At 39.1% G+C, this 124063-nt stretch overlaps 3 protein-coding genes and 1 pseudogene across 5 annotated transcripts; 2 read left to right on the top strand and 2 right to left on the bottom strand.

Annotated features, from left to right (window-relative positions):
- Positions 1 to 712: 712 nt before the first annotated feature.
- On the bottom strand, positions 713 to 43732 carry HGD (homogentisate 1,2-dioxygenase). Its single transcript, XM_049628236.1, has 14 exons — positions 43539 to 43732; positions 37942 to 38013; positions 37034 to 37122; positions 33028 to 33133; positions 20840 to 20899; positions 19058 to 19149; positions 17878 to 17912; positions 16987 to 17066; positions 16060 to 16159; positions 13866 to 13990; positions 11354 to 11458; positions 8739 to 8865; positions 4028 to 4209; positions 713 to 930 (listed from the first exon to the last, which is right to left on the bottom strand). Exons 1-14 carry the CDS (start codon positions 43551 to 43553, stop codon positions 781 to 783), a joined length of 1338 nt encoding a protein of 445 aa, XP_049484193.1. The 5' UTR covers positions 43554 to 43732; the 3' UTR covers positions 713 to 780.
- Positions 43733 to 49598: 5866 nt separating this feature from the next.
- RABL3 (RAB, member of RAS oncogene family like 3) lies at positions 49599 to 85305 on the bottom strand. 2 transcript variants are annotated; one of them, XM_049628238.1, is made up of 8 exons: positions 85100 to 85305; positions 80632 to 80723; positions 66756 to 66885; positions 63118 to 63232; positions 59654 to 59804; positions 55421 to 55492; positions 52353 to 52391; positions 49599 to 51787 (listed from the first exon to the last, which is right to left on the bottom strand). In XM_049628238.1, the coding sequence occupies exons 1-8, from the start codon at positions 85227 to 85229 to the stop codon at positions 51722 to 51724; spliced, it is 795 nt and encodes a 264-aa protein (XP_049484195.1). In that variant the 5' UTR covers positions 85230 to 85305; the 3' UTR covers positions 49599 to 51721. The 2 variants fall into 2 exon arrangements, with proteins under 2 accessions (XP_049484195.1, XP_049484196.1); XM_049628239.1 differs by lacking the exon at positions 55421 to 55492.
- LOC125920990 (glyceraldehyde-3-phosphate dehydrogenase-like) lies at positions 73679 to 74678 on the top strand (annotated as a pseudogene).
- A 26-nt stretch (positions 85306 to 85331) lies between the features above and the next one.
- GTF2E1 (general transcription factor IIE subunit 1) lies at positions 85332 to 121334 on the top strand. Of its 2 annotated transcripts, XR_007457274.1 has the most exons (6): positions 85332 to 85429; positions 90197 to 90663; positions 108465 to 108666; positions 114434 to 114672; positions 119679 to 120267; positions 120383 to 121334. XR_007457274.1 is itself a non-coding variant. In XM_049628237.1 (5 exons), the coding sequence occupies exons 2-5, from the start codon at positions 90216 to 90218 to the stop codon at positions 120104 to 120106; spliced, it is 1317 nt and encodes a 438-aa protein (XP_049484194.1). In that variant the 5' UTR covers positions 85332 to 85429; positions 90197 to 90215; the 3' UTR covers positions 120107 to 121334. The 2 variants fall into 2 exon arrangements, 1 of the variants encoding a protein (XP_049484194.1); XM_049628237.1 differs by having other exon boundaries at positions 119679 to 121334.
- The last annotated feature ends 2729 nt before the right edge of the window (positions 121335 to 124063 follow it).

Genomic DNA, 124063 nt, shown 5'->3' on the forward strand with positions numbered 1-124063 from the left:
CCTTCTCAATCACTCACCCCCAGGGACTCACTCTGTAGATGACACGTAGCAAGGACTCATTGAATGGCTGTCAAGTGGTATGATCAATGAATGAATAGTAGGGGGGCTAACCACTCTGGTTTGACCGGGCCTGAGGGTTTCATGAGATATGGGGTTTTCAGTGGAAAAAACAGGACTGCTGGTCTCCTCACTGAATGATGCTCACTCTTGGTGCCTGGGCTTCTTGTCCACAACCAACTATACTGGCTGCTACATGACTATCATAATTAGCCTGCTGTTCTGGCTGCCCATCTGTTTTAGGAAGACACTGGATGTTTGGAGCTCTGCTGACCCCCTGTGCTTCCCTATGCCTGGGACCTTGGCCTTGGCTTCAGCCTCAGTTCATGGTCCCTATGTTGGCCTGTCCTTCCTTGTGGTCTGCGGTAAACACCCTGGATTTGCACTCCTGGAATAAGGGCATCCAGGCAAACTCATGTGAAGACACTCTTGATCTTGAGCCAATCTCATGGACTGCCCCCAGTCCTGGCCACTATAGGTGTGTCTCATCACGACCTGATTATGACCAATTGCTACTTCCACAGAATACCAGTGAAGTATTTATTGAGGAATTAAGCTGACATAGAACTTTCCAAAAACATTTCTACAAATGTCTGAGTTATTTGCCTGTGAAAAAGTGAGTTCTCATTTTAACCGACCCCCTCCCCCATACTGCCAGAAGGCATGATATTCTAAACAAAACCACACAAATCCATTCTCAATTATGATAGCACTGCTTCAGTCTCAGTTAGGTCCTGCTGGGTTCCTGGAATTGGGAGTGAAGTGGCTCTTGAGAGGTTCCCAGCACTTGTAGTAATTCTCATCCAAACAATTAGAGGTCTTGAGCCCCCACTTGGTGACGGCCATACTTAGAGAAGACTCAAACATAAATGCCTGTAGGAAATGGGGGAGGGGACAAAAAAGAAGTGAGGTGGATAATAAAATACATTTGATTAGATGTCAAGAGAAAAGATGTAGGTAGGCAGAATCTTTGAATAATGAATCATGTGTGCTAGCAGGGTGAGGACAACAGGCTCACACCTTGGGTTCTGGCTCCAGCCCTACCACTTCTAGGCGAGTGATACCTGGTGCAAGACCCTTACCTTCTCCGAGCTCCAAGTTTCATTCTATACAATGGAATTGGGCATGTAAGCATCACATTGTCCTTGCAGCATTATGGAGCTAAATATGCTAGATCCAAGGGCAGAGGTGGAAGAGTTTTAGGAATATTCATCTTCTTAGGAGCCATCACTTACTGTGGCTAAGTCCCTGTGGGGGGGCCATAACCCCCATTTTTGCAGAGGAGGAAACTGGCTCAAAGCTGGAAGTGGCTTGTCTTAAGCGATAGTAACGAGGTGGCAGAGCTGAGATTTGAGTTTTGTTCTTAAGGACTCTGACCAGGAGATGGCCTGGGAAAAGGAGAAGGAGGTAAAGAGAGAGTGAGGAGGAAGAGATGGAGGAGGAGGAAGAGGTGGAGGAGGAGGAAGAGGTGGAGGAGGAGGAGGAGGAGGGAAGGAGGAGGTAGGACTGACTGTAGTACTTTTAAAAAACCTATCCCAGAAGACTGAATGGTTGATGTCCCTCTGTGTTCGGGAGGTTTTTGTCCCCAACAGAAAGTATATGCAAGTGCTCTGTGCAGCTTAGATATTCTAGCTTCACCAATTGCTGATTTCCCTACCATTGTGGCTTTTAAAAATAAAACAAAAACAAAATAAAACCCTACAATTCTTATGTGTTCACATTATTGGAAATTTTAAAAATATAGATGGACAAAAGGAAGATAAAAGTTGGGTCACAACCCAGAGAACCCATGTTAATGTTTGGTATCTAATATACATTAGCTTCAGGGAGATGATTGTCCCTGCCTGACTTCTCACCACAGGCTTGATATGAGGACCGTTATCAGATTGTGTGGAACTACCGTGCACATTATAAAGCACTATTCAGATATAAGGTTGTTATTACGGTCGTTCTTGTCTGTTGTTGCCTCTTTGCTGCCTGCTTCTTAAGAAGCTTGCTGTCTGAACGGAGTAACAAAACCCCATCCCAGCTGAGTTATGAAGACGGTATTATACAAAGTTCATTTATTCCAAACTGGAATAAGGATGAGGTGTATAGATAGGCCTGGGTCCCAATTATATAATGGAAAATGGTGATGGAGACCCAAAGTTAGGTCTACGTAAAGTGCTGGACCCTCCCCTGCCAGGTAGTCTGAGCTGTCTGGCTACTCAAGGCCTCCCCTGCCCTTAATCCCTTACATAGGAGAGTTCTTTCTGGCTAGTGCTCCAGGCCCTATGCATTTCCCAGAGTCTTGTTCCTCATAAAAACAGCTCTGTCCTTGCCTCATTGATGTAGAACAGTGGTCCCTGATAACACTGACATCCAAAGCCAAGCTGGGCACCAAAGGTTACTGAGTGGCAAGTGTGGGGTAGCCCATGTACCTCAAAGAGCCCTTGGCTTATTTTTTTATTTTTTATTTTATTTTTATTTTTTGAGAGATCAGGGAGGGGAAGAGGGAGAGAGAAAGAATCTCAAGCAGGCTCCACGCTCAGTGCATAGCCCAAGATGGGGCTCAATCTCACAACCCTGAGATCATGACCTGAGCCAAAATCAAGAGTCAGAGACGCCCAACTGACTGAGCCACCCAGGCACCCCTGGAAGCAATATCTTAATTGAGATTGTCAAACCACATCTCAAAGAGATGTAGAGTTCCATAGAAATTTTGCAAAGGCCTTTGGAAAGGGAAAGAGAGCCAAGGTCAAGCAGATGGGACTCTGCACCCTCCCCTTGCAGATCAGCTCTATCAGCTCTGGTCCTGGAACTGTTCAATGCAAACTGCATTGGACAGAGAGACAGATAATGCTGTCTGTTTGCAAGCTGGGCATGGAGTCAGGAAGGACTGTGCTATTGATTTTAAAGTCAGGTAGCATTGAAGGCATTTGTTTAAAAATGTAAAGCAAATTTGCATATGACTTAACATAAAATTACTCCTTGTGGTCCATAAACTCCACCTCCAAGAATGCAAAAATAAAGTAAAACTAAGTACCGCAGCCAACTGCAATTGTGTTCAGCCTCAATGTTTATAGCTTGACACAGGAAGAACGCAAAACAGATTTTAAATCCCATCAATTTCATCCCATGCCAAAGGAGAGCAAAAGAAAATGAGAAAACAGCTGAGAACTGCTTCTTACAAGCCCTGACTATAGTGAGGCAAAGGCTTTCTGATCCTCCTTGGCTTGAGAATTCCACTGAAGGTGACATCCTGCATCCCTGGGTACTGTGGCCCTAGAGAATTACCTCAAAAAGCAGGAGATGATTCTGAGACACAGCATATATACTCTGGGCTGCATACAGATAAGAGAAGACCTATTACATAGTATTAATAATATTCCTTTATATTTGAACAGTGCTGGACAGTCCGTAAGGTTAAATACAGCCACCTGCTGGGATGAATACCACACCCATTCTACAGATGGGGGAAAGTGAAGCACAGAGAAGTTAAGTAACTTATTCAGGGTTTGTAGGAACTAAGAGCTAGGATTTTTTTTAAGCTTATTTTTATTTATTTTGAGAGAGAAATAGAGAGCAATCAGGGGAGGGGCAGAGAGAGAGGGAGACTGAATCCCAAGCAGGCTCTGCACTGTTAGCGCAGAGCCCAGTGTGGGACTTGAATTCATGAACTGTGAGATTGTACCTGAGCCAAAATCAAGATTTGGACATTTAACCTACTAAGCCTTTCGGGTGTCCCCAATGAGCTAGGATTTGATCCCAGGTCTGATGCAAGTCCGAATATCTTTCTACCCTACCACATCAGAAGTCTAGTATACATTTAGGGGTATGTACATACACACACGGGCATATACACACAGAGAGACACACACTCTCCTCTCCTGACTCCTCTCTGACGTTGGAGAAATACAAAAGCAGCTACTCCTCTCAACAAGGTTGGGGACCCCCAAGGCTGCCAGAGCCTGGCATTTAACTTGCTTACCATGGTGCCATCAGCAATCCTCTCGGGTGCCAGCTTGGCTTTGCTGGCCTTCTCAAAGCAGTCAGCATCAGGCCCGTGGGGGGTCATTGAGCTGTGCAGGCTGCCTCCTCCTGGCAGGAATCCACCTTGCTTTGCCTCATAGTGACCTTTGATAAGTCCCATGAATTCACTCATGCAGTTCCCTAGGAGGGTTGAAATAGTATTATTTTAATGTTTATTCATTTTTGAGAGATGGAGAGAGACAGAGCATGGGTGAGGGAGACACAGAGAGAGAGGGAGACACAGAATCTGAAGCAGGCTCCAGGTTCTGAGCTGTCAGCACAGAGCCCGATGCAGGGCTTGAACCTATGGACCATGGGATCGTAACCTGAGCTGAAGTTGGACGCTTAACCAACTGAGCCACCCAGGCACCCCTGAAATAATATTATTTTAATTATCTAAGGCAAAACCTGTAAAATACCAAGACCTCTCAAGCATTTTTTCTGTGCACTGCCAAGAAGATAGGAGAATATGATACATTTTTTAGGATTACTAAAGAATACAGAGGCAGGAGGAACCCACAAAACATTCATTAATGTGGAACCCTTGGTAGGCAAAACTCTACTTGATGGCCATGTGGATTGTCAGAGATCTTAAGTTCCATTGCCTGAAACAAATGATGTTGAATATAAAGAAAATCATAGCCAGACGATTTTAATAAAAATTAAAATGAAAGTAATAATAAAGAATAGATGTACTCTGTCATCTAGGCTTATAAACCCCATATTAAAATGATCTTCTTTCCCACATCTTATCTAATCCTCCTCCAAATAGCCCCACAGTAGTACATGGTATCACCATATTTCTGGTTCCCAATCCAGAAAACTGAGATGGAGTGTGTGTGTGTGTGTGTGTGTGTGTGTGTATGTGTGTGTGTTGATGGAAGGGTCATATAATGGAAAGAACGCTGGACTTGGAGTCTATTATCAAATGATAATCCATGTGAAAGGATCTTAGTATCTGTAAAAAACAGTCCATAAATGCTATATAGTCTAACAAATACTATCTTCTGTAGCTGAATCTACCATCTTATTTTCCACTCTCCAAAATGCCTCTGAGATTCATTCTTTTCTATTTCCATTGATATTCTCTTTATAGAATCCTAAAATTTTTAAATTGGAAAGGATCACTACTTCTACTCAGTACAGAAGAATATTCTATGTCATTCCTGGCATTACTTCTTGGGTCTGCCTGCATGCCTCCTGTGAATGGAAGCTTTCTACTCAATAAAGCAGTCTACCATATTATTGAAAAGCTCTGGGTGTTAGAAAGTTCTCTCATATTAAATGGAAATTTGCTTTAATATAAGTATGTTGGTTTTGTGCTTTCGGGAGTCAAAAAATTTGACAAAAAAAATCACCATGTGCCTACTATTTCAATCATGTTTCTATTGAAATAAACCTCTTTATTGGAACAGCAACATATTTAGAGCAAGAATTAAAGAAATACAACACCTGAGCAAATTTAAGTGTCTTTCTATCCATTCACCCATCTACCCATCCATCTGTCCATTCTCCACCCCATCTGTCTACTGATCCATCCATCCCACAGATGTAATTGAACACTCTGCTAAGTTCTGTGATTGAGTAAGAAATAGCCCCTTTAAAGTTACTTTCATAGTCCCTTCTGTGACAGTGCCGAGAGTGAAGATCATGAGCAGAGCAGAGAGCTATGACATTGGCAACCCTTGCAAAGCTGGACATTGGCATGATAAGTTCCTTACATGTGAAGTATAATCAAGTGCCAAAATATTTCTGTCATTGACTAGGCAGTCATTTTTATCCTGCCTAGGAAACAAAATCTGCTGCAGGCACACGTAGAAAAGGTAAGACCCGAATCATAGCTCTACTCATTTTTCCATGAAGCAGAAAGAGAGGAAAAGAAGCAACTGTAAGCATAAAGTGTCTATATTTTAAAAGCAGGTCTGCTCATGACTTAAATGTGCTGTCACACTCCTCAATCTAGTATGTGTCCTCAGAGTCACCTTCATGGCTTAATTTTAAGAAGAGAGCAATACAGAATTCAGCTTTGATCTGAATATGAATTTAGGTAGCAACGACTTTGGTGATGACATTTCTATATCATTTTCTATATTTCAAAGGGCAGGGGAGGGTAGACCTTGCCTCTCTGATTAATGCTGAATCCAGTTGACTAAAGTACATTAAGATGACTGGAGGCAATATTTCTACAGAAATAATTCTTCACTTCTCCTATAAAGTCACATCAAAGTAGCAAAGATTTTGATAATATTGCTAAAGCAATAGTTGTAATATATCTGGAAAAAATAATTTCTAACTTGGGGTTCTGTGTTTTTTCCAACTAAATCAGGCAACCATACCTTTCTGTTATCAATCTATCCTGGCCAAATGTACTTGAGAGACTTTTAAAAAATTATAAGAGGCATTTCACAAGGTTGTTTGTTTCAGGCAGGCTGAACTACAAGCTCAAGTCTAGGAGTGGCTGGAGAGCTGTAGCACAACAGCAAACTTGTCTAAGTTAGACAGTTCTATTATCCTTCTCTCTGGGTAGGGAGGTAAGCCACAGGCCAGTGTTTCTCAACATGTGGCCTGTAGACCTTCTGCATCAGAAGGTCTTGCTGCCTTGCTAATTCAAAATGCAGATTCTGAGGTTCTACCTCAGAACCAACTAATTATACTCTCCAAGAGTGGGTGCTGGGGATACATTTTTTTAAGAGTCATTCTAAGTGATTTTTATCTCCCTAATATTCTCAAAGTGTGGTTCCTGGAACAGCAGCATCAGCATCACATGGGGACCTATTACAAAGGCAAATTCTCAGGCCCCACCCTGGACCTTACTAAAACAGAAATTCTGAAGGTGGGGCCCAAGAATCTGTTTTAATAAGCCTTCCAGGTGACACTGACATATATGAAAATTTGAAAACTACCATCTCAGGTACATAGAGGTACATAGCAGCCTCAAAACAAGAACTCTGTGAAATAGTGAATTATCAAGAGCTAGCATGTGAGGTACAGGCTAAGCTAAAGCAGTTCTCCTGGACAGCAGGTCTTCTAGGGGACTGATTTCCAGAACAGTCAGGGCCTATGATGGGCTTGATACTCTTCAGAAAAGATGATAGTTTATTTTGACTCTATTGACAAAGTAGTATCTTTGTGGTGGTAACTGATTGTATCCTTTTCTCCACCATAATGATGTCACCTGAAAAAGGTGGTGCTGGAATTAGACCATAAAATGGCTTTCTTCCATCCTTAGGGCCCTACTTCTCCACCTTTTATAAATGCCTAAATTACCCATTCAGTGCACTGTTATATCTTGTTGAGCTGGGGCACCTGAGAGCTGGTACATATAGGGAGGAACCTTATATAGACAGAAAGCCCTGAGGTTGACGAAGGAAAGGGATTTATTTTTAAGAATGTTCCAGCTGTGGAGTGCCTGGATGGCTCAGTCGGTCAGGCACCTGATTCTTGACTTCGACTCAGGTCATGATCTCATGGTTTGTGGGTTAGAGCTCCATATAGGGCTCTGTTCTGAGGGCGCAGAGCCTGTTTGGGATTCACTCTCTCTGTGTTCGTTCCTCCCCCACTTGCTCTCTCTCTCTCAAAAATAAATAAACTTGAAAAAAAAAAGAATATTCTAGCTGAAATGTACCTCAGAGTCTTTTCAGAACTCTATGTACAGAAATGCAATCTCCAAGAAGTGGAATTGTACATTGACCTTTAGGTTGGATTTACAGCTAGCTATTGCACAAGTAAAAATGCCAACTTCATTAAATATAGCCATGAAATACCTTATTCATTCTTGGTGATGCATTTACTAATTAAATAAATGTTTATTAGATGCATATTGTATGTTGGGCACTGGGCTAGGCACATGAGTTACTGGTAACGAGTGTATGTGTGCTCTGGCACACATTTAATTCAATTAAACCCTGACTCGACCACTTAACTAGATGTGGGGCCTTGAGCAAGTTACTCAATCTTTCCAAATTACTTAATCCTTTATGCCTCAATTTCACCTTCTGAAAAAAAGGGAATAATGATATTACCTCCCTCTTACAACTGTTTTGAGGATTAAGTGGGTTAATTCTTATAAGGAACGTATAGCCATGGAAAATGGTTAATAATTGTTAGCTGCTAGTAATAATATTAATAAAATAAAAATAATAGATTTAGTAAGTTCTGTTCTAGGTAACTAATACTCCACAGAAACTGCTTCCAGAATGGAGTCCATTTCCTAGTGTGCACGGCAGTCTGTTTCATCCCACCAAAATAATTGGAGAAGGCACATTTCCTGGCTCTCGAACCAGACTTAGATCAAGAGCTTTCCAAAAACAACAAAGTTACCAACCACATCCCACCATTCTCCCTCCCCTAAAAAGAAGGGTCTGAGATGTAAAGAAACGTCTTGCTTCACACTTTATCCGCCTTTCTGCCTCTCCTCAGGGCCAGGGAAACTGGGCTGTAGGCATTAATTACTTCTTTCTCAGAGTCAACACATCACTGCCATCTCCATCTGTGGTGTTTCAGCCGCTACAAGTCTGAGGAGCAGCACTGGGTCTCAGGAGGCAGGATCCTGAAAGCCAGCCAGAGCATGGTGTCTGGAAACTCCTTGGTGGTATTCCCAATGGGTAATAAGGTTCACTGCTTTGCTATCTGTTTGGTTTCCAATGTGGCTTGGGAAAAGAGAGACTTACTGTGGTAATAAGGAGGCCTGAAGGTCTTATCGGCAACCCCCCATCGAGGTGGGAAGATGACAAAATCAGCGACAGCCACCCCAGGGCGGACAGACTTGGCGGTCAATACTGTGAAGATGGATGGGTCCTGTGAAAGCACAAGGAGACACTGAGCCCACGATGGAAAGGAGGCGGCTGGACAATGGCACATGTGTCCCCACACTGGAAGGGCTTTCCAAGTTGATGCTCTAAATTCTGATCAAACCACACAGGCCAGGCTAAGTGTTCTGGGCTTATTGATGAGGTGCAGTAATCACTCATCTGACTTTCCCCTCTTGCTGTGCATGAAGCAAAATGAATTAATACCAGCTAAGAAGACTTGGAACTGCTTTCTCATCCTGCTGAGCCCCCATTTCATGCAAATATTACCATGAGGGTCTGAGAACCAGTCGTGTCTGCCTCTCAACCTCAGGTCAGGGTGAAGAGCTGGGATGTGCTGCAGGGAGTTCTTGGCAGAATAGATGCTCAGAGTGAGGTTGAAACAGCAATAAAATAGTATCTAGCTTTTGGTATAAATGTAGAATGTGCTTCTCTTTGGGGGCCTCGCAGAGATTCCAGATGCCATCTTCATTGCTTTCTTACCCCTGTTTGATTCTCAGGTCTAAAATCCACCACTTACATCACTAGTTTGGACGGTGGTAGTGTTGAGGGAAACAATATTGTGATTTTAAAAGAACTTTAGAATCTGTCAGTGGAAAGATTGAGATTCAATTTAATTGAAATCAATGGTCACGTTTGCTTTCACATGCCATTCTAGGGTCTGGGATTTAAAGATGGTTGAGATCTATCTATTCCTTGCCCCTTTAGCATTACTAGTGGTGGTAGTGGTGGGGGGGGGTTGCTGAAGGAGTCATAAAACAGGTGCATGAACAACTAATCCTAGCAAGGTGCCAAGGATAATCTCACTTTATAAGTAGAAATCCAAGGGAGTATAGAGAGTGCCTGCCTACCTGAGAAGATCAGGGGAGGCTTCGAAGAGGAGGTGATATTTGAGGAAGGTCCTGAGGAATGAAAGGAGAAAGAAAGAAAAAGGAGGGAGGCAGGAAAGAGAGGAAAAGGCATTTGAAGCATAGAAAACAAGAAATACATCAAAGTGCACAGAGATTTTGTCAAGAGGCAAGAAAGCATTGCCAGGGTGCACTGGCAAAGGGAAGAGGGGCTAAGAGTTGATACTGGAAAAAGGAGTCCAGGGCCAGATGGTGGAGAACATCAGATACCATGCTTCAGAGCTCAGATGATCCTAAACCACAGGGAGGCTGAAAAGGTTTTCTAATGCAGTGGTAGAATAACCAGACCTGAATTTTGGCTTATCGATAAGGTGCAGTAATCACTCATCTGACTTTCCCCGCTTGCTGTGCATGAAGCAAAATGAATTAACACCAGCTAATTTTGGAAAAAATCAATGATCATGTTTGCTTTCACATGCCATTCTAGGGTCTGGGATTCAAAGATGGTTGAGATTTATCTATTCCTTGCCCCTTTAGCATTGCTAGTGGTGGTAGTGGTGGTGGGGGGTGCTGAAGGAGTCATAAAATAGGATTTTGGAAAAATTTTGGAAAAATAACTGTGGCAGCAGCACAGAGATTGAAACTATGCAAAGGCAAGCCAAAAACCCAACCCTATTGCCGTGAGACTTTAAACTTCATCCGTCATGAGAAATGATCTGAAACTGTTAAAGAAAAGGTAGTGAGGCCCAAATAAAGCTCTATCAGTGTCTCAGCGTCCTTTTTCATGCTGTTTTGGTCTTGATGCCTCATTTTCTTTTCCCTTTTGGTTTTGTTACGAGTTGTTGCTCTTCAGAAAGGTAGTTTTGTCCCCCTAGAGATAAACTGAACTGGCTCAGAGTAATCTTCCTGTCTCTGGTTCTCTGGCTTCTGCTCTAATTATCCCGTCAGCTTGTGGGTTAAGTTAATCTATTATGAACCAGGCTGCAAAATGAACTTTCCCCCAGGATCTCAGAGCTAGCACTTTATCACGAATGTGGGGCCTTGGGAGCTTGCCCTGTAGACCAGGGACCTATTTGTGGGCCTCTAATTGAGTGAAAAATATGACCAAGTTCACTTTCTTTGGTTTAAATTCAAGCACTGAACATTCTGAGGAACTTTAGAAGAGGGTTGTCTGCTCCATCACTGCTGAAAACAGCCAGGAGTAGAGGAACTGGAATAGGCAGCTAGACCAAGCAGACTCAGCATTTGTAAGCAGGACAGAGAACTTTCCAAATCCAGAGATTTTCCTTTGTTATCACTTTATCACTAATATTAGCCTTTTCCAAGAAGAAACTAAGTTTTTAGCCATCTATTGGGGTTGCTGTGATCCTCTGTGTGAGAACCGGGCTGTGTTCAAGGATGAGTGTTACATGGAAGGCTTGGCTCTCCCACTAGCTTGTTATTTACTCCTTCACCAAAGCCTTGCTGTAGATGATTCAAATTCCTGTCAGCATAATGATGAATGACTATATCGTGGCCTTCCAAGGGTGACACTGGAAACGTTAAATCTGTGAACGTCAGGGGACTACTATGGACCCCTCCCATCCAAGGGCTACCCTATCTCCAGGCCCCTCCATGGTTCAGACTTACTGCGTGGTCAAAGGCCACTGAATTAATGACCATGAAGTTCTCCAGGTTGTACTTGTAGGGGGTGTAGTTCCCGTGCCAGGCCACAACGTTAAACGGGGAGACATCCTGATCACACAAACACAAAAAAAGCAGGAAAGGGTGATCTTAGTACTTAATGCTTTTGTAGCTGTGATTCCACAGTTTGTATTTGGCATCACTGTCTCTCCTGATTTGATTTTGTTCACACAATCTAATAATACCATCCTTTGGGAGAAGTATAACCCTGAATCATGTTGTGGTTGCTTCACGTGCCTACAGACTGTCCCTTGCTAAGCCACTAACCCTATTTTTCCAGTTCATAAGCTGCAGCTGCCTCAGATCACATGTGCAGCAGAAGCACAATGCATTCTCCAAGTAGTGCCTTTTCAACAATTTTTAACACAGTTGTGAGAATCTGCGAATGTCAGCAATTCTCAGACAATCTGGGCCACCGTCTGGGTTTCCCGGTGCACTTGCTGTGACTGCTCTCCAGGTAATTGCTGTCTAGAGGAGCTTCTGGTACATGCAGTGCCTGGGTTGGTAAGTGCAGGAGGGTGAGAAGGGATCTAAGAGTTCCCTTAGGACTCAAGGACTTGAGTTTCCAGAACAATCCTAAGGTGATGCTTCCTGGGCCTGACCTGGGGTAGGAGAGGATCAGTGCTCTGTTACAGGAAGGTAGTCCCCACTGTAGTTATGCATCTGTTCTGGAAATGGAACCCAATTCAGAATGTTCTAAAGACTTTACTGAGGGGACGACTCAGACAGATATGATTAGAGTTAAGTGAACTGACTAGAGATGGTGAGGTTTCTGAGTCTAGCAACAGTGGGAAGACATTGCCATTCCTAGGCCTGAAGGATATGGGAAGAAAATGCTGTTATAGGATTCAAGCAAGAGCTAGAACCATGAAGAAGGGGCTGTTCAGTGGTGTGGCGGTATATATTTAACAACTGCCTCTCTGGAAAAAATCAAAAAGCTCTGTTTTATAGCATTTGCTAATTTCTGGGGGTATAAATACTCTCACCATGATCATTTTTCATCTACTAATGTGATGTTGCTGAACACAAAGCTGGGAAGAATGTGTATATTAGCTCTTTCATGCCAGTATGAACTGGTTTCAGCACACCACTGAGGCTACCCAACAGGAGCTGAGATCATGGAGGGATGAAGTCCCAACTAGGGAAGAAGCAGGGGAAGAAAAACCCCAACTTGTCTTTCCTCTGGCCCTCCAATTTCCTGTGAGTATCTCTCACAGGTTGAACCCAACCTAAAGCCTAGGGAGCCCATATAGGTCAAGCTCTCAGGTGACAGATCGTGGCAGAGAAGGGATAATGGATCAATGTAGGAGCTCACACAAGGAATAACCAGCACAGAGTCCACTTGGGAAGTGGAAACCCATGGAGCTGCTGGCTGCCTCTAGAATGATGGCTCTCTCTCAACTGTATGTCAAAAATAATATGGGGAGCATGCTTAAAATGACTGAAGTTTTCCACACTCCGTTCCCAGAAGTTATCATTTTTGCTAGGCTGGAGTAACATCAAAGAACCTGCATTTTAAACAAGCCTCCCTCAGAATTTCTGATGCAAATGATCTCTGAACCACATTCTGAGAAATCCTGACCCAGACAATATGAAGGTGACAATGTGTCAATAAGGCAGGCAATTAACTCTCAGGGGTTAATTTTAAGTGCCAAACTAGTTGGCCTCTGCTGGTTAGCATACCCTCTAGATGCTGTCCAAGAAAAATAATATGCCTTGAAAAATATAAGCAATATGTCAAATGGGCAAAAATAATGCTAATAGATAATGGTAAACAGAAGAAATCTTTGGATTGCTTTGTTTATATGATTACTTTCTGCTAATATATATTCCATATATTAAGTAATAATATAATATATCTGATATATTATAGATTACATATTGTTATTATTTGTTAATATATCCCTAATAAGGGATAAGCCTTTGCTTGTCTTTGAGTTTACAAGGCTGTTGGTATAAACTAAGTCAAGCTAATGAACTGAGTTCTACTTGTTTTGTATCAGTCATGGCTTGTATTTGAAATATGGTGGCCATTGATAATATAAATATTGGGTGACCTGCTTGTTTACTTATTTCCCTTTTCAGAACAAACTATCCTGCCTGTATATTGTATTTTATACACCATTTATAGAGATCTACTATATTGCCAGGATTTTTATTGCTTGGTGAGTAGAAAGAGCATGACCTTTGGAGTCAAAGAGATATAGGTACTAATGCTTGTTCTGCCATTTACTATGGCATTTGGCAAATTATTTGTCATTCCCTTTTCATGACTATAAATGAGACAAATAGTACCTTATTTATAATTACTTAGTGGTATGGTAAAGATTAAAGAATATAATATATGTCAAGTACTTATAAAGATTAAAGAATATATGTCGAGTACTTAACACTGGCCTTAGCAATCAGTAGGTGCTTAATATTCCCTTCCTGTCTTCCAATCATCCTCTTACTTTACCTGTTTGGCAGCAAATAGCTTGCCCTGGTATTTATTAATCACAGTGTAGCCACCTGGCACTTGGCGATCTTCATACCAGGCAACGGGTATCAAAAAATCACGAGGATTGGCCAGGCCATTAGCTCCTAGAACACAGCAACCCAAAAGTCTTTTAGACACTTGTGAAATCATATAGGAAAGATGCCTACAGTTGCACAAAGAGAAAGGGCTCTCTTCCATGTCAAAAGCCATTCCATAATTTGTTTTCATTGTCCAAATGCTCATTGGAATCCTTTTTACCTTTTACCTCCTAAAAGGAAGGTAAAGGATTAGGAAAAAGATTAGGAAACATGATTAGTAAAAAGAATCATGAAAATCATCATCATCATCATCATCATCACCAGCATCACCTCCTAAAGTTGTAGAGTAAGTATGGCTTATCAACCATGTTACAGGCATTACTGCATCACTGCAGGTGAGGGGAGAGGATGAGGCTAGAAAAGAGGCAAAGGGAAAGTCTGGTAGAATACTAGAACTTCTCTGTTAAGAAAACCATGATGATTCTAGAACTCATCTACAGTCCTTGATCTCAGAAAGGAAGGGTTACATACTGTTGCCCCAGGCATGCCTCTGTTCCTCAGACAGAGCTCAGAATCAATCTGCAGAATTGCTCTCCAGCCTGACAAATCTGTCTGCCACTCAGGAAAAAAGTATTCAGGACTTGCCTGCTTACCTTTGCTTAGGAGCGAGTGTTCCCTCCAGAGAAGGAAAATAAATCAAAAGACCAAAAATAAAAAGTATAAGTGCAAAAACATAATTTAACTCTGAGAGGAGAGACCTGGGGAGTGTTTTATCATTTCCAGCTCCTGGGGTTAAAAAATATAAGCCCCCAGCTGGTTAGTAAATTATATATATTATCCAGAGGGTACGTGTTCCATGGAACCTGGAGGCTATGCTGGCTGTAGAGCAGCAGGAAGCCAGACTGAAGTGGGAAGAGCGGGTGGTGAGCAGGATGACAGACGGCCCACCGTGGCTCCAGCTGCCTCTCTGCTGCCTCCCACCTTCCTCTGACTATTTGGATCTCCCCAGGAGAGTGACCAGAAGGCACATGCTGGCCTGGCCTGTTTTGCTCTAAAAAAGCTGTTGACAAGGAAAGGAAGAACTGGGAGGTGTGGCCACCACCTTCAGCAAACATGCCAAAGATGAAACCAAGGGCCCATTTTCCAAGCCACTCCTTTCACTCCAAGAGATGTTTTGAGAACAACTCCTACCACCTTCACTTCTCTCCTGCATCTTCTGCCTCCAGTTTGCCAGAAGAATCGGGGGTGGGGACCTTGATTCACTTTTGAAAGTTTTAATCTGCCTCATAGAGGCTGTGGTTTCTAGCTCCTTCATAGCTCTGAGTTAACTGTGTAGATTTTGTGGAATGTGATGAGTAGGAATGTGAAGTTTGTAGACTATCCGCACTTCAGCCTGTGTCCCCTTTCCATAGGCATATAGCCCTTGTTATAGCTTTTCTCTACTTTATCGTCTACACACACCCTATTGACTTAAGAAGATGATCTCCCTCCTATTCACAAAGCTCATTCCCACATGTATGTTTTTGCTTAAGCTGTTCCCTTTCCTTTTATTTTTCCTCAACTCTTTGTCAAGGATTAATCAAATCTCATGTCTTCTGTAAAGCTGTTCCTGGTGACTTGGCCCCCCAGTAACCCAAACTTCTACATCCTTCAGGATATACACTGTATAACCAGAAATCTATTTTACATTGTCTGCTCTTCAACGGTCTATATACTACTCTAGAGAGAGATTTAGAACATGTTGGCTTTGGTTGTTCACTTTTATGTATGTATTTTATGGGAAAAGGCTTGTGTTACCCTTGATGAGATTCCTGTCAGTACCCTCAGCACAACACAAGAGCCAAGACTAGCTGATGGATTGATATACCGATGAACTAAGTAATGATTTTATTTCATCAGTTGGGTCGGCCATGACACTGAATCCCTGAACTTAGAGGTCTGAAAAAAATATTTGGGGTTGCTTAGGGAGTTCTAATAGGTTTCTGAACTTCTCAACTACACTTGGTCTAGACAAGTTGTCTGGAGAGGAAAGTTGAAATTTGAGTGAGATAATGAGGGGAGAAGGGTGTGTCACTCTCATGAGATTATCTGTCCTATCTCTCAAGGGAGCCTAAAAGCTTGTAGTGAAGATTTACCAATTGGTCCCAGGTCAGGCAACTCAAAGTGGACGCCGTAGACCTCCAGGATGTAGCCCCTGGTCTCCTCGAAGACATCTATGCTGAACCGCATTCCTCTCTGGAATGGGAAGCAGACACTGGTGAGCACTCCCAAATCATACCTGTAGCTATAAAGAAGACGCCCCAGAGCCACAGCCAGCCCCACATGCAAAAAGTACAGCTATAGTCTGTTGAGGTATGTTTGAGAGGTGACCGGCTCAAAGATGAGTTAAAACGAAAAATTTAGGGCGTCTGGGTGGCTCAGTCAGTTAAGCATCTACCTTCGGCTCAGACCATGACCTCATGGTTCCTGAGTATGAGCCCGGCATCGGACTCTGCTGTTCACGTGAAGCTCGCTTTAGATGCTTTAGACCCTTTCTCTCTGCCCCTCCCCCCACTTGCGCATGCTCTTTCTCTCTCAAAAAGAAATAAAAACTTTTAAAAATTAAAAAATAAATAAATAATTACTTAAAACAAAACAGACAAACAAAAAAGGAAAAGTACAACTCCTAATCACATCTATGACCCAAACCAATTCTAATCTAATCTCTCATTGGACTCAGAGATCCCAGTGCTCTGATATAGCCACATTTTTAAGAAATTAATCTTCACTGCACCCCCTCCCCCAATCCATGTGAACAGAACCTTGTCTAAAAAGTACATATAAGTATTTCGGAAAGCAAATTGACAATGCTCTTTGCTTTGTGATGGTGTCTTATTTTAAAACAAACCAGGCACCCAAGCCTGCTTACCCTTCGGCACAAGAGCCTTCTGCATGACTAAAACTCCCTCTCCTTGCTTAGACACGATCCACCAAGAAATTTTAGAGTTGGAAATAACAGCAGCTGCAACATCTGATTGCTCCCAAATTAGGGAGAGGCAAGGGAGAGGGGACACATCACCAACCTGAATGACGCAGATCTCATTGGGCTGCACAAGCATCTTGCCAAACTCAGTGTAAATGAGAAGTTTCCCTTTCTGGGGAACTAACAAAAAAGACAGGGCAGCAGTGAGCAATTCTTCCCATGTGAGGACCAATTCATGAAGAGCAAAAGGCTTAAAGGCTGCATTTGATTTTTCATTCCAAAAGAAAAGAGCTTTATTGAGTCTCATGGAGGGAAATGGATATTCTGACAACTTAGGTTAGCAATTTTACTACCTAGAAGAAAGTGAAAGAAAAAAGTTGACTCTGTTTACTCTTGGTTGCCAGGAAAAGAGTTTGTATACGCACAGTTTTGTGGATTGACCAAAAAGGGCAGCAGAAATAGGATGGAAAACCACTCATTTCTGGTAGTTCCAGCAAGAGTCTGGCATTTGCATATCTAATGTCTACACCAAAATGTTGACTTCAAAATATCAATACTGAAACCATCATATAGAATGGGCAGACCAAAGAAATCTCTAACAGACATTCTGTTTTAGATGGCATCATGAAAATTTCTATTTAAACTGCAGATATCAATAACAGATGGTATATTATTGAGTGGGTTTGAAGGCAAATAGAGTTATCTTAGTAAATTAATCACAGGTTGGTATTACTCTTTATTTCCTTTCAGTTGCCAGATCTCCCATGTTATAAAGGCCCAGCAGAGATAGGCAAAGGCAGAGAGACTATGGAATAAGTAGGGGCTTTGAGGTACACCAGGAATCTTTTCCAGACCACCAATGACCTCTAGACCTCAGTCTGCAGATTGGACTACATAAGACAGACTGAAGGATAAAGGAAAATAATATGTATAAAATAGAAAAGTAGCTTGTGATTGGGGACCAATTCACAGTGAAATCTTCAGAACTTACCAATCAAGAAGTCCCCATCTGAATTGTAAAAACATCTGAAACATAAAGAATAATTCCTGTGATTTTTCAGTTTTAACAATGTTCAGACAAATTAACTCACACCAGAAAATTGTTTACTACCCACCATGTGCCAGGCTCAGTACTGGGTATAAACTGGTGAGTAAAATGACCCAATCTCTGCACTCATGCAGCTTACAGTCAGGAAGCTTACAGTAGGAAGTCAGATAGCAATCAAATAATTATAGAATATCATCATAAACTGTCATGGCACTATGAAAGCCAAGTTCAGAAGAATGGAAGAAAAATGAACCTGTTCTAATGGGAGGGGTCAGCAAAAGCTTCCCTGAAGAAGAGATATTTGACCTGAGATTTGGAGGAATTATCTAGGCAAGAGTTTGGGGAGTGGGGAGAACATTTCAGACAGAAACAACAGCACCTGCAAATAAATGCTGTGAGGCAGGAGAACACATGGCAGGTTGAAAGAACTGTATGAAGACTACTGTGGCTCAAGTGAAAAGAGAGAAGGTGGAATGATGTGAGGCTGGACCCAAAGGTACATCTTCAGTGCTTTGTCATGGCTCAGAGAATTTAAATGACTTGCCCAAGATTACTCAGCTAGGAAGAGTGGAATTGGGTTTGGATGTAACATTCTGGTTCCAGAGGTAGAGTGCAAAACTGCCATGAGATTCTGCTTCCCCAAGAAAAGGCAGAATGCCATTTATATATTTTTCTGGTTCAAAAATTTAAGCTCCTCTATTGAGGAGTGTTAAGTTTGCACAATTATTACCTGAAGCCAAAGTCTGTCAGCCTGACCTACCACCAACTTGTGGCCCTTAATGCCTTCTCATGCAGTATGACTTTGGACTCAAAAACAGTCCTGGGGAACTTTAAGAAATTAGAGATATTCTGACCCAAACCTGGTTAAAGTCAAAATGCCTCTTGGACTACTCCACCTTCCCAATGCCCATCGTCTGTTTTCTATTTACATTGTTATGTGACATTTTTGTTTATGTTACAGGAGTCAGTCAAGTTTGAAGCCCTCACTTATTTTTATTAATTAATGTATATCAATGTTGCTCTGGGGAAAAAACAATAACATAAAACAACAACCTGGCTTTCACCCTCTCACCAGTAGCTCTTAGGGAATGGGGATGTTCTGCCCCAGTACTGAGCCACTTACCTGTTCCCCATGGAGGTGTTACACAGGAAAATATGGATGGCAAGCCCATTGTTAGACTTTATGTCTCCAGCTCCACACAAGGTGTGCAGGCCCTGGGAGAGACCGCAGGAGAAGGAGGGGTGAATGTGTGTATTGTCCAAGACGCCAGCCCTCCTCCTGGTCCCTGAGAGCCATGTGGCAAGGTTTTACCAGGGTCTGCCCCGTGGGACAAGTGAGACATTTGGGGTCCAGTCTGCCTCTGGGGAGCCTGAGATTTACTGTTTATGTTTAGTAGGTGGTGGCTCACCCTATTTGCCAGCCATGGCCCTAGATTTGGACTGTCTCAGTGGCTAAGATCACTTTACTTGGCATTTTATCAGTTTTGTGCTTAAGATCAACCTAGAGGAGAGTTTCTTTTGGAGGTAAAACTAGGCACCTAGGAGGCCTAGGGAGGAAGGTTGCCACATCAGTGTTCCCCAAATACACCTTACCATGTAGGCAGCCCCGTGCTTATACATAGGGTCAGCCCTATTTTTTCCAGAACAGGGAAGTGGAAGCATTCTGACCAACTGTAATCCTCTCTGCTGATAATCCACAGTCCAAGAAACCTTAACACCTGGGTCTTCTCAAAACTCTCAGCCCCAACCTGCAAATGAGAAGCCTGAAAGGAGGGAGCTCTGCTCCTTCAGATATCCACAATTCACCCACAGTGGGGGATTTATTTTTGTATTTTAACTCAGTTTGCCAGTTTGGGGTCTATTTAGATGAGTCTACACAGAGCTTGGAGCATTGAATATAGACAAGGAATTTGCATGATCCAGAAAATTTGGCTTATGGCTGGGCACCTGGACTCTCCCTAAGTAAGCCATTGGCTGAGGTTGGTCTGCAAAGGCCTCCACTGGCTTCTTTGAGTCCCTCCTCATTGTAGCTCCCCTCCTTCTCCCCTACAATGTTTGCTCTGAGCACAAGTGTTCCAATACTCCCAGCCCTTATAAATACCAAGCAGAACTTGTGACCAGCATTGCATTAACTAGAGTTGTCGACCTGAGTTGATGCTATTCTAGCCCAAGGGTCCATTTCAGAAAGTTCATGAACTTGGATGGGGACAAAATTATATATTTATTTTGACTAATCTCTGAAATGTATCATTTGCTTCAATTAATATGAATGTAAGCAAAAACCCACAGAAATATTAGAAGTGCCTGTAACCTTTCCACTGATAGAAATCATGGGTTCTTTATATCACATTATAGTTATTATGGCTATTCCAGAGTATCATTTATGTTCATACTTCTAACAACCATAGTTATTAGATATTTTCATAGATCTTGTGATGTAGTGCATTAATAAGGAAGCATATATGTTACTATAAACCAAACCAAATTTGTTATTTTAATATGTTAATCATTGTATTTCAATATAATCAGCTTCTTTGTAATTTTATGGAATTTATTTTATGCATTTAAAAATACAAGATTTGCCAGACTATTAAAGGAGTCCATGGGGGGAAAAAGGCTAAGAACCCTTTTCTAGCCAAAAACAAAAAACCTCAGGTAGGTCAATGCTCAATTTCCACTGGCCATTCAGAGATGTTGTAAATAGCTTACCAGTGCCCTTTGGTGTCAGGGGCCATATGGTGCCTAAATAAGACATCGCTCGGCCAGCCCTGAAAACAGAGGCAGGTGGTTCTGTCTCTGCTGCCTGCCTCTAAGTCTGCTTCCGCTTGGCATTCAGCCTGAAGATGGCTGGATCACTCACTAGGGAAGAAAGAGCAGAGGGCAGGTGTGGATGCTGTTGACTTACACTCACAAAGTCCACTTTCTTCTGAGACGTTTTTGGAATCTCAAATGGTTTCCATCGAAGCTGGAAAAAAGATACACATAACAGGAAAATTATTTTAGAAGGGGAAACCATAGACTTTCTAAACAAATAGCATCGACTACACAGAGAAAGGACAGCTGTTTCTTCTGTGTGGCTCTGACTACTTGTAATTTTGTTCTTTTACAATTAATAATTACCCATTATTTCCTAAAGGGTCTCAGTTGGGTTCAGTACACTGTGTGTATGCAGTGTGTGTGTGTATGTGTGTTTAACCTATATGTATATATATTGTTTTCATTCTTTAGCACTTTAAATTTAAAAAAAAATAAAAAAAAGATCATTGCTTCTTATTTCAGAAGCTGTTTGTTTCCCTTAACATTTTTCTCAGGCACATCAGTGAGTTTTGACTGATGCTGCTTTTTCTGCTATTTATAATCGGCTTCCTTTCCTGGCATGCCAGCCTCTCTGTGTGGGCTCCTGACACTGCAGGGGAAGGTTCTGCTTCTACTTCCAGCCCTGGGAGGTTTGAATTACTTCTTTAAGAGAAAGAGAAAGCACCCAACGGAGGCTGGATTTAGTAAATGCAGCACCAAGGTTCAATTTCTTCACCAAACCCCACGTTTGTCTCCAGGCTGCCTGACAGTTCAGTTTAAATCACAACAATCTTTAATTTAATAATGAAATGATCTAAGGAAGTTGGGGAGAAAAATCAGCAGGTCTAGGACCTACTAGAAGTGTCGGCCCAGCACTTATTAATCAACTTGGCAGCAAGCCTGACCCAGCCAGGCTGGCAGCGGATAAACTGAGGAGCCTCAGGACGTTGCATGGGGTGACCTGTGTCCCCATGGCTGGCTCCACTGGCTGTGGCACCTGGTCAATGCAGGTGAGGCAGGGCCTCTGCTCAGTCATGAGGCTCAGCTCATTTTGTATTTCAGAAAGGCAGCCAAGTGGGAAAGGAAGCAGCAAGTGGAAAAGTTGGCACTGGGATTATTCTGTCTCTCTGACATACACGGTTGGGCAGGAGTCTTTATTTTTTAAAAGCAAAGCAGAATTATCTCATTGGGGGACTACTTAAAAACGTTGTAAAATGTTGATTTGAAAGACATTGTTGAAATCATGTCTCAGAAAGAAGGAAAAGGTTTAGGACGAATTCCTTTAAAGATGATGTTTTCTGGGGCAGGAGGGAGAACATGAGAGCAAGGATCTAGGAAAGGGTTTCTCAACCTTGGCACTACTGACACTTTGTATTGGATAATTCCTTGTTGTGGGAGGCTGTCCTATGTAGTGTGGGATGTGTGGCCGCATCCATGACTGCTACTCACTAGATGCCAGTAGCACTCCCCCAAGTTGTAGCAACCAAAAATGTCTCCGTAAGTTGTCACATGTCATCTGGGGGACAAGTTTCCCCTGGTTGAAAACCACTGACCTGGGAGGATAGTCCCCTGACATTAGGAAAGGACACAGCTAAGCACTGCTAGTTTTTTGAGAGGAGGTTCTGATCTACTACTAACCACTACATGCTGCTTCCCTCTATAGTAGCAGTGTGCAGAGTTTGTAAACCCAGGAAGATTGTCTGAAAGATTAGACTACTGAGCATCTTTGTCTCGAGAAGAGTTATCATTTCAGATTTCCCAATGGAAGGGATTTAACCATCAGATCAATGATTGCCTGGGTAACCTTTAGACCTATCCAGAGATTCTAAACCTGCTTACCCATAAGTCACCCAGAAGGTCTTTGAGACCCAAGACCAAATTAGATCAGAATCTGTTCAGTATTTTATAAAAGCTCTTCTAATGGGGCAGCTACAGTTTAAGAATTGGCACACCCAGCCAGAGATTCTGTGATTCTCGTATTGCTGAACCAAGCATCATGTTCAGAAAAGTCCACTAAGTCAACCAATCAACCAATTAATCAGTCACCTAAATTGTGGTACTTTGGCCAGATGTGGCAGTAACATGCCAGCTACCAAACAGCAAGAATGTTTAAATAATATAAGGATTTATACACCTAAGAAAAAAGAGCAAGAGAAATAAATAAGAGAAAAAAGGAGAAGAAAGAAAGAAAGAAAGAAAGAAAGAAAGAAAGAAAAAAGAAGGGAAGAGAAAGGAGAGAGAGTAGAAATTCCAGTAATAGGAGAACTGTCTGATTCGTTGCACTGAAACAACACCTTTGTAGATCTTACTGAAATTGAAATACCTGTTGTGGGTAGAAATAAAATCCTGACCCCTAAAGAAGAGGTTTGTCTTTTGTGAGTGGGAAAAACTGAACCAGAGAGGTTGAGAAGTTGGTTGGGTGGTTTGTGCTGGTCAATTTTTCAGTTTTCTGTAGCATATCAGCTCTCAAGTCATGAGGAGAGAGCTGGGGGAGGCATGTGTAAAGGCACCTGTATGATGATGTGCGGAGCATGGCTTCAACAGGACCCACATACTAGATGAGGAGCTACTTCCTTCATACTACCTTGAAGAACCTTCTCTAATGCACAAAATAATGCCCTTCAAATGATAGAGATGGTATGGGAAAGAAGTAATTTATCTGCTGAGTCTGATGGCAGTAGATCGCACAGGGTCTATATTCAATGTATCATGAAGGATAATAAAAGCTCAAGCTGGTTCTGATAAACCCAGTGCCAACAAGAAGAAGCTTTTGATCTTCAGGCTAGAGATTTGTGTCAGGAGCTTCAGTATAATATGTTGTTGAATGCGAGGAGGGAGATTTGGGGAGAGGATAAACGGGAAGAACCCATGATGTGGAGGGTAGAAATATCTCTTGCTAAAGCTAGATGTTGAGCTTAATTTCATGGTGTGGAAAAATAACCCACTGATCCAAGGCCAGCCCAAGGGGGCTGTGCATTGGGCTGAGCCAGGGAGGAGACCTGGATCCTGCTACTGCCTCTGTTTCCATTTATTCTGTGGCCTCAGTCAAGTAATTTTCTCTCTCTGGATTTTGTATCTCTTCTTGCATATAACAGTGGGGTGCTAGAGGAAACTATAATTCCAGAATTTTCTTCAGAGAGGAGCTTCTGAAAGTGATAAAGAGTGCTTGTTAATTGATTTAGTCCTATAAATTTTTAACAATTTTATTCTACTATATATTATTGCTAAATAATCCCCCCCAGAATTTAATTATTAAACTTTTCAAAAATAGTGAAAATCAATTATAGTACCCAATGCAATGTCTTGACTATAGAGGATATTAATAAATTTCTGTTGAATGATTGAATCTATGAATAAATAAATATAAGGCACTAAGAACATTGCCAATATGTCAAAGAATAAGACTAAAGCAAATTTGTAAGATTACTTGGGTCAAATGACATTCAGGCAATAGTTAGTAAATTGGCAAACATTTCTAAAAGTCCAAAGATGTTTTTCTAGAACGTAAGTCAATTTTTATATGTGTGAGAAATCCTCAGTTCTTCCATATCCTTTCTGATTTTCTGTCTAGTTGTTCTATCAATTGTTGAGAAAGAGATGTGGAAGCTTATAACTATAATTGTGAATTCATCCGTTTCTCCTTTCAGTTCTAACATTGCTCCACATATTTTGTACTGTATTCTCCAAATTCCATTGGAAAATAAACTTTTACTTACTAGAAATGAGATGGTTAGAAATAATTTGAAAAGCATCTTCAAGGGAATTAAACATTTAGAATTAGACATTAAAAAAATGGATGCCTTTTAAGTTTATTTATTTTGAGAAAGAGAGAGAGAGAAACAGAAAGAGAGAGAGCATGAGTGAGGGAGGGGTAGAGAGAGAGAATCCCAAGCAGTCTCAGCACTGTCAGCACAGAACCTGATGTGGTGCTTGATCTCACGACTGTGAGATCATGACCTGAACTGAAATCAAGAGTCAGATACTTAACCGACTGAGTGACTAAGCACCCCAGAATTAAATATTTTTTAAGGTCACCAAAAGAGAAAAACAGAGAATTAGTGGCAACATTTAGTGATCAAAATTTGAAATGCATACTCAAGAATGAAAAGAAAATTAGAGAATTGGCCTCAGTGTTTCCAGAGTCAGAAGATCAGGAGTTGGACTGGATTAAAATGTCTGAATATCACTTTCAACACTAAGATTCTTTTATTTACTGAAATTTCCTCCAAAATTGCCTGGGACTCAATTAGATTGGATGAGTTAGATACTCTCAACAACAATGGCTGGCTAGAGGTAGACATATCTTTAGAAGTCTATACTGTCTATCTAAGAATTTTGGAGTAACTTGTAGATACAGAGTGATCACAGTGTATAAGCAATTATTACCAGTAGGTATGGGCTAGGAGAGGCCCAGGCTATTACTCTACAGTGAGTTTTAGTCCAGACTAGGGAAGGTGTGTGTATTTGTGTGTGGGGTAAGTAAAATAAAACAGTGGCTCACTGAATTCTTCAGCAAATCTAGTAATTTAAGAGAAAAGCCAACATGATTTATGTGGAGAAAAATCAGGCTTTGAATGGCCCACTGGAGTTCTCTGAGATAATAGGCAAGAGCTCAGGTAAGGAAGATTCAAGTCACTCTGCTTTATTTAGACTTTCCAAAGTCTTTCGTGAAGCCACAAAAATGATGAGACTTCATGAGATTTGACTGACATTTTTTTTCATAAATAGAAACCTGGATTCCCATTTGACCTTGCCCTTGAGTGTAAAACTAAGAGCATTATATCCATTACTCAGCACCTCACGTAGAGCAGGAAACATAGTAGTCACTCAATTAATATTTGTTGGATGACATTTAATTCTCACAACAACCTTCTGAGACAACTATGATTGTCATCTCTATTTTAGAAATGAAAGAATTGGTGGTTTAGAGAAGTTTTCTCTGCTAAGAATGGATACCAACATTCTCTCAGTCTCTCTTAGTAACCTATACCTTGAGCCTTTTAATCTCAGCCTATCTTGATTTGCTTCCCAAACTATTCGTGCTCTGCTTGGCTCCTGAACTCAGGGTTTGCCTTCCTTTAATGGTCCTAGACTTGGTCTTCCAATCTCACCCTTATTTACTGCTCCTTCAGTGCTAAGTTGCCCTGGGCCAATCTGACTCCTGGGACCCAAAACTTGCTAAGGTCCTGTGGTATCAGTATTATTGTTCAAGCCCCTTATATTAATTCAATCAAATGACTGGACCTCTCTGTGTGTCAGGTTTTATGCTAGGTGCTGGAGATAAACATGACAGTCTCTGCCCTTAGGGAATCTATTACAGAAGACCCTGGAAGTGTGGGCACTTTCTGATAGGAAAATAAGGAAATAGGTAAGTAGAAAGGACTTTGGAAGAGAAATATAAACAGGAATGTTCACTCAAAGATGTTTCCTGACACAGAGTCTATTTAACATTCTTATACATGGGAAATAAAAGATATGCACAGTGAAATAATCTGGTTTTCAGAAAGCTCCAACAGCTTTCCAAGGAGTGAAATGTAAGCTGATGCAGATGTACTCTAAAAAGAGCCAGCAAGCTGTCCCAAAGGGCTGAAGGGAGCAAAGTGCACTGTAATATTGGTAAACACAAGTAAGTGAATTTAGGAAAATGCAATCTAGTCTGTTTATAGGATGATGGGATCTGAACTATCAGGGAGTCAAGTCAATAAATGCTTGTGATTCTACTATTTGGAATAAGGCATGTGCTGAACACTTCAGGTCATATGAAGATGATGGAGACATAGATCTTATTCTCAAATACTCTGGGAAATATTGAAAGGGATAAATGAAGGAAGTGGTATTTAAGATGAGTCTTAAATTATGAGTGGGATTTGGATGTGTGAATATTTGTGAGGGAAAAAGAAAATTCCAGGTAGATGAAAGAGCATAAAGCACTACGGAAGAAAAACTTAGGGTATTGCCCTGAAATGGCAGAAGTTCCAATATGGCTGGTATGTAGGGGATATTAAAGAAAGTGGAGGATTTGAAAGATATGATAGTAAATTAGGGCTCTTAATTGCCTATCTTGGAAGCCTGTACAGGAAGAAAAGAGGGAAGACAACTGTTTTCGGCTCGGGACATTGAGGAGATGAGGATTGTACTTAGCCATAATGATTATAATAGAAAAAATGGAAACACTCTATCTGACAATAGAGGAATTATCTTATAAACATACATTGGATTATGATGTCACATTAAAAATTATCTAGGGGTACCTGGGTGGCTCAGTCAGTTAAGCGTCCAACTAAAGTCAGTTAAGTTCAGGTCATGATCTCATGGTTTGTGAGTTCGAGCCCCGCGTTGGGCTCTGTGCTGACAGCTCAGAGCCTGCAGCCTGCTTCAGATTCTGTGTCTCTCTCTGTCTCTGCCCCTCCCCGGCTCGTGCTCTGTCGTCTTTCTCTCAAAGATAAATAAATATTAAAAAACAAAATTAAAAAAATTATCTATACTTGGGGAAGCTCAGTTGGTTGAGCTTCTGACTTGGGCTCAGGTCATGATCTCATAGTTCATGGGTTTGAGCCCTGCCTGCATCAGTCTCTCTGCTGGCAGCACGAAGCCTTCTTTGGATCCTCTGTGCCCCTCTCTCTTTGCACCTCCCATGCTCACACTCTCTCTCTCTCTCTCTTTCTCTCAGTAAATAAATAAATAATTTCAAAAAATTATCTATACTCAAGGAGTTTAAAAAGACATGAGAAAAGGCACAAAATATGTTTAAATTAAAAAAACACGATGTTAAACTGTATTACAGCATGATTTCATTATAGTTAATATATATGTAGCTGATTTTTTTTCAATTGAGGTGTAGTTGACACACGTTATATTAGTTTCAGGTGTAGAACCTAGTGATTTGTCAAGTCTATGTATTATGCTATGCTCGCTGCAAGTGTAGCTGCCATCTGTCACCATACAACACTATTACAATACCATTGACTATGTTCCCCATGCTGTGCCTTTTATCCCTGTGACTTACTCATTTCATAATTAGGAGCCTATATCTGCTCCTCCCTTTCCCATTTTGCCCATTCCCCCACCTCTTTCCCCTCTGGCAACCATCAGTTTGTTTTCTGTATTTATGGGTCTGTTTCTGCTTTTTGTTTGTTTGTATAACTGATTTCTTAAACAGCATTGATACAAGATTATTTACAGCCCTTCCTCTGCCCTTCCCTGCTCCTTTGGAAAATTGATTTGCCCATCCTCACTCCTCTCAGGTCTGGTGAACTGCAGCCTCATCATACAGATCCATCTTTCCTGGGAGTTTCCTAGGAAAGGGGGTGGAGACCTACACAGTCCGTTCTTGCTCAAGAGGCAAAAGGGAGGGGAGGAAGAGGAGAGTTGTGAACCAGCGGTGGGTGGGGCTGAGGAGCTTGGGGAGCGGTAGCTGAGAAAGGACTCTGGATGGAGGGGGCGGGAGTCTGGGGAAACTGGGAAAGGGGAGTTTACCAAGTGTTCTTGTAGGTCACATATTGGGTATTCTTTAATGCTCTCCAGAGAAGCAAATGAAGATTGGAATTATTTTCAATTACTTTTGGTTTCTGGCTGCATAGGACCCAGATCTTATTTACATATATGCACCAAAACCAAACCAAACCAAACCAAACCAAACCAAACCAAAACAAAAACCAAACCAAAACCAAAACCAAAAAAACTGAAAAGAAAGAAACCAAAACATTAGAAGTGGTTAACTCTGCATTGGTGCGATTACTGGGCATTAACACTTTTATGTAGGTTTTGAATATATTAATGGGGGTGCATTATTGTTTAAAATATATAATATAACATATATGATATAAGTAGTTTCAATCGAGTGGTCTGGGCAGGCTGAACTGCAAAGGGTTAAGGAGTGAGTGGGGGTGATAAAGTGCAAGAAATATGGTGTGAATAGGAGAGACTTGGTCAAAAACTTAAAGAGGTGGGAAACCCAAGACATTTTTGCAGAGAGGGGGCTTTTAGGATGGTGAGATCTGAATAGTTTAACAAATTAAACAGCAAATGCCCTGGGAGGGTATAGGTTTTGGAAACATTTTTGGTAATTTGCATGTCTTGGAGGCAAAGGAAATTTTATGGTTTGGTCTTCAATTAGCTATGAGGTGTTTATCACTTGGTCCAAATTATACTGGATGAGAACTAAGAGTAATTCCTTCAGCTGAGGCTTAACTGGCTCCAGTCTGGCTTTCCAAAAGTCCAAAGTTTAGGGCTGCAGTATTAAGAAAGATAAACTTTAAAGGACTCTGATTTTTAAAGGGGAATGTTGATTCAGGAATGCGAATTGAAATCTGCAAAATCACAGTTAAATCGGATGCAGATTTCTTTGTTAAATTCTGATATTCTCAAAGTTAGAGGAAGGTACATGATGAACAAAATTAGGTATATTTCTTATGAGAGATATTAATGGATTGGATGTGTTATGTCCACAGGTTGAATCTAAGTACACTCAAAAAAAGTGTGCATTAATTCTTAGACAATTGATTAAATAGATGCTAAGGGAAAATAAAGGTTTGAGGAACATCGTCCTCAATCTTCCTGGGTAGGTATCAAAAATGACAGTGATGATAGCATATCCCACGATGCTCTCTTGGAGGAAACATTAGGTAATTCTTAAGTCTTCAAATTCCCAGAGATGACTAATGTGGGGAGTTGGTGAAGCTGATGAATTATTTATTTTGGTCTGTGACAGGTGAAGACATACCTACAATACAGACTTAAATGGAAAGGACTGTCAGATGGGTACCTAATTATAATTGTCTCAGACTTTCTTTATGAGTCTAGTGTCCATATTTGGAAGAGGTTATAAGACGGGAAAAGTGATGAATGCAGATTGCTGTGGTTATTAATGAAGCGTAATTGGAAAGAGATGTTAACTTGTCAAGAAGGTGTAAATGAAAAGACAAAAAGATCGATGCAGCATGAACAGCTAGGATATGTGTATCAGGGCAAAGGAAGTAGGATGGCAGGGGAGGTAAGTCATGGAACAAGAGGATGATAAACCACTACCTTGATGGAGCTGGTGCTCAGAGAGGCACTGGTGAGTTCTGGGGCACAGCTGTCCCACCGTGTGTGAGCACAGGTCATAAATGGGAAAAGAGGAAATACTGGAGAGGAAAGTCATTCAGTGGCCACCATACAGAATGTGTTTGAAGGAATTCAAAACCGGGAAAAAGTATCAAGTTCAAGGAGAAGTTCAAAGGGATGCTAGAATGAGAAACACAGAGAAGGGAGAGGAAACAAATACATATTGAATGTCTACTACAAAGCAAGCAGAAACTGTTGATGCCTCTACATTAACTCAGACTTTTTAATGTAGTTGCCTCCAACTTCCCTCTCAAAGTGCTAACTAGTTATAAAACAAGAAAATAATATACACAGATGGCATACTTGATGCTCACCTATGACGAGAGACTTCCATTTTTACTTTGTGAATTTCTACGCCATTTGAAGCTTTGTAAGTATATATTACGTTTTTAATAAGACAAAACCAGAAAAATTCTATCAGAATGCGGTTAGCTTCCATAGATAAGCCACCTGTGCCACAAAATAATCACTGTAACGGGGTGTATTCATGTTAAATAAAATGTATCAATAATTGGGGCTCCTGGGTGGCTCAGTCAGTTAAGTGTCTGACTTTGGCTCAGGTCATGAGCTCACAGGTTCATGAGTTTGAGCCCCACATTGGGCTCTGTGCTGACAGCTTGGAGCCTGCTTGGGTTTCTCTGCCTCGCTCTGTCTCTGACCCTCCTCCTCCCTCACTCTCTATCCCTCTCCCTTGAAATAAATAAACTTAAAGAAAAAGAAAATGTATCATTAATAGTTATAGAAACAATAATGTCTAATAAAAGGATATTACTGAGAATGTTACATATCAGTGTCACATTTTCCTTAGGTTAGGCTTAAAACCTAACCCCCAACCCCTAATAAACTATATAAAATAACCATAAACCAATCTATAAAGACGTATTAAGGTTTTAGAGGTTTTGATGACTGGTGTGGATGATATGAGCAGTCAGGGGCACTGAAACTTCCCACTCCTTATTTACCACTAGTTATTTGACAGTTACCATAAAGGCTCCATGATTTGAATTCCCAAACATTTACCTATGGCCTTTTTCTATAATCCTTCTTTTAGTTTACTCAATTTAGTGTAGTTTGTTCTCAAATTTAGTGTACATAAGAATGACCATATGGGGTGGCATACAGGAAACCATGTATCCTTTAATTTATGGGTAATTCAAGGATTTTGCCCTTAATTTTTGTCTTACTTGCTGATTCTACAACCACCCTGTTCCTTTGTATGATATGAAAGTTGGCTCTACTTGAGAGAACTGTCAGAAACTTAATTGGCTATTCCCTATGTTGCCTGAAGAAAAGAATAGGGAAACTTTTGTGGCCCAAATACCCTTTCAACTTTCCCAAACTAGTGTATATTAAATGCTTAATTTATTTAGCCTGACCAGGAATCCTACCAAAGTACAGGTATCTGTCCTTTATATTTTCTAACAGAAGATAGAGTTCCATTATTAAGTAATCAGGTTTATTTATTGGTCCAAAACAAACAAGCATGACCATTGTAACTCTGAGAGAAATTAGAGAATTTGAGATGTAACCCATTGAGGAATCAAGTAGATTCCCAGAAAATGAGCGGTGACTTTCGCTAGAATGATTTCTGGCCCTTTCTGAGATGAGTGGGGGAACTAAATCGTTAAATGTGTGAGGTAAATGGTTAAATGAGGATGATCTGCCAGATGCATTCCTAACTTGAGGATGGGAGAGAAAGTGGTCAAATGGGATTGGATTAGGAGGCCAGGTGAGACTCATCGACGAGGCGGAGACGAGACGGAGACAGGAACCCCACATTGGTTGTGCAAATTGTGTTCTGCACAAGAGCCCTGGCTGGAGGAAGGGGGAAGGGGCAGGAGAGGAAAATCTGGCTTTGGGTCTTGGCAGGGGACTGTGTCTGCAGGGTTGGGGGTTGGAGCAGGGGCTGACCTTTCCCATATGCTGAGAGGCAAAAATTGGCCCGTGGTGAATGGGGAGGATATTTGCTACATGCATTAAACTTCACACAAGTTTAAGGGTCAGTTATTTAGATAACATATCCTGGTTGCAAAATGGCTGTGAGATGGCTAAACTTTTGTTAACTTACATTTTGTATTCCACTCCGAATGCCTCCCTTCCTGTCCCTGTTGGAGAAGGGTGAGTAGCATTCAAGCAGGTACTCAGTTCCCTGAGATTTCCATAATGAGGGAAAAGCTGGAGCAGAGCAGGAAACCAAAAGTAACTATGGCTATTCTGGCTTTTTTTTCTACAAAAAATATAAGTACTTAGGGGAAGGCGATTTGTAGGTACAGACATAATGTCTTGGTAACCCAAGAGGAGGTCACAGATTTCCTAGGGCTGTGGAAAGGAGAGAAAGAGAGAGAGACAGAGAGACAGAGAGACAGAGAGACAGGGGCAGTGAGAGAGGGAGGGAGAGAATTCCAAGCAGGCTCTGCACTGTCAGGGCAGAGCCCCATGTGGGGCTCAATCTCATGAACTGAACCAAACTGTGAGATCATGACCTGAGCCGAAATCAAGTCAGACACTTAACTGACTGAGACATCCAGGCACCCCTAAAATAACATAAAATGAAAAAACAAATTTACCTGAATATAAAACCCGAGATTTATATGTACTACTGGTGCCTTTAAGTGAATATATCAAAATGGCTATATCAGAGTCAGGGGTCTTGCCTCCTGTGTGCCAGGCATGTACTGTGTGAAGCATGTTCATACCTGTTCTTTCATGTAATCGTCACAACAGCACTGCATGGCAGATGTTGTGATCACCCCAGTTTACAGGTGAGATACCATGGCTCAAAGACCCAGCAAGTAAGTAGAGGAGCAGGGATGCAAACCCAGGTATGTTTTACTTCCTGCATTATATACCTGGTATCAGTGACATGTACCCAAGCTCAGAGACAATGGGAATTTACTAGAGTTCTCAAAGGTAAAAAAACAAAAACAGAGCTCAGTCCGCTATAGCACTGGGTCCGTCTCATTACTGCAAACTGGGTATATAAACACACACACACTCATTCATGCATGTGAATTCCAGTTTTCCCAGCAAACAATTCCAAAATTCCCAGCCAAGTATGAGCAAAAGAACAGACACACTTTAGCATTTACTTTTTACAAAGTGTCTAATTTCTCAAAGACCAAGGTTTGACTTAAATATTTATATTCAAGGCTTTGGATACCTGGTATGCACCAGTTCACAGGACCATTTTACCTGGTTAGGGTCAGGATCAACTTCATCCCAGTTGTGAGTCACATGGCCTTGGTCAATGGACTCAAAGGGCTTGTGGGAAACTGAAGGTAGAATCCGATACAGCCAGCTGGGGGGGAAACAAGGACACATAAGCCTTAGGGTGGTGTTATTAGGGATACGCAGACTGGCTCAGGAAGTACCATCAGGAAGATGCTCAAGTCAACAACGATCTGTGGGCTTTAATGTGAGAAGCAATGACACAGCATCACTTCTTAATAGCCACTGCTGCCCATAGCCCTGGCCTCTTCCCACCTTTCCACTCTGCCCATTACTCTTCAAATTGAGCCTCTGGCTCTTGGTTGTTCCCATACTGACAAAAAAATAAAGAATTGTCTTTTCCAATGACAACTATTAAGGAAGGGGAAGTATCTTGAGGGATATCTGTACAGGAAAATCCATAGAAAAGCATTAGTATATATACGTCATTGGACACTATTTCTTATTCTGGAAGGTGAGGACAATGAATCCTACATAGACCAAGAGAATATAGAGTGTTTCTTTGTTATTTTTGAAATATAAATTTTTTCTTTAAAATTATAAAAGCAATACAGGACTATGGTAGAAATAATTCAAGAAATTCAAAAGTCCCTAAGGGTAAATGGCTCTTCCAATTTCTCCTCCAGTTTCTTCAGGGCCAATTATCAGAAGCATCAGAGCCTAACAATGTTCTTATATATTCTCTCAGATATTACCAGTGCATATATAAACAAAATTGCCAAATCACTGTACCACTTTATTCTCACAACAATACTGTGTGAGTGACTGATGGCTCGTGTCTTCACAAATAGGAGACATTATTAAAAATGATTTTGGCCCTATAGGCAAAAAATAGTATTTCATTTTTATTTTGTATTTCCTTTATTATGAGTAAGGTCAAGAATCTGTATGTTTATTGGTTCTTTGTAATTTTTCTATGAATTACTTGTACAAGTCATTTACCATTTTTTAAATTGGGTTATGTATCTTTTTGATACTAATTTGTAAGAGGTTTAGGACATTAACACTCTGTACTCCAAAATTATAAGATGATCTGTCCATATAGTCTTACAGTTAGTAATTTCTTCTTTTCTTTCTTTCTTTCTTTCTTTCTTTCTTTCTTTCTTTCTTTCTCCTTTTCAAGTTTTGTTATCTGTGTATGTCAAGGTCTGAGCCAAAGATCTCCCTGCCAGGACCCAGATCTCAGGCTTCAGGAAGAGAAGATGCAGGAATCCTGAAGAGCACCAGGAGAAGAACCATCCAGAAGTTGCGAGGGACACTGGAACTTGCTAAGTGGGACCCAAGTCCTTTCAGAGACCATTACTCTGGCAGTGTACAGAACAAAAAGGAACACTACTTCTGACAATGGGAGACTAGACCTGCTTAAACAGCCTCTGGCCCCTTAAACCCTAGGACAGTCTACTTCAAGGGGTGGAGTTTGCCTGGACCTACACTGAACCATTTGGGAGATAAAAGGGCTAGATTGTCCAGGTTCCATTTGATTCCTCCAGTTCTAAATGATGTGACCTCTCACCTTGGACTTTATCCTTATGAATAAACCAAGCCTCTGTAGTTTCTAGTAGTTAAGGGCATGCATACATATCTAAGAAACAACTGTGTGACCCTGGGCAAGTTATGTTTCTCATCCTTATCTCCTAGGATTATTGTGAGGATTCAGAGTTTATGTATTTAGAGTGCCTGGAACATAGTAAGTTCTCACTTACTAAATGTGTGTTGAATTGTCTGCCTACCCCTAATCATCTGGGTTTTTAAGATGGTCCAAATTTTCCACATTCTCTGTCCTGACTCTCCCCTCATTACCTGAGGGATCAGCTAACAACCTGATAAAAAGTAACCCTTGATAGGTATAATCTCTGAGAATTTTGTGAAGCCCTCTACTCTGTGATTTAAATGAGAAGTGACTCACTGTAAGAATTCCAGGCTTACCTGGTTCTATCTTTCCACTGGGGATTTTGAGCATTTTCACAAAAATTATTGTGGATACCTTTGGAGAGTTCTAAACAGATGGGTGAGCCATGCCTAGTGTCCCTTGTTTTTTAGCTGTTTATAAAACTCCCCAGGCAGCACTACATTACCCTGGACAGAGATTTAATTCTGATTCAAGGAATGGTGCCAGCTTCTTAATGAAATGCCAACAGCTCCTTTTCAGCCTCCTGGAACAGAGCTAAGCTCCTGCTGGCTGAAGATATCACTGAATAATGGGAGTAGGCAGCAGAATCTGGAGTCCAGGTGTCCCATTATTGAATGGCCATAAAGTCAAGAACATAGTCATGGAGGCTAGGTTGTCATAAATTAAAATGAACAGGAATTGTCAGTGTTCCTTCCTTACCTTGACTGGAATTGCAGAGACAGAGAGAGAGAGAGAGAGAGAGAGAGAGAGGGGTGATTAAACGATAATAGAATTAACCCCTGAGTTTTGACAAGTATGGGAAACGATCTCTTCTTCCCTCCATGCACATATCTGCCAAGACAGAAGCAGTATTGTTATGGATGCCATAGCTCACACTCAGTTCTCTAACAGCCTCCTAGGGGTACCCTGTATTGAAGGGAGAAATACTACTATGCTGACAGTAATGGTGATTGGAATAATTAATGTTAATTGAGCACTCACCATGTGCCAGGCAATGTGCTAAGTACTTTATATGCACTCTTTCCTTTAATCCTCACCACAAATATGAAATAGGTACTATCGTCATCTCTTTGACAAATGAGGAACCATAGGCTCTGAGGGGGGTAGATGACTTGCTCAAGGTCACACAGCTTAAAGGAGAAGGAGGCATGATTTAAACTCAGGGGACCTGACTCCAGAGTGGGCATAATTAACCACTAAAGACAACAACCTATCGTTCGTGTGGTCCATTGTGCTGTCGTAGTCACTACCTCATTTGCTCCCTAGGAGGAGACTGTGGAGGTAAAGCCAGTCCCATCCACTAAGCAGTACCAGACCAACTGCCCTCCTCCCCAAGTCTCCAAAATTAGGAGCACTCCTCTCCACAGTTGCCCTAGCCTGACATTCCTATAGTTTGACACTACTTGTTTAAGTACGACACTTACTGCCTCCCCAAACCACAACATCTATTGCGTTCAACCTGCCCCATAGGAGTAAATCAAGGGAGTGAGTTCATTGACCTGGCTTGTGGGATTAGAGGAAGCATGCAACATGACACATTTTGCTAATGAATGTGCTGGTTTCCAGCAAAGGCAAATTCCAAAGAGTAAAAACCTTATTAATTCAAACCACAAGAGGCCATAATAGATGACCTTTCAACTGCCTGAGGTTAGTTATCCAATATTTTCATGCAAAGAAATAATATTTCTAGTCAGCTGAAGAAGATATTACACTGAATCATCTGTAAGTTTGAGTTACTCATTATTTAAAAACAAACAAACAACAAATCAAAATTAAAAATTCAACTGGAAAACCCTTTGGGGAAGGCCAGTTTACTGGGGACATTTTCTTTTCTTTAAAAAAATTTTTTTTTAGCTTACTTATTTTTGAGAGAGAGAGAGAGAGAGAGTGCGTGCACATGAATGGGGGAGGGGCACAAAAAGAAGGAGACACAGAATCTGAAGCAGGCTCCAGGCTCTGAACTGTCAGCACAGAGCCTGACGTGGGGCTTGAACCCGTGAACCGCAAGATCATGACCTGAGCCAAAGTCGTATGCTCAACCAACTTAGCCACCCATGCACCTACTGGGGACATTTTCCTTTGGAGACAAGTGATAATTTGTAAATGGAGCTGGACATGTGTGTTTTCCAAGACTCTGTGCAGCTGCTTCCTTACTTTTTTCTAACAGTGACTTGATCCTAGCTGGAGACAAGGCCTCCCCTCACAATTACCCAGAGTACAGCCTGTGAAAAGCAGAATCTTCGGCAGCCCTGGGAAGTGATGGCCCAGATGTAGGAGCCAGCACTAAGTACTAGTCATAAATCCCACAGTCTTCAGGTCAGAATTAATCTAATCCTGTACCTTCTCTTATTTGTGCTCCGTGGACAAGTGAAAGCCGATCCTGAGAGCTGCTCAGCATACAGGTTATAAGGGCAGACTTGAGGATTGTTCTAAAACAAAGGAGGCAATAAACAACATCACTCCAATCAGAAAAGCATCTCACCTTCCTGCAAACAATTCAGTGGGGGAATTCTGTCCTGGATGAGGATGCTCTGGTCCACTGCACAAGACCATCTTCAACCCATATATACTTTTTATAACAACTGTTTAGGTGACTTTCCTCATGTTTAGAAAAGCAATACATATGTAATACAGAACATTTATAAAATATAACCCATGATCTCACCATCCAGAAATAACCCAATGTTGTCACACTGGTACATTTCCTTCCATTCTTATCCTCCAAAATAAGGATCCAATGATGGATGATGTGTGTAGTCCTATAATGATCACGAAATTTTTTTTTTTTGGAAGAAACACTATATCATGAGCAATTTTTTCATGCCATAAAATATTCTTTAAAATTTTTGAAAATATTTTGTTTGCCATACTTTTGTTATTGTAACCAACATTAGTGTAAACATCTTTGTGGATCCATTTTTTAGGACTGATTATTTTCTCATCATTGTCGTAACTCATGCCATTTAAGAGAACTATAAGGAAGTCCTCTTAACCTTGAGCCTAGGGGATCCTCCTGAAAGTCTTACAGTTAGTCTTGCTATTTCAGATTGGGTGCTTTGCCATAGGTAACCACCATCCCACTTTAATCTTTGTATTGGCATTGTTGTGTATCCCAAGTATCTTAATGAGTTGTGAAACTCCTAGACAGTTCCCAGGAACAATGGTGAGTAGATGCACTTTGGCCTGAGGGCTGGTTATTCATTCCTACAAATCAGAGCTCTCTAAGCTGATATTCTATTCATCCATACCTGTCCTTCTGGCAGCGCACCTGGGCAGCGAGGGTCCTCTGAGGCACATTCATTCCCGAATCCAGAAATGTACTGCATATGACAAAGATACGAAGGCTGTCATTAAAGTATTTAAAGAGCATTTCACAACATTGATAGTCTAATGAAGGTAAGAATTTCTATAAGGACATGTGTTTGTGTATGATGTTCCATATGTAATATGTTTGCTATGTCTTGGCATGTGAACCATCTAGGAAAGAAAATATGCTCTGTGTGAATTTTTAAGACCACCAATTAGGGACACCTGGGTGGCTCAGTTGGTTGAGCGCCCGACTTCGGCTCAGGTCATGATCTCGAGGTCTGTGAGTTTGAGCTCCGTGTCAGGCTCTGTGCTGACAGTTCAGAGCCTGCAGCCTATTTCAGATTCTGTGTTTCCCTCTCTCTCTGCCCCTCCCCCCACTCATGCTCTGTCTCTCTGTCTCTCTCTCTGTCAAAAATAAAATAAACATTAAAAATTTTTTTTAAATTAAAAAAAAAGACCACCAATTAATTGGGAGAAGACTCCTGAATATTGCATAGACTTTCCACCCTTAGCTATACTTAGTTGATTTGTGGGTTTGTTCTTAATTATTCCACCCCAAGAACAGGTTTTTTAATTATCTTTCCGCCAGGGAGTTCTGGAGAAAGGAGATAACTAGGCATCACCTCAACTCCAGATTAGTAGGATCTTGCTGGGCCTAGACTGCAACCTCCCTGTGTGTGGAGCTCCATTCCCCTCCATGCTCTGAAACAAGCAACTAAAAATAGGCATGTGGATCCAGTCTACAGCAGAACGCTTGAGGGAAAGATCTCCAAACTAGCCTTGCTGAGAGGCAGAAGCCTATATTTTCTGATTCATCTATGGAACACTTGTGTACATATTTGTATTTTTGTGGATACATGGAACCAAAATCTGGAGATATGGGTGGCTTTCACAAGTGCCAGACCAGAGTCTGTCCACAGTGGTACAATGGAGTCTATTTGATTGCTGGCTGTTTCCTTTATACCTAGAGGGAAAAAAAGTTAAAAAGAAAGTTACTTTCTCAACAAAGTAAAGTATGGGAGCCCCTGAAATTTATTCTTACAGCACTTAGCATACCTGTGAGCTCTTGTTCACTGTCTGGCTTCTCTGCAAGTTGGTAAGCCCCGTGAAATCTGTAGCAGTCTTGTTCGCCTGGATGTGCCCTGTGCCTGATTTACCAGAGGGTACTCAATAGATACCTATTGTTTGATTTAGCCTTTCACTTAAAGCCTATTCTGAGTGTATGTATGCTGCTGTAGGTGGGGTTAGAACCCCCTTTTCTCTAACTCAAATATTTAAAAATGGCTATTTTCTGCCCATAGTTGTTCCTAATAAAACGGACTTAATTTTAGCTCTGGATAATGAAAGTGCAGCCTTGCTCTCGGAGTGAAATGCCACCATCTGAGCACATGTCTTTAAAAGATATAAGAAGGATGCTAGTGGGTGGAGGGTGAGCCCTCCAGAGTTCTCAGCAGCATGGAGACGGATGAGCTGAATGCAATATGCCTGGATGTGTGAGCAACGATCAGGCCAATAACTGCTATATTTGGAAGGAATATCAAATGTGAAATGTTATGACCTAGAAAGCAATGGAAGTGAAATTATTCTTTTTGCCTTCAGACACAATTTTTTTTTTTTTTTTTTTTGTACTTTGGAAAATCTATCAACACTAAAAACACTGAGTTATATTATACACAGATAGGTTAACTGCAGCGACATGCAGTTTGGACAGATTTCTTTGGGGAAATGGTAGAGCATTGCGACTCTCCACTGAGTACAATTTTCTTCTCTCAGAATGGGCCTCACGCTCACTGTCAACAGGAATGAATTGGAGTTGCTGAGAAATGGTAATGACCCCAAATTATCTTCAATTCCGTGGAATGGAATTTTAGACCAATCTGTGACTGAAGCAAGCCATTGAGCATGACAGCGCCCTTACTTTCTTTGTTCAACTGCCACATTGTTTCTCTCTGCAAGAGAGGCCGGGGAGTTTTAAGTGTTGAGGCATACAGCTGAACCGTCTCCAGTCATGGGCGGGTTTACTTATTAACCTTCCCCATTCTTTGCAACTGCTGGTCTCAGAACAGAGTCCAGGGTTCTATGTATTTTTGGCACAAGGGAAAAGAGACTTAGTATATGTAGTTCTGAAGCATTTGCTTCTGACTGCTTTAAAAAATAGAAAAGAAAGTAGAAAGAACAGCTGGTGGTTTGGAAGGGAGCCACCCAGCTCTGAGAGAGGTGTGAGTTCTGAGCCTGTTTCTGCATCTTAGCTGTGGTGCATTGGCTGACGAGGAGGCGGAAAATGCTGACTCACTCTCCAGTCAGTCGGTTTTCCTAATCCTCGGAGAGAAGAATTTACAGATGAGTTTATTAGAGCTTTCAAATGCCATGTCCCTTACTGCCGAAGGTATCTGACTTGAGGAAGCAGTATTCAGCAGGTGCTTTCCCAAGCTGCTGAGATCAAGGGCAGAATCTGAACTCTGCTTATATCAGCTGTGAAAATCCAAGTGTGCAACTCCAGCTGGTTCAGTGACTATGTACAAATATTCCTTATGCAAGAAGAAAAGAAAATCTAACATTAAGCAAGTGAGTTTGTATGTTTTCTTCAGTCCAGATTTCTGAATAACTTGATCCAACATAAAAAAATGATCTCACTTTTCTCCAAGAGAATGATATGAATCCTTTCTAAACAAAAGAACAAATTAGCGAGCTCCATATAACTTCAGTTGTCTGGCAGCTGCCTACCATACCACTTTTTAATCCTTGCCTGGTCCCTGGGACATACTCTGTGTCAGAGTAGGCTTATGAGGTGTTTTCTCCCAACTCTGATTCTGGGTAATGCCCTGATGGGACGGGCAGATGGTGCACCTCACTGCCTTTCACTGAGCATAAAGGAAGGAGAGAGAAGTCAGGGTGGAGATGGAACGATAGCTACCTTGTTCCTGTGGCAAGAGTCCAGTATTTCTAATGAACTGTGCTGGGAACAGAGAACGGAGATTGTTGGGAACTTGCAGGTTATTGTGGTAGAGCTGAATAATGACCTTCAATGATATCCATGTCTGAATCCCTGGGAACTTCCTACACTCAAAGAGACTTTGAGGATGTGAGTGAAGTACGAATCTTGAGATGAGGGATTATCCTGGATGATTTGGGTGCGCCCCAAATGTAATCACAAGTGCCTTAGTACAGGGAGGTGGAGGGATATACAGCTACAGAAGAGGAAAAGGCAGTGCAGTGACAGGCAGAGGCTGGAGTGATGTGCTTTGAAGATGGAGACTCAATCACGGAATGCAGGCAGCTTGGGGAAGCTTGAGTTTAGCCCTGGGAAACTGATTTCACAGTTCTGACTTCCAGAACGGTAGGAGAATAAATATGTGTGGTTTTAAGCCACTAGATTTGTGGTAATTTGTTACAACAGAAACAGGAAACAAATACAATCACAATATTAGTGGGACCCATCTCTGGCTAATCATTAGAATCACCTCCAGAAATTTATCAAACACACACCCAGACCTAGTGAATGAAAATATTTGGTAGTGGGGCCCAAAACCTGGATATTGAACAGCTCTTCATTTTAGAAATGAGGAAATCAAGACTTGTAGAAGTGAAGGGACTTAAGAATGTCGAATAGTCTGTTTGAAATTTAACCTTATTATTTTCTCTTTTGAATTTTCTTCCCCCAGTTGTGCTGCTTTTACATAAATGTGATTTCTTTTAGGCTTTGTGTTGATATATCTGTTAAAATGAAGACATAAAAGCTGAGAAGTATATTTTTTAACTTATGTAATGTTTATTGATTAGAATGATGCAATCTGGTTTTCTGTGTTTGGATTCCTGATCTCTAGAGCTAACCTTTGCTCGTGCAGATTAGACAGCAGGCAGGGAAGAAAGCCTTTGAAATTGAGAACAAAGACCAGCATGCAATTTACATTGGTCTGCTGGTGCTGTGCATAATAAGTTGCTAAAAATTTCAGCAGGATAGGATTTTAGATATAATTTATTTATAAATGGTAAGGATGTTTCCAGCCCCTGCTGAACTCTCCCATAGGATTTTCATCAGGAAACAAAGTTCTTAGGCACTCTCCCTTTCCCAGAACTTCAGCTGCCACCATTGATAGAATGACCTCCTGTATCTATTAACCTGGCCCTACCCCCTCCCCTGAGATCCAGATCCATACATCCCACTGCCTCCTGGGTATGTCAACTTGGCTGTCCCTGCAGCAGCTCAAATTTAGCTGAAACTCTCTTGGCTCCCAGAATATGCTGGGCTGTCTGTGTATGCCGTGCCTTTGCACTTGTTTTTTCTCTGCCCCCCACCTCTTTTCATTTAGCCAATTTCTACTTCTCTCTTATGACTCAGCTGAGGAACAGCCTTCTTCAAGAAGTTTCTCTTGACCCCACCTAGCCCAGACTCGGTTCCTTTACAGTATCAACCTGTGGCATCAGTACTAACACATAATATTTGCTGAATGCAAGAGAGTTCTTTCTCAGCATTTCTGAATCTTGGTCACACATGAAGGTAAAGAAACAAACGTTTACTTCAGTGTTGTGTGTTTTCAGGATCCCTATCAACTGGGGTGATGTTTGATTCTTCAAACTCAGCATCAGTTGAAGGGCATTAGGAAAGTGTTCAAATTCTGCATTCCTGAAAGAAGCCCGGAGTGTGGCTCACCTGACTTGAGTCAAGTTCTGGAAAGTTCTCCTCAGTTCCACATGCATGTGTTGGGCACTGATATAGCCCAGGCTGGACACTAGGTGTGGTTTTAGACACTGGGAAAACAGTCCCCTTCCCTGGACTTAAGGCACACGGTCCAGTAGATGTCACTAAATCTCCTTTTGGAACTTGGGATTTGGATTCCGACAAACCAGGTTCTGATCTAGTCTCTGTCACCTATAAGCAGTGACCTTGGGCAAGTCACTTAATCTCTCCAAACTTTCTTTTCCTTTCTGGTTAAATAGAAACAAGAGCGCCTACATCTCAGATCTATTTTGAGGATTACAATATGAGTTAATTCATTAATAGCACATAACCCACACATATTTTTCAATTGCACATTAAATAATAAAAAGGAATTACTTCCTAGAGGAATTGCTAGGGCTTCTATTGGCCAAGGGCCAATTTGTGGATCCTCAAAATAACTGAATAGATACGGCAGATCTAATTGGTTGGCTGGAGGCAGTCCAGGAAGCTGTAGCAACAGGAAGATATCAGGGAGTAGGGGCTGGGAAGCAGGCAGTGAGATATGTGTCTGCCCATGGTCGTTGGGGGGCAGGGGGCGGGGAGCCCTTATGATGTCTACAGATTCCCAAGACAATATTTGAAATGAACAAAGGCAAAAAATGGACAATGAAGGCTTCATCTCTTTTCTTTACCACCTTTCCATCAACACCCCCAGCTCCAGCCATGCCTGCGGACACCATGGCAAAACCTCTGAACACAGGGGTTTAAAACATGGCCTCTCTAGATCCTTCCTGACTCTGACACTCTGGGGTTCTCAGAAGCTTCCATAAATTCTGGCTGAAGAAGCCACAGCAAACTTGGCAGATAGTCTCTTACCTTCAACTCGGCCATTTTCCCTCTGCTGCAGGTGTGATGACTTCAGGAAACACAGGCCCAGAGAGGGTATGAAGCTAAAATGCTTCTGTTTCTCCTCCAATCCACCCTCTGAATGTTATTCCCACCACTTCACCGTGCTCACTGGTTAGCAGGCGGCTCAAACCAGCCACAAAAATTGCCTAACTGATCAACTAGGGAGAAAGTCCAGCATGCTTGTTTTCAAACTGCTTACGCAATTGTCTTTGGTTTTCACTAAATCTAGGCTGTTTCTGGAAGAGTTTGCAGAGCCTATCTCCTCTCCAGCCGAGGTAAAGATTAGCCAGTTATGTGTCCCAGTGAAAAGAAGGAGGCTTATTACTGAAGACAGAGAATGGAAAGCTCTCTGGGAAAGGAACCGTGGTAGTTAAGGCATGCTGTGTGCGGCAGAGGCTTCTCTCCTCAGTCCTGACTCAGGCCTGGAAGGAACAGGGCAGGGTATTCATTCTCTGCTGGGCAGTGACAAAATGAATTGTGCTCTGACACAGGTGTTTACACACAGCTGCTTGAAACAGGGACTGAGTCTGGACAGCTGTCCAGAGGTGCCTCCAAGGGATGAGCTGGGTGAACTGTCCAGAGTCTGAAGTGCTTCACTTAAAGCAAACGGAGATGTTTGCTATTGTTCCTTTCATTTCTTAAATATATTTAGTGGTTTTTAAAAATAAATTCTTTAAAAATCTTGTTTTCTAATACCTTTATCCTTCTAAAAGCAGACCAAGAAATTACTTTCCAGCCACCTTTTCCATGACTCCCTTGCCCTTCATCTTGGCTATTCTCCTTAGCCATGGTTAGATATCCACTTTGTGGCTAATTGTACTCAGGAAGAAAGAAACTATATATCGAGTGCCTGTTCATGCCAGGTTTTTCCATAGAAATTATCTCATTTAATTTCACAAGAACAGTCTTGTAAACTAGGCTTTATCATCACAAACTTAAGTGCAACAGACCAGGCAGGAAATGTAGGCTAGGTGGTATTTCAAGATAAGACTTCTAAATGAAGCTCCAATTTTTAAACACTGGAAACTAGAACAAACACGCGAATGAATGAATGAATGAATAACTAGATAAAACCATTGTGGTAGATTGCAAAAATGTCCATAATTTTCTCCCATCCTTGTATGCATGCTCTTTTGTAATGTTGGACTTTGCTGCTCTTCACATAAAGAGATGTAGTCTTTTTCTTACCTCCTTGAATCTTACTTTGGTTAATAGCAAGCACAACACAAGCAGGGGCATGAATAGTGCTTGTGCCTTAGGATTTGTCCATTTCTTACTACTTGAAATTACCATGCAGAGAAGCTGGGCCAATCTCCTTGAGAATGAGAAACGACATGAAGAGAGAAGTTAGTCCAGCACCAACTGCCGGACATGTTGAATGATGCAGTCTGGCTGTCATATAACTGGAGACACATGAATGATCCCAGGTGAAAATGGCAGAAGAACCCCCAGCAAGACCTAGTCCAAATTGCTGACTCAAAGAATTGTGGGAAAATAGAATGGTGTATTTTATGGTATTTAATGGGGTGGTTTGGTGAGATAACTGATACACTGATATAAAAAACATACACGCAGATTTGAAAAGGTCATGGGCCATCAGCTTAGACCCTCTGCTCTATATTAAATGGGTCTAAGTTACCGCCAGAGGTCCCTAGGCTCCAACATACTGCAGTAGCAGCAGATGATTTGCCTGTGTATGAGGTGTTAGCACAGAGAGGGCTAGAAAAAAATGACAGGTTGGTAGCAAACCAACCTGTGTGGATTGATGCCTGAGTTCCAGACAGTTATAGGACATCTCAGCATATGTCAGCATAGACAGATGACACTGTGGTATTACATAAGCTTGCTTCCCTGGAATTTATATACAAACCCTGGAGGAAGTGGTATGTGTTGGGGGAGGCCCTGGTTTTACTGAGGCTAAGTTTTTGTTATTCCTGCAGTATGCAGACTCAAAATCAAAAATAAATTCCAGAAAAAATATCTCTTACATCTGAGTTTATGAGTACTTTGAGTCTTCAATCTATCTATCCTGGAAGTGAGTCTTTGGTGGTTAGAGGGAAAAAATGAATGGGAGTCAATAAAAGACAAGGGAAAAGCTTTACTGCTTTATTTTTCCATAGGCTTCCTATGTTCTTTCCATTGAATCAGCTTTGAAGGCAAATTCAAGAAGCGTTTAAACTCTTTCCTAGGGTGTAGGAGATTTCTACAAAAGAGAAAGAGTAGGAAAGTGGTCACAGATCCTTGACTGGATGAAAATTACTTTCAGGAGCTTGAAAATATTTGAAATTGAATAACCTATCACCAAACTTTATGGATTTCTCCTGACTTAACTGTATTTCTTTTTTGTTTTTATAAACGTGATTCCATAAAACAAGTATTTGCTTTGTATAACTATGTGCCAGGCACTGTGCTTTATACACACAAGGAATAGGAGAATAAATAAAACTCAGCAACAGCTCTGATTTGAGGTCTGATGGTTTTCCACTTTAATTAATGTAATCACACACTCATTTCTTTATCTTACGATTATTGAGGACCTCCTATGTGCCAGACTGTGTGAGATGTAGGGGACACAAAGATGACTAACTCAGTCCTGTTCTCTACTAGTGCAGCATACTGGAGAAGGCTATTACAACAGAGAACCGTATCTGCTGTGAGAGAGACGAGCCCAGGGTGCTACAGGAGGGATTGAAGGGCACCTAGTCCTGAGCAGGAGGGCAGGGAAGGCTTCCCAAAGGAGGCGATAACTGAGCCAAGCTTCACAGGATGAGTTGGATAGGGCATTGAGCAGAGGAAAGAGCGTGTGCAAACACAGAAAAGTGGAAGGGCAGTGCATTCAAAGTGCTGTGTTTAGGGCAGAGTGGAGGGGTCTAGTGAGGGAAGACCGGGAAGGGAAAGTTTGGCAGACATCTGAAGCAGGGATTGAGGGATGCCATCTGGGCAGGTGTCAAAAAGACACCCAGTGGAGGGAGAAGTTTGTGTAGGGACAAGGCAAACACACACTGGATCAGAACAGAGTCACGCTGTCAAAGTTGTGAGCAACAAGAACAAAGATGCTAAAAACCAGCAGAGGAGGATAGATTCGGTGAAACAATACAGGGAACGCGTGAGGGGGAGAATTTGAAAAGGACCAGGAAGTGGAGACAGCAGGTATCTGCTTCTCCCAGATTCTAGTAGAAATTAGGTTTACCCTCTGCAGAAGCTTCAGAAGAAAAGTCAGAGGAGTTCCAGATTCACACCACCAGATTGTGGAGAGTAGGACCAAAACCACGTGTAGGTAAGTGATGAAACCTCCAGCCTCCTTCTTCCACTGCACTTCCTGAGAATGCTATCAGGAAACGTTTCACCCTCCAGATAGGAGACTGGAAAGATTCTTCTCTAGGACAGTAATCCATACATACTGGGTATTTTGATAAATATTAAATATAAAAGGTAAAGTCTTTCCAGAAATGCTTCTTTTAATAAGTGGATGCCTCCCCCATTAGTTCGTATAGCCACGAATTAGTAATTCTCATTTATAGTTCTTATTTCCAGAATAAGACATGATTCAACATAATTTAATCCTACTTTTTGGTTTTAAGACATGTTAAGAAAATTCATTCACATAGATAAGTAGATATGAATGGAAGGAATTTTATTACCTCACTTCTCCTTCTGAATCAAATATCAAAAATCACATAGCAATCTATCATAAACATCATTTTTAGTAACCTATCAACAACTCAGGTTCTCCTTTAATTTTTTTTGCAAGGAAATAATTGGGAATCTGATTGAAAAAGGCTTGGTTACCCAGCTATTGGAATCAATGACTTTAATTAAATGTTACCTTTTCACTTAGATGTGCCTTTTCTAAGTCATTTTACTTAGAAAGGGTTGAGAAAATAAATGTTAATTTTATATTCCTTTGCCTGTATAATTATTTTTCACAAAAATGTTATTTTGATATTTTGATAGACCAAGCAAGAAGACTTGCCATGAAGAAATGTGCCATAGCCTTGGTTATTTCTTACCAAAACTCTCTTTGCTGTGTTCTCAGGAACTCAGGAACCGCTTCCTTTAGAGGTCTGCATTTTTTTTTTTTTAATAATTGTGTGAGTGGAAAAAAGTCATTAAATAAAACTAATATTTAGAATTGTCCTTTTATTGGCATCCTAAGACATTTACACCCTGGGCCAATATACCACATTCCTACATAAGCAAGATTCCTTTTCCACTGTGGGAAAAGGACAATTGTGAATGAAAGCACAGGTGGGAAGTAAGAACTAGCACTGAGCTGCATTCACAAGAAGAACAATTTTAACATACATAATGGAGATGGATTACCTGGAAAATGATTCCCCTAAAACTGTGTGTGTCCATGCACCTCTTGGAGGGGACATGTGTACCCATCCCAGTTGGAAGACCACAGATCCACACTGAGAAAGTGGCAAACATTTTATCCTGGGAGCTGGGGTAGTGTTACAGGGTAATGTGAAGGAGTGTGACAGGTCTGGAGAGCAATCACCCCAGGATGGAGTTAGAGAAGTTACAGTTAGAGGGTCTCCAAAAAAAAAAGATGGAATTGATAAATGTACTTGCTGGTACTGAGCAAGATTTTATGTCTTTGTTGGAATGCAGGGGTTTCATCCTTCACCAATACTTACTGATGACCTTGGTAAGGCTTAGTGATTAGCCAGCTGAGAAAACAAATGTGGTACAAGTGAGGGACCGTGTATGCGATGGCAAGGCATCTTATTAGAAATAAATACACCTGGAATGCAGAACATGGTGGTAGTAAAAATGACAGTAGTACATTAAAAACAAACATCTCCTGTTTTGCCAATAGAGAATGGGACAATCATGTCATGATTGCTGTGGCATGTATCACCTTGAGAGGGAAGAGTGGCTCAGCTCATGAAGGCGAAATCATTTAAGGAAGCCCAAGATGAACTTTGATGAACTATATAATGGTGCCATTAAGTACATTCCGCATATTCTCTATGATAGGAGTTTATTATCTTTCTCAGAGTGTGGATCCCAGGCCACTCACTGCAGAATCACCTGGTTTGTCTGTTAAAAATACAAAATCCTGGCTCTATCCTATATACATAGAATTGGGCAAGGAGAGGGGGGCTGATAAAATCCCAGAATCTGCATTTTTAAGCACTTCAGAGGATTTTTATGCACATTTGAGTCCGAAAGCCACTGCTTTAAGTCCTTAAATGGAGGTACTAATAGTAACTGGAAGTCGGACCCCCTTCCTACCCTATGGAGCAGCCCTGGTAGGCTTCAGCTCCAATTTTGCATCAGGCAAACATACTGTGGAATATTTGAGGCTCAGGGTTCTCCTAGGGCTAGATTGCCTGGAACCTTTCCTCTCCTACCATAGTGATTTCACTCAGTCTGGGGACTACAGAGGAATGGATTTTTTATTTCCTTCTCCTCCTTCCCCGCAAACAGTATCCTCCTCTGAATTTTAACAGATATTAAATCAATGCAGACATCCTGTTACACCTTCAAACTTCTTAAAATAGATGCCACCTGTGCTTTAAAAATTTCAATTGAACAACATTTATTAAAAACCCACACAAGGTCCTCCCTAGGTTGGGTGCTATGGCATATACTATTGAAATGGACACTCAAAAGCTCTGGTCATAGCAGCAGTGAGGAGCTCTTCATCTCCGTCTGATGGCCCAGCATATCAGTTCCACGCACTCCATTTTCAGAATGGACAGAAAAATAGCAGTGTCAAGGCACTGTCACGGATTATGTTATGGATGCCTCAAGTTTAGGGACTTCTGAGAACCTAAGATAAAGTGATACGGATCAACCCCTTTGGGAGCAGCAATTCTTTTCAGAGCACAGAAGTGGAGAGGTCAACCCAAATCTTGGGCTGGATTTTAACGAAGAGCCCTGCCACCTGAGCGACAGATGAATGACTGTATGCCTTCACGTCTGGTTGCCTCCATGATAAATAACAACACTGGTTAGACATCTAAATCACAACAGGAAAAAAAACCCAAAAAAACCTCTATTGCTAATTACCTGTTCCATAAAGAAAATTAAAGATTTAATTAATACTCTTTAGGAAGTATTTTGGTATTTACATTTGTTGATTATCCAAAAGCAATTTTGATGAGCGGATCTCAGGAAATCCCAGCAAAAATTATTCTTCAAAACATTCATTTTCAAGAACTTTGGCTAATAACATTCATCTTGGTAAACAGCTTTGTTTTGCTGCTACTAATACTTTGCAACAAATTTACCTTAGATTATTAAAAATTATTTTTTCTCAGAAAACTATAATTCAGTCAAGCCTCACAAGCAAGAAGAAATGGAGTTGAGGGGTACTGCTAAGTTTTCAAGGCTGACCCTGAAAGGCATCAGTGATGGGTTATTTTTATTTTTTAGCAAGGGAGAAAATAAAGAAATTGAGAGAGGGTTTTTAATTAAGGGAAAGAAAGAGGAAGAAAGGGGAGAGAAGGAAAGGGTTATATGTATTTTCGCTTCTGTGTCGTTGTATTACTTATTTTTTCAGAATGTATGTATAATTTTTTTTAATTTATTGTTTACAAAGAGCTTTAGTTGGGTCTTTGTGCATGCATTTGTGCAGCCTCTGTCACAACTCGCTTGTGCCATACTCCACGTACAGATCCTGATTTGCACAGCTCTACTTTGTGTCAAAAAAGAAATCAGGCCTCGGTTTTATGGCTGAGGATATGAAGACAGACTGGAGAATATGCTAGCTGATCAAAAGTGCTTTAAAAATCCTTCCCCAAATTCCTACAACTGCCTTTCTAAAAGCACTGGCTAACCTTCTTATTTTAAGATCTTCTGGTAGCATACCTTGATTTCCAAAGTACTTCTGAAATTTAATTAAAATGGAATAGAAAGTGAACTTAGTGTTTTTTGCCTAGTTTTAAAATGAGGAGCTGAAAGTGTATACTTACTATTTTTTTCTAATATGGAGCAAAATCAGGACTGCAAAGACCTGCCTCAGAGCCAGAGAGCGGTTATGGGTAAAAAGGTGGTGCTGAATAAGGCAGCAAATTGCAGTTTTTGGAAACCAGGTCTATATATTAAAGAAGAACCGGGGCAGAGAGAATTAAACAAGCAAAAAAGATGGGTAAAAAAAGGAACGATGAACAATTATGCATACGCGCACATACACCACCACCCTCACAAAATGTTGGATTATGAAATCTAAGAATCCTAGTCCATAATTCATGTAAATGTGTTGCTGTAGAACTTATTTTTACTTCTGACCATAAATACATTGTTGACACAGAAAATAACATTCTTAGTTTACCGACTACAGTTAAGAGACATCTCAGGAGTTGACTTTTCCTTTAAAAAAATAAAAACAGTAGAGGCTGTAAATCTCTCTTACTGCCCTTGAACAGGTCTTAGATTTCACCCTGCCTATTTCCAAATAGAAAACAATAAGACAGTGCAGACATCTGTAACCCAGAGTGAAGGATTTAGTGAGCTGTCAATTTCTCGGAGAATTCTCCTTTGCTGGTACTGCTGTTCTCTATGTATTATTAATCTATTTATATTTAACTCAGCTATTAGTCTGCCTCTTCTAGCCACTGAACCATTTGCAAAGGAGAGGAGAGGGAGACAAGGGCTGCTATTATTAGGCATCCTTGTGTGTGATGAGAGTGGAGACAATTAAATAACACCATTTTGCTTCTTTGAAAACGACAGAGATTGCTTGGGGTGGACAACCCAGGGCTGGTTAACATAACCTTTCCCCTCAAGAAGGTAAAACAACAGAGATACATTTTTGAAGTACTTAATTAAGCCTTCAGCAAGGAGTGTGGGAAAGTTACAGACCTATAAAAAACCTTCCAATTCTGGGAAGAGTAAATTTTTTCTGTAGCACTCTGTCACTGCTCATTTACTGCATCATTTTGACAACATCTCATATTTCCACAAGGCTTTTACATAATCTATAAACAGGGACAGAAAGGTGAGGAACAGAATGGGGACAAAGTTTGGACCTCCCACGCTGTCACTTCCTTTCAGCTTTCCATTAAAGGGTGAGGCTGAAGGGTGGCATTTTAGGATGATTCTGTTAAAAGGCCGAAATATTAATAATCAACACAGCAAGAAGAAAGCTGTGCAGAACTGCCACCGCTTGCTCACTCTTCCAGGATGGGCGTAATTCAGTCATAATGAAGGCTCTTTAACGTTCCTCCCCCAAACCTTTTTCGATCAGGAAAGCCTGGAATCTGTTGGCAAGAAAGATAATCACGTTAAGTCTCAAGCAAGCAGGGTTCAAGTGCTAATAGCCTTATAAATTTTTCCCCTTATTTTCTGTTTCTTTATGTCACCCTGTTGTCCCTTACAGAATCATCTCTCTGAGGTTTTACTCAAATAATAAAATAAATGTTCCCCAAATGGAAAACATTTGCCAACAAATTGGTGATAGTGTCATCTAAATCAGGGAAGATGAAGGTGAATCTCATAACATTCGCCTACTGGACTTTTACATGAATTGTCCACATTGTGATAGGTCTGGGATATGTACCCTCTGGAGTCTTAAGCAAATGATTTTCTCCTATGATTTTATAATATAACCTTATCCTGCATTCTTTTTGTTTCTTAGAACCTTATTTTCCCTTAATCTGATATTTTTGCTTTTGTATTTAGCAGGACAGAAGAAAATGCTTTTGCCTACAAAGGATCCCCACCCCACCCCCCGCCTCACCCTTTTTTAAGCCACTTCTGAAAATAAATTTGGAAATCACCTCTCTTCAAATTTAAGAGCCCACTTTGTCAAGAATAGATACAGACCTGATTACCTTCCCTTAGAAAGTATCTCTTCTCTATGACCTGTGAGAAACAAATAAAGATTTTAAGGGTTTAGCAAAAGTGGTTCACTGTGGTTACCACTAATGGGACGAAAAGGCATATACCCAAATGAAGAGTTTTTTCAATAGTTATGGACATCTAGTTAAATCTCATGCTAGTAAGATCAGGATTGTGGGCATATTTCCATAAAAGCTTGCCTTATTCCCAAAGGCATTAATAATAGATTAAAAATTAAATGAATACACAAAAATGGCTAAATCATAAGAGAATGGGATAATAACCCATGCAGTTCCCAGTGTACGGAAGCAAATCTGGCTCAAAGTTTCCTAGCAGTTAGCTCAAAGATACAAAACAGAACCCATAAGATAAAAGCAGAACACTTTTACTACTACAATAGTACAGGTATTCCTTATAGCCAAGTCTGTGTAATGTAGTGAACTGCCACATCCCTTGAGTAAACGCAGCGATAAATTTGGTAGGTCCTCAATGGAGACAGATGACACAACATCAAAGGCATTCAAGTAGCTTCTTTCTATGGACTTAATCTGCATCCTTAATTCAGTAGTTTCAGAACTGTATTTGGTCAGCAGGAGAAATGCGGTAATACAGTGGATGTATCCGCACAAATCCATCACTACTATTGAAAAAAAAAAAACCCTCAAAAATACATGCTCTAATATAATTTAAGAGTACCGTGTTTTCAGATGATAGAAAATAATTTTAAAAAATAATGAATTCTGTTCTAACACTTGAGAAACTGCACTGTTTGTGAAGGCGGTATGATTTTCTTTACACAGAGCTGTTGTGATTAAGAAAAGCCAATTGGATAAGAATACAGATTAGATGCAGATTAACTCTCTAAGACACTGGAATCCAGAATTATGAAGCTAAGAATTCCCCTGAATAAGAGCATGGCGTCTCCTTCCAGGGCTGTGCCACCTTGATCTCACCGGCTTGACAACCAAATCATCTGGATTCTTTCTACCGTTGAGACTATGGGTTACTTTTAGCCACAAGAGACCCAGTGTAAGGTTGCATTCACTGGCCACAGAGGTAGAAAACCTGGCTTGTGATTAGCACATATATCAAAATACTGGATCCCACAAAAACCAAGAAGAGGCTGACTCCTCCACAGCAGGTCAGGAAAACCCTATCATTCTAGAGTGGGGAAGAATTACTACTAAAGGGAGTCAGGAGAAGGAGCTAGATTCCCTCTTGGTAAATAAATCTTTATACTAAATTCTGGAAGATATGGTAGAAAACTGGGCAAAATTTAGTTGCCAGGTCCCGTGTTTTGAGGCAACCATGTTAGTCTGGAGGTCTGGCCAACTTCCTAATCCATATACCTTTCACTGTGGTGATGAAGAATGATGCTACTTTTTGCTTTTGCTCCTAATTCCCTACTCTCAACTTGCAGTGTCTTTCTCTTACCAAATATTGTTCTCTTCTTAAAATGAACCAAGTTCCCTCTGATTTTTTAAAATAAAGTCTTGCCTGACAACTCAGGTCACACTAGTCTATAACCCATTGTTTCTCTAGAGTCTAACTTATTAACATCTAAAACATTTTTTATTTTTTATTGATGTATGGTTGACATACTATAGTCGTTTCAGGTATATAACATAGTGATTCAACAATTATTACATTACAAAATGCTTACTACAATTAAGTGTAGTTACCATCTGTCACCATATTACAATATTATTGACTGTATTTTCTATCCTGTACTCTTCATCCTTGTGACTTACTCAATTTTCAGCTGAAAGTTTGTACCTTTCTATCCCCTTCATCAATTTTCAAATTAATAAATTATTAACAAATTAAGCAATATATTGTGGGATCTTTCTGTGTCAGACAAAGATCTGTAAGTTGTTTCTCTCGGGGCAGAACAGTGTATCTGATGGAGGCCATGGATCTAAACTAAATGGAAGTTCTTATGTTTGAAGCTTGAAAGTCACGTGGAGGGAAAATCCAGTTCCTTGCACTGCTTCCCAACATTTTCCATGTTATGGCACATTTAGAAAATGCTAATATTTGTACAGCACGCTGGGTTCAATGAAAGAGGCTGCCGATCAGTTAGCCTGGGGGGCTCTGGCTGCTTCCACTGAGGGCATCACTATCTCGGCACACTTGTACCATATTTGCCACACTCCAGCTGGGAAGTTCTGCAATGAAGCAAACGGTTCTCGTATTAAACGGGTAGGGGTGTGGGGCTTATCTTGTTATGACATAATGGACAAAAGGGCCAAATATTAGATCCCTAAATAGATAAAAGAAAAATGATTCACAAAGAAGAGCTATGAGGAGGGAAATGTTTTTCTTGTCCTCTTAAAAGGAAATGTAATACACAAATCAATCTTTTTCAATAATACATACAGAAATACATTCTTTTACTTTACTATGCAATGTCAACATGAGGCAAACAACTTAAACTTGGTCAATACTATGTGCAATGGAGCCCTATGGCCTTGCAAAGGAAGGACAAACAGTGCTCTAAATTACCAGTATGCTGAGTCATTCTACATTTTCATTCCAGTTCAGGACAATAAGATGATGCTAGCAAGAGTCAATACTTGGAATGCAAAGGTTTCTGATAGGGAAAATTATGGAATCAAGATGACATAACCTTAAAAGTAATAATAACATTTGTGTGGAGAATAATAACAGCTGGGAGAGCAAAAAGAACGCAGGGCTTTAGGCAGAATCTCCTGGGTTCTGTGCCTTTTGTGGGGGCTGAGAGGATGTGAATAAATACAAGAAGAGCTGGAAAACAGGAAAATGTAATTTGTTTTAAGGAGGGAAATTAGGTTTCTTTTAAAATAACTCATTTAAATCCAGTAGCTTTCATCCTTTGCTTAGAGAACACTAGTGATAAAATAAATATGTCAGCAGGCCTTGAGCAATTATACCAACAGATAAGAGAGATCAACACAAATGTTCAGGCTATGAAGTTCAGGATGAAGGAATAAAAGGGCAAAGCATTCTCCAAAAACTTTAAACTCCCATAATATATAAATTAAGTTTAAAAATAACTTAATTGGAGCTATTACCTTATCAAAAAACCTACTGAGCTTGACAGCATTGGAAGAACCTGCAGCTAGGTACCGTGGATTTGTGCAATCCTAGAAGATAAAACATAAGATCCACATATGTCAGGAAACATCAGCTCCTTGTTAGTCACTACTGTTCCTGTTGCACTTTTCTACAGTAAAATGTTAGGCATAATACTCTCATGAAATATTCAAGTAATTTTCAAATTACAATGCACAAAGCTGAGCGGAAAGTGCTAAAGGAAGATAAGGGCGCTTTTTGTCATTTATGCTATGATAGAGCACACTGAACCAATGTATTCACCATCAAATAATTCATAACGGAAAAGAGGATTGCTAATCTTACTAATAAGAAAACCAAGACATTAATCATGTGACCTACCTACATTTACCCTAAAAGCAGAAATAGAGCCAATAAAAACTTAACACTTCATTTTTTAGTACGAGTTACTCAACAGCATCATCTAATCAAGTAGTATATAGTTCATACACAAAGCGGGAATCATGAAAACAGGAGTTAGAGGAGCAAAGAACAAACAAAACAGTTGCCAGGGATTTCTCACTCATTGAATGCAAAGTACTACATCTCTTGGTAAGCCATAAAGATAATAATAAACAATAAATATATTTTTTGATAATAAAAAATAAACAGTAGGTTTATTATTAAGTAACAATCTATTACTATTTAACAGGATTTTGAAAAGTAGGAAAAAAAAATGGGGCCCAGAAGAGACAAAACAATTTGGAACATTACAATGAAATAACTAGTACATTACAATAATCAGTAAAGATCTCAAAAGGTTTATTATTCTTTTCCTGGAATTCCAGTGTCAAGCTGCCTTTGCTTGTCATCATTAACTTGCCACCTCAAGAGATAGAGCACTTTGATTTTTACCTCAAATGCCACCTAAGGCCAAACTATAAAGGGTATCAGACAAGCTCCTTTACAAAGATGGCATTTGTATTTCAGTTGTAGATGGTCTATGTCCCTTGGGCAATTACTGTTGCATTTATTCTGTTTTGTATGTAATCTCTAAACCCACATGATTCCTTTGTAGTAAACTGTGTAATAATCACCTCTTTCACTCATATATAACACTTCAAGACTTACATTTTTCATTTTGGCTGGAAACTATAATGCATTTTCCAAAACCACACCAAAAAAGAGACTAACTATAACAAGCTTTTCAAAAATCACAGAGTACTAGAAAAACCAGTAAATTAGCCAGAAAGTTTTGAATCTGAATATCTGTCCCAACATTTCTAGACTGTGTAGCATTGGTTAGGTTACTAAGCCTTTCAACTTGAGCTTACTAATTTGTGAAATGAAGATAACATAACAATACTTACCCCACAGGATTTTCATGAAAGTTATATAAGATAATGCATGTCTGGCACATACATAGCAGATACTGAAATATTAGTTCTCTCTTCATTCTAAGAAAATGCTATCAGACTGAATTTTCAGGCACAAAAGCACCTAACATAATGAACGTTAATTCCACGTATGGGGTAAAGAGACTGAAACATCATCGTGGAAACTGTTGTACTTGAAAAAATGTATAAACACATTTATACAGCAGTTGGGGCATATGAGACACAAACCTTAGGTAGACTTATGTTAGACATGTTTTCCAAAATGGATATTGATTACATAGTCATCACAATGTCAAAAGACTTCAGAGATGATTCAAGATAGAGCTATAGTGCTAAATACAAAACCTAAATCAAACAGCAAACAAAGCTTAATTGTAAGGCTCACGGTTTTACACTGACCAGGCTAGAGACACCCTATGATTTTAGGATGCCAATTTTAGAGTTGAAAGAGCCATCTGCCATTGACCATGGCTGGGGGCAAATACCAAAGATTAATAGCTTTAAAATAGCTTGTCAAAACTTGAGAAAGGAAGGGAAGGAAACTAGGGAAGATGCTTCAATATAATCACTTTGAAGTAAACACACAACAGAGAAAATCTGTCCTAGACACAATAAGCCTAATAGGATTTTAAAAAATAAGTAATCATTTCCCTTTTTATAATTTAAACCAATTTACTTTTTTTCAGGCACAAGATAGTAACTTTGATTCCACTTTTGATATATACATTTATGTTGATTCTTACTTTTTAAAACAGTTTTAAGTGAATTCAATATTGTAACTAATATTGTTACATTACATTTTTACTTGAGGCTTAATATCTACTTGCTGAGTCTTTCTGACTGCTATCTCTTTTTGAAACTCCTATCAAATTTTCCTCCTCATTTTTCTGCCCTGAATCCTCAAAACCCTCTTGTTTCTGTTGTATTCTTGAAGCTGTACATTGATAACAGGGCAAAAGTATGCTGTATGTGAACTCTGTGGAGATCATGTGTGCCAAAGTACCACCACTTGAGTCCTTTATAACTTGTTAACAATTAAAAGATGGTGCTGCCTTTGCAAGTAAAGTAGGAAAAATACATACCTGGGTGATTGTCACAAAAACCCACAGGCACTACAAACAGATAGATTCCAAAATATATGGAAAGTAATTACTGGAACAAATTAAGTATATTCAATGGCAAATTTCCCATTGGAAATAATGTTGAAACAAAGTAACTTCAACACTTCTTCAACAAGGACATTATATATCCTCTGTAGCAGAAATCCTCTGAAATATCATGGTCCAGTTCAACTAGCTGGGGCATTGACAGTGAATATTCCATGGTGGCAGGTGAGAAAAATAAGGCACCCCCACCACAAAGCAGAATGTAAAAATAACAGAATGGCAGGCAGAAGTGGATTCAGTTATGGGGTAGAGGTTGGTTTGAACCAACCAGTGTTCACAACTGTTGATTTGGAGTAAGGGCATCAGAATGATCTGAGTCATTAGCTAAAACTATAGAGCCCTGGTCCTCCTGTCAGATATTATGAATAAAAAGCTCCAGTGGTAGAGCACTTATTCAAATTTTTTCACAGCTACATTGATAGTATAAATATATAGTCAGGTTTGGGTAATTAGTGATTTAGATGATTTGTAAGAGCCTTTTCAGTTCCAAGATTCTAAACGTTAGTTGGAGAATAATTAAGTGGAAGACAGGCTCAATTGCAGAGCACTGGCTCTGGAGTCAGAGTGCCTGGTTTGACCTGTCTGTATAACCACGGCCTAGTTACCTCTCTCTGGTTCTAATATTTATCTTTAAAATGGAGTTAATTACAGTACCTACCTTACAGTGTTGATGTGAAGACAAACGTGAGATAATGCACATAAAACACTAGAACGGTACGTGGCATGTAATAAATGCTCAGTAGATTAGTCATTATCATTAGTTAAAAAAATTTTTTTAATGTTTATTTATTTATTTTTTTTTGAGAGAGAGACAGAAACAACGTGAGCAGGGGTGGGTCAGAGAGAGAGGGAGACAGAATCCAAAGCAGGCTCCAGGCTCTGAGCTGTCAGCACAGAGCCCAACTCAGGGCTTGAACTCCTGAACTACGAGATTATGACCTGAGCCAAAGTCAGACACTTAACCAACTGAGCTACTCAGGAGCCCCTAGTCATTAGTATTATTAAACCACAACTAGCACCATATGTCTGGAATTGCCAGTGCACTGAATATGTTGCAGAAATCCTACTTGTGAACAATGACATATAAACCATGACTGAAGCTGCTGGCCAGGATCCTTCTCTGGGCAACATTATCTGGCTTATGTGAAAACTTCTCTTAGCCTTTTTAGCATCCAGTTCAAATTGAGCTAAATTTTCTCAGGAAGAAACTCAGTGCTCTGTATACATACAAGTTTGTATTAATTACTGCTCATGAAGCACTCCTAGTTTACACAGTTTGTAGTTTTCTCATTTATCTATTTCTTTGCTCTTGAAGTTAAAGTCTGTAGTTTAAGAAGCTGAGAGGCTTTTCTAAAGCAAGAATAATCAAGATGTCAGTGACCTTTGTTACCTTAATTTAATTATTTTGATTTTGGTATGATCTTAAAAAATCTTTTCAAGAAAAAGCCCAGGGTTGACATTATTCATAGAACAAAGTTTGAACATTCCCACAGATCAGCATATAAGAAGGTTGAGTTGACTGTTCCCTATCTGACAGTCTATGTTGATTCCAATTTTCACTACATATTGGATCAGAACCCAAATGACTGATAGTAAGTATAAAGCTTCTTTCATGAGAATATATGACCTAAGTCTTCAATTTTGGCTTTGCCTAACAATAACACAAAAATGCATGAGTGAAAACACATACCAGATTAATTTCTTCTGCATTGAAATCCTCAGCTAGGAAAGCAGTCCTAGTTAAAACTTCATGGCGCTTGGTTTCATGAATCTGATCCAGTTTAGTCCCTATTACCAACAGTGGGATTTGGTTGTCAGCAAACTGTTCCCGGTCATAATCCCTGTAATAAGTAATAATGAAGAGGTGAATAGAATTTACCCTTCTGATGTAGATGTGTAATGTTTAAATGTAAGTAGCTTACGCTATTTTACTGAGATTTCACTGACTCTCGCTTACCCATCACCTATAAACCTACTTTTCTCCCAATTTCTTCCAAATACTTATTCATTTATCAATCCATCCTCACCATCTATAGAGTTCCAACTATTCATCTAACTACTCAAATTTTGTTTCCATGAATCTTTATAGACTACTTGAATAACTGAATGTCCACCAGGTATATGAAAGTAGGTTAACTTGACCTCTCCCAAAGTTCTGTATTCTCAGGCTAACAGCTCAGGAATTTTTCTAGGTAGATGCACAGAGTGAATTCAAACCTCAATGGAATGAAAATGCAAGAACCTAGCATGGCACTCAAACCTTTTGCCAGAGGGGAAAATGACAAGCTTCTGGGCATGCATAAGCTCTATACCTACCATACATATTTCTGTCTATGAATAGTAAAGAAAAATAGATCATTTCAGGAAAATAAGAAACAAGGGTGCTGAAGGCCAGAAAAATTGACCACAGATGATGCTATGCCTGGGACAAGATGGATTCAACAAATGGAAAAGGAAAAGAAACAGCTGAAATGCAAAACGAAAAGTAAAAGGAAAGAATTAAAAGCCAAATAGTTGTTTGTGCTGACACAAGAGTCATGGGAAAGAGAGGACAGACAATATGGATCACTCATGGTTAGTGGTATTGGGTGACTGGCTATTACAATCCTTTTTTTTTTTTTTTTTTTTTTTCAATTTTTTACCCAAAGGACAGAGTGGTGTTCCTTCTATTACTGAAAGGAATATAGAGCCAATGTTGTTCAATTAAATTCTATTCACATATGAGAAATAAAACAGACTTGGATTCCTGACATGTTATAGGCTCAATTTACAATAGTCAACAAAATCTGGTTGCAGACACTTTATGACAGCAAATCAATATTGCACAATACAATCAATACAACCCAGTTGAGCTTAGCTTTTCTTCTTCCTTTGACATTATTTGTCTTTCTCTTTAAATAATCTAAACTGGGGGTGTATAGTGTGTGTGCAAAATTACCACATCTTTTCGCCCTTCACAATAATCTTACAGTGCTTCAGTTACTGCCTAGCCTTGGAACACAAGTGTTTTCAACTATGTAACCTGCCATTCCTTAAAAATATTATCGTTGTATTTACTGCATCAAGCCAATAATAGCTTGAGTTCAAGGCCTTTGATTCTTCTTACCAACACTGACATTGATTTAGGAGATGTAGTCCAAAATTGAAATCTGGTTTATTACAGAATAAAATTTTCAGAGTGTCCTCCTTTAGGAGTATTTCTGATACTAACTCTGGCTCACATACAAACTTTTGTATGTATTTTATCAGTCATCATTTTTGATAGACATCTATCTCTGTCACTTGCAGTCTTGTATAATCTTTGTACATTAACAAATATTTGTACATATAACATAACATACATACATCGCACATAATATATATGTTGTGAATCAACATATACATGTATTCCATATGTAACATAACATATGTATGGTGCCATATACATTTAACTTATTCTCTTGTTTCTCTTTTTAGCTTTTCTTTTTATTCGCTTTTTCATTGAATCTTATATCCAATTTGAAATTTGATCTTGAAACCTCTTTTTATTTTATTTTTTATTTTTATTTATTTATTTTTTAAAAATTTTTAATGTTTATTTATTTTTGAGACAGAGAGAGACAGAGCATGAATGGGGGAGGGGCAGAGAGAGAGGGAGACACAGAATCAGAAGCAGGCTCCAGGCTCTGAGCCATCAGCCCAGAGCCTGACACGGGGCTCGAACTCACGAACCATGAGATCGTGACCTGAGCTGAAGTCGGACGCTCAACCGACTGAGCCACCCAGGCACCCCGAAACCTCTTTTTTTTTAAAAAAAAAACATTAGATAAAAAACAGATGGGGAATTTTATCATGGATGGATACGGCTGGTAACAAGTCAACATCACAAAGAGACAGGCAACCAGGTACTGTAATTATATGTATAATACCACTTAGGCAAAAACAAAAAACAAAAACCCCTGTATCTTTTAGACCATCTTTTTATATTTAACTATCATTTTAGAGAAGATTTAGGGTTCAGAGAAACAAGGTAAACAGACATTACACAGATATAGTCAGCAAAATCCAGAATACAAGAAACTCTACAGGACAAGCAAACTATCTTTCACAAACTGCCAGAGTGCAAAAGAAAAAAAAGGGGGGGGGGGGGGAAGGGGAATGTAAGATTAAAAGGTACTTAACAAACAAAATACAATGAATAGATCTTATCTAGATACTATTTTGAGCAAATCAACATTTATGAGACATGTGGGGAATTAAAATAATATTTAATAGTAAGGAATCATGTGGAACAATTATATTTTGGTTATATTAAAAAAGTCCTTATCATTTAAAGTTATACACAGAAGTATATATAGACGATATGATACAATGTCTAGAATTTGCTTTGAAAAATAAATGGAGAGACATACTGTGTTCATGGATTGGAACATGCAACAAAATTTCTTTCCAATTTGATTTATAGATTAAATGCAATTCAATCAAAATCCAAGCTGAATTTTTGTCAATATAGAAAGTTGGTTTCAATTTATATGGAAAAGCAAATGAACTAGAATAGCTAACCAATTCTGAAAAAGGAACCACATTATATACTTTTAAGACTTACTATAATGTTACAATAACGAAGACAATGTCATATTGGTGAAGGGACAGACACACAGACCAGTTGTACAGAATCACAGGGTCTTGAAATAGAACCATATAAATATGGTCAACTGATTTTTGGCAAAGGAGTAAAAGACATTCAATGGAGAAAGGATAATCTTTTGAACCAATGGTGTTGGAAAAACCGGACATTCATATACAAAAGTCAACCTCAATCAAAACCCCACACGTCATAACTTATTCAAACCAGGTCACAGATCTAAAGATAAACTTTCAACAACAAAGTTTCTAAAAGAAACAGGAGAAAACCTGTATGATCTGAGATTAGGCAAAGAGTTGTTAGATTTGATACCCAAAGCACAATATGTAAAAGAAAAAATTGAGAAATCAGACTGCATCAAGACGAAAAACTAATGCTTGAAAGATAACTGGTAAGAGAATAAAAAGACAATCTATAGACGGAGAGAAAAAAAATTTCGAATCAGACATCTTACAAAGTGTTATTGTGTTAGGTATATTCCTGTGATTGCTGTAACATTTCACACTAAAAGTGAAGTAATCTGGGCTTACCCATTTGTTACCAACACTCCAGTTGGCACCAAATCCCTGTTGAGAGCTTCCAATGACCAACGATACAAGTTTTGGGATGACTTCTTATTTGTTAAGTCATGTACTAAAATAATACCTAAAATAATCAAAGAAACTCATGTCAATACTCCAACAATTTCTCTTCACTTTACAACTGGCAAAGTGAGGCTAAGTAAATACAAGGTTGCTGAATAAACCTAGCATTCTAGGATGATTAACAAACACAGGCACAATTAATTTAAAATTTGCTCTACAAATTTCTACAAATCATTAATTACAAAATTTTCTCTGTCAGTTATATAACCCTTTTTAATTCTATAGGGGCTGGCAAAATGTCAGTACACTTTTAGAATGTCTTTTCTGCCTTTCTTTATTAAACACTTGATGAGTGCTTCTTCTGCCTGGTCCTAACTATAGAACTACCTCATCAATGAAAGGAATCAAAACTATTTCAAGTATTTAAGAAATTATATTCCTACAAAAGCTAATTGTTTCAGCACTGTGCATAGTACCGTCATAGATATCACACATACACTACTACTTAATAAAATATTAAATAATAAAAATTTATGAAAAATATATTTATTTAATTTGATATAATTGCTATTTTGCAGCTGACAAAATGTAAATCAACTGAGCCTAATTAACTCAAAAGTCTAATCTTTTAGTTCTTTGAATTAATGACTAGCTATGAAAGCTTGATATCTATGAGATAGTTATTAGAGCAAAAGAACTATGTCACTAGAAGAAGGTAGGAAAAGCCAGTCAAAAAGTATGAATAGTAGAAAATAGGTGGACTTCTGAGAGATTGAGAAAAATAACAAAATGTAATGAGGTTCAGAAATACAATTACATAGAATCAGGTATAGCAGACAAAAATGCAGAGCAGGTAGACAAAAGGAAAATGCATAGCAGAGTTTAGAGTATCATCATGTGGTTAGAAGACTACAGATTTTCAAACCCTCAACCATTTCCTATGTTACCTAGATTCTACTATGAAGAGATGATGTGAAACTGATGATTCCTCTGTCTTCAAGATGTGAGATATGTCAATTTGAAAAAGAAGGGCAGAAAAGTTAGAACTATTTGGCTTCTCCGATTTTTACAGACATTTGTGCAAATAAGGTGCTTGTGCAAGTTACAGCTTGCTCAGATAAATCTGTATCCTCCTGGCATCTGGAACAAATAGAGAAATACAGATCTGACACTTGCCCTGTATTCAATTGTACTCACTCTACTTTCCTCAATAATGGGTTCTATTAGGCATTAAGGACACATGATACAGGATAGATTTAAAAAGAGCTACCATTAAAGAATATAGCTAATATCTATTCAGCACTTATATGCTACACATTGTGCCTTATATGTGTTCTCTAATTTGATTTCAGAACATCCCTCATGTTAGGTAAGAATTAGCATCTTCATTGTACACGTGTGGAAACTAAAGCTCAGTGAGGCTGAGAAACTTGCTCTCAATCACATGGTAAGTGAGTTAGGCAGAATTTGAACTCAGGTAATCTAACAGCAAAAGATTGGGGGAAAGCAGAATTAAGTAAAGGAGTGGCTTTTTCTTCTCTCCCTAACTTCCCAGATATAAATATCAAAAAATTATGGGTGAGGCTTTTGGTTGGGAGATGCAAGGATTACAAAGGCCTAGATGAGCTATTAGCTGAATAGGGAGGAGTTTATTTTTGGAGGCTCTCTCTTTAAGGCTTTTGAGCTTTTAAGGACATTTGAGCACCCTTTTTCTTTATTTTCCAATGAGCTGAAAGTTCTTTCTTGGTAGATTATGGGCTATAAGGGCCACAGTGGGGCCCAAAGGAAAGAAGTCAGTGTGACAGTTAATCAGAATATGTTCTAACCTTCAAAAGGGGCACATACACTTTACAGGTTTCCTTCAGGGACTGCCAGCCTAGTTCATCACAGTGGGAGAAAGGTAGGGTTTGAGGGAAGAAAGTAACTGTTAAGAGTAAAGACTGTGCATTTGAATGGAGTGATCCTTCTGCTCTGTTTCTTAAGAAACCAAGGATGGTAGATGGAGTAAAGAACCTTCAGTGCTTCTACCAAGAGAAATGTTCCAGAGCTAAGGTGAAAGAACATAAAAATTGGCCTTTCTTAACAGGGATTTCTTTTTAAACTTTAAGAAAGAGGAATATATCTCAGTTTTGTCATATATACAAATTAACATAATATATATTATTAACATAATATATATGCAACTATTTCAATAATATTCAAGGAAGAGACAAATCACTAATGAATAGTAGGTATAAAAAAGATAAATAAATATGGATTTAGATGGACTTCTTCAGCACTTAATAAGTTCACAACTCAGAACTCCATAAAGTTTCTAGGATTTAAATGGCCTTTATTATGTATTTATAATTTTGATCTTAACTCTTTCTCAAAAAGATCTAAACGGCAAAAGTGTTGCCAGATCAGAGTGGTAGCAACTTTGTCAAGTCATTTGATTGATATAATCCAAGTTTATCACTTGATTCTAGATCTAAACCAGGCTTCATTTCCTTCTCTTCTGTTCTCTAAGAAGTCACTGAACACTACACCAGTCTGACCTTACTGTTTTTCTCATTTATATACATTCTATTAATATATGCCATTATCATGTATTTTCTTGCCTGACAATATCATATATTAGTGTCACCATCTTATAACTGTTTTGTTCCATTTATGAATGTTTTGTTTCTTCAAATAGATTGTGACACTTCAGGTCTGAACGAACACAACTCATCCTGTATTTTATAGTATGTATCCAATGGCCATCTCTACTTCTTGTTATAGTATCCACAACACCTTATGATATGGGAAGATAAGATATTCAAAGGGGGCTATAAGAACAAAGAAGGTACTGAATAATTGCAATGTTTACCTAATATTGAATGTGATCTAAGCATAGTATAAATGAGGTGCAATTAAGAGCTAAGCATCTACTAGAAGGAAAAGGGTGAGATGGCAAAGCTTTTTAAAAAAAAATTTTTTTTAATGTTTATTTATTTTTGAGAGAGAGAGAGGGAGAGACAGAACAAGAACAGGGGAGGAACACAGAGATAGGGACAGAGAATCAGAAGCAGGCTCCAGGCTCTGAGCTGTCAGCACAGAGCCCAACATGGGGCTCAAACTCACAAACTGTGAGACCATGACCTGAGCCGAAGTCGGACACTTAACTGACTGAGCCACCCAGGTGCCCCGTGAGACACCAAATCTTGTACATCAAAGACAAGTTGGGATTATATTTCACAGTAAAAGAAAAAAAAAAGTGCTTTAAAAAAATGAACTAAGAAAGGGGCAGAAGATAAAAAAAATTCTATAGGTAAATCATAGCTCTCAGTGGTTTAGTCCCTTGACAAGTAGGTGCTTTGTGCATTCCAGTTATGTCCTCGATTATACACCTCCACCTGGAAGTCTGCTCCAGGTTATCTCTCTCTCTCAAAAATAAATAAACATTAAGAAAAAAATAAAATGTGATATGCAGATTTAAAAAGTTGTCAGTACATTAGATCTTCCTTAAAATAAGACGTGTCTAGCATCCCATAGCATATTCTATATCTGATTATCTGTACTCCTAGACCATTAATATACAGTAGAAATAAAAAATGCTTTACCATTTACAGAGTTGTAGAACACTGCTCTTGTGCTTTTCACACTGCTGGCACTGCCCACAGAGCCTCCAACATCCCATAATTCTATATAGTAGGTCTTCTCTTCTGGGGTTCCTTCTTTGTAGTCATGAACCTAACAAATCAATCCATCAAAATAATTATTATAACCACTAAAGACACTAGGAGCACCCTCATTCCAGTTTAAAGCACTGGACATTCCGTATCAGCATGGCTCTTTCGTATCATTCTCATACCACCTCTCTGATCACCTCCTGTCTTTCAAGAGTCCTCCCTCTAATACTCTCTCATACAACAATCCTAACATTTACAGCTCTCCCTCCATTTCCAAATCTTCACTTCCTGTGGATAAATGCCATAATTCATCACTTCAGTCACTCCTTTGTCCCTCTCTTGCACTGTGTTCATCTGACCAAATTCCAACCTTGACTCTATCCACCTTTTCTCCAATTCCATGCCTGTAACCCAGCTTAGCTGAATGTGAAACTCAGAAAAATACACATTCAAGCTGACTGGATTCATTTTAAATTCCAGTCTACCTTTGGGGCTGCCCTTTAATAAGTTTCATAGTCCATTCCCTCTTTTCCTTTCCTAGATAACTATTTCACAATTTCTCTTCTTTTTCAAATTTCCAAAATCTTTTCCCTATCCTTAAGAACAGGTAAGAACCTTGTTTCTTGAGACAGAAGCAATCGGAAGAGAATTTCGACAGCCTGTTCTTCACGTATCTATCCACCTCCCCGCATCTGTGCCCATATAATCTGCTTTTCCTCCAGCCATTACAGAGAAACTCTCTGTGTCCCCAAGGCCAAATCCCTTTCTTCTTTATGCCTGAGATCCTATGTCCCTTTTCTCATCAAAGGTGTAGCTCTATCACTTCTCCTTTTTATCATCAAATATTCCCTCTCTGTTGAATAAGTCCTATCAGCATACAAACATGCCATAATTTTTCCCATCTTAAAATAAGCTTCTCTTGAACTCAAGTCCTCTTCCAGCTACCATACCACTTCTCTATTCCTTTTTACAGCAAAAGTTCTCCAGAGAGGTGTCTATTCTCAAGTCTCTAATTCTTTTCCTTACATTCATTCTCTTTTGAACTCATTCCTGTCACACTTGTGCCCCAATCACTCCACTAAAACATTCCTTATCAAGGTCACCAATGGCTTCCACATTGCTAAATCCAATGATCAACGAATGAGCAGTTTTCATCTTACCTTCCCAACTGATACAAATAATTACTCTTCGGCTTTGCAGTACATAGCTTCCAGGTTATTGCGCTCTCCTGGTTTTCTTCCCATTTCACTGGCTAATCCTTTTCAGTCTCCATTTGGGTGATCTTTACCTCCCTAATTGTTGGAGCATCCCAAGGTTTAGTTCTTGGATCTCTTTTCTTTATCAATACTGGCTCTCTTGACAACTTCATTTAATCTTATGATTTTAAATGTCATCATTATGTTGATGAATTCCAAATTTATATCCATCCTGGACTAGTCCCTTGAACTTCAGGCTACCATATCCACTAGACTACAATTTGGATGTCTAACAGGCACCTCAAATTTAACATATCTGAAAATAATTTCCTGATCTTCCTCTTAAGACTATTCTTCTCCCAGTAAAAGGCAATTCCATCCTTCCCATTACTCAAAGGACCAAAAACTTAAGAGTGATCTTTAACTCATTTCATACTGCATATCTGATTTGTCAGAAAATCCTATTGCTTTTGTCTTAAAAATATATCAAAAATCAGTTCATTTCTCACCATCTCCACTATTAGCATCCAGGTCAAAGCCTTGATCCTTCTCTTTGCCTGAATTAATGCAATCATCTCCTAAATGATCTCCCCACTATAGCCTTGCCTACTCATTTCTCCCCGCTTTGCACCCCTCTTCCCATTTGTTTTTCATATAGTAATTAGCGTGATCCTTTTAAATGCAAATTAGATCACATCCCCTTCTGCTAAAAACCCTCTAGGAGACATTCTTAGAGTAAACTCTAAAGTCTCTCCTTCCTCAGGAGCACCTAGGTGGCTTAGTTGGTTAAGTATCAGACTTCAGCGTAGGTCATGACCTCACAGTTTGTGAGTTTGAGCCCCATGTTGGGCTCTGTGCTGATGCTCAGAACCTGGAGCCTGCTTCAGATTCTGTGTCTCCCTCTCTCTGTGCCTCCTCCACTCACACTCTGTGTCTCTCTCTCTCCTTTTCTCTCAAAAATAAACATTAATAAAAAAAAATAAAGTCTCTCCCTTTCTCATGATCTAGACTCTACAGCCATTTATTGACTATACTATATAACTATTCAGAAATAGATCCTGATATATGGGAACTATATGTATTAGAATATAGCTAAGAGCCAGATTATAGTGTGGTGGTTGGGAGATGTGCATCAGAATCTTCCAAGAATTTTTAAAAAAATATATGTTCCAACAAAAGGAAATATAAGCAAGTGGAACTACATCAAATGAAAGAGCTTCTACACAGCAAAGGAAACCATCAAAAAAGTGAAAAGGCAATCTATGGAATGGGAGAAAATACATGCCAATCATATATCTGATAGGGGTTAATGTCCAAAATATATAAGAACTCACACAACTAAATAGCAAAAAAACAAGCAATCTGATTTAAATATGATCAAAGGAACTGAAGAGACATTTTTCCAAAAAGACAATGGCCAACAAGTACATGAATAAGTGCTCGACATCACTAATCAGGGAAATACAAATCAAAAACTACAATGAGATATCACCTCACACCCATTAGAATGGCTGTCATAAAAAAGACAAAGAGATCAGGTGCCTGGGTGGCTCAATTAGTTAAGCATCTGACTATTGACTCTGGCTCAGGTCATGATCTCAAGGTTCGTGGGTTTGAGCCCCATGTCCGGCTCTGCACTGACAGTGTGGAGCCTGCTTGGGATTTTCTCTCTCTCTCTCTCTCTCTCTCTCTCTCTCTCTGCCCCTCTCTTGATCTTTCTCTCAAAATAAATAAAAAAATTAAAAACAAAAAAAGATAAGAGATAACAAGTGTGGGCAAGGATGTGGATGAAAAAAAGCTCTTGTGCACTGCTGGTAGGAATGTATATTAGTACAACGACTATGAAAAACAGTATGGAAGTTCCTTAAAAAATTAAAAATAAAACTAAACTACCACATAATCCAGTAATCCCACTTCTGGGGATTTATTCAAAAGAAATGAAAACAAGATACTGAAGAGATATCTGGACTCTCATGTTCACTGCACAATAGCCAAGGTATGAAAACAATCTAAGTGCATGTCAATCAATGGATGATTAATAAAGAAGATATGGTGTGTACATACACATACACAGACACTGGAATATTATTCAGCCAGGAGGAAAGGAAATCCTGCTGTTTGCAAATACATGGATGGGCCTCAAGGGAATTACGCTAAGTGAAAAGAGTCAGATAAAGACAAATCGTGCACGGCACTACTTACATATGGAATCTAAATAAAAAATCAAACTTCTAGAAACAGACAGTAGAAACGTAGTTGCCAGGAGTTGGGAATGGGTAAAGATTGGGAAAAAGGTACAGAGTTTATAAGATGGATAGATCTTAGGATCTAATTTAAAACATGGTAACTATAATTGATAACTTTGTATTATATAACTGAAATAAGCTAAGAGAGAACTTAAATGTTCCAAATAAATACATAAATAAATAAGCGAGCAAGTATGTAACAGATGTGTTAACTACGTAGATGAGAAGAATCTTTTCATGATGTCTATCAAATCACCAACGATATACACTTTAAATATCTTGCAATTTTATGTGTTAATTATACCTCAGTAACAATGAAAAAAAAAGAGAGAGAGAAAAAAGTCCTTAAAGAAAAAAAAAAAAAAGAATAAGCCAGACTTACTGAATCAGGACCTTTGGGATTTAGCTTATGCATAATTTGAACCATTCTCCAAATGATTTTGCCATAACCCCTAGTTAAGAACTGCTGATTTTATAAAATGGAACTATTTTGGTTATCAGGAGGCCTAGATTATACTCTTGATTGCCACTGATTATCCCTGATATTTTTGATCCTCAGTTTCTTTGCCTATAAAATGAAGTTGTATTATATACACTTAGTGGCTGTGAAATAATAAAAAGCAAGATAGCTAAGTGGTTAAAAATAGATGTCATAAAATGTACTAAAACTCACATATTTAACAGAATGCATCACACTTTTTACTTATTCACATATTTTTGTCCAAATACTTTTAAGGAAAAATTTAAGTAAGATACTCTACATACCATCACATTGACAAGAGAAGACCATTATCAGATTGACAACAAAGAGGATAGGACAGAAAAATGAGAATAACAAAATGATAGCAGTTGGGCAGCCCTGTGGATGATGAAAATTACTCCTGTATATTGTGATAAAAGGTATCACTATTTTGCTGTATGGTGAAAGAACTGATAATACGTGATCATGCTAAGTCATCAATAAAAAAGTTAAACTAGGGGCATCGGTGGAATAGCCAGTGAAGCATCCAACTCTTTATTTTGGCTCAGGTCATGATCTCATGGTTCATGAGACTGAGCCCCGCATTGGGCTCTGCACTGACAGTGGGATTCTCTTGGGATTTTCTCCCTCTCTCTCTCTCTCTCTCTCTCTCTGCTCCTCTCTCTCCACCCTTCCCCTCTCAAAACAAAGAAATAAACATTAAAAGAAAGTTTAACTATGTGAGTTTTGTTTGAAAACACAGGGAAATGTATATTTTATAAATATTTCCATGCTAAGCCACTGGAAAGGGTCAATTATCTGTTACTGAAAAGCTCAGCCACTTTAGTGAGCCTTTCTTGATTCTGCCTCCTTTCCCCATCTAAAACCAACCAGAGCCAGTTAGATACTACTATTTGCTCCCATAACACCCTGATAAGAAGTTATTATCCATCTATCATTTCACTAACCATATTGTATAATTTATCTGCTGATGTATATTCTATTAGACTGTAAGCCTAAGGGGAGAAGTCATGCATTATTCATATCGGTAGACCAAGAAAATAGCATAATAACTGGCACATATTAGATGCTTGGATATGTTTGTTTAAATCAATGAATAAATTCAGAATATTTCATCTTCCAAGGGTTTATCACATTGGATTTCTTATTTGACTGAATTCCAGTGCTTCTCAAGTACAATTCTGAAAATAAACTAAATCAGAACGAATAGAAACCTTGTTAAAAATTAGATTCAAGTTGCATTTTTGATTTCTTAAACAAAAATTAGATTCTTAGACTGTCCCTGAAGCTTCTGGGATGGGGCTCAAAAATCTGTACTTTTACAGACAGATCCCTAGGTGATTCTGACATACAATTAAGTTTGGCAATCAATGCAGGACATCACTTTTTTTCTCTAAAATTATTTCAAATGTCTAATGTTGCCTCCCCTAAAAGACTGTACGGTGGGGGCGCCTGGGTGGCGCAGTCGGTTGGGCGTCCGACTTCAGCCAGGTCACGATCTCGCGGTCTGTGAGTTCGAGCCCCGCGTCAGGCTCTGGGCTGATGGCTCGGAGCCTGGAGCCTGTTTCCGATTCTGTGTCTCCCTCTCTCTCTGCCCCTCCCCCGTTCATGCTCTGTCTCTCTCTGTCCCAAAAATAAATAAATTAAAAAAAAAAAAAAAAAAGACTGTACGGTGACTTCCAAGAATAGCAATCACGTAATACATATGTAGCATGCCCTCTTAGTCTTGCAATGTACTAGGTCTGTTAGCCAGCTTGCTCTGGCTACATATACTCACTCCCAAGCCACATGGATGTCCTCATCTATACTCTTTCCTACCACAGAATACCTTCCCTAATCAATTCTTTCATTGTCTCCTTCCAGAATTACAAGAGAAGGTACCCTTCTTCCTTTCCAACTTGCTCAACTAATATTTAGCTTAACTTAATTCAAATGGAATGAGTCCTAAGAATTTTAAACCAGTGGCTTATAGTTTGTAGCTATGACATATCTTTCATATGGGTGAGTGGTCTCCAAGGGAAAACTTGACATTACAACAAGTATTGCTCTGGATACAGTAAGTGGTAAGTTGGTGCAATGCTAAGAGCCCAGCATGACTGAGAGTAATGGCAAATTATAAGAAATATGTTTTATATTTAAATCAGGTCATCAAGTATCTGATACTTTAAGTCATTAAAGACTTGACAGCTATGCAAGCAAGGATTTTCTCAAAATGTAGCAACAGTATATGCTGCTAATTAAGTGGGAAAAGGAACCAGACTCCTCAATGCTGCTGTCACTTTGGTACTTCTCATTTACTCACCTTTTAATTTTTTATTAGAAACTATATCAAGACTAAGTACGAAAGGCTTTACCTCATTTGAGGAGTTTACCTATTACTTGTAACTTTTATTTAAAAATTTTTAATGTTTATTTATTTTTGACGGAGAGAGAGACAGAGCATGAGTTGGGGAGGGGCAGAGAGAGAGAGGGAGACACAGAATCCAAAGCAGGCTCCAGGCTCTGAGCTGTCAGCACAGAGCCAGATGCAGAGCTCAAACCCATTAGCTGTGAGATCATGACCTGAGCTGAAGTCAGATGCCCAACCAACTGAGCCACCCAGGTGCCCCTATTATTTGTAACTTTTATAAAGCATGAAGAGGCTCTCTGCTCTTCCTCCACCCTTTTATTTAAAAAAATTTTTTTAAGTTTATTTATTTATTTATTTTGAGAGAAAGAGAGAGAGAGAGAGAGAGAGAGAGAGAGCGAGCATGAGCAGGGGAGGGGCAGAGAGAGGGAGAGAGAGAGAACCCCAAGCGGGCTCTGCACAAACTGTAAGATCATGACCTGAGCCGAAACCAGGAGTCAGGCGCTTAACCAACTGAGCCATCCAGGTGCCCCTGCTCTTCCCCCTTTGACAGACAGCCACATCTTCTGATGCAGTGCCAGCCACATCCCTGAGACACAATGGTGAAGCCTGGAGTAAATGGATTTGACCATATTGGGCGCCTGGTCACCACGGTTCCTTTTGACTCTGGCAAAGTGGATACTGTTGTCATCAATGACCCCTTCGTTGACCTTAACAACATGGACAGTTCCAGTATGATTCCACCCATGGCAAACTCAACAGCACAGTCAAGGCTGAGAATGGGAAACTTGCCATCAATGGAAAGCCTAATTCTGTCTTCTAGGAGCAAGATCTCGCTAACATCAAATGGAGTGATGCTGATGCTGAGTATGTTGTGGAGTCCACTGGGTCTTCATCACCATGGAGAAAGCTGGGGCTCACTTGAAGGATGGGGCCAAGAGGGTCATCATCTCTGCCCCTTCTGCTGAAGTGGCCAAGTTTGTGATGGGCATGAACCATGAGAAATACAACTCCGTCAAGATTGTTAGCAATGCCTCCTGCACCACCAACTACTTTGCACCTCTGGCCAAGGTCATCTGTGACAACTGTGGGATCATGGAGGGACACATGACCACAGTATATGCCATCACTGCCACCCAGAAGACCATGGGTGGTCCCTCTGAGAAGCTGTGGCATGATGGCCACAGGGCTGCACAGAATATCATAACTGCTTCTACTGGCACCACCAAGGCTATGGGTAAGGTCATCCCTGAGCTGAATGGGAAACTCACTGGTATGGCCTTCCATGTCCCTACCCTCAGCGTGTTAGTCATGGATTTGACCTGCCACCTAGAGAAAGCTGCCAAACACAGTGACATCAAGAAGGTGGTGAAGCAGGGATCAGAGGACCCCTTAAGGGCATCTGGGGCTACACTGAGGACCAGGTTGTCTCCTGCAACTTTAACAGTGACACCCACTCTTCCAATGCTGGGCTGGCATTGCCTTCAATCACCACTTTGTCAAGCTCATTTCCTGGTATGACAATGAATTTGGCTATAGCAATGGGTGGTAGACGTTATGGTCCACATGGGCTCTAAGGAGTAAGAGCTCCCTGGACCACAGGACCAATGAAAGCAAGAAGAGAGAGGCCCTCAGCTGCTGGGAAGTCCTTGGCCCAACCCATTCCCCAACACACTGAGAATCTTCTGACCTCTATATAGTTTCCATTCCAGACCCCCCAAAGAAGGGGAGGAGTTTGGGGACCCCTACCTTGTCATATACCATCAAAAAAGTATACTGCCAAACTTGTCTAATTTGCTGCTATACTTCCAATTCCTTGCAGGGTCTGAAACTCGGGAGGCATGTAATATATGTACTAAAGGAACAAATGGATGAATGAAAAATATAAAGGTTACTGCTAATTGCCTCTTCCTTTCTAGTAATCTTATTTTGCCTTTAGCCAAGCTCACATTTAAAAAAAAGACTTTTTTTTAAAAAAAGACTGTTTTTAAAAAAAAGACTGTCGCTTTCCCTTCTATTCTGTACCCATTCACTCCTTTATTTAACCTCTAAACTTTGTGAAAGATGGATTTAAACTTGTCTCTATTTCCTCTTTGCCTACTCACATCATTTGGTTTCTACTACTAACTTTCCATTGCAAGGTCAAAGGTCAAAGGTCAGGAATGACTTCATCATCACCATTTTTTCCCTCTCTCTCAGTTCTTACACCTCTATAGCATTTCATATCAAAACTCATTCTCTCCTTCATGAAATTCTCATCTCCATTTACTCTTGTGGTATTTCATCATTTTGGCTATCTTCTTACCTCTTTGATCAATCTTTCTCTGACCTCTCTTCTCATCTTCAACTCTCCAAATATACCCCAAGGTTTTCTCTCAGATCTTCTCTTTCTAAATTCACTTTTTGGAAAAACTCACCATCTCTCACGGTCCGGGATTATATCTATATAGATGAGTCCAATTTAGAATTCTCTCTTAAGCTTCCCTACCTCATCTCTGAATGCCTTCTGGACAGTTTCAGTTGGAGAGCTCATAGATACTTCCCTTCATCATGTCCAGAAGTGAATTTATTATCATTTACTTCTCTTTCACCTATAATATATATCCTCCTTCTTGAGGAATAGTCAGTCTATTTGTCCATTGTCCAGGCCACCTGTTCAATCATTGACACCCAATATAATTTTCCATTCTTTACAAGCACCTCAACTTTTTCTCTTGAACTGCTATTAACACTTAACCTTCTCTATAAATGTTGTCTATCAGTGCTGTCTCAGAATGTTCTGCAATGATGGAAATGTCCAATACAGTAACCACTGGCAACATGTTACTATTGGGCAGTTCAAATGTTGCTAGTTTGTTTGAGGAACTAAAATTTTAATTTAATTTAATTTAAATTTAAATTGCCACAATTAGTCTAGTGGTTACTGTATTTAACAGCAGAATACTTTTTTCTTTATACCATTCTGGAACATGAGGCAGTACAGAATAGTGCTCAAGAGTACAGGCTCTTGAACCAGACCACCTGGGTTTGAATTCCAACCCATCACTAACTAGCAATGTGACCTTGGACAAGACAAAAGCTGCTACAGAACACCTCTGTGCCTCTACTGCTTCATGTATCAAATAGGGGCACTAAGAGCACCTATCTGGAAAGGTTGTTGTGGGAATCACTTGAATTAGTTTGTAAAATCGGTGCTTAGGCAAAGTAAGCCATCATTCAGTACTATTGTTATTTATTTCTTTTAAAAAAATTTTTTTAACATTTATTTATTTTTGAGAGGCAGAAAGAGACAGAGTGCAAAAGAGGCAGAAGGACAGAGACAGAAGAAGGCACAGAATCCGAAGCAGGCTCCAGGCTCTGAGCAAGCTGTCAGCACAGAGCCCGATGCGGGGCTCGAACCCACGAACCATGAGATCATGACCTGAGCTGAAGTCAGACACTTAACCGACTGAGCCACCCAGGCACCCCAGTATGTTATTTTTAAAATTATTCATATATATGAACTTTGTGCCACCTACTAGATCCTACTTCACATTCTTAGTGAGGATAGAGATTGTCTTTTCTTTTTAAATTTCTCCTCAGTGCTTGCACGTTATTATGCTGCCCAAAGAGGAAGTCAATAAATATTGATTGTATGCAATGTGTAAATTAGAGAGTTAAAATCCCATTAAAGTGAACAATAAATTACGAGTCAATTTCCTTATTTATAATTTGCGAAAAGATTAAAATTCTGTAAGTCTTGTTTTCATGATTAAGAGTAGCCATGCATTTATATTAGTCCCATTAGACTTGGGGCAACAAAATTAGAAGACAGTCATGAATGAAGAATAGTGTAAAATAAAACTTTTCCCTTTTCCCTTCAATTCAGTTATGAATACCTCTCCAATGCATACTAAATCCAAAATGTTAGTAATTACTGAGTACATACATTAAGCTCATTAGTTTCACCCAATACTTGAATTAAACAATTACATTATCACCTTTATTATCTCTATTTTTAGTAAGCTCTTAGATGTAAAATGAGCTAAAACAGACAATTGTTTCTAAGAGTTTTGAAAAGAGTGTATTAACACATCTACCTGGATTCTGGAGATACCCTCTCTCTGGTTTCAATAACATAGAAGCTATAACTGCAATACAAAAGCTGCTACAGAAGAAAGTATTCCAAGCTATTTAGGTAATGGTTTTTATCAGATTTAATCATTCTTGCTAGAGGGAAGAACTGTTTACTTTATTACAACAGTAGTCAAAACAATTTACATGTCTATGACAACTTTCCTTAAGATTATCATTTACAAATGCCTTTCACTTATGTTGTCATTCAAGAAATGCATTCTTCTCAAAGATGAAAGACAGAGACCAGCTAGCTCAAGACACAGTGAAGAGTTATAACTTTCACCTCCATATGCCCTATTCTTCAACAATAATGCAGTTCAGGCCAGCCTGGCTTTATAGGAGTCAATTAGTACCAGACTCATTCCAGTAAAATCAGTCACAGTATAACATAACCTACAAACCTGAAGGCTAGCTAAAGCAGGCATTATTTACCTATATTCTATAGAGGATAAACTAAGGCTCAGAGAAGTAAACTGATTACTCTAAAGTCACTCTTGAGGAAGCAAAAGGCAATATGGGAACTGACCCAGGAAGTGGGAGTTTAAATCTAAGTTTCTTTTCAACATTATGCTTTCCCACAGAAAGGGATTGTGAAAAGTCCAAAAGGAAATTCGGTCCAGAACTTGCTATTGGCAAGTTGCCAAATGAACTCATTATCTAGTATTTGTTTTTCTCCTATATCCAAGAATTTGGGAACATAGCAGGATGAAATGACACATACAGGTCCCCTCTGACTTCAAATTCACAGAAATGCCATAAAAATATTTTTATAAAATAAAGAGGACAAGTTCAAGAAAAAGAAAGGGAAATCCTGAGATGCCAGAAATGAAGAACTTAAAATTAGAGTGAGAAGTGGGAACTGACCCAGATTCAGAGGAGACAGCTTCAGGGGCTGGTCCCTGGAGTTTTAGTGTCCATCCAGGAATAGAGATCTGTTTTCTGTTTTTTGTTTTTTTTTTAATGTTTATTTATTTTTGAGAGAGAAAGAAAGAGAGAGAGAGGCTGAGAGAGAGAGGCAGAGAGAGAGGGAGACAGACAATCTGAAGCAGGCTCTGTGCTGTCAGTGCAGAGCCCGACATGGGTCTCAATCTCATGAACTGTGAGATCATGACCCGAGATGAAGTTGGATGCTTAACTGACTGAGCTACCCAGGTGCCCCCGTTTTCTGGCTTCTAAGGCAGAATATATATGAGTGGGTGACAAAGACCAGACTACAGTTCCCTTCGTGAAATCTGGACCCTTGGTGAGCTGCCCAGTCAAAGAGAGTAGGAAGAACTGTCCACTGGTTCAGGAAAGTAGGAAAAACTTTCTGTCAGGGACTTCAGGTAGGGGTGGTACAGAACAGATAGAGGGTCCACAAAAAATGAAAACCACAGGCCTGTACTAGAATCGGAAACTTAAAGAATATACATTATCTAGGTGGCATGGAGACTCCTAGTTGTAAAATTGTAAGTACCCTTGAAATTCCTAGGGCTCTGGCAGCAACAGAAATGAAAAGGTACTGTACTTTCACAACAAGCACACAAAATTTCCACAGGGAAGAAGAAAAAAAATATCCTGCTGAAGATGTGATCATCTTCAAAGAATTATAAACCATACAAAGACATACATTTTCATGAGGTATAGTCAGCATACACAGCAAGTTGAATATCAATCACCCACTCAGAAAAAAATAAAACAATCCAAAAGAAACCATAAAATACTATGTTAATAAAATAAAAAGTAAAACCATAATGAAAGGTCAGGATATTTTGAAAGATTTTGACATTTGAAAAGGAACCAAAAGGAATATCTAGAAATAAAAAATTATAGTTACTGAGATGAAAAACTTGGTGGATATATTAAAAAGCAGATTAGACATAATTGAAGAGATTCTTTTTTAAATTTTTTTTTTAATGTTTATTTATTTTTTGAGAGAGAGATGGAGACAGAGTGTGAGTGGGGGAGGGGCAGAGACAGAGGGAGACACAGAATCTGAAGCAGGCTCCAGGCTCTGAGCTGTCAGCACAGAGCCCTATGCAGGGCTCAAATTCACGAATCTGAGATCATGATCTGAGCCGAAGTCAGACGCTTAACCGAGGCGCCCCAAAAAATTCTTAATTAACTGGAAGGCAAATATGAATACATGATCCAGAACACACAAAGGAGAAACAAAAAATAGAAAACATGTAAGGACAATTAAAAGATACAGAGAATAAAAATCTAATACAAGTTCTGGGGCACCTGGGTGGCTCAGTTGGTTGGGCGTCCGACTTCGGCTCAGGTCATGATCTCGTGCTTCGTGAGTTCCAGCCCCGCGTTGGGCTCTGTGCTGACGGCTCCGAGCCTGGAGCTGCTTCGGAGTCTGTGTCTCCCTCTCTCTCTGCCCCTCCCCTGCTCATGCTCTGTCTCTTTCTGTCTCAAAAATAAATAAACATTAAAAAAAATCTAATACAAGTTCAAAAGGAGAAGACAGAGTCAACGAGAGAAGACAACAGATAGTGGCTAAAAAATTTGAAAAATAAAGACAGACAGGAGAGGCACAACCTTATGACAGGATGACTAAAAATGAACACATACCTAGACATAAGTTAGCAAAACTACAGAACATCAAAAAAAAAAATCTTTTAAAAGCAACTAGAGAGAAGAAATTACCTTAAAAAGGAATAATAATTAGGCTGACAAAAGATTTCTAATCAGTAGAAATATAAGTCACAGTCTGTGGGACAACAGCTTCAAAGAACTGAAGGAAAATAACTGTCAATTGAACTAATTACAATTCCTTCCCTTTTCATTTCTTAAGTCAATGGAGAGATGTATGCTAGCAGAAGAGACACTTGGGCAGGACTAGTTGGGATTAGCAAAGACCAACAGTATCTGGGAAGATAGAGAGTTAGGAAACTGTACCCAAGTTTGCTAAATGTGAAGTGGAAGAGAAGAAGACCCAGACATAAGGCTCCAGAAGCTTTTGACTTTATATTTCTAGCCCCAAGTTGTCAGTCTTAGTGCCAAAGGATTAGATAGAATTACTTATGGAGCATGTTAAGTGAACTCTGGGTATATAACACAGTAATTAACACAGAAGTCTCTGGATTAAGACTATTTAGATAGATAGAGATCAGGTGCATTCAGGGTGGTATGGCCATGGACTGGGTTAAGTCTAGGATCCAATCTTAACTCTGCTTTTTTTGCACTGAGTGAATTTGATCAAGGTAGTTTACTTCTCCATGTCTTAGTTTCTCCAGTTATGTCTCAGTTTAAAAAAGATTAAATAAGAAAAGACATACAAGGCATTTGGCATAGTATCTAACGCAGAGTAGGTAGTTAATAAAGCCTAGCTATTAGTATCAGTTTTGACTACAGTACTATAATTTGATCATGTAGTTTGAAGGACTGATCTTTAATATGACTAAAGAAAAACTAAAATATCGGAAACACATACTCTCACATCTACTGAGCAGCCCACAGTCCATGATGGATTTCCCAGTACTTGATTTTGGCACAGAAGATGAACCAGTGAAGATTTCCCAACACCTGTAAAAGATTTAAGAACTCTAGTCATGTAAGAGATATGCTGAAATATCCTTTATGACAAAAGTAAGACTGAGCATATGCAGTAATAATGATAGGTAAAGTATGGTTGGCTGAAGGGTAGTCATACCATACCAACCACTTAATAAGCTTTATTGATACAGAGAAGATGGTTAAAGACAGTGGTTCTCTCAAATTGTGCTTGAATATTGTGACAGGGACTCACCATTTCACAATTTCATATTTAGACCCTCTAGTTCTCCTATATAGTGATTTTTAAAAGGCAGTCAACAACCTGGCTCAGACTTGACCCTTTGGGAAAATAGAACTACTCTATTCCCTCTTCTACATCATGGTCCTTTACCTTAAGGCAGAACTTTATTTTCTTGTAGACCCACTGGGTTCAAGATAATGTAGTTATTAATGCTAGAACTAGCATTTGGAGATCTAGATGAAGAAGAAAGAGAATGAGTTCTTCTGTATACCTGTATGTAGAGTCACTCATTCAATTAACAGCATTTTGGGATGCCACTGTAACAAGCATAGCTGGTGAATCTTTATGTAACACTAGTTGTATCAGAAATTTAGGCCACCTGTTTGTGTGCATTACTGTGTATGAACCTATTAATTATGTTTATTTTTTATTATAAAGAGTTATATTTACAGACAATCTGGAATGAATTTTAAAAAAGGAAAAACGGCCTGAAGAGACCTATAAATAGCAACATGTAGGTTTATTTAATACCATTAGCAGGGGGTTTCTAAAAGTAGGTTGTTATTGTGAATATATACATGGTGAACTTAAAGACAATACCCGCCTTTGTTTACATAGCTGGTTTGGTCTGAAATATTCTCCCCATCCTGCCCATTCATTTTCGCTCCCAAATTGGCCTGGTGAATTAATCTTTCAAGACTCAGCATCTTTCTAGTTCTAAAGTTTTCTTCAACTACACAAAGGTAGAACTAAGCACACTATCCACCATCCTCTGGGTCTCCTCTGTGCCCTGTACATTTTTCTACAAAGCACTTAAAAAACATATTATTACACTTCTTTGTTTATAGTTTTTATTCACTCAGTTTAAGTTCTTTGAGGGTTGGGACTAGGTTTTACACATTGTTTTCATCTCCAGTCTCCAGAACAGTGCCTTAATTAATATTTATTTAGGGGTTAAATTTTTCCATGTTATTACAGAATCTTCATAAACATTTAAAAAAATTATTTATTTTTGAGAGAGCACAAGGGCAGGGAGAGGGGAACAGAGGATCCGAAGCGGGCTCTGCGTTGATTGCTAGCCAGCCAGATGTGGGGCTTAAACTCAAGAACCTTGAGATCATGACTTGAGCTGAAGTCGGATGTTCAACTGATTGAGCCAACCAGGTATCTCTTCAGAAACATTTTTAATGTCTCCATAGTAGTTCAGAGAGTAGACATAACAATTTACTTAACCATTCCCTCATTATTAGATATGTTTTGAACTTTTCACTATGCTAAGAAAAGACTTGTTTAAATTTTTGTTTCAAATTAAAATATTTCCATAGTATACCCTTCCAGAAGCGAAATGAACATTTAAAGTTCTTGATATATGTTGACAACTTTCATCTGGTTACTCTGCCACCAGCCACACATATAAGCCTGCAGATCCTGTTGCACCTCAAGAGTATGTATGTTGTTGCTTTTTCATCTATGTTAATTTGATAAAAAAAAAAAAAGTGACATCTTGCTTTAGTCTGCATTTCTTTACCTTCTGGTAAAGATATCCATTACAATCTTTGTTAATCAGTTGTCTTTCCTCTCTTACGAAATTATCTGTTGATGTTCTCTGCCCATTTATCTAATGGGTTTAGGGTTATCAATTTACATAACCTCTTTATATATTAGCTGTCTCATGCAGTTGAATCAAACATTTTCTCAGGTTTCCTTTTAATTCTTTTTATTTTTTTCAACACAGACTTTTAGATTTTTGAGTACCCAAATTTGGCTCTGTCTTTGTATTTACTGCACTGCATTTGACATCTGTGACCTTTAGGGCATATTGTTGATTGGTGTTTCCATGTAGGTTGTCTATGTTGGAGACATATATCTAGACGCTTGGTTACCAGCCTGATGCAAGGTTTGAGCTTCTAGTTAAGCTTAACTGTGTCAGCAAACATCTCTATGCAGTTAATATTGTATAGCTCTCCATGAATTAACTGCTTTGGGTGGGAAGAGTTGACTAACCCTGGATAGATTGTCAGCAGTAAGAACTACTGAAGTGCCAAGAAAATTGGCTGACTATTCATTTCTTTAAGAATTTTGGGAGGTACTAATTCTATGCTTTTACCATTAGAATCGAATTAGATCAAAAGAATGCCCTTGATTTGCTTAGGGGAAAAAGTCCAATATAATTAAATAAATGCCAGTTCCAAATATAGTTGCTGGTAATGTGTTAAGCATATCTCTTATCTCTGAAAGAACAAAGAGGAGAAACGTATGTGTGTATTAGTGAGACTTTCAGGATTCCTAACTAAATTATCAACTATCTCTGGGGGATATAAAACAAATCTCTACATTTCAAGTCATTCTTTTATATGTTTGTGAAATCCTCAACATTTCACAGGGGAAATAAGACTTTATTCAAAAATAAACTTTGAAGTCTGAATACAAAGGCAGATGAAGTGTAAAAAGCATATCCTTACCTGTTATTAAATCAGTGTTAAAAGGGAAATGACAAAAAGGCAATAACCGACTTTGCATGCATAGCCTAATGTCCGTGAACGTGTGACAAGATCAATCAAGTGGGCGTGACTGTGTCTTCTGTTTTACAACCAGGCTATCAGGAAAAAGAAAAGCTTACTAATTGCCTGATCATTTTTCCACATTTAATGCAGCAGCCAATTCAACCCTGTTATGTAATGCATTGATTTCACAGTTACAGCCTCAGCACTTACTATAGTGCCTGCTATGTAGCAGGTACTTAAGTATTTTTGTGAAAAAGAAAAAAACTGACTAATTCCAACAATATGGAACATCAAGCGTTGGTTAGATGTGATAGAAAAGTGAATTAAAAATGAGGGAGAAAGCCCACTTTATACATCATGAACCACGTTAGCTCTGAATTTGTCTCAAATTCTACTTGCTTATACTCTTGCCAAGTCCCATTAGACCATTATTACTAGCTGAGTGACTTCATTAACTTCAGCATCACTTCAAGCTAAAGAACTGGAGTTGATAACTTGGATTATATGAAAAGAATTTCATAATGCAACTTTCTTAAGGGGATATTAAATAATGCTATCTATAAAACATTTTGGAATGCAAATAATCTTCAGGCAATGTGGAAACATTCTTAACTTCCTCCTCTCCACCACAACTGTTTACAGTCTGTAAGGCTAGTTTTCAAGTTGTTTAGGGTGTATCCTCTCCATGGTATATCTTCCATGCATTTTGCATAATGTCTTTGCTTACAGCACACATTCAGAGGTCAACTCCAGAAAAGGACATCCAGGAAATGCAAGGTTAGCATTTATTCCAAGTTCTTAATGAGCACAGGGCTGGAAGTTATGGTAAGAAAGAGAATGGTAGTGAGGTGAGAGGGGTAAATGCAGACCTCACTTCTAGTTCTCAAAAGTCCAAGGTGTCAAAAGAAGAATTTTAACACTAGGATTAAATTGAGCTCAGCATTAAATCCTAGCTGTTTCATAATATAGCCTTATCTTAATTGCTCTTTTTCTTACAACCTAGTACATAATAGGTTTTCAATTAGGATTAAAGAGAACAAAGAAATCAAGAAGCCCAGCTGAGAGTAAAACAGGACTAAAACAGGACTACAACCCAATATTTCATTTCATAACATGACTTAGTGTTTAAGTGCGTAGACTCTGGGTTCAAACAGCTTCTGTCATTTATATCTCTCCTCTTCACTTTTCTCATCTGTAAAATGGGGTTAATAGGGCTGGTCTCACATTAAATGAGTCAGTATCTGTAAAGCAGTTGGAACAGTGTCATTTTTCTTAGTGCATGTTTGAATTCCGTAATGAACAAAATCTCTTGAAGGCACGATCCCAGCTTCTGTATCTTTCTTACAGCGCCCAATACAATACTCAATGTCTGCATATCTCTTAAAACAAAGGAATCGGCAATACAAGCTAGGATGCGGTCGCCCGGGAGACCGGCTTGGAAAGCTGCGAAGGCGGAGAAAGGTCGGGGCTCCGCGCCCCCCACCTGCAACGCCACCTTCGTCAGAGCAAAGTCCTCTGGGAAGTGTAGTTTTTAGACCTTGAGAGGGCTTTCAGCCACGGTCAGAGCCAGTTCGTTGGAGAAGCGGGAGAGTAGCGAAGGAAGAGGGTTATCAGATAACTCAACAGTGTCAGGAACTCTAGAGGTGGATTAAGCCGCTCACCTGAGTCTCCCAATACCAGTACCTTCACCCGATCCAGGGACGCCATCTTGCCACAGCCCGGAGTTAACGCCTGTTCCGGGATGGTAGGCCAACCAGAGCTGGGTATGGAAGAGACAGTCTTCAATTTCATTGGCTAATCGGGGGTGTGACTGTCTTGATCGGAGGCCTCACTGTGCTGATTGGCCGGTACGGTTAAAAGTGGTGGGTGGATTCCAAAGCTGGTCGCAGGAATAAGGAATTGTCTTTGTCGCACTAGTGGCGTGGCTCGTTTAAGCCGGTAGTTGAGGCGCTGAGGGAAGCTGTAGTGGGAGTGTTCGAAGATTCGTTTTGGTAAACCTTGCTCCCTGTTCCTTGTTCTCGATTCCCGCGTCCGGCGTCGCATTTCAGGGTTTCTCCCCCTTTTCTCTCCTTTCTCCTTAGCTACCCGCATCCCCTTAGCTATTCTCTTGACGTGGTCCTCCAAAGAACCATTGACCCCGGAGCGGCCCGTGTGCGACCTCGGGTAGGACGGGCTTGGCTGCGCCGAGTGTGGCCCCAGGACTCACCTGGCACAGTCCGAGGGAATTTAGGGGCTCGGGGGCTCTCAGCGGGGAGGAGTGAACATTACAGAACCGAGCTCAGAACCGAGCTCGTGGAGGGCAGCCGGTTGCAGTTTTTGCGGTGATTATGCCGCTTTATGTACGAAGGTATGGAAAGTGCCATGGAACATGGTAACTGAAAAAAAGCACAGACGTATAGGATCCATGGTTTTCTAGAACCAGAATAGTGGTACGCTGAAATAATCTAATTGGATTCCCACATCCGCTCCTTTCTCCTTTGTTTTACATCCTGTAGCATAACCTTTTAAAACAGCGAATTTCAATCCTGTCACCGCCCGCTTAAAACCATTTGAGGTTAAAGGAGAGGGTTTTCAGTAGTCTTTTTCTACTCTGGAAGCAGCAGTGAAGGAAGTGAATTGGGGGAAGCTGGCAGGGTGGGCATTTTGAACACGTGCTTAGGAGACTTCCTGGAAGTTTTATGAAAGTGCTAGACTAGCTGTGCTGGGTGCTAGAAAGTGGTGAACAAGATAAAGGCCCTGGTCTCAGAGACGGACATGAAGACAGTACAACTCTATTTACTGCAAGAAGTAAAGGGGAAGCGCTGTGTGTGAAAGGGGAACATTTAAGCTACTAGGGGGAATCTGGGAAGGTCTCCCTGAGAAACGTCATTTTATATGTGAAAGATGATTAGGAGAAGGGAGTTGAGCTTAGCTTTGTGGGCAGAATGAACAGTATGTGCAAAGGCCTGGAAGTGGAGAAAGCATGTGTGGCTTATGGAATTGGAATTGAGAGAATGCCAGTGTGGCTGGGGATGAGGCTGACAAGGGTCAACAGTGCAGAGAAGGGATGCATTTCAACTTTGTTTCTCCAACTCTGTGCCTGGCTAAATGTTTGTATGATGAGAATACATTGTTCAAAGACCAAACCAACTTGCCCTTGGGGGTCTGGACTGTGTTAGGGAGGTAGGTGAGGCTGGGAGGTGACTGATGGACTGTGAGGCTAAAAAAGAAGAAACAGGTTGGTGCCGAAAGGTCACACATTCAAAAGTCTCCAGAGGCCAGCCAAGCTCCTTCCCTGTTTAAAACCATCAACTGTTCTTCAGCTTCAGGTTATTGTTTCCCTGTGGGAACATGATCTCACTTTTTTGCTCAGATATTTCCAACTTTCAAGCTTAAAGTTGAAATTTATGTGAAATTGCACGATTTTTCAGTGTTGATGACTAATTCAGAGAATCTTCAAAACGTTCTTTGGGTCAAACAATGTGACAGAAGCTGCCAGTTTGAGACCTCTGACTTAAGTAACATGATAAATCCAAAGAATGAGTAGGAGATTCAGCTTAAGTGGGGAAGTAGAAATGATAGAGGAGAGAACAAAATGTCAGGAAGGATGATTTTAGAATGTAGAGATTTTGCATAAGCTGGAACAGCATGACTTCTTTCCTGAGCCCCAGTTTCATTTGTTCAGCTACCTGCTGGACATCTTCACAGAATATTCTGTGGTATATCCTCAAAGACAAGCATCTAAAAGTGAATGCCTCATTTCTTCCAAACCTGTTCCTCTTTCAGGTGTTAACTCATTTTTCTTAGTAGTAGCGTTCTCTACACTGGCTCAAAGCACATAACTATATGTCATTTAATAATATTAAGTATGTTGTTTAATGGGTGCAGTGTTTCAGTTTTACAAGATGCAAAGAGTTATGGAGATGGGGGGTGGGGATAGTTGTGCCACAGTATGAATATATTTAATACCACTGAACAGTATACTTCAAAATGGTTAATTGCTAAATTTTGTGTTATGTGTATTTTACCACAATAAAAAGTGTTGTCAAACAAACAAACAAACAAACCCAAATAGCTATTTAAAATTTTCCCACTCTGTAACTCATTTCCAATAAATTATCATATTCTTTTAATTTTGTTTTTGTAGTAAGTTTCATTTATCCTGTCCTTTCTTCCTTAGTTTAGGCTTGGTTACCATGGCTCTTAATAGCTTTGCAGTGGCTCCATCTTCAATACTTATGGCCATTTCTCATATTGTTACAAGAGTCACTTTTCTAAATAGAGGGTATCATTATCAATGCCCATATTTAATGGCACTTTTCTGTTTTTAGCCCTGAAAGCAGAACACTTTACATGAATTATCTCAGGTAATCTGTACTTCAAATCTACGAGGAGGGTGCTATCAATCACTTATAGATAAGGAAACTGAGAATTTTCTAACGTCACCGGTAGGAAATGGTGGAGCGGGGATTCTAAACCAAAACTATTGTACTGCAGAGTCCCTCATGTCACTCCCTGCTTAAATCTGTAGGGCCCACTAAGGTGTTTCAGGCAAAGGAGACGGGCAAAATGATAATGTGTATTGGGGGGCATGTAGTAGCCACTCACCAAATTTGTCAGGAACAGTGATCAGAGACTTTGTATGTTGGAACACAGAATAAATAACAGGTTATAACAGAATAAATAAAATAACACTATGCCTAACCTGGCTCTCCCAGACCAGCTGAAACAAAATATCTGGGAATGGGGCCCAGGATGGGTGTTTTTAAATGCTCCCCAGATGATTCTGCTTTACAGCCAGGGTTGAGAACCATTGGTCTAGAATATGGAGCTTATGGAGTGGGAGGTCAGGGAGGGCAATATAACAGTAGGAAATAATACTGGAAAAGTAATTTATTTTGACATTTGTCTGCCATTTTTCGTTTGTTAGATATTTTAGAGGCTGTATGTTATGTTTTGCCAACTGTTGAGCGTGTAAAACAAAGCAAACAAAAAACTGGGGTCAAATTGGAAAGGAGAACAAAATGCACCTGGTAGTATGCTATGATACTACTTTTGTGTTCAACTCAGGTACTTGCTCAGCATCCTTCAGCCTTGGGATGACAGGAATGTTTTAGGACTACAATAGGTTTGGATCTAGGTCCTGCTTTGTCTCTTATATATAGTCATTCCTGCCTGATTATTTACAATCTGAAATACTGTAACTGACTTTCCTTTTATCTTTCCTTTATTACACATAGGGCATTATATTTCCCCCCCAAAATATGTGTATAGATTGGTTGTTTAGGAATACCTTGATAGTATAGTACTGTGGATATAAAGACATTTCTTCTAAAAAAGGTATTAAATCTGATTCTGTTGATAACCACTGATTATAAACAAAAGGTTCAATAGAAACTAATATTAATAAAAGAATGTGATTCTCTATTGAAAGAGTTCAATAGCCTCTTAAAAATTTCCCTATAGTGTGGGGAAATGTTGACATAGTCTGTGTGGATAGCCTGGCTGTCACGTATTGATTTAATGATTAAACCAACATGGGAGCTACCCTTATCAACAAGTGTTTCCTAATACACATATATTGCTTCACATTCTTATTTATTCACCACAATAACCTCACTGAGGTAATTAATATCCTTATTTCTCAGAGAGTAAAATGTGGCTTGAAGTTGTTTTAAGGAATTTGCTCAGGATCACACAGCTACTAAAACTCAGGCTAACTGAATTCTAATGCACAGGCTTTTTAACAGCCATATGAAAATCTAACCCATGCCAGTGTGGGCTTGTAGAAGATAGCCTTATGGGTCATGACGTGAGAACTGGGTACTTCGTCCTGCAAGAAGGGATCCAGTATTTAGAGATATCTTGAGTTGTTTTTGTTTTTGTTTTGTTTTTTTTTTGACTGTTTACTCAACTGATCATCAGATTTAACTTTGCAAGGTTGGTAAAGCTATCTGGATCCAAGTGTTAATTTCTTTCAGATTTATAACAGTAATTTTGTCAAACACCCATCTGGTGATTACTTATGTGTTTATTGGTTTATTGTGATTTTATTGTGAAAGCATGACTATGTAAAACCTCCTAGAATAGATTTTGGTAGGAAAATTTTTCTCAAGAAAAGAAATAAAGACACTTTAAGGATATGCTGATAGATTTTTCAGGGGTTTCCCAGCATTCCCAAAGATTATAGCATTAAGAATAGTGAGGCTTCATTTATCTTTTTTGTTTCTTTTTCTGAAATAAAGTGGGCTTGATATAATACAACATTGCTATTGGTAATAAGTTTCTTTTTAGAATCAAGCACAGTAGATCATGAAAATGACCATTTAAGGAATATGTGAAGCTTTTAAAGTATAATCTGTGTACTGTAAAGGAAAATCTTGTTTTCTGTTAAATGCTTAGGCTTTATAAGTCTTTTTCTTAATTTTTTTTTTTTAACATTTATTTATTTTTGAGACAGCATGAATGGGGGAGGGTCAGAGAGAGAGGGTGACACAGAATCTGAAACAGGCTCCAGGCTGTGAGCTGTCAGCACAGAGCCCGACACAGGGCTCGAACTCAGACCGCGAGATCATGACATGAGCCAAAGTCAGATGCTTAACAGACTGAGCCACCCAGGCACCCCTATAAGTCTTAAAACGATGTCTCAGATACCTTTGTGGCACTTCAAAGGGTGGTAACTACCAGCTCCCTATTGGGTTGATAATTCTAGATTTAAAATGATTACTATGTCCTTCTGATCCCTTTTTTTTTTTTTCCTGAATTTGGTTTATTTAAAGTTGAAGTTTGCTGCTAAAGATGGCAGACCCAGATGTCCTCACCGAGGTTCCTGCAGCATTGAAGAGGCTAGCCAAGTACGTGATCCGGGGGTTTTATGGCATTGAGCATGCTTTGGCCTTGGACATCTTGATCCGGAACCCCTGTGTGAAAGAGGAGGATATGTTGGAGCTGCTCAAGTTTGATCGGAAGCAACTTCGATCAGTTTTGAATAATTTAAAGGGAGATAAGTTCATCAAATGCAGAATGAGGGTAGAGACTGCTGCAGATGGGAAAACCACTCGCCATAACTACTACTTTATTAATTATCGTACTCTTGTTAACGTGGTAAAATATAAATTGGACCACATGAGAAGGAGGATTGAAACTGATGAGAGAGATTCCACCAACCGGGCTTCCTTCAAATGTCCTGTCTGTAGTAGTACTTTTACGGACTTAGAAGCTAATCAGCTCTTTGATCCTATGACAGGTGAGATTTTTTTCCAATTTATGAATATTTCTTTTAAGTAATTTTAAAAAATAAACTATGTATTTCTTAAATTGGTTTATCTAATTTTTTCAAAAAGCTTATTTATTTATTTTGAGAGAGGGAGAGAGAGAATGCATGCAAACTGGGGAAGGGCAGAGAGAGAGGAAGAGAGAGAAATCCAAGCAGGGTCTGTGCTGAGAGTGTGGAGCCCGATGTGGAGCTGGGGCCCTAGGTGGAGCTCAATCCCATGAACTGTGAGATGACCTGAGCTGAAACCAAGAGTCAGATGCTTAACTGATTGAGCCACCAGGCGTCCCTGGTTTAATTTTTGAACCAGTCATGCATATCATTATAAAATTGAACGGATTCGTAAGTCCGTGTATGGTCATTCTTAGTCTTACTTTCTTGTTTGACTGTCATACTACTTTTAGAAGCTTGCCTTTTTCATTCACAAGGAAGTGTCCTCTATCACCCATGGCCCTCCTACCTCTGCTCCCACCCTCAACCCCTTATTTGCAGCTGTAGCCTAATCTGAAGGGTTGGCTTCTCTACCACTTTGAAGCCATTCTGACCTCTTTGACCTCTTCCTTCAACATTTATTTGAATGTCTACTTGTATCAGTCACTGCCAGAAAGTTATAATACAATGTATATAAATGCTTTGTTAGTGGAAGTACAAAGTTCTATTAGGAGTATTTAACTAGGGCCTCTAATCTGCATTTGGGGAAGGCCTCTGGAAGAAGTACTGGCTGAGACCTAAAAGATAAGGGTCAGCCAGATGAAATAAGAGGGGCACCTTTTGCAGGTTTATTAGTGGAAGAGAATTGTCAACATGATCTGTAATTTGCTTCATCTAATTAAATGCTTTAGGTTTTAAGGATTTTTCTTATCAACACAGGATTGTAAAACATGCATTTTCTAAAAACACAATATGCCTAGTGTTAACATCAGGAACTTAAATTTTTTTTTTTTTTTTTTTTATTTATTTTTGGGACAGAGAGAGACAGAGCATGAACGGGGGAGGGGCAGAGAGAGAGGGAGACACAGAATCGGAAACAGGCTCCAGGCTCTGAGCCGTCAGCCCAGAGCCTGACGCGGGGCTCGAACTCACGGACCGCGAGATCGTGACCTGGCTGAAGTCGGACGCTTAACCGACTGCGCCACCCAGGCGCCCCGTGGAACTTAAATTTTTTTTAATGTTTATTTATTTTTGAGAGAGAGAGAGACACCACGACTGGGGGAGAGGCAGAGGGAGATAGGGAGACACAGAATCTGAAACAGGCTCCAGGCTCTGGGCCATCAGCACAGAGCCTGATGTGGAGCTCTAACTCTGAACAGGGAGATCATGACCTGAGCCGAAGTCAGACACTTAACCGACTGAGCCACCCAAGTACCCCAACATCAGAAACTTTAAAGTGCTGGGTTGTATAGTAATTTTGTCTTGTCATTTGTAAACTGGAAAAGAGTCTACAGTTTTGGTAATTATTCGGTGGATTAACTTTGTATTATTTTCTAGAGGCAAAAATCTATAGAGAGAGCCAATGCTGGTAAGTTAGATTGTCCCCTTGTTATGGTAGAATTCAGGAGTATAGGGTACTTTTTAGTTCATAGATCTGCCTTTTAAAAAACTATCTGAAAAATGTAAACTTTCACACATGAAATGTTCTATTGCAAAAAAAAAAAAGATTTATGTATGTTTAATTTTCTAATTTTTGTATATGTTATGTATTGTCTATTTAAGAGAATTTTGCAATTATTTTTTAATGAGAAATAATCCAAATATCAATTAAGATTATTAACCTAAAGAACTAGAAATAGCCGCTGACTTTTCTTATTTGTTGTGAAGCAGTCATTTTAGATGAAAAGTAATTTAAAGAAGTCACATTTGTATTAAATGTTGAATTTGTCAGAGCCTGCTTACCTTGAAAGGGCTTAACTAGGAAGAGATCTTGGTTGTAAGAAAATTTCAACCACCCTGAATATAAGAATTGCTTGAGTGTGCTATAGAGGAATGTTATAAAATGTATCTGGAGCTCTTTCAGAATAGACTAGAAAATTCTCATCATTTTTTCCATTTGCTCTAGCAGATTTCTTAAAGGAGCTCTGGGTTTTGGTTTTGTGATTCTTGGCAGATATTGGTGTTACAGTGGTTGTCTTTGTCACTTTTGACTACAGTAGTAGGTGTAATCCAGTCCCTCAGAGAGGGTAATCTAAAGTAATGTGCTTCTACATTTATTCATATGATACTTATTTAATTTCATGAGACTTTCTAAAGGGAAGTATTTCCACTACTTATAAATCAGTATGTAGGAGATTGATCTATAATGCTCTTTGTATTTCGCTTAAGGTTAGTGTCTGAATGAAACTAGTTGTCAGCAATAGTTGGACTGTGTGGGAGATGGCCTAATATCAAAATATAGTCAAGATTATTTGAATCAAGGATATTGAGTCACTGATCAGACAGCACAGTCAACTTAATTGCCATTTATGTCTCCCTAGTGAAGGTGTCTTAAGGTATCATGATTGAAAATTTGTAGTCATTGGGGAACTTCATTCTGAAAATATACCTGCTTTTTGATTATAATTTGGTTTTTCATGTGGACTTTGCCTTTAAGGAGAGAATGTGCTGATTGGGTGATATTAGGCCCCAGTTTTTGTGTCAGTTCTGGTGTTTTGTTTTTTCACTATTAATGCCTTGACATCATCCCTTGGTTATACATTCCCTTGAGAAATCTTGGTCTCTTTTTCTCTTTGCTCCCTTCCTCTGTTTTATTCATGTCCCACCCCCATTTTAAAGAAGATGGGAAATAAACATTTAGTATGTGTATCAGAGGAGAAGGAGGGAACTTTTTCTATTGTAATATTTATGCTCTCTTTAAATTGATAGAATTATAGTTTTCATTCAAGCCCAGTCTTGTACAAAGCTATTCTATTTCTTCCAGGTTGTTATTGGAGATTGATGATATTTCTGAGTAAATGATGGGGGAATCTGATAGGCATTTGTCTCCATTTCCATCTCAACAATTATTAGGTTGAACTGTGGTTTATATCAGTAATTAGGGGGCATTCAGGAATTAGATTTGAAGCTTTCTAGACTTAATTAGTTCCATGAAAAAAATTTTTAACTCAAGTGTATGGGCAGCTCCCTGCCACTGGACAAAGGATAATGACTCCTAGATGAGCATCCAGAAGTTCTAGGCTCAGGAAATTCTGAATTCAGCAAGAATTGTTTTACCATTGTTTATTCACATAAGCCAGTGATCTTTTTGCTTCAGTTCGTAGCCTTTCCTTACCCCATTTCTCTTTTCCCTAAAGATTCTAGGTTCTTTCCATACTTCCCATTTAGATTTTGCCATTAGTATTCTTGGGTTGAACTCTCCCCAAATGTTTGATGCTTGGTCTGTGTGAGATCTCTGCTCCCAGTTTCTTGTGCAGAGCTCCTAAAACTCTTATAATTTCCTAAGTGATAAGAGCACAAATAGCATCTTTTATTCTAATATTTGGCTTTTGACCCCTGTTTCTGACACAGGGCTCCTGAAACCCATGTGATTTCCTGGGTAATAAGAGTGTCTTTTGTCCTAATGAGGTCACTCTGGGTGGGTCCTGGATGGCTCCTGGATGAGGGCTGGTCACAGACCAAGCTAAGACCAAGCTTGGAATTTTCAGCCCCACCCCCTATTCTCTTGAGAAGGGAGAAGGGCTGAAAATGGAGTTGATGAGTGATCATCCATGCATGAGGAAGCTTCCATAAAAATCTCAGTAGTATGGGATTCAGGGATCTTTCAGGTTAGTGAACATGTGGAGGTGCAGGGAGAGTGATGCACTCCAAGAGGACAGGGAAGCCTGGTACGCTTTGCTAAATAGTTGGCCCTACACATCTTTTCCATCTGGATATTCATCTGTATCCTTTATCATATCCTTTAATAAACTGGTAAACATAAGTAAGTATATCCCTGAATTCTGTGTGCCGCCCTAGCAAATTAACTGAATCCAAGGAGGAGCTTGTTCGTTGGAACTTTCTATCTATAGCTGGTTGGTCAGAAGCACCCATGGTAACTTGGGCTTGTGACTGGCATCTGAAGTTGGGGTGAGGGGACAGTCTTGTAGGACTAAGCCCTCAGCCTGTGGGTTCTGATGCTCTCTCCAGGTAGCCATAACTGAGTTGAATGTTAGGACATCCAGCTGGTGTCACAGGGAATTACTTGGGGTAAAACCTCCACACATTTGGGGACCAGAAGTGTCAGAAGTGAAGTGTTGTGTGTGACTAGTAAAGGAGACACACAGGGAAGAAATACACAGTAGGGAAGAACTGGGCTTCTTGCTACATGGAAAGAAAAAAGGCTAAGGTTTTTCCATTACAGTATGTATAGATACTTTATTTCATTAAAATGGAATGGCTTAGCCTTTGCCCATTAGTCTCTGGTTTCAGAAGCTTAATCAGGCAAAACCAGCTCTTTTAGTGAAATATGGGAATTTTATGTAATCAAAACAAAGACCATATGACATGAAATCCCTCAAATCAGCAAAATAGCATCTTTTAGATTTAGCAAGCTTTCTGGCCATGTAGGTAGATTTAGTATTTTTATTTCTACTTTAGTAGTCTCAACCATGGGTGATTTAGCTAATGGCAATTTTTTTTAAAGTGTATTTATTTTAAGAGAGAGAGGGTACTTGCTCACGCACAGTGGAGGGGCAGAGAGTGAGGGAGAGAGAGAATCCCAAGCAGGCTCTGCACCTGTCAGTGCAGAGCCTGTTGTAGGGCTACATCTCACAAACCGTGAGATCACGACCTGAGCCAAAAATCAAGAGTCATACGCGTAACCAACTGTGCCACCCAGGCACCTCAGTTAATGGCCCTTCTAAGTTAAAGTCAGCAACAAACTTCCCCAAAAGGAAGGGGAAGATTGTATTCTCCTTTAAGATTCAATGATATGGAAGTAGTTTTATATTTTTCATTTAAAAATTAATGCAGCCATAATGCCAGAGAAAATTTTGAAGAGAAAAAAAATTACCCGCAAACCACTATCCTTTTGCATATGACCTATAATTATAATGGTAACCAAGAATAGTTTGTAATCTCTTGGTTCCTTAATGTACCAAACTCTCCTGTTTCTATCTAATGTTCAAAATATGCTTTACTAGGTGTGATTTTCTTCCCCCCTCATTTCCTTTCCACCCCTTTTGGGCACTTTGTTTTTATCTATATTTTGTTAATATAGATATGATGCTTTGAACACTTTTATGTATATGGCATTTTAATGTTTAAGTTTTTCCTTGAGAAGAATTCTCAGTAGTGGGAATAGTGAGTGAAAGAATATAGTTTTTATACTTCTTTTTAAAACATTTTTTTAATGTTTATTTTTGAGAGAGAGAGCAGGGAGGGGCAGAGAGAGAGGGAGACACAAAATCTGAAGCAGGCTCCAGACTCTGACTCTCAGCACGGAGCCCAATGTGGGACTCGAACCCACTAACCGTGAGATCATGCATGACCTGAGCAGAAATCAAGAGGCAAATGCTTAACTGACTAAGCCACCCAGGCTCCCCTAGTTTTTGTATTTCTTTAAAGGCATATGTGGCACTGTAGTTTTGTCGGGGATCAGTAGGAGGTAAATTAAAAACAAAATTTTTTAATGTTTATTTATTTTTGGGAGAGAGAGAGAGAGAGAGAGGGCACGCACAAGCAGGGGAAGGGCAGACAGAGAGAGAGAGAGAGAGAGGCAGAGGGTCCAAAGCGGGCTCTGTGCAATGGCAGACACCTTGATACAGGGCTTGAACTAATGAACTGAGAGATCATGGCCTGAGCTGAAGTTGGATGCTTAACCGACTGAGCCACCTAGGCGCCCCAAGGAGATAAATTAAGTGTTTGAATTAGAAATAGTTTGGAAGCCCCTATTACTGAATTTACCTAGAGACTGAGAATCACATTTTATTTATTTATTTTTTTATTATTAAAAAAAAATTTTTTTTTACATTTATTTATTTTTGAGAGGTCACAAGTGGGGAAGGGCAGAGAGAGAAGGAGACACAGAATCCGAAGCATGCTGCAGGCTCTGAGCTGTCAGCACAAGAACCCAATGTGGGGCTCGAACTCACGGACTGTGAGATCATGACCTGAGCCGAAGTTGGACGCTCAACCAACTGAGCCACCCAGGCACCCCGAGAATCACATTTTAAATAAACTTTTGAATAAATTAAAAAAAGAATCTTATAACTATGTATATAATATGTTTTTAGAAATAGGAATTTAGAGATTAATTTTTCTGGCTCAACTCATCTAATGATGTGTGTGTGGGTACACTTACACATGCTTGTGCTGTACTCTAGGGTTTGGAGGATCTTACCAAGTAATAAATCTGGGGCTGTATAGATTTCTAGGATGTTGTAGGTTGAGTATCAGGAAAGAATATTCAGCTTGTTTTGTGTGGCTCCATGAAAATAGAGATACATTAGTATTAATAGTGTTAGAAGAGATGGATTAGTGTTAAAGGAGTCTTTAATAACTAACTGTAAAAGAAAATAAGTGGTAAATAACTCTTAAAAACAGCTACAATGTTCCACTGTCTCTGGTCACTTGGAATATCAAGTAAACTCCATATCTGCTTGGGATCTTCATACATAAATTTGGGGTTAAATCGTGAGTCCTTTCTTGCCTTGTGACTGCAGGTAAAGCTTTTTGGTTTATAAGCAGATCAGTTTCTTGATCCCCATATCATTAAAATTCCTCAATTTCCTTAACCAATATTTTTCAACTGTTAGGGTCCTGTATTTGTGAGACTCCTTAAGACTTGTTAATGATGTTTATATTCATACAGCAGGCTACTTTTTCCTGTCCTTACTTCTTTCTACTTAGGACAGGAGATGTCTTATAAGCAGTATTTTCAATTCCTGAAATGCTAATAACACAACCACACACACACACAAATATTTCTAGGATTATTTGACTCATTTGCTGATTTGGAATCTTGCCCAGGACAGTTTCATTAGAAAAGCATACTGGAAAACTCAGAAGTGTGGATTTGTTTTGGGTAAGGGGAGGCGATTATTAAGTTAAAAAATAAAAGCAATTTACAGAAAGTTACAAAAGATAGTAAAGAAACAAGTGTCTTCTCTCTTTTACCCTTCTCACCTCTTCAAAACCTTTAGGTCTGATTAAAAAAAAAATTATGTTGCTTTGATCATGAGGATTTGAGGGCTTTTTTCTTAAATAAAACTTTTGGTGAGTTGTATCCTTTTTGTATTTTGATGCTGATTATATGCAAGCTAATTTGTGAAAAGTTGCACTTTAGTTTGATGCTGGCATATAATATCCTATTGATTATGGTCTTTCAAAGAATTGTATCAAAACCACAGATTTTTTTGCCTGCTCACTGCATGTTGAGATGGATTCGATTTAAGCCTAATTTAGATAATTTATTGCAGACTTTAGTATTTATGTAAGTACTATACTTCAATTTGCTGTTTTCCCTCCCAGGCATAGTATATTTTTTCCCCTTCATAGTGAGTTCCAGAATCTGAGAATATTGTATGATTATACCAAATCTACAAGTGCCCATTTATGGAAGGACAGAAGCCAGTTTCATTGATAAGTTGAGTTATAGAGTGTGGGGTTTTACTAGATACATCACAAATATGTTTGAATTTTTCTTCTGAATTAAAAAATTTGTTAAAATTGCTTTTTTTTCTTCTGCATGCAAAGCAGTGAGTATTTTACAGCGTTAATACATGTTCTGCAGTGAATTGTTAAAGGATAGTTTTTTAAGTACCTTTTTATTAAAGGTCAAATAATTATAGGAAATATATAACTATGTTCTTGTTATGTCTGTTGCTATTTTATAATAGCAGTTCCTTTTTCCATACATTTCCCCTTGCCCAATTAAACTGAAGAAATTTGCTTTATGAAATAAAGTTTAGAAATTAGAATAAAAGGTGATTTTTGAGACTAGCATTTTAATGCATTTGCCTCTGAATATTTTGAGTTATAAAAGTTATAACAAAGGACTTGATGCTTTCAAAGAATAACCCAAGAGTGCGTGACTTTTGCATATTAGTTAAGAGGGAGTTGAGTGTTTTGGAGGATTAAAAATAACATTTGTTTCCTTCTAAAAATACATAACTAATATGTTAATGTAAACATATTAAGGATCCAAATAGTAGAAAAATATGTCAAATAAAATGGCACATCTAGGTTTTCCACTCTGTGCGCTTCCACTCAACCCAGTCCCCACTCACACCACCTTTCATTGTGTTAACAACTTGTTTTGTGGTTACCCTTCCAGTTCTCCCTCACACCCCAACCCCACCTGACTGCCTCAACCCCTTTTGAAATGTAAGAAAGCAAAGTGATTCTTTTTTTTTTTTAAGTGATTAAGTATGTTGTTGTTTTAACAGCTTATGGTTAATAAATATTGGTCAACTTCTGATAGTATTGTCAGGGTTTTTTAAGATACTTATTACATTGGGTCCTTTTGCAAAATTAGTGTGTTCAGTTGCCATGTCATTTTCATAAGTTTTGTTTAGTTTCTTTAAGCAATGGCTATAAAACAGTGAAATGACAATGTTTTAGGATTCCAGAGTCTTGAGTTCTAGTCTTGGGTTATGTTAGTAATTATTAGCTTGGGTGAATCCTATAATCATTCTAGGCCTTTTTTTTTAACATGTGGAAAATGGTAAGTTCAGTCTTTTCTATACCATATATGGTTGAGAAACCTCTCAACTCTAATTTCAGAGCACCCTTTGGTTTGGAGAATAGTTGATATTTAAAACGAATTTTTTTTTAATGTTTATTTATTTTTGAGAGAGAGAGACAGACAGAACGCACGTTGGGGAGGGGCAGAGAGAGAGGGAGACACAGAATCCGAAGCAGGCTCCAGGCTCCGAGCTGTCAGCACAGAGCCTGACATGGGGACTCGAACTCACGAACCGTGAGTTCATGACCTGAACCTAAGTTGGGCGTTCCACTGACTGAGCCACCCAGGTGCCCCGAATAGTTGATATTTTAAAGTATATAGAGGCTAGGGTTTTATCATTTCTTTTAGAGGATAATGTTGGTCACTTTGGGTTAATTTGAAAGCCCTTGGTTAAGAATTGAAACTATTGGTTATAGTAGTGTTCATGTAGAAAATATGCTTTGTTTATGCTATCTTCAGAAACACTTTATGGCATAATGGAGAATAATATTTACATTTTTTGTCAGTTTTATTTTCCCAAGCTTCCAGTTCACTCCCTTTCCCCATGCATACTTAATCCATAAAATATTCAGTGGGAAGGGAAACTGCCCAAATATGCTTCCTAAGGTATATGGTGGTTGGACTCTTACATTGTGGTAGAATTAATCCCATATGTTAGTGATATGTCTTGAAGTTTTGTAGTTTCCTCTTTATCTCACTAGTTACTTGGTGTTAACATGGAACTGTTAATTGCCCCTTATTTTATTTTGTTTTTTCCTGGAAGTTTTTTGAGTGAGAAAGGAGTTTATTTAGTTTTTTCACAGGATTGTCCAGAAAAGTTATCTTAGCCATTATCTCTTGCTTAGATTTCGCACCATTCTTAGTCTTCTTGCTTTCATTCTTGCTGCCCATTTGGACTGATTGTCATAGTAGTCAGCGACCCTTCTTAAAAAGCATATTAGACTCTATCACTCTTCTGTTCACAACCCTCCAAAGGCTTCTCCCCTCATTCAGAAAAGTCACAGTCCTTAACACAACTTACTTGCCTTTTTCATGCTATTTTCTCTTGCCAAATATCTGCATGACTGGCTGGCTCCATTACATGTTTCAAACCTCATCTCACTTGCTGTATCAGAGGGGCCTTCCTCAAGTTTCATATGTAATAGAGCATACCCCTTTCCATTGCCCTCCTTTATCTTTATCCTCTTTTCTTGCTTTTTCTTTATTATACTTATCAACACCTCATGTTATTTATTATTTTTTTTGTCTTGACTAATTCCTCACTAGAATGTGAGCTCTACAAAAGCAGCTTCCTAGACTTAGGAAGGCCAAAAGGTAGGAAATCTTTCGGACATCAGTCCCACTGTGCTGGGGTGAGGGCTGTGTTGTGAGGGCTGTGCACAGCAGATACCTACCTGATTTCTGTTTCCTTGGCTAGTCTTGAGGATTTGCAACATGACTTGCAACATGACTAGCCCCTTGAGGGCTGCAACATGACTCCTGCTTCAGTACTGCAGCACCTGTGCTATATCAAAACAATTGGACTTCAAAAAAAATTTTTAATAGAAAAATGGCTGAATAATATTCCAGTTGCAATTAATACTATGGCAAATCTTTGACAGTAAATTCTGGGCATTAAACTGATGATGTATACCAGAATGAAGAAGGAAAAAACATAATCCTAAATAATGTCTAATTGTTTAGGGAGTTGACTCATATCTTCTGCCCTTTTCCTCAATTATGATACATTTCCAAAACATTTTCTTTTTTTCAGACTAAGGAAGATAAACATTTTTTTCACTTTGGTTTTATTTGTATTTACTGTACCCTTAGTTGAATACTCACATAATTAAAATAAGTATGATGTTTGCTAAAATGAGTAATGTGTTGGAAGCAGTTAAGTGGAAGACGTTGGCCAGCATAATAAATTTTCTCCTGTGTTGAGCAAAAGAAAAACGTTGTTTGAATTTTGTTGAACTTTATTGTTTGTTTGTTTTTTTTCTTTTTGTTCCCAGCCCTTCTCTCCCCTCCCTAACCCTTTCCCCTGCCCTCAATTCATATTTGTTTTTACATTTTGTTATTTTGGGAGAAAGTTAAAATGATATAAACCACTTCTTTCCCTTCTTCCTCCTCCTCCCTCTCATGCCCAGTTAGGTCTCCATTTCTTTTCTCATTTTGGGGTGATAACTTCATTAGAAGAGCCCTGAGTCATAGAATTGAGTCATTCATGTACTACAAAATAGACGACCCTAAAATATAGTTTTGAAATATCTATTTGTAAAAGACCTTTTTCCTCCCTACTTTTGATTCCTATTAGTTATCTACAACTGGATGTGTTTTGATTCTTTGGTGAAGCTGATGCATTAAGACTCAGCTGAGTAGGGGCACCTGGGTGGTTCAGTCTGGCTAAGTGTCTGACTTCAGCTCTGGTCATGATCTCACTGCTCGTGAGTTCAAGCCCCGAATGGGGCTCTGGGCTCTAATTCTGTGTCTAGGGCTGTCTCTGCCCACCCCTGCTCGCGCTCTGTCTCTCTCAAAAATAAACATTAAAAAAAAGAAAAAAGAAGAAGAAAAAAGACTCAGCTGAGTAAGTGCTTAGTATGTGATAGGCACTTAATGTTTGTTAAATAAATTATTTGTTACAAATCTTCTCTCCTTCTGTTTTGTATTTTAAGAAATTAGAGCCTATGTATGTACCTGGAGGAAGTTTGCTAAATTGTAGCCAGCGGGGATAATAGAAGGTAGGGAAAGGGACACGTAATTCAGGATGGTGAAGTACATTTAGTTTTTTGAGTCAGAGATTTATATTTGAATCCAAGCTGAGTGATTTTTATTTTTAAGTTATGACCTGGTAAACTTGAGACTCTGAGTCTTTATTCCCTCATATGTTCTATTTGGATAATACTATTGTCACAGACTTGGCTGTGATGAACACATGGGAATATTTGTGAATAGTTGTCTTTGTTCTTTTGTGGTTTCCAAGAGTAGATGATCAAATGTGTTATCACTGAACTCTTATTTTTCTCCTAATCCCATCATTTATCATGCTTTGCCTAAGAGTCTTTGAGGACTCATTTCACCCTCTTGCCACATTCTTAAATCTTGCTTGCATGTTCCCTCTTATGTAGCTTGGTTTGCTGTTGCCAATTTTTGCCTTGGTCTTGAAAGGAAAGGTGGTGCAGAGCTCTGAGTTTCAACTTGTTTCTTCTCTCACGCTTAAGTAGTACCTTCTGTGCACACTACATAGTGCAGAGTGGTCCAGTTACAAGAAGAGTTGGGTATTTACCATATTGATTATTTAACAGCAGCTCTCCACCAGGAGTATGTGTTAAAATTCCTTGTGGAACTCTTAAAATTTATATTCCCGAGCACACTCCAGACCTATTGAGTCAGGATCTCTTGGCAGAGCCTGGGTATTATTTGAAAATAATTATTATTTAAAAATAATTTTTATGTTAACAGTTAAGAACTGGCTGCTTGTTGGAAGACCATCTCAAGCCACTAAGACAGATCAATATTTATAAATGTTAGTTTTGACGATCTCATGTTCTTTCCCAAAATCTTTTGATCACTTTCCTATTACTCAAGAATAAAGTCATAATGAAGCTTGACGTTTAAGATTCACTATGACCACCCTAGTTTATCTTGTTAATTCTGTTTTTTACCATTCTTCTTATTACCTCTATTCCTAACTATACTGAAACTACAGTTAAGTATTATTTTCAACTACCTGATTCTCTTATGATCTAGAATGTCCTGTTCTCCTCCCCTTCCCTTGATCTCTGTAACAATTGCTTTTCTTGTAAATTCTACCTTAAACGGTCCACCTTCCATTGTGCTCTCAGCTAGAAGTCATAGTTCTTTGAACTCCCGGACACTTAATGTGCTTTATTTTCACACTGATCCCAGATGTTTATCTCCAGATATCTTTCATCTCTACTAAACTTTAAGCTTCTTGAGGGTAGATTTTGTGTCAATGTGTGTTTACCACCACCCACTCAGAAATACCCTTCTACTAAGTGTACTAAGTAACCCCCCACGAACCTCCTCCACTGCCGCCTCTGATTTTTGGAAAGTTGATTTGCATTTTTTAATGTGTCCTGAAATTTATAAAAATGCTGCTGGTATGTTAAAGTAGTCTTAAGTCTTTTCCCATAAAATACAGAATTTCTTATTTTTCTTCTTGGATGCCAGACCTGGCTTTTGACAGGCTGGTTCTTGTTTACAACTGTGTTTTTGTGGTAAACATAGGACTCAAGATGTCAGGCCAACTCTTCCTCTTGTAATGTTTTCAGACATGATAATTGTTGGGAAACAGTACTTCATGATTTTGTCACGATATGCATGTCTTCCAAGCAGAGGTACCAACCGCCTTTTTTTGGGACTATCTTTTCCATGGATGTTTATATAGTGAGCAGCCTTGGAATATATATTGCTTCTCTCCTTAGCAAGGGTAAGTTTGCTTATTGTTCAGAATAATAAAAATAGAGTCTTTCTCCACACCATGCTTTCTTAGTGTCCAAGATAATAAATATAGCATCACCCTCTAGAGCAGAGGACAGGCATGTTTTTGCCCAATATAAAATAGTTCAGGAACTTCCGAGTCTCCTGTAACATAACCCACTGCCTGTACAGTTGTCACCTGGCCCTCTTTGCGTCACCCAGTGGGAATTGGGGCTCAGGGAATTGGCACAAAAGCTGACACTGGCTATTGCTATTGCCATGAGTAATAAAGTTCTTTGTTTCTGACCTAGAAGTCTTATGTCTTTCTCCAGCATCCATGAAACCACAGGGTAACTTGGTAGCTTACAAGTAGGGTAAAAATCTCAGATCTTCCACAGTTCTCGACAGTAATATAAAAGTCACTCTTTTCAGAACTGCAAAATAGCCCTGCTGTAAATAACTCTTGTTAAATCTTGGTTTCAATTAAGCCTGGCTCTGGAAACTTACCTGGATGAGGCTAGAATTCCTTATGGCTACATACTATCTTCTCTTTCCCCCCATTTAGGGGGGTTAAAAGACTGTTATTCTGAAATTATATTCTATAACCGTAATCTTTTTTTCTTTCTCTTTTCCCCAAATAAAAGCATTGCTATTTTATATGGAGGAGCTACACTGACAAGCGTGTTGATTTGTTTACTTAAAGCTGAAGTTTGGAATATATATGCTGTCTTCAAAAGAAATGGGATATTTGTGAGGATTTTTTTAAAAACTGGTTGTAACATGATAATTTTAATGATAAATAATCTAATAAACTAGATAAATAATATGTGTTGGATGGTGACAAATGTTAAGGGGGAAAAAAGGATAGGGCATGGGGCGCCTGGGTGGCTCAGTTGGTTAAGCATCCGACTTCAGCTCAGGTCATGATCTTGTGGTTTGTGAGTTTGAGCCCTGCATCGGGCTCTGGGCTGACAGCTCAGAGCCTGGAGCCTGCTTCGGATTCTGTGTTTCCCTCTCTCTCTGCCCCTCCCTCTCTCTCTCTCTCTCTCTCTCTCTCTCTCAAAAATAAACATTAAAAAGAGAAAAACAATAAAAAAAAAAAAAAGGATAGGGCAGTGGTGAAATGTTAGATACAGTTGGCTAAGGAAGGCCTCACTGAGGTGACGTTTAAGTAAAGAACTGAAGTTAAGTTAGGAGACTAGCCATTTGACTATGTGGAGGGAAAACATTCCCAGCAGAGTAAACAAAGTGTCTGGTGCAAGACATTGAGGAGGCTGGGTAGTGATGCTTTGAAGACATACATTGAGAGGATTTATAGTGTTCCCATTTGTCTTAAATGTCTTTCTGCGCCACCAGAGCACTTGCTTTTAGGTTTATCTGTTAGGTACTTCTTGACTTATGGAAGGGGATTTTTTCCTTTAAAAGTATTTTTGAAAGCTACTGCATTAGATAATTTTTCTGCAGTATTCTCTAGTTCTCAGTGGTGGTCTCTGTAAGTGCCAGTCTTTCAACAGTGATGGAAGTCCTACTTCAGTGTGTTTTTTCCCCTTAACTTTTGTTTTAAATGTTTATTTATTTTTGAGAGAGACAGAGTGTGAGCGGAGGAGGGGCAGAGAGAGAGGGAGACAACAGAATCCAAAGCAGGCTCCAGGCTCTGAGCTGTCAGCACAGACCCCAATGTGGGGCTTGAACTCACAGACTGCAAGATCATGACCTGAGCTGAAGTGGGGCACCCAACCAACTGAGCCACCCAGGTGCCCTGAGTGTGGTTTTCTTTTTTTTTTTAATTCAAGAATTTGAGAGCTGATTTTAGACCTCACTTAAATGATTTTTCACTTTCACATAGTTTATATTTATATTTCCGTTGAAGAGAAGAGGCTGAGGCAGCCAGGAATAGTCAGAGAATAAGAGAGCATACCAACTAAAACCTCTCTAGCTAAGGTTACTCATTATCCTTTGTTACTAAATGTAAAAGCTGGTTTTCTATTCTTGTTGATCTTGAAAAATTAACACCATACCATTTCCTCCTTGAAACACTGTCCTGTCCCTCTGGTTGTACCATTTGTCTCAAGGCTTCTTCTTTCCTTGGGTTTATACCTTGACTTTCTATGCTGCTCCCTGCTATTACCCTTTTTGGCTACTCAGGTCTGCTTAATGGCTTTAGTTACCTCCACGTTGTTGATTCTCCTGTCAGAATTTCCAACTCCCATTCTTGAGCTCTAAGCAGTTATTATAAGTTGGCTTCTAACATATCCATTTTGGTGGCCATTGGTATATATGGATTCAGATATAAAAAGCAACTTTTAATCTTTTCCCTACAAAGCAAAAAAAAACCTGTTCTTTCTCTCTTTCTTTAATTGGTAAATAGTATCCTTGTCTAGTTACTTAAGCTAGAGTCTTTATTCTGGTGTCCATTAGTCAAAGACCATCAGGTGCACACCCATAGGTAAACAAAGTTGGGTTTATTGATGCTTTCTGTAGCAAGGGAACCCATACATCATGAGGAACCTTGGGGTGTCTCAGTAAGACCAAGCTGGACAGACCTAGAGAATTTGGGTTTTTGTTAGGTAATTTGGGGAGGATTAGGGAAATGGTGGGGGTTTGCTTTGCTTTGGGTGCTGTTAAAGAGTAGGGATAATTCTCCTGTGATTGGGTGTCTTAAGAAATCTTTTCTAGGAGAAGAGGACAGGGTGAAGCTAGAAGTGTAATTGGTAAAGAAGCATTCATTCATGTTAGTGGGATTTTTTTATGGTTGTACAGAGACCTTGCTTTTGTCTGTACTCAGACAGACTCAGACTCAGACAGGCTTGGTTTTGCCTCACTCCCATCATGGACACAGAAGACCTTGTCTGATGTTGGTGATCTGTGAGATTCTGTTTGACAGAAAAATATCACAGCCTAGCTATGAGTGCTAGGCCACGTCCCAGCTGTGAGGAGCTGCTTTTGTTTCTCTTTCTCATTTATTTGGAATAGATGTAAAAGATCGGGTACCATTTTGGCAGTAGGAAGATGGATGAAGAGTATTTTAGACAGGGTATGTGAACAAAGAATTTACATGATATTGGCTGTTTGTGTGTGAGGAGCAGCAAAGAAACTTATTCTACTTGAAATATGTCAGTAGGATCTAGTGTTATGTTGAGGCAGAGATGCCTAGTTTACTTATTCCTTACCAGGAAAAGAGGGGTTGGAGGGGGTTATGTATCAATCACATACAGAGCTTTTTAAAACTAAATGTTTGTGTACTTACTGTGCACCAGGCACTAAGGACATAGGTGATCTCTCTTAATCCCTCAAGTAAATTGGGTTAGAAATGAAGGATGCATATCTCTGGCTTTGGGAATAAGAACCAAACTGGAGATCCAAGTGGGATTAGTGGTGTGGACTGTTATGTAGTGTAAGAGTGTAAGTTTCAGCATAATAGTTTGGGTTTGAATCCTGCCTCCTACACACAATTAGTAGTTGTCTGATCTTGAGCGAGTTACTTAACGCCTTAGAATCTCTGAATTTTAGATTTAAATGGGCAATAATTACACTAGCCTTACAGTGTTGGCAATAATTTAGTAAGTACAAGGTATATACAACAGCTGCTGTAACTACTTTTATTGGCTGTGTGACTTCAGACCAGTTGCAAAACTCCTCAGAACCTCAGTTCTGATATCACTTTAGAGAATTAGTATAAGATCAAAAAGTGTACACGAAGCATTTTATATACAGAAAGCACTATACAAATAAAATAAATATTAATGTCTAGGATATCATCTCTCAAGTGTTTGAATTTACTTGGCAGGTCAAGGACTGTGGTTGGGGTTTGATGTTTTGGGGTCAAATTATACAGGGTTTGAGTATTAGGATGAGAAATTTAGATTGGATGCTGTGGACTTTAGAAATTCAGACACTGGATAGACTTTAAGAAGAGCAGGGGGATGAGAGGACAAAAGTGGTGGCATAGGACAAAAGTTCTTGGAGTTGGGAGAGCCAAGAACGTGGAGGTGGGGGTGGGGGGGCCAAAGACCAGATCAAGGCAGCTATTTCAGGCTGAGTAGTGGGGGCCTAGATTAGTGAAATGACAGCAGAAATGAAAAATCTGAGATGTTCTAAGGAATTCTAAGGAATTACTACTAATTTAGTTACAAGTTCAATGTGAGGGATATAGAAATAAGAAAAATAAAGACTTCTCGAACTTTAATTTGGAAAGGGATAAGTTAAATTTGTTAGATATAAATGGTTAGTAAGTTTGAAGAAATAGCCTCTGACAATGTACAGAATGCCTAGAGACTTGGCTTTAGATATTTACCTGGCTTTCCTCATAATGCAGGCCCCAATTTGTAATGTGCAAAAGGAAGGCTGTTGGAGAAGCGTGCAGGTTTCAGTGGTCAGTTGTAAAGATTTTGGTTTTAAGTTAAAATAAGTGTAAACATGTTAGAAATATGATTAAAAACTTTGCTGTGCTGCATTTAAAGGTGAAATTACTTTAAAATGGATTTTAAAAATATAGATGGAAAGATACATGATAAATGTTGATTGTAGAATCTCAGTGGGCACGAGGATGTTCACTATAAAATTCTTTCAACTTCTCTGTATTTGAAGGTTTTAATAATAACATGCTAGAGGGGGATGGAGGTATAAACTGTTTGCTAAAGGCTAGTCTTGAGAATTTATCTTGCCTGACCTGAGACTTTTGTTTTCTCTGTAGGAACTTTCCGCTGTACTTTTTGCCATACAGAGGTAGAAGAAGATGAATCAGCAATGCCCAAAAAAGATGCACGCACACTTTTGGCAAGATTTAATGAACAAATTGAGCCCATTTATGCTTTGCTTCGGGAAACAGAGGATGTGAACTTAGCCTATGAAATACTTGAGCCAGAACCCACAGAAATACCAGCCTTAAAACAAAGGTGAGTGAATGTAGGCCCTGTGCTCTTATGAAGAACACTTATAAGTTTGCCCTTGTTTTAACCACCTGTACTTTGGGGAGCAGAAGTGAGTAAGTAATCTACCCAGGAGACTAAAGACGCATTAAGACGCGTTAACATAGATTCTCAGCTCTACCACATTTGTCTTATTGTGACCGTGATGAAAGTTGTTTGTACTGAATGCAGAGCAGTGTGGGCCTTAGGCAAAATCTTTAAATAGTCAAGTTTGACTTCAGCTATTCACTCGGCTTTGACCTGCTGCAACTCAGCCAGTTGTTAGCTAATCCTAAATTGGTGGTGCCTCTTGGGGATATTTGAATTTTCCTAGCCAAGTTCTGAAGGATGAAGTTCTTTAAAGAATACAGCATTTGTTTTTTCTTTTCTTTTTCTTTTTTTTTTTAAACTTTTTAAAATATTTATTTATTTTTGAGAGAGAGACACACACAGAGCACGAGAAGGGGAGGGGCAGAGAGAAAGGGAGACACAGAATCTGAAGCAGGCTCCAGGCTCTGAGCTATCAGCACAGAGCCCAATGTGGGGCTCGAACCCACGAACCATGAGATCATGACCTAAGCTGAAGTCGGATGCTTAACCGACTGAGCCACCCAGGTGCCCCAGCTTTTTTTTTTCTTTGAAGCATTTTAACCATACATTTCTTGCCTTCCTTAGTTTTCAATGCAACTTCTTTGAAAGTAAAGTATAGTAGGTGTAACATATGAGATAATACCTTCTTTTTAATGTGTTAATACTTTTTACTGTGGCTCCCTGTTTTTATTAGTATGCCTTAATGTTTGAATTACAGAAGCAACCTTAGTTTTGGCATACTACAGAAAGTGGTTTATATTCTTATAAGAAAATCATAAATGTGAATTGGAGTTAGGGGGTGTTTTCCTACTCTACCACATTTCTTTCTTCTTTCTAGTGTCCACCTAAGGGCTTAAGAGTTTATACCCTTGCGTAGCAATTATAACTGTATGCTGTTCAGGAGTGCTCTCAGTATTTTATATGCTCTGGTGCTAATGTTATAGAAAAGCCAATTCTGGAGTCCTGAGCAAATTGAGTTTCTTTTGGATCGTTAAAAAACAATCCAATTGTATAGAAACTTTAGTATTTATATGTTGTTACTAATTTTCTAGTCTGGCATCATGGATCAGTTAGGATGCCTTTACCTGTGATTATGGAAAACCAAACAAAAAGTAGCTTGAACAGTAAGAAAAATCTGTCTAGTGTGACCAGAAGTGCTGAGGTAGTACAGTTCAATTAATTTCACAGCTCAGTTATATCCTCAAGGATCTATGTTTATACTCTGCTGTACTCGGCCTATTGGTTGTCCTCATGGAACCATGAGGGGAGCTAGCCTAAGATGGCTGTGTCTTTACGGGTATCACATGTAGAAGAAAATGTCCAAATGTAGAAAGAGAGACTGTTTCTTCCTGGTGTCCTAATTTAAGATTGAAGAAGGCTTTCCCAGAGGACAACCTTCATCCTACTCTATCCTAACATCTCACTAGCCAGAATTATTTATATGTATATTTCTAAACCAGAATCTGACAAAGGTAGTGAGATCACATGATTGGTATTTAGACTAGTTAAGGTTTACCTCCTAGGGCTGGGGAAGGCCCCTGAGTCCTTTGGAGCAAACAGCCATCTGTATTTGAATAAGACCAATAAGCAAAGAGAGAAACCACAATTGGTAGGCAACTAGTATCATCCACATCACAGATAGCCTTAAATTTTTGTTACTGGTCTTTGGTCTCTTATCAAGTATTTATTTTGTATATCTTTTTCTGTTGACTTCTGTAATACTGTAACTCTGATGTAGAAGCCTATGAGGCAAATTGATTTTGCAAAAGCATAATTTTCTAAGCCTGTGGGTTATTTCATGTTGAAATATACCTCAACATTCTCTAATTGTTTTCTACATAATGTAATTCTATCTGCAGATTATTCTTGTGCTTCCTCCTCTGAGTACAGTTATTTTCCTGTTTATGAAGATGCTTTCCCACTACAATAGCATTCTTTCACCACCACCACTGACATCATGCCTCTAATATTCCCCTCCTACTGCAATTCACCTCCATTCCAGGACATTTATTTAGATATCCCTCACTCCATACCAGAGACAAATCTTAGTGGTACAGTGATGCTAGAGGCCCAACAGCAGCTCTGTATCTAGTCACCTGGTTTCTCCTTAGGAATGATGGTTACTTCAGGGATGAAGAAGGATCAGGAAATAAAGGAAATAAATGATCAGGAAAGGCTCTCCAACAGGTTGGTCACTAGAGAAGAAAGGCAGAAATGGGGGCAGGCAAGAGAGATAGAATGGGATATCTGGAACTGCCAGCCAGAACTAAGTCCAGTTGTTTCCATGTGGTCAGGAGAAGGACCATTGGAACTAGGTTAAAAGGTGTTACCCTGGTGGAGATGGCCTCACCATGCATTTGACAAACTCCACTGCCTGGATATGACATCTTGAAAGGGGTATGGATTTAGCATTTCTGTACTGTAGGATCTGTTTTGGAGGATAACGGTTCTGTAATAGCTGTTTTGCCTTAGGCATAAGAAAAGAAACATCAGTAGAGTGGCATGAGCGCTCAGAGATGATAGTAATTCATTGATTAAAAAAAAAAAAAGACTTAATTTAGTTTGGTTACTGATCTGTAACCAACTAAATTCTAGCTTATCCCCATGTTAGAAAACCAAAGGCCCCTGTGAAGGGCTGTGGGTAGACTTAACCTAAGAGCTGATGGACGGTTACAGCCCTTTAGCAAGTCAACCCATTGGTGATATTTAAAGTCTTTCTGTCTTTCTTAAGTGGAATTCTTTTCAGTAATCTCTTTTTTTGTCATCTGTTACCTAACAGTCACCTTGAAGATCTTTAAAATTTTAGTTTGAAATAATAGTCCTCCCTCACCCGAGTGAGTTATATGTCTTGAAAGTTCCAAAATTTCTTAGATAATGTAAAAAGATTCAAAACTGAATTGTCACTTTTGTCATCTTTAAGTAGAATGTGTACATTTTTTCCATAGATGAAATTTAAATATGCAGAAGAGGTGAACCTACCTGTCTCATCTGGGTTTTCTTTAGTGTCACATTTGCTGATAATTTAGATTTGTCTGTAACTGTGGTGAAGGTAGAGATAAAAATCTGTAGTGTCAATTCTCCCTGGTTAAAAATACCTTTTAAACATTTTTTTCCAAATTTAAAAATTGGTTTAACTTGTGGTCAAATACTTCCTGCTTCAAACTGGAGTAAAACCAATATTTAGTTTCTACAATGAAGTACTGAAAACAAAGACTTTTTAAAAGTAATCTCCTGCTAATATTTGTTTTAAATGTCCTCTTCTTTTCCTTCACTCTTCTTGTTCTTCTCTACTCAAGTACTGAATACTTGTTGACCTTCAGAAGATAGGTTTCAGACTTAATGCTAAAGATAGAGCATAGATGAATACTATGTATTCTAGATTTTATAGCGAGAAACAATAGCTTCAGAAAGAGTAAATCATCTAAGAGTCTGGATGAAAGAGGCAGATAAGGGCAGGGATATAGTTGGCCAGACCAGAGCTAGAGAAAAACTGAGTGGGTGGAGACAGAAAAGGCATAAGGCTACCTCAGGGAGGCACGTTTGGGACAGACCGGCAAAGTACAGCAAAATAAGGATTTTGGCTAAGGACAGAAGAGACATTAAAAGGAGTCCAGGAAACTAAGTGAGAAAGGAGAGGGTCAGAATATAGAGGGAGCACAGAAACATATAAATGAAGATCATTGTATTCAGAGAAGAGAGAAGAGATGAGAAAGGAAAGTATATGCACAAGGGAGACCAAAATTCAAAAAGCAACTTATATACCAGAGCAAGCAGAGTCAGATTATAGCGAAGGCAGTGACATAGCCTTTTAGAAGACAACATGGAACCAGGAAGGAGATAGCTATGAGAGTGACTAGGAACAGATATGGATTAAATTGAGACATACATAGTAAAGAGTGCAAAAAGTAACATTAGATGAATGCAGTAAGAAAGAAAAGGTAGGAAGAAACCAGTTAATTGCAACCATAACAAGACATTTAAACTACAAGGTGCAAATAGACGGATTGGGTACAGAGAGATGCCTAGTAGGCCCAGAGTCAGAGTGGAAGAGCAGATAACTGGGACAAAGTCTGTGAGACAGAATGGCACAGCCAGAGGCACGGATCAGCATGGTTTGGACAACTGGAAAGAGCACATTTTTTTGATAGCAAAAGTGGCAGTAAGCTTGTAAATATCCAGAGGGAGAACAGGAGGGATAGAATAAGCCCATGATTACCTCCAGAGGGTGATTAGACACAGTGTTCCTAGGTTGAGATGTAATGGGCCAAGCAGATACATGGATGGAGATCTACATCACAGAAATCTCGCATAAGCATGTAGTAAAAACAAAACAAAACAAAACAAAAAACTCAAGTAGATGTTAGCGGGCCCAGGAAGAAGAGCAATGTAGTAAGCAGAAATGATGTAGGACCAAAGAGAAGGGAAAATAGTGAATGATTTCTGAGAGAGAGAAATACAGGACATAAAGCCAATGAAGAAGTGTTCATTAGGCTGAGATGAGACAGGGCTCCACACAGTCTAGGATCCATGGAAGAGATTCAGAGGAAAATGGAAGAGAAGTAAAGGAAAAATGGGCTACAAGAATCAGTCAATAGATACTTGAGGGAATACAGCAAAAGGTGTCAGAAAAGATACAGAGCAGGCACTAAATAAGCAGGTAGCTCATGAAACATGAAGATAGTTCATAGGGATAAAACATAGCTTTCTAAACAGAGATGGAGGGAGATCTATGCATAGAAGCTGATGCAGAAAAAGTATCAGTAGCAGGCAGAGAAAGACCAGGCATAAGCCTAGACACACAATCAAGTACATTCAAAAGAATGTGGAATGGACTGAAAGTGAAACAAGCAGATAAAACAGGGAATAGCAGAAAGACTGAAAACTTAACTAATAGGAGATAACATAAGTGACTAGAGAAAGATAAGGAATGATCAGGCCTGGAACAGGCTAAGAAGATTGTGGGTGGCAGAGGTAAAAAGCAAAACAAAATAGACTGAGAAATAGATCATGGTTACTGCAGGGTAGAAATAATGGTTGGGGATGGATATGAGAGTCAGCATAGGTACGGAAATGGAAAGATACAACTCAGTAGAAAAGAGGTTAATTGTGCATAATGATATGCCTTATTTGGTGAATAGCAAGAGGGGAACATTAATTCTAAGTTGAGGCTGGTTTTGTAGAATACTTTGCTAGCTTCTCGGCACAAAAAGAGGAAAAACACACAGAACCACTTTGAATCATTCTTGGTTCAGGTGAGAGAGTGTTTTAAAAATGTAACATGTTTTGTTTGTTTGGGTTTTTTTTTGTTTTTAAACAAATTACTCATGAAAGGTATAACGGATTTTTGCCAGACTAGTGTCTTATGTCACCTTTATTATTGTCTCTTCTCCTTAAGTAGATTTACTGAGATATCTTAAATTATGAAACCTTATTAATTTGTATATATATCAGATGATCTAGTGTTTGAGGAAGTTAAATACAAATATGATACACTGAGTTATAAGAGTTTTCTCAGAATTGTTTAAGCATGTGTGCATGATTGCTAGATAGAATTTATTTGTAATTCTTCAGTAACCACCCCACCTCCCCCCCGCAACTGCACTTGTTTTCCAACACCAAAACTTTACTTTTTCTTCTTTCTGCCCTCTTCTAATCTTTTTTATAGCAAGGACCGTGCAGCAACCACTGCTGGAGCTGCTGGCCTGGCAGGTGGGCACCACCGGGAAGCATGGACCACCAAAGGTCCCTCCTATGAGGACTTATACACTCAGAATGTTGTCATTAACATGGATGACCAAGAAGATCATCGAGCCTCACTAGAGGGCAAATCTGCCAAAGAGAGACCCATTTGGTTGAGAGAGAGCACTGTCCAAGGAGCATATAATTCTGAAGAGATGAAGGAAGGTAAGAGTAGAAGTCAGTAAAATGAATATCTTGGGTTCAGTAGAAAATGAACTTGACTTAGTGGGCAGTTCTTAGGTTTATTGGTAATTCGTTATGTTTGTTTTATAAAACGTGCATTATAGCAGGAAGTAAGAAATTCAGCAATAAGCATTAAAACCAACAAATATATATTTGTATTACCCTTCAACTTAGTTGAAATGATAAGTAGACCCTTTTTAAATCTCCATTTTCAGATTTAAGAAATTACCATTTCATTGTCTTAATTTTGTGGAAAAGTGCTATTATGTTCAAAGTGGACAAATTCACCTCTTCTTTATTCTTTTGTTGCCCTAACTTCTGCATTTTTATTTCTCTGAATTGGGAGCCAAAACTATACACTAGTCCAGACTCTTATATGTTGTCTCCTCATGAACATTAAGGAGTTTGTGCTACCTGAAATATATAAAAAGAAGCTACCTGAGTAAAGGATTATGGATTCTTACCATCCAAGAAGATTGACAGAGCTCCATATTAGATTTTAGAAATCTCAGTGATCCATAAAGGGTTGAAAATTACATAATAACCAGCAGTTTGAAAACTACAGCATTTTACTTTTTAAAACTTTAAGGATTCAAAGACTTTGGGTGGTGATGTTTGGGAGTATATAGAAAATACAAGACTCAGACTGGACAAAGATTACTCAGAAACTGGGAAGCAGAGATGAAAAGGAGTCTGTATCTCTGGTTATGTTTCATCAGCATTAGAATCTATGTGATTCTATTCCCAGGTTATGCATCATTTCTAACATATCATCTGAGTATTGTTCTGTAATGGTAAAGAATTATCAGTAACTGAAAACCTCTTGTGTTTTGGTATTTCTCTAACCTCTTTTCCCTTTATGATTTGCATTTCTTTACTAATTATAGCAAACTGTGTATGCAAATAATTAAAAAAGTAGTGTGGAGTTGGGTGGTGATGGTAAAATCAGCTAATACCTCTACTGTGATTCTCTTTGGTGTTTGAATTCTAGTTGGAAAAAAAGTTTTCCTTGGGAACCATAGGGCACTCTCTAGCTCCTTCCTGCTGATTAGCTTGGCTCTGGTGTTCAGTTATTTTGATTCAAATTGTTTTAGATTATATAGGAGTGAGGCTGTGAACTACTGAGGAGTCTCGTTTTCTCCAACTTGGCCTCCTGCCTGTTCTTAAAGCTACCAAACCTTTTCTTTGAACTTAGAAACAAAATTGAATAAAATAAGTCTCATAAGCTTAACATTCGATGTGTTCAGTTCCTAGAATGATAGAATTTGAGTTATAAAGGCCTTTAAAAAGTCATAGTTTACCCAATTCAGACTTGTCAATATTTCTTCCTATATAAAATAGGATACTAAGATGTCTAAATTTGTCTTCTTTAAGTTTTATGACAGAATAGGCTCTGTCTAGTGAGTGTGAAGTGAGTCTTCTTTGTCCAACACTTTTTTTAAAGTGTTTATTTTATCTTAGAGAGAGAGAGAGAGAGAGAGAGACCAAGTGTGAGCAGGGGATGGGCAGAGAGAGAGAGAGGGAGACACAGAATCTGAAGCAGGCTTCAGACTCTTAGCTGTCAGCACAGAGCCCTGTGGGGGACTTAAACTCATGAACTGTGAGCTCATGACCAGAGCTGAAGTCGGATACTTAACTGACTGAGCCACCCAGGCGCCCCTTGTCCAACACTTAATTTTCCTCGGACTTCAAGTCATTTTAATATATTTCAGAATTTTATAGATTCTATCAGGTGCTCATTAGTATACTGAAAGCTGCTTTCCTTATAAATAGTCCTCTTCCCCCATTCCACCTTCATCTACATTTTTTGTTTTATTTTAATTGTCTTTTTCTGGGCCTTTTCCAACCATAATATACTTAATATCCAGCGACCAGAACAAAATATGTTGTCCATGCATAGATTCATCATTAATGATTTGAGTTTTACTTCCAGTATCCTGATTTTTACCTGATGCTTGTTGCTCTGTGTCTAGAAGCATATTAAGACCAACAACTTCAGAAACATGTGCAGGGATTTTTAAAGACCCTCCCTTGCCCTGTATCAGATAGCTTGGACCAGGTCTTTCAATATCTTTTAGATTATTTTTTTGTGGGCAGATTTTTTACACTTGCCGGTATAAAAAGAAATCCGCCAGTTTTCTGCCATTTATACAACTTTCAGCTCCTCTTATGTATGTTTTTTTTGCCACTAGTTTGGCCTTTAAGCATCCAGAATTGCTTAGCATCATCAGTGAACTTGACAATTTCCTGTTATATACATCTTCTTTGTAATTTATAACTCTATTAAATAAGACTGTGCTTGGAACTAGTGTTTCTACTTTACCATCCAGAAATTTGCTCATTTATCCTTATTTTCTTTCTGTCTTCATCTGTAACAGAATGGTTCCTTTTTCCCCCCAAACCTCTCAAGACCCTTGTCATAAATCTTTTAGATGTGACTAGTTTATGAAACTAAATTGCTTTGCCCCTAATTTTATATTTACTTTAAACATTAATCAAAATCCTATGTTGGTAATAATATTAAGCTTATTGGAAAATTCTTATCAAAGCAATGATTGCTTTAGAGACAATTCCTTGTCTTTTTTTTCCTATCGAAATACTGCATTGGCAGTAAGGACTCTGCGGGCGGGGGGGAGCCTCAGCCTTCGGCAGTGTTTTAAAGTAGTGAAGTTTGACTTTAATTCTCATTTTTACATCCATGATACTAGAAGCCTATTTTCTCTAACTTGGAACTTCTTGAACTTTTCTTGAACTTTCTCTAACTTGAACTTTTAACTTCTCAGTTCCTGTTTCCCTTTCTGTCTCTTAGTTGCCTATTCTCTTCTCTCAGGAGTTCTACACTTTCTAAATTGTCCAGGGTTACACTAATCCATCCTAGTGTGTTAATGAGAAGATGCTTTCACTTCATTCATGGCCTGAGTTGGTCATTTCTGGGTTTTTTGTTTTTTTTTTTTTAAGTTTATTTATTTGTTTTGACAGAGAGAGAGCATACATGTATACACAGTTGGGGGAGGGGCAGAAAGGGAGACAGAAAATCCCAAGCAGGCTCCACATTGTCAGTATGGAGCCCAGTGAGGGGCTCAAACTTGTGAATATGAGATCATGACCTGAGGCCAAGTCAGACACTTAACTGACTGAGCCACCCAGGTGCCCCATTTCTGGGCTTTTTGTTGTTGATGATGATGATGATAGATAACACTAATCCAAGTGCCAAGTTTATTCTAAGCGCTTCACAGATATTAAGATATTCACTTAATCCCCACAATTATCCAGTGACGATATACTATTATTTTTTTCCTCTCTATACTTGAGAAAATTGAAACAGAGAGAGATGAAGTAACTTGGCCAAAATCATACAGCTAATAACTGTTAGAGTCAAGATTTGAATCAGAGAGTTAGGTTCCAAAGAATATTTTTAATCCTTTTATGTTTTATTATTTAAAAAAACTTTTTTAATGTTTATTTTATTTTTGAGAGAGAGAGACAGAGCGTGAGCAGGGGAAGGGCAGAGAGAGGGAGACACAGAATCTGAAGCAGGCTCTAGTCTCTGAGCTGTTAGCACAGAGCCCGATGTGGGGCTCGAACCTGTGAACCGTGAGATCACGACCAGAGCTGAAATCGGACACTTAACCAATTGAGCCACCCAGGCGCCCCAATTTTTTTAATGTTTATTTATTTATTTTGAGAGAGTGCACCCACAAACAGGGGAAGGGGCAGAGAGAGAGATAAATTCCCAAGTGGGCTCTGCAATGTGGGGCTCAATTCCATGAACCATGAGATCACAACCTTAGCCAAAATCAAGAGTTGGACACCCAACCAACTGAGCCACCTAGGTGTCCCTAATTCTTTTATATTTTTTAAATGGTAGTATATTTGGTATTCAGAATACAGAATACAAATGTTTTTCTTTAATTTTTTTATGTGTAACTTTTCATGATGTGTACACAAAGTGATAGGTATGTGGTGAGAGAAGCTTTGTTCCTAAGACTAGATTCCTTTTTATAAAGAGTTCAAAGTACCCTTAGTTTGTTTCAGAAAAATAAAGCTGCATTTATTCACCAATTCATCAAATATTAATTCAGTGCCTAAGAAGTGATAGGCCCTATTCTGGGTGCATGGAATATATCATTGAATAAAAAAAGTAAATATCTGCTTGTGGAGAACCTACATCCTGGGAAAGGAGGTGACAAAGACAATAGACATAAATTATTATGTTGGAAAATAAGTGCTATGGGGAAAAGAAGAAAGCATTGGGAGTATAGGATGGGGTGAATTAACAGAAGGCAATATTTGAATGAAAACATAAAAGATATGAAAGATTCAGCTATGTAGATACATAGAGGAAAAATATCCCAGGTAGAGGAAACAGGCAGTACAAAGGCCCTAAGGTAGGAGTGAGTGTGGTATGTGCAGGGAATAGCATGGGGGCTACTATGGCAGGAGTAGAATGAGCAAAGGGAAAGAGAAAAGGTAAGTAAGTGAGCAGGAGGCGTTCCAGATAACGTAGGACTTTAAAGACCATTGTAAAGCTTTTGGCTTTTACTTTCCAAGCAAGATGAGAAGCCACGTTTGTGATTTCCTATTTTGCCAGCTACTGTGCTTGTTCCTTCATAGACATAATTACATTTGTTCTTATCCAAAGCCCTGTAAGACAGATGTTTTTATCACTCCATTTTACAGGACAAGGTACCAAAGTTCAGAGACTAAAAACTTGCCCAAAGCAGTGTAGCTTGCATGTAAAAGAATGAGGATTCGAATCCAGACTGTGTTACTCTTAGAACCCATGCACTTAAACCATGCTACTTAAATTCCAGTTTGTGAGAAACATTTTGAATCTCTTATGGACAGTTGTTCAAAAACTGGAACCAGTGAAGTCTGTGTTACTTTATAATAATGTATTTAAATATTAAAATATTACATATTTTATTCGTTATAAAGGAATGCCTTGTATATTTAAGGATATTGATTTTCTGGGTTTTTCCTTCCAGGTGGCATAGATATAGATGCGTTTCAGGAGCGTGAGGAGGGCCGTGCAGGGCCAGATGATAACGAGGAGGTCATGCGAGCACTGCTCATTCATGAGAAGAAGACCCCCTCTGCCACAGCAGGCTCAGTGGGGGCGGCTGCTCCTGTCACTGCTGCCAATGGCAGTGACTCGGAGAGTGAGACCAGTGAGTCAGACGATGACTCCCCACCTCGACCAGCAGCTGTGGCAGTGCATCATCGGGACGAGGACGACGAGGAGGACGATGAGTTTGAGGAAGTAGCAGATGACCCCGTTGTTATGGTGGCTGGCCGACCATTCTCCTACAGTGAAGTGAGCCAGCGGCCAGAGCTAGTGGCCCAGATGACACCAGAGGAGAAGGAAGCATACATAGCAATGGGACAGCGCATGTTTGAGGACCTCTTTGAGTGAGCTTTCCCTATCTTTTCTTCCTTTCTCCAATGCTAATTTCAAAAAGAAATTCCCTACCTTTGAAGAAAAGTGTTTAAGTGGTGTTCTGCCTTTCTTGAAGTAAAGAGCTCAAGAATAATGGGAGAGAAAGTTTGATTTTTATGCCAGAAGCTTCCCCAAAGGTAGGTTGGCTATAAGCATTTCCTTCCCTGTTATTACTACAGTATTAATACCTTGCTGTATTTCAAATTTACCTAATCTTTGCCCCATTTTTCTCCCCTTCTGAAATGAATGCAGGCAGTCTTCCTGTCTGCCTGTAGAAGCCCACTATGACAGGTTATACGAATTCACTGATCACCTCCGTTTTGTTCTCACCAAGGATTCCCAACAGTTCCTGGTATTGCTGCCAAGAAGTTTGGCAACAGGCGAATCAATGATGAGTGACAGAAAAAAAAAAAATCTTAAAACTTCTTATTGCCACACAGTTGAGGATTGGAGTCAATATATAAGACTCTGATGAAAATTTGTGTCTTTCGAGCTGACTTGACTGATAGTGTGTTGTTTTGCTTCATGCCTTTTGGTTTGGCTGTTGGATGATAGAAAACAGAACGTATACTTGGTAAGCCCTTGTGAAATTAGGAAAAAAAACATGGATGTAGGACGAGTTCCTGTACAGGGTTGGAGAGTGGAGAGCATTGGGAACAGTGCCTTTTAGAATTGCCTGAATTTGTGCTGATTTGGACATCCTTTATGGAAAGCTGAGACTGGTTCCCTTCTTTTTCCTATCTTCTACAGTGGTATAAATTGTTGAATGAGGCCATTCCAGCAGAAATCAGTATATAAAAATTATTACTCCTCTCTTTTTTTTCCTTTCTCAACATCATTGAAGGCCTTCTTTGTCTCTCTTTTGATTCTTGTCCGACATGGTGTTTTAGAATGCATCTAGTGCATCATTGAACATTGTAACCTCAAGGAATGTAGCTTACTTTTGGTTCTGATGTATAGCATGGTATTATTCCCTAAGGCAGAACTTTAAAAATAAAGAATATTCATGCAAGGGTCTATAGCAATTGTATTTTTTTTGTAATATTTTTCCTTGCATTATAATTTTTAAGTATTTATCATATTATAGTACACGTGTGAAGATAGATTTTAGAGTATCTGAGCCTTGTATGAAGTGATGTTTCATTTACTTGGGTTGTATTAATGATTGAATATTGACAATAAATCTATTTTATACCGACCAAAATTTGTTAATTTCTAGCTCTGTAACATCTTGGAGCATAATTAAAATGAATACTCTTCCCATTAAAACAGTGTTTCAGACTTTTTTCTCTTAATAGTTCTCTTTCAAATAACAGATACAGTTGTATGTGGTCTAAGTTTTTTCTGGCAATAAGCTGCCTTATGAATGACTTTTATGTATGTATCTTGTATATATGGTCCTATTCTTATTCTTTTAAACATTGTTTTTAAACTTTCATAGTTCTAGGAATAAGTTCATTTAAGTAAAATATTAATCAGGTTATTTATTTACTTACTTATTTTTATTTAAGTAATTTCTATACCCAACATAGGGCTTGAACTCGCAGACCCCAAGATCAAGACCCACACACTCTTCCGACTGAGCCAGCCAGGTGCCCCTAATCAGATGTTTTAAAACATAGTTGTAAGTGAACTGTCAGCTCTTTATTTCAATGAATGATTGTTTCTTGCTATTTTTTCTTGAATCTAACTTGCATGTTCTACTTTTGAGAGCTACTGTTCTAGTTTTTCTTTCCTGTTATCTACCAGCCTCTTAAAGAATCATAGACTAGTTGCATATTTCTTTCCTCTCCTTCTTACAGTCTGTGTTTTTCCCTATACTACACTGAAATGGCTTTGTCCAGTGTAACAGCCCTTTATTTCTCAGTAATCCATCTTTGCTCCTTGAAACATTTTCACATCCTAGCCGTTATGCTGTCTTGGATCTCCTTAGTCCATTGGCTATTCTTTCTCAGTCTTCAGACTTTATTTCCTCCTCTGCTGTATCTATGCTGTATCTTTAAGCATAACTCAAGGCCTAATTCTGTGTGTGTGTGTGTGTGTGTGTGTGTGTGTGCGCGCGCGTGCGCGCGCGCGCGTGTGTGTGTGTGTGTGTGTAATTTGTGTTACAGAAGAATGTCACAAGTGAAGACACAAGTATGAATAAGTATCTAGTGCAGCAGTGTTTGAGATAAAATATAGATACATAAATATATTAAATATGCATCGATCAGGAATTAAATCATTTTTTCATGAAGTTCTGTAGCCATTAAAGAGAATGTATTGATAGGCAAAGATATTCATTATGTGTTAAGTATAGAAGGATTCTGGTTTTCTACATGTGTATGTGTAAAGAAGAAAGTATCTAACATATAATAGTTACTATGTGCTTTACATCTGTTAACTCATTTAATCCTTTATAACAAACCTTTGAGGTAGATATTTGTATTCAAAGATACATATAATAAGCAATGATAGTTACTGTGGTCTTAATGGGTTATAGTGGAAAAGATATTCCCATTTTGTAAAAAGAATCAAGTGGACATTTAAAGAAGCTCTTGTAGAAAATATGCAGTAGAATTAAAGAAATAGAATGGCAAAAGCAAACTTTATGTTAGACTAGGATTTTTAGGTGTGACTTACTTTTTTAAAATCCTGGGTTTATCATTTCCTTAGAGAAATATCTCTGATTTTATGCCCAAAATTAATAGGAAAATATAATTTAGTGTGTAACATTTTGGACATTACCCCCTATTTCTATAATATACACAGGGATTCGATAGAGTTTGATATTATTTCATTGGACAGATTTATGTGTGTTGAATTGCGCAATAATCTGGTGAGAAAAGCCAGTCAGTGACAGTATGACCAAACATGGGAACCCTGCCAATTATCAGCCTCTGAAGCTGTAGTAAGGGCAGGCTCACCAGCAAAGTTGGTTGATAGATGTAGTCAGTGTCTATTGACCTAAGGATGGCTGGAATTGTTACACTCAACAGCCTGTAATAAGGATTGGCCAGGAACTCATCGTCTCTGAGTGAGTTATTATAACTCTAGTATCAGCTGCACAGGTGTCCCAACCTTTCACTGTCCATTAAGATTTAAATAAAGAACACTTTTATTGTAATATTATGGGATACTTCTTACAATATCGTTTCTCTTTTTCTGGTGGGGAGAGTTGTGGAGGGGGCTAGTGTGGTTTATATTCTCCTGCTCTGCCTCCCTGCTTTCCTGGCTTCTCCACATCTCCTCCACACCACCTATACCAACTCCCACAGTGCCAGCAACACAAGTCCATGTAGCAGATACTCACTGAAGTTTTTACAGTAGTGGGAAGGAGCTGGGCAATGAGAGGGCGTTTTATCTCAGCACTGCAGTGTTAAATATAAGAGTAGATCATATATATCCTTGTTCTTAAAGAGTTTTTGCCATCCTTACCTGTCTTATCCCAAGTCCTGCCTTCAAATCTTGCTGAAATTTCAGCTTCCTGTTTCCCTCTCTTCATCACACCTTTTTTTTCCAAAGGTCTTGGAAAGTTATAAATGTATTAGAGAAAATAACTTACTTGTTTTATTCCTATTTCAAGTAGTGCCTTGAAAGCTCTTATATCCAAAGTGGCCTATCCAAGATGGTTCCCTAACCAATGGGCCATCTTCCCATTGCTAAGTGTCAGCATAAGAGGTTAATTGGCTCTAAAAGGAACATTTTTCTTTTTCCACTACACTAAAAAATATTATTCATTATACTTTGCCAAAAGTCAAATGAATAACATGATGAATAACAATCTTGGCCTTCAGATGATCCATTACCTTATATCTGGTAGAAAACTGCTTTAATTCTGTCTGCCCTTGAAGTTGAAGCCTCTTTCTTTCTCTTTCTTTCTTTCTTTCTTTTTTTCTTTCTTTCTTTCTTTCTTTCTTTCTTTCTTTCTTTCTTTCTTTCTTTCTTTCTTTC

The sequence above is a fragment of the Panthera uncia genome, chromosome C2 (genome assembly GCF_023721935.1).
Source record: "Panthera uncia isolate 11264 chromosome C2, Puncia_PCG_1.0, whole genome shotgun sequence".
In the NCBI taxonomy this organism is placed as follows: domain Eukaryota; kingdom Metazoa; phylum Chordata; class Mammalia; order Carnivora; family Felidae; genus Panthera; species Panthera uncia.

What these genes read in the sequence shown, in the direction of transcription:
- HGD (XM_049628236.1), bottom strand. An exon ending in AACACCTCCATGGGGAACAG is followed by an intron (nt 17,913 to 19,057) that starts GTAAGTGGCTCA and finishes TTTATGTTTCAG; the next exon opens with ATGTTTTTACAATTCAGATG. An exon ending in ATGAGATCTGCGTCATTCAG is followed by an intron (nt 16,160 to 16,986) that starts GTTGGTGATGTG and finishes TTCCCATTCCAG; the next exon opens with AGAGGAATGCGGTTCAGCAT.
- RABL3 (XM_049628238.1), bottom strand. Translation starts at nt 85,229, where the DNA reads ATGAAATTGAAGACTGTCTCTTCCATACCCAGCTCTGGTTGGCCTACC. An exon ending in GGAGTGTTGGTAACAAATGG is followed by an intron (nt 59,805 to 63,117) that starts GTAAGCCCAGAT and finishes TACTTATTACAG; the next exon opens with GGATTATGACCGGGAACAGT. An exon ending in TTCTAAGGGAAGGTAATCAG is followed by an intron (nt 51,788 to 52,352) that starts GTCTGTATCTAT and finishes TCTTGCCAACAG; the next exon opens with ATTCCAGGCTTTCCTGATCG.
- GTF2E1 (XM_049628237.1), top strand. Translation starts at nt 90,216, where the DNA reads ATGGCAGACCCAGATGTCCTCACCGAGGTTCCTGCAGCATTGAAGAGG. An exon ending in GCTCTTTGATCCTATGACAG is followed by an intron (nt 90,664 to 108,464) that starts GTGAGATTTTTT and finishes TTTTCTCTGTAG; the next exon opens with GAACTTTCCGCTGTACTTTT. An exon ending in ATACCAGCCTTAAAACAAAG is followed by an intron (nt 108,667 to 114,433) that starts GTGAGTGAATGT and finishes TCTTTTTTATAG; the next exon opens with CAAGGACCGTGCAGCAACCA.